Source organism: Numenius arquata, chromosome 11 (assembly GCF_964106895.1).
Source record: "Numenius arquata chromosome 11, bNumArq3.hap1.1, whole genome shotgun sequence".
In the NCBI taxonomy this organism is placed as follows: Eukaryota; Metazoa; Chordata; class Aves; order Charadriiformes; family Scolopacidae; genus Numenius; species Numenius arquata.
Window position 1 is genome coordinate 1,684,178 of NC_133586.1, and position 142,771 is coordinate 1,826,948.

Sequence of the window (142,771 nt, forward strand, 5' to 3'; positions counted from 1 at the left end):
TCAAAAACCAGTTTGAAGTGTTTTCTACAAACTGAGCAGTTTGGAAGAGCTTGTGTCCAGCAAGGGTCCGCACGTGTATTATAATTGTACATACTCGGTGTCACGCGAAACCGGATGATCGGTGCTGTTTGACAAAAATCTTTCTTTTTGCATAGCAGAATTATTTATGCTGATACTAATTTTATGGATGAAAAGAAAGCATATGTCCGCCGGATGTGTAATGAAGTTTGTTAAATACTGTCCTAGTATTTTTTAAGGATTAAAAATACAGTATTTTAAAATAAAAAAAAATAATTGAGTAGCGTCTCCTCCCATTCTGTGCTAGCCCGTGCTCGGCTGGGTATGAGCTGCTCACACCCCTCTGGGACGCAGCGGGGGGGGGTGCTCAGGTTTTTTCCTCCCCTTATTTATGGTGGGATGCAAGGTTTTTGCAGCCTGTGTTTAAAGGGATGCTCTCAAGTGGGATGTGTGGCTGGGGGTGCAGCCCCAGTGAGCCCGGAGGAAGGTTTGCTGAAGAATTAGCCCCATGTACTGTATAAAATGGGGGGGGGGGGGGAATCTTCCATCACTCCCACGGCCCCAAAGGGACCAAGTTTTGCACATCTATTTTTCTTTCTCACTCTTCACGCTCAAACAGTTCTCCTTACTGTCAAAACCCCATAGGCAGGATGCATGAGGAGCACTGGTGGACTCTTTCCAACCTTTTATTGCTAGGGAAAAAAAAAAACAATAAACTGTTTTTCAAGGCTTTAGAGAAGATCAACGAGAGCTGGGCAGGCTCCTTCAGAGGGGCATCCCCCCGGCTGCGGGTGGAGGGAGGTGGGGGGTGGTGGGTGTCCTCCCGTTGCCGTCTGGCTCCAGAGCCACTTATAAGCACATATGCATAAGTGACTGTGTATATATTTATTTTTTATGTAATCTCTCTCTATACATATATTTATATATGTCTGTGTGTGTGTATATATACCCTCCAGCTTTGGGAAGCCATGCTTATAGGCAAGATGATGCAGCAGCGTCGGGGTATGTGTGTGGAGGGGGGTTTACACATATGTGTTTGTGTGTGAATGTATCTCTACATATATCTGTATGTGTGATATATAGATATATCTATAATGACGTGTTTACTTGAGAGAGCACCTCCAGCCTCCAACTTTGGGATGCTGTGGTCACAGGGCACACTGTGAACCAGCTGGGATCTGTCCGTGTGTGTGTATATATACATATATGTGTGTGTGTATGCTTGTGTATATGTGGATATATATATGCTTATGCATATGTGGATATATATGTGCTTATGTATGTAGTCATATATAAAAAAGCATCTGTATATGTATAGGGGTATGCGTGTGTGCATGTATCTATGTGTTTGTGCATTTACACACACACATATATATATATATAATTTCTATACTGTTCTCGCATAGGCATCTCCCACCCAGCAGAGTCCCAGGGCCCCAGCAGTGGCTGTTGCCCCCCAGTACCCAGTGTCTCTCCCCAGCCCAGGTGTGGGACCGTCCCTCGCCGCAGAGAAGCTGCGCTTTCCCCCCTAATCAGTCAAAACACTCCAGGAAGACAATTCTCATTGCCCCCAGCAGCGTGGGGACTTGGGGTGCCAGGGGACACGAGCCCCACCACGGGCTTCTCCTTAGCTAAACCCGGCATCAAAGCATCAGCACTTCTGTGTCTGCGGGTTAAAAACGTGAAGAGTTACTGAGAACTTGCTTAAAGCTACTTATATCCAGAGCTTTGAGCAATTTAAGTCAGAACGGTGCAGGCACGGTTAGACTCACTGATCTTAAAGGTGTTTTTTTTTTTCCAACCTAAATGACTCTCTGATGCAAAGCAGTTGAGCTGCTCCACACAGTTACGTGGGGGGGGTGTGTGTGTCACAAATTCATGTTCGCACTAGAGGAAGCCTCGTTAAAATGAGGGTAAAACCCACCTCGTCTGACACCCCTCTGTTGACAAGAAGAGGTTCTCGCCACCTTCAGATAAATTTATTAATTAATACTGCACCTTGATATATCCTGAACGGGGGGGCACAGCTCCAGCCAGGGCCTGATCCAACAAATGCTGGTGTGAGGTGTGACCCTGGTCCCTGGGTGGGGGGGACCGGAGCAAACAGGCACCACTGACACAGGTAGGGGGGGGACAGGACTCAGGGCTGGGGGGGGGGTTCCCCAGAGAGCCCCGGCCAGGCTGGCACAGGGCACCGTGCAGCGCTGGGGCTGCTGTGCGATCCCTGCCAAACACAAAACTTGAGTCCCATTGTTTGAGAATAAATAAATAAAAGTGTCTCGTTTTCATAAAACAGGGTGGGTTTGTTTGTTTGTTTTTTAATTAAGCCAAGTGCTTTCCCCGCTCGCCGATGCTGAGGCTCCGGGGTAGAGCTGGGCAGCCCTTGCCTCCACAGAGATGCAGAAGCCTAGGGAGTAAATTAGTGAAAAACTGAGATTTTTTTTTTTTTTTTTCCCCCAGCTGCATGATGGGGACCCCCCCAGGGCTCTCACCACCACCCCCGGACTGGGGTTTAAGCGTAGCTGACCCAAAGTTGAGCATGTGGAATACCAGCTGCGCATCCCTCCGGACAAAGGGACTGAGACTCCTGGTTTGCGGTGGGTTTGCATCCCACCGAGCGAAAAGGTGTATTTTTCAAAGGCAGGGTGCTCTCCCCCAGCAGCTCTCTGCACCGAGCCGGCTCTATAAATACCAGCCCCCCACCCACAGGCACACACGCCTCCTCCCTGGCAGAGGAGACATCACACAACTCCTTTTTCCCAGCGGAAGGAACCCCGGTGGGGTTTGTAGAGACTTTTTGATCAAGAGTTTTAAATAACTCCCACAAAGAGAGCAGAGAGCGCTCTTCCTTTAACAAGGAAATTTCCAGATGAAGGCGAGGGAAGGTGCTGGGACGCCAAGAGCCGTGACAGACTCTGCTGCACCCACAGGCATGCAGAGACAGGCACCCACCAGTTGGTTTTTTTTTTTTTTCCTATCCTTTGGCCAAGAGGTTTTTACTGCCAGAGCGACGGCAGCAGAAGAGCACATGCGTGACGTGATGGCACCTTCCCGGGCTGCAGACAAGCAGGAACCCGTCTTCATCGGGAAGGGGATGAAGACCAGGGAGCACACCTGAGCCAGGAGCTGCTCCTTCCATAGCACAGACCTTCCCCCTTCGCAATCTGCTGACGAGAGGTTTCATTGCTGCTTCTGGGTAACAGCATCCTCCTCTCTCTTCGGGTTTTCACGTGTTGAAATCATCCCAGGAACAGCACAAACAAAGCAGAACCTCAGGAAATAATCCTGCAACAGAGCCAAAAGTGGGGAAGGAGCAGAACGGAGCTACAGGAAGGGAGGAAGCAGCAGCTTTTCCACAAGATCGTTTGGTGTCACTTTTTTTTTTTTCTTATTAAAAAAGCAGAATGGTGGGAGGAGCAGCTTCCTTCACCTCCTTATTACCTACAGATATTTCAAGCATGCACGCTCGTTCCAAGAACGGTTTCATACAGGTATTTCGCAAGAACATAACACTTAGATCACTCCGTGTCAGAAACAGGGCCTGAGAAAATAAATAAAAAAAAAAACAACAGCACAAGGAAATATTGTCTTAACGAACGATACAGCAACTCAGAGTGATTTCCAGTCCAGAACAGGTTGTTATACAGCAGGCAGTGAGCCGCTGCCGGGGTTCAGCCTCTTTCCCCCCTGACTCTCCCAAGTCAAACAGACTCCAGGACCGCCGACTCTCAGTTTTAAATACGATTTAACATCACAAATTATACACATGCAAGGGTAAAAACGAACAGCGAGGCACCCGGGCTCTGTTTGACTCGCGTGGCACAGTGTAACAGGAGACTTTTTTCCCGTAACACACACACAAACACACACACGCGCGCACTGATTGATGGATTGGTTAATTTTAACCGAGTCAGCTCCCAGCAGCTTTCCCAGCTCAATAATAATCATCCCGTGTGTGTGCTCGAGTTGTTCGAGTTTCGGGTTCAAAGCTGTGGTGGGAATAGACACAATCCCAAAAGATGAGACCGAGCACATGAAGCGCATCCCCCTCTTCTCGCGAGGAGCCCCAGTGACTGAAACGTAAGGGTTTTGGGTTTTTTTTTTCGCACTTCCAGCAACCAGGCTAAAAAACTGTAAACCACCAGCAAAACACAAAACTTCCTGACGACTTCAGCAGGAAGACATTCAGGGTAAGGATTTCCAGGAACACTAACACCTTCCCAACCGTCTGACGACATCCACTCCTGGAATAAGGCCCCAGGTGGCTGAATTCAGCTTTGCCATTGCGCCTGATGACAGGAGTCACGGGTTTTTCAGCCCAACCCCCCTGAGATACAAGTGACAGACACATTTTCGCATTTTTAGGAGCTAGTTTCCAGCAGAGTAAAGTTTGCAGCTGCGAAGACACGGTATTTCTAAAGCTTTTCCCTTGCAGGAGACACCAGAGCAATCCCAGGAGCGCTATTCTGCTCGGCACTAGACAAAAACTGAGAGTTACGAGCTAAATTCCACATTCAATGTTTATTTATTTGCAATACAAATAGAAACGTGTGCCCAAATCTCGCCTTAAAGTTCTACCCGGATTGTTTAAAAAAAAACCTACAGAACATTCTTTCATCATCTGACAGTTAAAAAGCTGCATTTAAAATAAACAGAGTTTTCAGTAGCCTGTCAAAACAAGTGACATTTTACTGTCGGAGTATCTGCAACTTCTACCAAGGAGAAGTACTTTCTCAAGCAACAGCGGTATGATACAATCAAGTTGCTTATCATAAAAGATCTTATGATAGGACAATTTTTTAAAAATCAGTTTTAATAGAGATTTTCATAATGAAAGGAGTAAAAATCACGGAAAAACCCTCCAGTCCAATTCAGGGAGGCACAGACTCCCCGCGGATTGGAAAAGCCGGTTTCAAGCAGTATCCCGCTCCGAAGGAAGACTCTCTTTGGCGACAGACTACTCCGTTAGGAAGATACAGCATTTGGAATCCAAGAGTGCAGTTTTACATACTTTGAGTCAAAAAGGTGCGTGTTGATCGTTGAAATAACAAAAAGAAACCCAAGTTAAAAGCATTTTGAAATGTTGGGACACACACAAACACAAATACCCTATCAATTTTCTAGGTATCCATGCATGAGCTTTATATATGAGCAACTTAGCTACGTTAAAAAAGAAACCATGACTCCGGTTCACTTCCGTCAATGTGCAAGTTCTTTTTCCAAAAGTTATTCAATACTTACTGTAGTAGTGTACACGAAGAGCTTGATATTTCAACTACTATTAGATGAACATACCAGAGCTTTATTTAAACCTGTATTTCCTAACAGAGCATTCCATACGTCTGTAGCTGTTGATAACTGCTGTTCAAAATTTAATTTAAAAAGAAAAAAAGAAAAAAAAAAAAAACAAAAACCAACACAACTTTAAAAAGTTACCAACATCTTCAGCACGAACTGAAAGGCATAAAAAGACGGTGAGGTATGAGAGCAAGGGAGAGCTCTGTATGTTGAGATTTCACTTTGAACCAATTACCACCTAATTTCCAGTTGTTTTTCCCCACCTCACTCCAAGAAGTTTTCAAATTTGCAACGCTGCTGCCTCGGTGGCACGGTGACACGGGCTCTCAGAGGTGCCTTTGTAAATAACTACCTAAAGCATTCGGCTGCAAATCGTTAAGTGGAGATGAGTATGGGAAATAAAACATTCTGCACCAGTTACATTGGGATTCTTTTCGTTTATAAAAAAACAAGAAATAATGAAGCAATTCTTTTAATCAAAAGAAATGACCAAAATCTCATACATCAGATTTGACTACAGGAAAAGGATGTGGCTTTTTTTCCCCCCTGCCCCACAAGATCTGCACGAGAACTGAGGCTGCAGACCCGAGGAACCCAAAAACAAAAGAAAAGAGAAAACTCCATGTATACATATATATTCTGCCGTCTGCAATCGATGTTGTCCCGGGATAGCACCACCACGAAAGGTTTGATGTGGCCTAGTGAAACTTCACAAATTCTTCCAGAGTTCTGGGGATCTGGTTTTGGTAGCTGATGTTATAGATCCGTACTGCTCGGGCAGCCAGGCACTTGAGACTCAGCTTCATTTGAGTTTTAAGGAGTATTTCGGACACCCCCGTCGTACTTTTATCAAGAGGGGTTTTCTTCTGCTTATTCGTCATGTCTGTATGAGCACCGGCCTCCACCAGGCTAATGATGATGGAATGCAACGTCAAGAAGTCACTGATGGGCCTGTGGTACTGGACGATGATGTGGAGGGGACTATTTCCTTCGTTGTCCACAGCGTTCACGTCGGCACCACAATCCAGCAAGAGTTTTGTGACAAGCGCGTTGGGGAAGCTGCAGACGTCGTTGGTGTGGAAGTCGTCGACCGGCGTGCTGGAATTGACGGCGTGATGCAGCAAACTGGAGCCATCCCGAGTCCTGGGATCGAGGTGAATCAGGTTGTAAATCTGTTTGTTGATCCGCGACTGATCCTCTTCGCTGCACTGAGTCTTGGTAGAGATGCAGACTAAGTAGAGAAAGGTAAAAATGTTGCATTCGTAGTTGTCCATGGCTGTGTGGATGTCAGAGTCCTGGGTGGTTTTGATCCGGGACATGCCTTGTTCTATCTCCAAGACACTGCACCTCAGAACGCTCTCGATGTCCTTGGCCTTAACGGGCTCGTTTAAGTGTATCATCTGAGAAAAGACTTGAGCAAACCTCAGCAGGTCCTTATGAGTGTTCCTGTTGCCTTTTTGCCTCAGATGCAACGCGTGGAGCCATAGCTTGATACACTGTTCAAACTCCATGTTATCTGCATAAACAGCCCCCCGGTAAATAATGGGGTGAGAAACATCGATATTGTCCGAGCCCAGAATTCTCTCTCGCACAATGAGGCCTTCCATGTGAAGGGCATCTCTGTCCTGCCTAATGGACTCTAATTCCTGAGGAGTCCTGCATTCAGTCCTGTTTCCATAAGCTTCAATTTGTGGAAGAACTTCTTTTTCAATTATGTTCTCGCTGTCCCGGTACCTCTCCAGCATCGCTAAATATAAATAGTGGTAAGTCTTCATTATATCATAGTTTTCTCTGTCGTTCGCAAACGAGGCACCCAGCAGTTCCAGAGCTTCAATCCGGCTCCTCCTGTCGCAGTCGGCATGAGCAAGCAGCAGCTCCACGACATCGGCCTTGCAGCTCTCGGCAGCCACTTTCAGCGGAGTCATCCCGTGCCCGTTCACCATCATGGCCGCCTTCCACTTGACCAGCTCCCTCACGATTTCCAGGTGGCCGGCCTCAGCCGCGAAGTGCAACGCCGTGGCACCGCAGTGGGCTTTGGCGTTGGGATCGGCGCGTTGCTCCAGGAGGTACCTCACCACGTCCGTGTGGCCTTTGTAAGCCGCGATCATAAGGCAAGTGTTGTCGTACTTGTTGGCGATGCTGATGTTGGCGTTGTTCTCCACCAGGTATTTCACAATGTCCAGCCTGCCGTCGAAACACGCAGCCCTCAGGGGGGTCGAGTTGGTCACTGTAGTATGATTCACGTTGGCGCCGTGACTCACCAGCAGCTTGACGACTTCAAAGTGGCCGGCTCCTGCCGCACACCAGAGAGCTGTGGCTCCATCAATGACAAAGCTAAAAGGAAAAAGAGACAGAAACAATGAGGCCCCACCTCGAGAGCTGTGTCCAGTTTTGGGCCCCTCACAACAAGAAGGACATTGAGGGGCTGGAGCGTGTCCAGAGAAGGGCAACGGAGCTGGTGAGGGGTCTGGAGCATGAGTCTTGTGAGGAGCGGCTGAGGGAGCTGGGGGTGTTCAGCCTGGAGAAAAGGAGGCTGAGGGGAGACCTTCTCGCTCTCTACGACTCCCTGAAAGGAGGGGGTAGCCGGGGTGGGTCGGTCCCTTCTCCCAAGGAACAAGCGATGGGACAAGAGGAAATGGCCTCAAGTTGCACCAGGGGAGGTTTAGGATGGATGTTAGGAAAAATTTTTACACTGAAAGGGTTGTGAAGCCTTGGCAGAGGCTGCCCAGGGCAGTGGTGGAGTCACCATCCCTGGAGGGATTTAAAAGCCGGGCAGACGTGGTGCTAAGGGACGTGGGTCAGTGGTGGCTTTGTCAGTGTTGGGTTGATGGTTGGACTCCATGATCTGAAAGGTCCCTTCCAACCCAGACTATTCTATCATTCTATGATTCTAAGCAGTTAAACTGATGCTCTTTCAAAAGCATCTTCTACAGGCAGCCGAGCAGCACCCAACGGGCACGTACAGACCCAGCCATTGAAAGACATTTTTTATCCATCCTGTTTTCATACTTGAAGGAGTTCACTGGGAGAGCCGAGCTAAAAGAATGAGAGGTTTATCAAGCACACATCGAGACCTCCCGAAGGAAGAAGCGTTGGAAGTGGAAACTTCAAAGCAGCCAGGGGATTTGGTCACATTCTGCGCTAGTACTTCCCGGGCTGCTTCAGAGATCCTACCGGCAAGCTCCAGCCCTCAGCCTCCCGAGGTCTGGGGAAGAACAGTTACAAGAATTACCTCTGCGTTGATCCCTTGTGCCAGAAACCGGCACGTGAAAGAAAGACAGAAAACTTAAAAAATTCACATATTGACACAAAAAAACAAACTCAGACACAAATTATAGAGCAGCTATACAATATATCGGTCCTGGCAGCTTAAGTGGCTTAAGAATTTCCTGTCGCTTCACTGCTTCTCCCTCCCTGAGCTGCGAATTTGCCACCGCTTCCGCTGCGCCCGTATTTCCTTCTTCAAGAGACCGCACCATAACCCAGACCAGCAGCCTGGTGACACGAATGGAACTCCAGCAATAAAAAAGAAAATGAAAAAGCAGAAGTTTTTTTTTTTCTGAGCTGGGCTGTTTCAGGGCTCTGTTTTACATCACGGCCTTGCAGACAGCTTGCTGGCACTTGTAAATCAGGGGACAGTCAACTTTAGCAAAGCCTCACAGTTTCTTAAGCTGTTTTCATTCGCAAATCCAGCCCGTCGTGTAAGTACAAAGATAAAGGCTGATGTCCTTCCCATTCCCCTCATTTTTGAAGTAGCAGTTAAATGTAGAAACAGGCGGCATCCACTCCGCAGTTAATACACACTCAAGGCACATCCCGAATCACAGAGGAGGGACAAATGTCTTATTTCCGTATGTCCAAACAGTCACATTTTCCAAAGTTAAAATATCATAAGACGCTGATTTAATTTTAACTTTAATGGTGAGTTTTATCATTTTATGAAGCTCTCGCGTAGCTCAAGGGGAATAGTTGTGTGGCTGTTTGTAAATCCAACACTTCAGACGTCGTTTAAGAGCCCTGGCTCACAGAGATGCCTACACTTTTATTCACAGTAAGAATTCCTTATTTTGTAAATAACCACATTAAAATACTTTTATATGAAAACGGGAGGAAAGGCAGGGCTTAGGATTTGTTAACAAACGCGAGGTGATTTATTGGTGCGCTACGGGGACATTTTTACAAGTCAAAAGCCCGGAGCGGCTGTGCCACCTTATCTGAGGAAGAACGACAACTACGCGGGGCTCACATGCCTCCTCTCCTCCCAGCAGGCTCCCACTGTGCCCATTGTGTCTCAGACAACACCTCCTTTAATCTCCACCAGGCAGAGGCTCTGGCAAACAGATCACCCTCCCAGCAAGGCACAGCTTGAGAAAGGAGAAAATTCAGCAGCAGAAGGGGGCTGACAGCCCTTCCTATCGCTGTCGACAGAGACCTTTCCTTTAACTGAACTGGGGGCAGACCTCACCCTAGGTATCCTCAACCGGTTTTTACTTGTGGGAAAAAAGGGCTGGAAGAGAAGAGGAAGAAAGAAAGAAAAGAAAAAAAAAAACAAACCACGCAGGGAAGTCAGTTCCTCCCCCTTCATTCAGCGTGTAAGAACCAAACCAGTCTTTCCCTGGGCCAGGTGGAGCCGCCCAGGCACGACTCCAGCTCATCCAGCAGGAGCCAGATGAAAGATATCCGCAGGGACTCATCCCCATGCCTCTCGCCCAGTATCTGATGAGGGCTCTCCTCTCTGAGCAAGCTAACTGCCCAACCTGACGCCGTTCAAAAGACCACGATTAGTCAGCCATAGGTTGAAGACTTGACATACGGGCAAGAACTTCACAAAGCGCCACGGGAGATTTTTAAAAATATTCCTTCTGCCTTCTGGTGCGGCAGAACATCGCCCAGGGACCACGCTCCTGGAAATCACTGCCAGGCTTCGGGTCCCAGGTGAACACCAGGCACCCTCTCCCCTCCCTTTCTTCCCTTCCTGTCCTAAAACATGACATTTTGGTCCCAACCATCCTGTACGTTGGCTTCCTGTGGCAAGGAATGGATGTTTTCAAGACCAGGCTGGACGGGGCTTTGAGCAACCTGGTCTGGTGGGAGGTGTCCCTGCCCAGAGCAGGGGGTGGAACTGGATGATCTTTAAGGTCTCTTCCAACCCAAACCATGATTCTATGATTCCTTGGGATGTCTGGGCTGGACAGTGAAAACCCCTCAATTTAAGTACACCAAGGGCTGGTTCCCGGTGTGCAGGTACCACCCCTACCCTCACCCGACACCTGCTGTCACCCGTAGCAGCAAGGAATGTCACAGAAAAGGCCATTTTGGGACAGCGGGAGAGCACGCGAGGTGACCCGCTCACCGAGGGGAAATTCGATGAGCTCTCTAGGCTGCGGTGAGTATTACTCTGTCTAGGGTTTCAGGTGGGGGGGATCTCAGAAGGGCGTTTACTCCTCATAAAGCATCACGTGCAGCACCTCAAACAGCAAAGGCGTTTTTATGGCAAATAAAGCAACTTTCCCAACGCCGACCGGGCGAGCAGCGGGGCAAGGAGCCCCTGCGCTGTGCCGGCACCGACGCCGAGGCCTGGCCGGCGGGCGGGGAGCCCTACGTACCCGTCGAAGCGGACGGTGCCGGTCTGCTGGGTCTGGACGCGGTAGTGCTCGAGGAGCAGCCGGACCACCTTGGTGTGGCCGTTGCGGGCGGCGATGATGAGCGGCGTGGAGCGCTGCCCGCCGTGCTGGCTCACGTACCCCAGCAGGTACTTGATGTCGCTCTCGGAGCGGTTGAGGAGCAGGGCGGCCAGGGTCAGCACTCGCCCCTCGCTCGCAGCCTTGTACACGTACCCGGCCAACCCCTCCATCGCCGCCTCCTCCTCCTCACGGCTGCGGCCCCGACGGCCGGGCCGACCCCGCTCGGGCCTACCGGCCTGCCCCGCCGCCGGGGCGGCCTCTCCCTCCGCCTCCTCCTCCGTCCTGCCTCGGTGCCCGGCGGGGGGCACATGCGGCCCCCCCGGGGCCAGCCGCCCCCCGGGCCCGGCGGCGAGGCGGGGCAGCCCCAGCGCCCTCCGCCGCCTCACCCGCCCCGCCACCCCCCGCCGCCCATCCCCGCCCCGGCCGCGCCGCCGCAGCAGCAGGGGGACGCGAACCCGCGGTCCGGCCGCGCCCGAGGGCCCCGCACGGACCGGGCCCGGCGCCGCTCCGCCGGCCGCAGAGGGGGGGCAGGGGTACGGGTCGCCGGAAGGGCCCCGCCGGCCCGGCCGCCGCCGCTCCGCCCCCGCCGCCGACTCCGGAAGCGAAACCGGAAGCGCTGCGCCCTTTCGCGTCCCACCTCCCCACACCCCCCCCGCAGCAACCGGGGCAGCGCGCGGACGTTCCGGGGGCGGTACACGACCCCCGACGGGGGGCAACGAGGCGGCCGCCTGCCCCCGGGCCACCCCGGTGCTGCCCGCCCGCCCCCGGGGCCCATGGCCCGCTGCCCGGCCGGGGGCTGCGCGGCCTCCCCCGGCCCGCCCTCCTCGGGGCCAGGCCCTCCTGGCTCTGGTTCCATTGGGTTGGGCTGGGTTGGGACTGGTTCAGTTGGACTGGTTGGATTGGGTTGGGTTAGGTTGGCTTGGGTTGGTTGGATTGCGTTGGGCTGGGCTGGGCTGGATGGATTGGGTTGGGTCTGGTTCAGTTGGACTGGGCTGGACTGGTTGGATTGGATTGGGTTAGGTTGGGTTGGGTTAGGTTGGGGTGGGTTGGGTTGGGCTGGGCTGGGCTGGCTGGATTGGGTTGGGTTGGATTTGGTCTGGTTTGGTTGGGTTGGGTTGATTTGTGTTGTATTTGGCTTTGTTTGATTCACAGAATCACAGAATTCCACATTGTCAGGCCTTGGAAGGGACCTCTGGAGACCACCCAGTCCAACCCCCGGCCAGAGCAGGGTCACCCAGAGCAGGTTGGACAGGAACGTGTCCAGGTGGGTTTGGAATATCTCCAGAGAAGGAGACTCTACACCCTCTCTGGGCAGCCTCTTCCAGGGCTCTGCCACCCTCACAGGAAAGTTCCTCCTCATGTTGAGATGGAATTTCCCATGTTCCAGTTTGTTCCCGTTGCCCCTTGTCCTGTCACCGGACACCACTGAGAAGAGCCTGACCCCATCCTCTTGCCTCCCGCCCTTTAGCTATTGCTCAGCATCAGTGAGGTCCCCTCTCAGTCTGCTCTTCTCCAGCTGAACAGCCCCAGGTCCCTCAGCCTTTCCTCAGCAGAGAGATGCTCCAGTCCCTTGAGCATCTTCGTAGCCTCCACTGGGCTTTCTCCAGTGGATCCCTGTCCTTCTTGAACTGGGGAATCATAAACTGGACCCAGTGCTCCAGATGTGGCCTCACCAGGGCAGAGCAGAGCAGGAGGATGACCTCCCTCGACTCGCTGGCCACGCTCTTCTTAATGCCCCCCAGGAAACCATTTGCCTTCGGTTTGTTGTTTTTTTTTTTTAAAGGAAGGACAAGCTGCTTTCATCGCCTCGGCCATGGCTCCACCCCAACAAGCCTGACCTGCCCAGTCTCAGCACAGGCGGGAGCTTCATCCTTGGTTTGAGGGATGCCATCACCAGCCTCACTGCACGTGTATCGGCTTAACCCAGAGCCAAACGCAGCCCACCTGCTCAGCCGCCTCTCCTTTCCTCCGCACGGATCATCTCCAGGAGACCTTCAGGAGGTGCCCCGCGCTGCGACCAGTTACCTGAGACCGATAGAGGAACGCGAGACCCGACCTGCGCCGCTGTCTGTTGCCTGCCATTGTTTTCACAGGGATACGGTATCAGCCGTATTAATAGTTAATTTAAAAGCGTGCAACTGGAGCCGCAGCTCTTTGTGGAAAGCTTGGCCGTGCATTATGTATGGGAGCCGCGGGCCGGCTGCCGGCCGGGATTGCCAAAGGAGCCCTGGAGAGGGGAGCGGGAGGCGAGGCAGCCCCGCGGTGTTCAGTCAAGAAGGATCAGCTTTTAACAGCCGCGTAGGCATGTCGGGTACCGGGCGACAAGCAGGGTTCATGGTAAGTTTAAGTGGAACCCATCTCCATTACCTCAACGATCTCCTCCACTTCTCGAGGGTGGGTTTGGGTTTTTTTCCAACAAACGCTGCCCTCGCGTTCCCTCGTGGGTTACCATGAACGGCACAAAGGGGGTCCGTGAGGAAGCACTGATGCTGCCACTGCCCCCCCCCCCCGGGTAACACCATTGAGCAGAGAGACCAAGGTCTCTGTTCTGCAGCTTCTCGGAGCCTCATGGACCTCAGTGTGTCCAGCTCGCTGTGGTCTGGTCCTACCCAGGAGCAGGGTCAGAAGCCAAGGGGTTTCAGTGCATCAAACCACTTAATCCCTCAAATGCCCATTTCCCCTGACCGGCAGCACATCTCAAGCCGTGTCTCCTCTTGAGGAGCTCTGCTGGTTTCAAATGCAGATGCATCTCCCGATTTAGGCCCTAAACTACAAGTTCCAGGGAGTGCAAATTAAATCCGAGGGGGTGCAGGTCCTTCCCTGCCTTCCACTTCTACTGCCCATGAGTCCGCCCGGCCTGATGGCATTTATCCGGGCACATACGAGAGGGAACGGAGCAAGACATCCGTGTCTCCCAACTCCGCAGAGTAATAATGTCCATTTGCTTTACGCCATGTGGGTGCAGAGCACAAGTTATTTCGTTGCAGGGTAATGGAGACGAGACCTGCTACACGTAGTGATTTGCTCGTGGCAACAAGCCAAATCTGTGGCAGAGCCACGCCGTGCTCCGCCACCTTATTTCCATTAAACTTCCTGCTTAAAACTATACAGTGATTGCATGGGACAGGCTGTATTTTCCATATCATTCTCTGCCAGCCTTCTCCCACCTCTGAATCTCGTTTTCTTGCCCAGGTGAGGACTTGTGTCAAAATCCGTGGCTGTACATCGGGGCCAAGAGCTTTTCATCTAAAGAGCAATTAAGGAGTTAACTACTGTCCTTCACCCTTTCTTCTGCTTTAGAAACAGCACAGGTTATCCACTCCTGCTTTGGAGAGGGAAGGCAAATCAAATAAGCTGCCTGGATTTTGCAGGGGGAGAGAATGAGGAGGAGGAGGCCAGGCTGTGCTGGGCTGAGCCGGGCTGTACTGGGCTGTGCTGGACTACACTGGGCTGAGCCGGGCTGTAGTGGGCTGTGCTGGGCTGTGCTGGACTACATTGGGCTGAGCCGGGCTATGATGGGCTGAGCTGGACTGCACTGAGTGGTGCCAGGCTGTAATGTGCTGGGCTGGGCTGTGCTGGGCTATACTGGACTGAAATGGGTTGTACTGGGCTGTTCCGGGCTATACTGGGCTCTATGCCGGGCAGTACTGGGCTGTTCTGGGTTGTACTGGGCTGAGCTGGGCTGTAATGGGCTGTGCCAGGGTGAGCTGGGCTATACTGGTCTCTATGCCGGGCTATACTGGGCTGTTCTGGGTTGTACTGGGCTGAGCTGGGCTGTAATGGGCTGTGCCAGGGTGAGCTGGGCTATACTGGTCTCTATGCCGGGCTATACTGGGCTGTACTGGGCTGTTCCGGGCTGTACTGGGCTGTTCTGGGCTTTATGCCGGGCAGTACTGGGCTGTTCCGGGCTATACTGGGCTGTACTGGGCTGTTCCGGGCTATACTGGGCTGTTCTGGGCTTTATGCCGGGCAGTACTGGGCTGTTCCGGGCTATACTGGGCTGTACTGGGCTGTTCCGGGCTATACTGGGTTGTACTGGTCTGCCCCCGCCCCGCCGCCCCCCCCTCCCTCCCTCCCCGGCCGGGGCGGTCCCGGGGCCACCGGCCGCGCAGCCGCCGCTCGTCCCCCGGCGGCGGGGCGGGGCCCGGGCGGAGCCGCGCCGGGGCGAGCGGGGCCGGGACCAGCCGGGACCAGCCGGGCCCATGCAGGGCGCGGCGCGGCGGCGGCCCTTCCCGGCGGCGGCCCCGGGCTCCCCCCAGCCCGCCGGGCCGCTGTACCCGGGCAGGTGAGCGGCGGGGCGGCGGCGGCGGCGGCGGCGGGGGGCGGGCACGGGAATCCACCCCCCCACCCCCCTTCCCCGGGGGTCCCCAACCCCATCCAGCCCAGGATACCCCAACCCCTCTCCTCCTCTGGCTCATCCCATGCCCCCCCCACACCCCATCCCGTGCCCTCCCCACCCCATCCCTGGTACCACCATCCCAATCCTAGATGCCACCACCCCATCCCGTGCCCCCCGCCCCGACCCCATCCCGGGTGCCACCACCCCATCCCGGCTACCACCACTCCATTCTGGATACCACTGCCCCATCCCAGGCACCACCACCTCATCCTATGCCCTCCCACCCCACCCCTGGTACCACCACCCCATCCCAGGTGCCACCACCCCATCCTGGGTACCACCACCCCATCCTGGATGCTGCCATTGTCCAGGGTGTCCCGGAGGGTCGGGGTCCCCCAGCCCCACGTAGGGTTCCCCCCCCCGGGGTACCCAGCCTCATGCCGGGCCCCCTGGCTCACCTGCCTTGCCCCAGCTGGTTCGGGGTTTGACAGCCTCTTCCAGGGAGCCACGGCTCACCCCAGGGCACCCCGACTTGTCCGGGGTGCCACCATCCTCTTCCTCCATCCATCGGGTTCGGACCGTGGGCTCAGGTAGCACAAGCTCAAGGCTGATCCGTCCGACACCGTGACGGCGGGAGAGCGATTCATCCGCTTTTCCCGTAGGGAGGTGAAGGTCCGGTGGTGCTGGGGGGGGGTTATTTGATGGGTATTCAGCGGGGCTGGGTCAGGCCTGGCTCGGCAGAAGCAGAGGAGGAGGAGGAGGATCTTCAGAGAGGAAGATGAAGGTGATAGCGTGGCCAGAGCATCCCCGTGCCCGAGTACCACCCGGCACCGGCGCATTTTTAGCATTCGGCAGAAGCGCCACGGGGGTTGAATTTTGCTTTGTCATGCAAAATTTAAAAATAGTTGCACTTAATTCAGCACTTAACGCTTTTCATCCCGCTTTTGTGTGTGTGCTCCCTTCTCGGGCCAGGAAGAGCCTTCTTGCTTAGGGGGATGTGGCGGCTTTTATTAACGACGCTCTGCCTTTCTGCCTCTTCCTCTCTTTGGCCTCTCAACTTCGTGGTCGCTCCACAGATCCCAGAGCCCCGGGGGGAACACCCGCAGCCCGGGAAGCGCAGGGTTTTTGGGTGGGGATGCAAACCTGGAGCCTGCTCCCTGCCTCTAAGTCACCTTTTACGTGACTTAGGGCTGACGCTTGTCCCTTCCGCCCTCCCCAGGCATGGAGCAGTCAAGAACGAGGACACCTTCAAGACCTCCCCGTTTCATTTTGATCTGTGGTTCTACTTCACTCTGCAGAACTGGGTGCTGGACTTCGGGCGTCCCATCGCGATGGTGAGTGTGGCCCAGCTCATTTAGGGTGGAGGACAGGGGGGGACAGAGCCCTGGTGGGGTCCCCTGTAGACCTCTGGGGGCTGTTTTCTACACCAAAGGGACACCCTTGAGGAGCTGTCCTTGAGAGGAGGACGTGGCAGGATGTACTGGTGTATCAAACGTGTTGCTCCAGCCTCAGGGAATCACAGAATCACATGGGGTTGGAAGGGACCTCTGGAGATCACCCAGTCCAACTCCCGGCCAAAGCAGGTCCACCCAGAGCAGGTTGCACAGGAACGTGTCCAGGCGGGTTTGAATGTCTCCAGAGAAGGAGACTCCACCACCTCTCTGGGCAGCCTCTTCCAGGGCTCTGCCACCCTCAAAGTGAAGAAGCTCCTCTTCATGTTTAGGTGGAACTTCTTATGTTCAGGTTTGTGCCCATTTCCCCTTGTCCTGGGGAAGGTATCTGGGAAACTTGTTCCTTGACATCTATCCCCAAAATGCATGGTTTTGGTAATGAAAGTTACCTGGAGAGGTTCCTACTGCTCTCCCCCATCCTTGCCTGTATCTGCGGGACTTGGGACTCCCGCTCTGCCGACGGTGCAAGGATTTTCTCTCTCCCTGTCTTTCAGCCGGCGACGGGGCTGTAATCGAGGGTGGTGAGGATATACTGATGTGCGGTTTTTTTCTCCCCCCCCTCAGATAATCCTACCTTTGGAGTGGTTTCCTCTAAACAAACCCAGCGCCGGAGATTATTTCCACATGGCTTACAACGTTATCACCCCATTTCTGCTGCTAAAGGTAAGCCTGGAGGTGCAGGCATTACATATTTTTTATTTTTTTTTAATATTACCCGTTGTAAAAGCGGGGCAAACAACACCGTTTTCATAGAATCATAGAATGGTTAGAGTTGGAAGGGACCTTAAAGATCATCGAGTTCCAACCCCCCTGTCCTGGGCAGGGACACCTCCCACCAGACCAGGTTGCTCAAAGCCCCCTCCAACCTGGCCTTGAACCCCTCCAGGGATGGGGCAGCCACAGCTTCTCTGGGCAACCTGGGCCAGGCTCTCACCACCCTCACAGGAAAGAAGTTCTTCCTGAGATCTAATCTAGTTTTGTGAAAGTTAAGAGTTTGCGAGGGACTTGCTGAACAAATGTTGGTTATTCCCAAACTCCTGCCATTGAGCCGGCCCTGGGGGTTTGCGGCTCCAGAAAGAATTTGTGGTGCCACCTTTTCGAGAGCAAGGGGGTGACCGTCCTGGTACGACTCCATTCCCTGCACCGGCAAAGCAAATCGCTTCCCCCGGGAACTGCGGATTCAGGGGGAGTCAGAGCCATTCACCCTTTTTAAGGGTGTATTTTTAAAGGCGTAGTTTTAAGACAACATCCATCCCTGGCTTAAAAGACCTTCTGGGACAGCTGGAACTACAGTAGATTTTCTAAATTGTCCAGAGCTTAATTACGCTCGCTCTTCGACATTAGAATTGTATCTTTAGCTTGAATTTATCTTCCTTCCGCTGCCAGCCCCCGGATCGTGCGAACCATTTATGAGGTTAAAGACTGTTGTGTCATTAGAAATCTTTTTATATTAAATACTTAGCAGCCAGAAGATATGAGAAAGCAATTATAAATACATTTTAACCTTCATTAGCTAGAAATTGAATTATGTTCTACGATGTAAATGATTCTCTCTCTCCTGAGTCTGTCTGGGAGATTTTAAATGCTAGCATGGCCAAAAAGGAATATTCAGGATCCGGTCCTTTGGGGAATGTGGAAGCCCCGAAGCTCAGCCTGACCCAGCCCATTTCTGCAGGCTGGGGACTCGTCAGGTTGAAATTTGCTGTCTTGGACTTCCTTGGACAATGAAGGGTTGTTCCACCAAAACCAATCCATTTGTTATTCAGGGTGCGTTCCCTTTGCCTGATGTCCCCTCAAAGGACGTGTCCCACCATCCTTTCCCATCAGAGGAGAGCTTTCCTGGGGTTTTTTGCTCTCCTCGTCCTCTCTGACTCCTCTGACGTTCGTACAGCAGTTGCAGAGAAAGGGGAAGTTAATCCTCAAAATTAAATACAAATAAGGAGCTTTTCAGTGTTTATGAAGGGCTGCAAAGCTGATTTGGCAGCAGGGGGATGGGAGGCGAAGGTGGCCCCAGCTCATCCTCAGGCTGGGCCGATGCATCCCTCCCTGTTCCCGAGGCTCCTTGGCGTCCCCTCCAAAGCCTGAACCACTTGAGCTGGGATTTACATCTTCCGAGGTCTTCCCCCCTGCTTTGCAGGAAGCTCCTTTCCGGAGAGAAGCTCCTGCTCCTCGTCCCCAGCTGGGCTTGCAGGAGCTGGTCCCCAGCTCTGAGGAACACCAGGCTCCCCACCAGCCTTGCCTTCCCACCTCCACCCAGACCTGAGCAGACCAGGAGATGGCAGAGGGAGAGCCCGTCACTAAAGCTGGCCTTTAAAAGGTTGCCTCAACCGGTTTTGCTGGTAATTAGATATTTGTAGATAGGGGTTTGAGCGCCGCTTCCTCTTTAGAAGCAAATACACAGAGAAGCGAGTCCGATCCCATTGGGAAGAAGATAAAAACCAAACAGTTCAACAAAGTCCTTTGGAAATCACCCAGCAGAGAATTGTAAAGGAGAAAGCATCTCTTAGTGTGGGGAATGAAGCGTGTGTGCTCAGCTGGATGCTGCTGGAGGCTCTCCCCACCACTGGAGGGCACAGCCAGCCTTCCAGATCCGCTCAGCAGAGGAACCCGAGAAAGCAGCTGCCTTTTTGTTTCTCATTAATGGGTTTTGAAAGAAATTGGCAAAGAAATTGCTTCAAGTACTCTATTAGAAGTACGGGATCACTGATTCGGTCTAAGTGTCGAGTCAGGTTAAGGCTGCTGCTTTACAGAAAGGTTTAACAGGGGCAAAAAAATGTGGTTTTATTATTGCAAACACGGATAAAGCGTGTACTCAAACCTGAAAGCCACGTAGGCTGGTGGAAACGTGTCGGAGATGTGTTTGAGGAAGAGTAAGTGCAATTGGGGAAGTTCGTTCCGGTGCGGTCACACCACTTTCTGGAGGGGGACGACTGTGTTTCCAGCTCACACCCGCTTGTGGTGGCACGACCATCAGCAAAGCCTTTGCTTGGGTCAAGATGGTTTTTCCAAAGCACGGCTAAGGCAGAGAGGGCAGAACTTGTCACGGCATCGCTGGTACCTTCTTGCTGCTCAACACGCCTCTGTGTTTCTAGCTCATCGAGAGATCCCCCAAGACCTTACCGAGGTCGATGGTCTACGTCAGCATCATCATGTTTGTCATGGGAGCCAGCATCCACCTGGTTGGAGACTCTGTAAACCACCGCCTGATTTTCAGTGGCTACCAGCACCATCTGTCTGTCAGAGAGAACCCCATCATCAAGAACCTGAAGCCAGAGACACTGGTAAAGAGGCTAGTTTTTTTATATAAGCACTTAAAAAAAAAAAAAAAAAATTAATTGCTTGTTCCTACTTAACAGCGCCCTGGTCCCTCTGCCCTTTTAAATCTCTTTGCATTGCATTGCAGATTGATTCCTTTGAGCTGCTGTACTACTACGATGAATATTTAGGTCATTCGATGTGGTAAGCAATTTACAATCTCTATCTAGCGGCCCCGGAACGTAACACAAGGGAGGGCAGATCTGATCTGATCAGAGCTTAATATGTAAAAAAATAAAATGCAGCTGATAAGAGCTGGCTGGGGATAATGTTCTCGTAGCCAGTGTGATTACAGTGGATGTCTCCCTTGGAAAATCGCCCGTTCCCTCTAGTTTTGTCTCTGTCTCAGTGGTATTTCTAGGACATGGTGGTTGTTTGACCCTCGTAGGGGACAGAGGAACGGCTCGTCTGTTCTCATCCCTCGGGCACCTTCCCCAGGACACCCGGGTGAAGAGAGAGGTCACGGCGCAGGTCTGAGGGCTCCGCACACTCCCTGGCTGTCACCACCCACGTTTTTGCTCCCACGGAGGTTGACCCCAGAAGAACCCGACTCTGCCCAGTCTCTCTAGCCCTTTGCTCCCCACCTTTACCCCCGGCGAGAAGGAAGGCTTGCTCTTGTAGCCAGACCAGTGCCGCCCAGTAACAGAGACTGTTTGGCCATGTTGGTTCGGGGAGCTGAGTTAGGGTCTGATTTAGAATTATAGAAACATAGAATTGCCCAGGTTGGAAGGGACCTTTCAGATCATCGAGTCCAACCGTCAACTCAATGCTGGCAAAACCCATCACTAAACCGTGTGTCCTGTGGCCTGCGCTGAAGACCAGAAAGGACCCTCTGGCTATTTATCTGCTGCCAGATAATCCCGAGACCTCTCCGAGCGTGGAGGGAGATCTCTCCCCCATCAGGCTTTCCCGGTTTATTTGCTGTTCCGTGAGCAAGCAAATCCCATTCTTTTAAATAAAAAAAGGGCTCTGTTAGGCTGTTGAAATCCTGGTCCGTGTTCTGCTTCCTGCCACTCAACTTTTAACAGAACACAGCTCTTAAACAGCCTCTTAGAGCCTGGGAGTGTAAGAAATACAATTGTTCGATGGAACGCCCCAGCCCGGGCTTTGACCTCATCAACAAAACTCGAGCTTTTCCTGCCAGAGCCCCAGAATTCTCACCGACCGGAGGGTTGTTTCTGTTTGCAGGTACATCCCTTTTTTCCTGATACTCTTCATCTACTTCACCGGCTGCTTCACCCCCGTGGAAGAGGAGAGCAGGATGCCGGTGGCTGCCTTGCTTCTGATGGGGCCCAGCAGCCTTTATTACTGGTAAGTGGCTTCTCTCCGCTCTGGATGGGCGAGGGACGAAGAGGGAGACCCGCAGGCAGGGGTTGGCCATTCCCCAGGGCAGAACTCGCTGCAGCTTCTCCTCTGCAGGTCTGGAAAAAGCAAAGCTGGTTGAAATTTGCAGCCGCTTTGGCTTTTGCAAGTTGGGACAACTTCAGGGTCACAGCACTCCTGTCCCTGCTTAGGGTGTTCCTTCAGCCACGCTGTCAGGTCATACTGATATCGCTGGAGCTCTGGCTCTCAGCCTCCCGCAGAACTTGGTGTCTGCCCCCACCCTTTAAAAGCTGCCGTTCGCTGTTAGTTCCGTGACGATTTTGGGGTGCTCAGCTGGTTCCTGCAGTGTTCCCACTGGGTCTCAGCTCATTGGCGGCGATGGGGATGCTCTCACCTGTTGTCCAGGAATTTACACCGAGCCCAGGCCACCCGCATGATGCTCCTCGGCTCGCCCTGCGGGTCCAAATAGCCTTTTGAGAGAGGTCTTATTTATTTCCCATTTTCATTAGCCTCATCTTCCCAAACGGTTTCCCTGATGGCAGCCAAACAACTTTTCAATTCATCTTCAGAGATGATGTTCTCTCTTGCCTGTGGCTTTGCTCCCTGCCGAGACTGTTTTTATACAGTAAATTAATTTTTGATAGTCAAAATCATCAGGAAGAATTGGTCAGTTCCCAGTTACCCCATTGCACTTCCTTTAAATGTGTCAGTGCGAGTCCCTGCAGTTCGTGTGCTGGCGATTTAAGAGCCAGGGAGTGTAATTCCTCCTTCTTCCCACTAACACCCATTCGGGACTGGCCGCTGCCAGGTACAGCACAGGGTTGGGGGGGGGGGCAGTGGATTTTTGGACTAAACGAGCACAACATCCACCACCTGGAGCCAGAGTCTGGCTTTGGTTCTGCTTTTAAGCATCCCGTTCACAAACTGAGCCCAGCACCTTTCGAATCCCGGACTGGACACGTGTTCCGTTACCAGTTCTCTTAATGGAGCCCATAGCTCAGTTGTTAAATTTACTGGTAAGAAACGTGAAAACAAATCACAGTTTAAACGCTGGCAGCAGAAAGGGGCACAGGTTGCTTTGTTCAGGTGCAGAGCAGAGAGAAGGGGGAGATGGTTCACCCCAGGAAAGGCTGGAAGTGCTAGGGGGTGGGGGCTGGCATCGCTCGGTGCTTTCTCCCAGGGCGGGGGGCACTAATGGGTGTTTTTTTGCTTTGTAGGTATCTCGTGACGGAAGGTCAGATTTTCATCCTCTACATTTTCACTTTCTTTGCCATGATGGCTTTAGTGATGCACCAGAAACGCAAAGGACTCGTCCTGGACAGCAATGGGCTTTTCCTCTTCTACTCCTTCATCATAACACTGCTCCTCATTGCTGTCTGGGTGGTCTGGCTGTGGAACGACAAAATTCTCAGGAAGAAGTACCCTGGCGTGATCTACATCCCCGAGCCCTGGGCATTTTACACCCTGCACATGAACAACCTCCACGCAGCAAAGGAAAGTTTATAAGTTTTGATATTTTAGAGTGATTTGAACCAAAAAAAAAAAAAAAAAAAAAAAAAATCTAGTTTTTCTAACGTAGATGTATTTCAAATAAATTCCTGACCAACATTAGCTGCCAGACGTATTGTGTGCTAACTAGACCGAGCTAAGGGAGGGGGTGTTTGAACAAAAGGGAAAAATAGTCTTTGTGACTTAACGCTTTAAAGCCAGGGCCGTGGCAGGGGTGTCTCCCCTGGCTTTGCACCCGCAGCTTGCAGTGGTAGAGCACCTTTCTGGGTGCTTTGGGGATGGTACCACATCCCTCCCACACCGGAGCAGGGATGCAGAAGCCCAGCCCCACGGTGGGTCCACCCCACCAGCCATCCCTCCCATCCCACCGCGCTGCTGCTCCGGAGAGCGTGCCGGCCTTTAATGGGAGCGGTTTGCCGGGAAATGTTGGCACGGAGATTTCTTCACTCCTCCCACGCTGCTCCCAGCCGAGTAAACACGCCAGGAAGGGGCCGAGCTGCCCCACCTTGGACCTGCTGCCGACGGCTCTGCTCGGCCGTGCTTCTCCAGGGAGCCCTCCCAGAGTCCCCGACCAGCAGCGCTGGGCTTTAGCCCGCTGCAGGAAGGGTCTGGCTGGTGGCAGAAGGGCCAATTCCTCACAAGCGCAGCCCAAAAAGAGCGTGGGGCAGGGGGTGAGCTCCACTCGCATGAGGTCTTGCGCCTTCTCCTCCCACTCACCTCTTCTCCAGCCTCAGGTGAAGGAGCTGAGTTTCCTGCAGCTTCAGCTGCATCCCTGCGATGGCGTATGTCAATAAAACTTGTATTAGAGCCCTGTGTGATGGAACCCAAAAGGTAGAAGAAACAAACAAAAAAAAAAAGCTATTAGCGAAACACTCCAAATAAAAACATTTAGTGAAAGCTGAGTGACTCACGCTGCTCCTGGAGCAGCTCCATTCTTTGGAGGGAGAATCTGTATCCCACGAGATTGAAGGATGCTGAACGCGTCACTGTAGCAGAGCAGGGTCCTGTCCCTGCTATGGTGGTCGCTACGGCCACTAAATACTTTGGGTCTGGATCCACACTGCAGCCAGGCATCAGGCACTTCATGATTCCCCCACGCTAGTCCTGCCTGCGCAGCCACTGGGTCACTTTCTGGGATACTTCAAGCACCGGCGAATCCAGAGGCAGAGCATCACCCGTCCCACACCCAGGAGGATGCCACCGAGCTGCCGGTTCAGCTATTTTCAGGATAAAATTGTATATTCATGTATAATACCTGCTTTTCACTGGCTTGAGTGTCAGCCGAGTGGCAGAAGCGTCGCGCTGGAAGGGACCAGAAGACTCGGGCAAACACGGCTGTTTGGGCTACCCCACAGCAGCTGGAGGCTCTGCCTCTCCCACACCCCCAGCTTTAAACCCCAGAAGCTCTGGGGTTCGCTGCAGCCCCCCCACACCCCCAGCATCATTTCCTCCCCATCCCCCTCCCGAGTCCCAGCCAAGGGGCAGCGAGAAGACATGGCACTCCTGGAGGCTGTTTGCTCCCCGGCAGATTAGCTACATAAATGCTAATAAACAAAAACACAGACAAGGGGGAGCCTTTTAAACCATCTCAAAAATCCTTTCTCTTCTCAGCCTACCTGCTGTGTTTGCAGGGGGCACCTCTAACCCCCCCCCCCCCCCCCCCCCCATGCCCTGCAAAGCCACCGGGCAGGGCACAGTGATGCTGCCAGCGATGCCCAGCGCCCTGCACGGAGCTCAGCCACGAGGAGCAGACCCCGAATCAACTCCTCCTCCAGCAAAACCCCTCCAGCAGTGAACTCCAAAGCTGTAAATCCCCCCCCCACGCACCCACACCCACCCACCCACCCTCGACGAGGCTGGATTTGTCTCCCAGCAGCTAAAGCTTAGCCCAAGGTGTGCAGCTACTGGAGATTATCAAACCTTCGGGGCTCAACCAGCTCATTTCCATCCAGCCTGACCCCAAACACCCCAAAAACCCCCACCGAGGGAAGCTCTCGCCCCACTCTTCCCCGCAGCATCGCTGCTCGGGGTCCCGTGGCTTCGGGGGAGCCCTTCTCCCCAGGGCGTGAGAGCAGGAGCCGTGCTGGCAGCGGGATCCAGCCCTGGCAGGGATCAGGTCCCGTAGCCATAGCAGCGGGGTATTTATTACAGCCCGGCCACACTCCACCCCGGGCTGGCGGACTTTAGCCCTTAATCGAATAGAAAAAGTAGCAGCAGACGCCTCCGGTCCCAACAGGCAGCATAAAACACAAGGAGGGCCCCCAAAATAATGGTGAGTGAAGCATTTCAGCTGATACAAACTGCTCAGCCCCCCCTCTCCCCATCCAGATTTTAAAGCTGTTTTTCTTTTGTTTTCTTCTGTCCTTCTCCTTCCCCCCTTTATGCTACAGGCAAAATTTCTATCCCAGGATCAAATTAATGGTACGTAGTTTTGTTCTGCCTTTTTTTTAATAGCAAGATCAGTTTAAGAAATTTTATATATATATATAAACATATATTTATATATTTCATGGAATGGTTTAGGTTGGAAGGGACCTTAATGATAATATATACATATGTAAATATATATAAAGAGGCATTTTCCCCAAAAGGGTCTCTGTCTTGCCCCTCCCCTCCCCCCAGCTCCCAAGATTTCTCCGAAACCAGAGAAATCTCCCCAGTTTCCTTAAGCCAGTGCTGGGCACAGGCAGGCAGCCGAAACCATCCGCTGGATTGCATGGAGAGGTTCACCAGCAACCTCCCAACCCCGGGAACACGTCAATCCCGGCCAAACTAGCGGGGACCAGGAGAAATTTGAGGTGACCACCTGCAGCGCTGGAGCCTGGCAAGGCTTCCTGGATGATGGGAGCGAAGGTGGAGGAGGAAGAGGAAGGAAGGAGAAGGTGTAGGAGGTACAAATTCTCACCGCAAAGCACCCCCTGGGAAAGGGGGACAGGAATGAGGAAGGGTTTGCTCGCAGAATGGCAGAAGAAAGCTGAAATAAGAGTATTATTGCAAATCTGTTAATCTGCAGCACCCTCGGGCTGAGCAGCTCTGCAGGATTGCTGCAGGGGAGGAGGCGGCCGGGGCAGGGGGAGGACACGGCCCCCCCACACTCACACCCACAGCAAGGTCTAGGGACGGAGAGGATGAAGAGGGTGGGCGATCGCACCAAAAGAGGCTGATTTTCACCTCCCTGGGCGGCACAACTTGCCCGGTGGCATCGAGCGAGCGGAGCCGGGAGCAGAGCGGGAAGGCAGGGTGGGAGAGGGCAGCTTTATCTAGGTCAGCCCCAAACCCTGACTTAATTTGAAAACTGGCGAGCCAGTGGTGGAGGGGGAAGGGGAGAGGGCGAGGAGCAGAGATGCCGCCGCGGGATGGCAGTTTCTCCTCCCTTAAACTCACAGCACCCAGACTGTCAAAATGCCACATTATCCGTTCTTTTACCTTTTATTAAAACCCAGCCAGTGGCAGGGGCGAGTGCCAGACCCTGCAGGGACCAAACCAGCATCCCCCACCACCACTTAAGGCTCATTCCTTTAGCACCCTCTCCTACCCCCCCCCCTCCACGGAGGCAAAGAAAAGTACTTTTTAACAGTACATTCTACATATTTGGAAGCCTGACTCCGCTTTCAGACTTGCTTCATTAGGCTGAAGGACCCCAATTAGCTCAGCTATTCACAAACCGGGATTTTAATTGCCCTTGGCACTTTTCCCCGGGGTCCTCCCCCCCCCCCCCGGCCTTGTCCATCATCTTCCTTGAAAGGAGACACCCCGAAGCAGACACAATATCCCCTGCTGGAACCCTCCCAACGCCGCCCGGCCGGGCAACAGGAGAAGAAACGTCACCGGTAGGTCAATGCAATCTCACATGGCGTAACAGAGAGTTTTGGTTTTTAATTAGAGTTCAAGGAATGTTTTTCCCTGTACGACAAGAAACAAAAAGGCAAGATAAAAGCCTGCGACCTGATGGCAGTGATGCGGTGCCTGGGAGCCAGCCCCACGCCGGGAGAGGTGCAGAGGCACCTGCACCTGCACAAGATTGGTAAGGAAAGGGCAGCGCCGGCACGTGAATAAAACGCACCGGGTTACGGTTGGAGAAACTGAGCTTTTCTGTGGTCAGGAGACCACAACAGGCAAAGGCGAGGAGGCTGCCTGGAGCCCAGCAGACAATATTCGGTCTCAGGTAAAACAGTCAAAACCCACCCCGATGTGCTAGATGGTGAGCAAAGTCAATCCAGCACACAGATTAAAATAGTGCTGATTAAAAAAAAAAGAAAAGCTTGGAGACAGTGAGAGGCATATATATTGATTATGGATTCTGAGGATGGGAAACCATCCCGTCCAACCAGCAGAAGCAGAAGAGCACAGAAAGATACTTGTCTGCAGATACGTATAAATAAATTCAAAGCACAGTACAGAGACCAAAGAAGACTCATGAGATAAAAGCAGGCTGGATTTAAAATTCTAGATACAGAGGTTTCAGAGCACAAGTCCAGCAAAGCTATAAAAGGGTTTTTGGGCCAGAAGCGGGTCCACCCTGGTCCAGATCAGAGTCAGGCAAAAGGGAAAAGGTGCCTCAGGAAGGGAAACTGGGGGGAAGAGGAGCGGGAGGTGCTTAGGTCTGGAGTCAGCCTACAAAACAGAGCCGTTCCTAAAGAATCTGCTCTCATCTTTCCAGACAGAAACGCAGAACTGGATTTCTCCACTTTCCTGAATATAATGTACAGGCAGATGAAGCAGGAAGAGCCCGAGAAGGAAATTCTCACGGCCTTGTCCATGATAGACAGGCAGAAGAGAGGGGTTATCACCGTTTCAGAGCTGAGAGCCAAACTTACAAGACTGGGAGAAAAGCTTTCCGAGGAAGAAGGTATTTTGCAATTCAAAGATTGCCGAAACGCTCCCCCATCTTCTTATTTCCTTCCTGATTTTCCTCTGTAGTCAAATCTGGGATCAGGAAGGACCTGGTCCAGCAGGACACGGTGCTGGTGCACCTTTGGCGGGGCAAGAAGGGATGTCCCCAGGTCCACCCCACCGGCACCAGTCTCTCTCCTGCCACAGCCATTCCATGAGTTCGTGCCTTCCTTTAAAACACTTTGCCCACTTAAACCGGGGCCCCCAGCCGAGCCCAGACAGGGGGGAGCACTCCCAGAGCCGAGCCCAGCGCGTCAGCCTCGTCAGCTCACCACAGCTAATTAGTCTCACTTGATGGTGAAGTCACCTCGCTGCCGGCAGCCTCTGCCCACACCACCATCACCAGATTGTGTGCCTGGCAGCAGAGGCCAGCTGCCCATTAACCTTTTCCCTTCCTCCAGTTGTTTCCTGGATGATGATTTTTTCACCCCGAGATGCTCCACTGTATTCATAAAGCGAGCGTCCGTCCCCCCAGCTGCAGGGATGCTGTACGGTTTCCCACAAGCTCTGTGGCCAGCACAATTTGGAAGGAGAGGGGGACTTTTTAATTAAGATTCTTTAAAAAAAAAGAAAGAAAAACCCTGTCCTATTTGTCAGAAATTTGCCTCCAAGGGACACAGTAGGAGGGAATTGCCAGGAAGCTGAAAATGATCAAACCCTGTCAGACAGCTGACGTTGCTGTGGGCGCTTTATGTACATACATAAACTTTTTAAATGCATGCCCCACTTTTCCAGCTTTGCCAGGCTGCAGGAGGGGGCCCAGGCCTGCGGGAAGGCTCTTTGCACCCCTCTGCCCTGGGGACAGGGTGTCCTGTCCCCTCCTCCTTGCTCCAAACCACCTCCACCTGTGGCTCCTTTCTCCAGCTCTCGCCCCTCCGACCTCGCTGCGGGCTCTGGAGCGTGCATACTAACACCCCACCTTTGGCAGAGAGCAAGGAGAAAAACCCATCCACAGTCTGACAGGGGCAAGGAGTGGGTTTTCCCAGGGTTGTGGGCTTTGTTACAGACCTCATTAGGCTCCTCGGGGGTACAAGAACTGTCCTAGAATTAATCCGAGGTCAGTCCAGTCGCCACCACCAGCTTCACGAGCGACACACCAGAGCACGTCTTCCCAGTGTCTTCTTTGGCTGTTTCACTGGAATAATAATTTATGCAGCTATGCACATCTGAAAACACTTTCGGAGCTATTATGAGAGCCGAACAGTGAAGACATGGAGACACTAACCCTAATTAAAGGTGTCCTAGCAAGAACCCCCATTGTATGAAGATTTGGGGAGCGCAGGGGGATTTCCCATGGCTTTGTGAGTAGATGCACAGCCCTTTCGCCAACAAGGCACTACAGATCCTCACCTAGCAGGCGATGCCGCTTCTCAACAAGAAATTCCCCCTCTGGCCTGACACACCGAGCTCCGGCTCGCTAAGCTGCTATAAATATTTGATGCCGGAACAGACTCAATTTCATTAGTGTCTGCAATTGTTTGGTAACTACTGGCACGTACCTTCATTTACAGCCGCTCCAGAAAAGCCTTCGCTTCATTTTAATTTAACGTCCTTTTACCAAATGAGAAGCGACACCTTTTTCTTCTGTGTTATATTTATTCTGGGAAGAAATCTTTTTTTTTTTTTTTTTTAATTTACATCCTTAGAAGCATTTGCTTACCACCAACGTATTCTTTTTGAGAGGAGGATTAGATCTCCTGGAAAGAAAGAACTGTTACTTACCTTACGCTAACAGCAGTTCCCACAACAGCCCCTCCTTCACCCCACGCTGCCACCAGATCCTGCGGCAGCAGCTCAGCCCCTCCGTACACCCCGACACCCGCCTGCGAACAGAGGGGAAAACACCGTCCCACCCCGTACGTGAAGGGAGAGAGGAACCGGGTTGTGCCGCTCCGGGAGGCCTTCCACAACTATTTACAGTAAAAACAGCTTTTCTTCCCCTAAACCTCCCCTCCTCCCGTGACCTTCCCCCCTGGATTTCACAACTGGCAACTGCAAAGCCATTATTCCCTGCTCCAGTAGAGTCTTATTTAAACGACAGCAGCTCGTTCAGCCTGAACGGCCACTCTGGAAACCTCAGCCAAGTATCTCAGGAGTGAAAACACAGACCAGTAGAGTGCTGGGACCAGTTCTGGGTCCCCCAGTTCAAGAAGGACAGGGATCCACTGGAGAGAGCCCAGCAGAGGCTACAAAGATGCTCAAGGGACTGGAGCATCTCTCTGCTGAGGAAAGGCTGAGGGACCTGGGGCTGTTCAGCTGGAGAAGAGCAGACTGAGGGGGGACCTCATGGATGCTGAGCAATAGCTAAAGGGCGGGGGGCAAGAGGATGGGGTCAGGCTCTTCTCAGTGGCATCCGGTGACAGGACAAGGGGCAACGGACACAAACTGGGACACGGGAAATGCCATCTGAACATGAGGAGGAACTTCTTCACTTTGAGGGTGCCAGAGCCCTGGAACAGGCTGCCCAGAGGGTGTGGAGTCCCCTTGAGACATTCAAATCCTGCCTGGACACGTTCCTGTGCAACCTGCTCTGGCTGGGGTTTGGACTGGGTAGTCTCCAGAGGTCCCTCCCAACTCCTAACATTCTGGGATTCTGTGACCAGCCTCCATCGACCTGCCCTCACCCGTTTTGGAGAGCACTCCAGCACCGCCCCGGTGAGGTGACACCAGCCCAAATGGGCATGAGATGATGGATTCGCAATTAGCACATCACCGTGTTTCAACCGTCTATCATCTTGGCTCTAAACACTAGGTGTCCTACTAATGAAATGTCCAAAGATAAAAGCAGGTCCACAACCCAGCAGCTTCCCCTCCCTCCGCACAGCATCCAGTCACACTCCCTGTCCAAGGGCAAACAGCAACAGCCGCGGGAAACTGGACACACACCCCTCAGCATCAGCAAGGGAAAACCTCTTCTGGATTGTATCCGATGCCTTATCGGAGGAAACCGCTGCCCAAAACATTAGCAAATACAAGCTGTTGGGTTTCTCATCTGCTTTAGTGCCCACTGACTCTATGGTATGGGGAAAGCAAAAAACGGAATTCTCCTCCTCTCCCAGCATCCCAAGGAATATGGCACCTAATTCCCAGGAGCACCTTCATTCAGCAACATTTAATGTTACTTTTCTATATGTCATTTCTTACGTATTTCTATTTTATTTACATTATTTGAAAGGAAAAATATCTTTCAATGGTGCACTTCTTTCTACCCCTACTCTTCACTTCCAGCACTAATATACCAACATTAACTAGAATCACAAAAATCTACTTAAAGTTGGGCACATAATCTGCATGAGCACTTCGCTTTGTCCAAATTGAACAGGGAGAGGTTCGCTATTCAAACCCAATAAGCCACTCCGACCAAGAGCAATTAAAAGTTGATTTGCACTACATTTGTAAATCTTTTCCACGTGGAACTCAAAGAGATGGACATCTCCGCTCCAGAAAGTTAGACACGGAAATCAAAATCAAAGCGCTAATTGATGCTGGTTTAAAACTACAATCTGGCTGACACCTCCAACTGATCCCAGGAGTTATTACTTCTAACAAAAATGTCATGAAACCCCAAATCCTGCCTTGTTCTTCTTTTGGAGATCACAACATCCCTGATACGCGCCACTCAAACTTACGTTTTCTGTTACTCTTTCTTTCAGTTGATGACCTGCTAAAAGAAGCCAAAGTTGGACCAAATGGAACGATAAAATACGAAGAATTCGCCCGCATCATTTGTCTTCCTACAGTCGACTACTGAAATTCAGAACAAGAGATTGGTAAGAGCAGGACCTGAAACTTTTTCGACTTCCATTTTTCCTAGTTACTACTGGGACTCGGGAAGCATCGTTTGCCTTTAAAAATCCTTCTTTTGCCTTGATGATAGTGCTTACACCCACACGGTTTCCCACCCCGTTTCTGGAGAAACGCTGTCACAAAACGTGAGCTCTGATATTTAAATAAACTGAATGCAACACTCCTTTGTGTAAAACATGTCATGCTTAACAAAAAAAACCAAACCCACAACTCTTATTTTAAAATACATTTTAAAGTCCACAGATTGTGGCATAAATGAGAACTCGTAGTTAAGTTCTCACAGTGACTGAGACATTACACCCGCGCCCGGACACTGTTCTTTGTGCAGGGAGAGATTCCCCGGGAACCTCGATTATGTCACAAGGGTGGTAAATTCAGTGTAACTACACCCAGCTCCCCAATATTCTTTGGATGCACCGTATGATCCCGTAAGATAACTCCTAACCAGATGCTCCCGTCACGAAGCTGTCAAGACACCAGCCCCATGTCCCTGGGAACTATCTAGAGGGACAGGAGATGGGCAATTCTCCAGCTCCACCAGTGATGCTCACCGGTTGCAGAGGACAACTCCCAGTCTCCAAATAGGAACGGTCCATGATTGCCGTCTCTTCCCTCCTAATTTTTCGCTTCTCCAGCACATGAGATCTCTCTGCTGTTGTACTTCTGTCACATTATTTATTAAGGAACAGTCTCCCACAACGTCAAGTCTCTCCGCGGTTAAGCTGCCCCTGCACTTTGAGGCAAGACACCGAAAATGCTGTGCTTGGTAAATTATCTGTCACCAAGTTCTGGGCCAGTTGCCCAGAACATACTCCCGGAGACAGCCTGGCAGGGAAAAACAGGGGCCGTGAAAATTCAGCTTCTCCACAACAGAAAAAAAACCACACTGTCTCTTTTGACTTTAAACTGATTAAAATCAGCGTGACCCCACAGCAGTCGCTACTGAACTTATTCCATCTATATCTCGGCAGCCTTAGCTAAGGTCCTCAGAAATTGGAATTACAGCAGATTCTCTCTGGGGTCAACTGGAGATTTGCAGAGACCATCTCTGCTCAAACTTGGTTAGAAACTAAAAAAAAAAAAAAACAAAACCGAAAACAAGAGCCAATTGTAACCCTTCCAAATCAGCAGTGTCTCTAGGAGGGTAAGGCAGGGATTATTCTCAGGGAATGTTATTATACGGGGTTAAAAAAGCACAAAAGATTAAACGACGTGCTGAATGCTGTGCAAGAAACAGAAGCGGACGCAGGATGTATCAGTTTGTGCCCAACCTCCTGTGATCCCGAGCCAGGCTGCAGAGCCTGCGGTTCTCACGAGCCAGCAGTCCCAGTAAACCCCAACTTGGACGTGGACACGCCAAGACACCAACCAAAGGCTCTCTGAAGAGCAAAAGATCACACTTGAAGGGGAAATAAACTTTGCTTGAGGTAAAACTGATGTATCTTGTCATACCTGTCCACCACATCCCTCGATTCTTACATTAGCTCTTCCTACTCTACAGATAGAAAACAAATAAAACCCCTTGTCTGAAAATTAATGAGCTACAAGCAGCTCAACACTCAACTAACGCTCCAGAAAAAACACCCAGAGAGAGATAGGATTCATTAGAAAAACCAAAAAGGAGCTCCAAATAAAAGCAAAGGAAATTATTTCCCTTACGATTCCCTTCCCACTGTTCACAGTTAATGTCTGGACAAAAGTCCCACCTACCTGGACGCCAAGCCTTTGTGCGCTGTGCCTTTGGAGGGCTGCCCACCGCGGGGAGACGGGCTGCTGCCCACCGGAGCTGCTCCAGATCCCCCACAGAACAACCGGCAAGGAAGGGGAGCAAAAATCCTCGCTTGCTTTGAGCGTAATTAGCTTATGAAACAAGGAGTTGGTTTAGAAGCGTTTGTTTCCAATAGGCATCAATAGCCAAATTACAAACGATCCGATACACAGCTTAATTCTTCCCTATTGACCAGAGCAGTTGATTAACAAATCCTTTCAGCCTCAGACAATGCAAAAGCTTGTATATGGTGGGGACCGATCAGCTCAAAATCACTTTGGATTACTCCAGAATCCATCTGTACCGTCACAGGCAGTTCCTGCCCTCTCGGGGTGGGTAAATATTACCCAAATAAAAGCCAGCAAAAAGAAACCCCGCTTCATGCTCACAAAACACAGCAGCGTTGTTAGAGCCCGGGGAGACACATCTCAGGCACTCCACACCACAAAAAAACAACACTGAGAAGCAAAGAATTTGGGTTAAAAAAGGCCCTTTGCGACTCTCAGCCCACAGAAAACACCCTGCCCTCCCTCCTCCCTTCCCCCCCCCCCCCCCCCCAGGAAACACAACGTAACTGAATGCTTTTTATTACATCTAAAGATTTCTACATAAACAGGTAACATTCAATAGGTAAACCATTTTTTTTTTCCAATGCATATAATAAATATTTTCACTTGGTACTTTTATACAAACTGACATTGGTCTACTATACATTTTTAAAAGCCATTTACTGGTTTGGCATGCCGTATGGAAACTAAGAGAAAGTTTTAAGGCAATGAATGACAGATTTAAATTCATGGAATTAATGGTAATTTTAATATTCTGCTTATATACATTTTTCCCTTTGTTAATTAAAACAATTAACAGCAGCACTTTCGGGGACCACCAGCAATTTTCCCTTGTTAGAAATCTAAGCTCTGTTAAAAAAAAAAAAAAAAAGAAAGAAAGAAAACAGTTACACTGACAAAACCTAAATCCTTTATATTTAAAATGTGCTTAAAACCCTGAAATGTTAAACTGCAACAAAGAATTATTTTTCCAAACGTTCTCCTCACAGTCCTTAGCTCTGCGTCAGGAGGCAGGTCCAAGAGAGTCCAATGAAAAAAAATCTATAGGTCATCCCATCCTTGAAAGGCTCATTGACTCCTTGCCGTTGGGAGGAAGGGACGAGCCCGGAACCGCTGTCACCTCTGTCCTTACGGAAGGGCTACACAGTTTTTAACACGTGGCAGAGGTTATAGTTTAGCGCGGTTGTTCGTCTCCTAAAGGACGCGTCAGTGATGCCCTCAAGAGCGATTCAAAGCCACCTCCACCCCGTGACTCGGAAAGAACACACGCGTGTGCACACCCCGCTCCTCGGTGGAAGGACCTGAGGACAAGAGACCACCGGTCCAAGGAGGAGGGGATCTGGAGCGAAGGGAGCAGCATCGCAAGCCAGGCCAGCCCCGGGTTGCTTTACTGCCTCCTCCGCAACACGTGACCTAACGGAGACGGAGTTTTGGAGTGAGGTTTGCAGGGAACTTGTCCAGAACTCAGACTGAGACTTCTACCAAGCAACGTTAACCGTGGTCAGAGGCACAGAGAATTATCACCTATAAAGAACACCCTGGCGTGAAACAGGAATACTCACAAAGCATATGGGATTAATACCACAAAGGAGGACGTTAAGAACGTTTCTGTCCCATCTTTGTAGAGCATTGAGGTTTAAAAAATGACAACGGTGAATTGAACGGCCTTCCTTCCCTTCGGGGGGACTCGTGAGGAAATGGAAGACGTCATCAACTGACCCCGCTTTCCAAAAGCTGAGACAGGCATAAAGATGCCAGATTCCGCGTCATCACACACTCGCCACATTTAATTCCGTAGGTGAATTAACAAGATTTTTAATACCATTGTCAAAAGCGACACAAGCTGCTCTTCAGGTCATCTTTAACGATACAGTCAACGGAAACGGTGCCACAATCCTCGGTAAAACAGCCACAGTTTCCTGAATTTCCCGCAGGCGTTTCAGGCGCCCAGTCACACCGACGGCGGCCGTGCTCCGGCGTTACAAACGGTATCATAGCAAAGCATATGCTCTGAAGTTACCAGGTTAGTATTCATGACTAAAATGTATGAGATATATTCCTAATGTAGGTTTAATCACTCCAAAATCAGACTGAGTTTAAAAAATAAGTATTTCCCATTTTCTATCCTTTTATTTTTTTTTTTTTTTAACTGACATTTAATAAATTATAAAATTGGTGTATGGTGAAATATATATATCAGCCAGATATGTATGAAATACACATGCATGGGAAAAACTATTTAACTCACTTTTAACTCACACACACGGATCTATAAATACATATATACACACACATATACATATAAACACAAACATTTGTTTTCAAAATTCAAGTCAACTATTTAGTGGCAGAGGGATGCTGTAAAAACACTAAAAACAATTTTGATGCCACATAATGTGAACCTTTCAAATAACCATACGACTGATCATACAGCAATACCTAATGCTACTTGGATTAAAGATTTTTTTTTATTATTTTTTCCTTTTTTTTTTTTCCTTTTTTTTTTCTTTTTTAATCAATGCAAGATTTTTGAGACAACTTCATAGGCAAAAGGTGGCCCTTGTCAATGCTCAAAGCAACTAGCTGCAATCAACAGTTTTGGACATTAAAAATTCAGACAAGAATCTGCTAATTTTAGTATTCCTTACTCTCTCTTCCTGATAAACTTGTTACCTGCACTTTCAACCAGTTATAAAAATATTTTTCACACCAGAGGAAATATTTACTCTCTCTGACATGGACTTTGGGACACAAGAGAATCACCTCCTTCCCTCCCCCTTCTCTTAAAGAATCTCCTGAAAAACTGCATTCCAGCTATTTACACATTTCACTCTTTAATAAGAACGGATCAGCCCAAATGACCCACCAGTTCTACAAAAAAAAAAAAAAAAAAAAAAAAAAAGATTTTCCTATGTCATGCACAACTTAAAAAAAAAAAAAAGAAATCAGGAAGTAAGTATGGCTCAAAGTTCAACATAAGCGTACTGAAAAATCAGGGAAATCAAAATAATTACAAGGCCAAAAAGAGAAAACTGAATTTTGAAACCCACTACCCTAAGAGACTTCAATAGGCAGCAAAACATTTGAGTCCATAGGCTACAGGGTGGGGCTTTTTTATTGGGTTGGTTTTTGGTTTAAGAGACTCACATTGAACATTTAATATTAATTTTGATGAACGTGAACTCAGAAGACAGCGTACCAAGACCATTATCAGCTGCACAAACCATGCAATAAGTGTGTTGGTATTTGTATTTTCTTCCTTTTGTTGACAAGTTCACTTTTAAGCAGAAATTTGATCTACTAGAGCTAAAAGTAGGTTTCTCCAGACAGAATGAGACAGGCCTCAATTCAATAGGCCATTTATACACGCATGGCTAACTTTAAAGCACAAGCAGTTCCACAAATTTAAAACTGACACATGCTTAATATTTTGCTGATTAAGATCTTACGTTAATTTAACAGGATTCCATAGGAAGTTCTCAGAAACAAAACCCTACAGTCCAATGTGTCAATGCTTTTATTTGGGGCTAGATTCTATAAAAATTCCCTGTCTCGTCCCACATAAGCACAGCCAAGCAAATCCTCAGCCTGAGATTTTACTGAGTCTGGCCCTCAAGAATAATTGGTGCACTAATGAGCTTGCAACATGCTTGATTAAAGCACGGATTTTTTTTTTTTAAAAAATAAAAATTGTCTGAATAGAGGGTCATGTAGAACCAGAAATGACAAAAAAAAAAAAAAACAACCCAAAATCCCAAAAAACCAAACCCACTCCTGAAAGGCTACATCCTGCAAACAGAGGGGATGCTGTGCAACAGTTTGGGTAGGGTTTATTCCGCTTTAAGCACAATAAAATCTGCACTAAATATGGGATGAAGGAATTAGATTCCACCAAAGGTAAATGTCTCCAAGAGGAGAAAAAACCCTCTCCCAAGGTTGAACTTTAAAAGTTCAGCTCCTTTCCTGTTTATGTTACTGTGAAGAAAATAATGCCATTTGTGTCCAAACTATGGGGGGAAAAGAAAGTAACTTACATGACAAATGCACAGGTGTAAAATCTTCAACATCCATAAAAATGAACTGAAGCTCCTTGTTTTTGTTAATTTTTTTTTGTTTTGTCTTTTTTTTTTTCTTATTTTTACCAGTGAGGCCATCTTAGGTTTATATACAAAAGTAAAACTGAAAATATACTTTTGTTCTCTGTACACATAAATTTTTTTCCCTAAAAAAGGAAAAAAAAACCTTGTCTATGTTTCTAACATAAAGTAAAACCAAGCACAAAGATTTTTTCCTCTGACGAGTTCGTTGACTCCAAAAATCAGTCCAATGAAATAATGTCTGGTATGATACCAAAGATAGACGCCGTGTCCGTGCTGCTCCTACTTGCAACTGGATGCCCATGATTCTCTCGCAGGCTGTTGGAGGAAACAAGACTGCTGTTACTGCCACTATTGCTACCGTTTGTGGCCGGCAGAGAACCGCTTCCTCCTGCATTTAGCTGATCGAGAAACATCTGAGATGAAGTGTATGGGAAAAAACGAGAGTGTAAGAGTTCTTGATCATCTGAGGCGGAAACTGCCGCAGCTGCAGCGGCAAGAAGGGATGTGTTGTAATGCTGGGGGGGGAAAAACAACATTTTCAAGTTACATTTCAGATACCATAGTTGCGATTGAGAGCAGCACAAAAGAAGATATTCGTAAGCTAAAGCTCTGACAGCTTCTGGCTTTCACAAGAGCTCGTCTACTCAACCTCTCTGTAAGGTAAATGGACCGATGCAGTGAACTTTTACCTCTGCAGCCCCTGATTTCTGAAGCCAAAAGAAACTGGAAATACTAGTATTAGTAAAAGCAAATGCTAGAAAAGCAACAGCTCACAAAACACCTAAAACAGTAAGAAGCAGCACTCTTATCTCTTCAAAAAATTCCTTGGTGGAAAAATTCCCCCAAATTCAAAGAACCATTTTGCTATCCCTCTCCTCCGCTCAAAAGTCACAGACCAAGCACAGCTGGTGACACCATGTGCCAGTCACTGCTGGGGGAGGAAGGTGCTTCTGTGAAAAATGCATTTGGAAATGGGACCCTGAGTCCCATCAGGTGGCAGCAAGAGCTGTCCTGAGTTATACTCTTTGATGGGCAGCCCATGAAAGGCAAGAACTTTAGCTATCAAGGATCAGATTTTAAATACAATATCTCTGTAGGGTAATTTCGCTCTTCGTATTTCTTCCCGCTATGATGAAACACCCATGCCAGCTATTCAGTCTTGTTCCCCAAAATTCATGGCACAACTACAGCAGTGCCCATCAGTGCAGCATCAGACTTGGGCACTACTTGTTTCAGAATAATTCTCCTATCTATGTTTCACTGAATATCAAGGCAGCTTTTCTGAATCCAAGCTCTACAGTGCAGGCTCTGGTCTTAATTATGATATGAAAGCATCCCTCTACATATAGCGCAACTCTCCTACTTGAGATTGCTGGACACAGAGGGAACAAAAGGCAGGTGAGTCACCCCAGCCCTCTTCTTTTTCTTGATGCACAGGAGGAAAAGCGATGAAGCGGGAGGACTTGCCAACCCAGACTCCTTTTGAGAACGACCTGCTTAGTTCCCAAAACTGGAAGAACCAGCACCAATCTAGTCCATGTCAGTAAGCACTTACAGAAAGGTGGCAAACACGGTATGAACTGGCACACAGCCTCAGAAAAACCAGAGCTGCCCCTGCCTTATCCTCCACCGGAATTCAGACAATGCTTATGTTTGGTCCCAGTTTCTATGTGTATAAAATAAAGCTGCAGCCTGCCTGCATTTACACCTACATCATACACCTGCTCCTTCCTCGCCTAGAGCATCCACAGCAGCAAGTCCTTCTCAGAAAAGAATATCTGCCATATGACTTGATTTTCCTTGACTTACCTGATTGTCTCCTGACAGGAAAGGGAAGAAATCTAAACCTGCAAAGAGCCAAAGAAAAAGATTAAGCTTCTCAAAATAAACAAGTACCTCCCCATTTTCCCACCACTTATTTTGAAATAAAACCAACATAATACTGATGACACTTCAGATTCTCTTGCAAAACATGAACATTCTAAAACCTTACAACATTAATCTAAATTTTCCCATCCTCTGCGGATGCAGAATAGTACTTTCCACTACTGGATTGTCAAATGACTGCATGTTTTAATCCTTCTCCAATAGTTATTATCGCTTGGAAAGCTGCACGTACAGCTACAAACCATCAGAAGCTCACCTTGCAAGTCATAAGGCATGGGCGTCATATGGAATGGATGCCTGTAGTCTTGGATAAGCGATGTATTGATGTAGCTGGTGTCTACAGCAGGAAGGCTCGGCGTTCTCGACACAGGAGATGCTTGATGCGGTAAATTTAAAATGCTGGGAAGAAACAAAGGCTTGTTACAAGTGTAAAATATAGTCTTGGCTTTAATATTAGAAGAACAGCATTTGAAGACTTCTATTGCTGTCCCGTGCAGGGCATGTCCATTTTCAAATTCAACACGAAGTCGACCTCTCAATATTCATTACGAGCTTTGTGACAAGTGCATAATAGCAACTCCCCTAATTAATTTCAAAGCTTGACTAGAAAGCATCACAATGCAGCACAAACAGTTGAAGTCTAGCAAATTTAAAAGCAAAATAAAGCTCAGACTCAACCAGTAGAAACCGATGACTCATTATAAATGGTACTGGGATCTCTGCAACAAATAGGCTACAAATACCCCTAAGCCAGGACTCGAGAATCCTAAAGGCATATTGAACCCCCTAAAAAGGTACAAATCTGCACAACAACAGGACAGATAGGCTCTACGAGGTAATTAGCAATGGAAGACAGCCAAAAAGGTCTTGAGGAGTTTTAAGTGATCACTGAGTCATTTACATCACTGGCGCGGTAATCAGTTCAACAACAGGATCCCTTCGGTTTAGCCTCAGTTTTCATCCCCACGTGTTTATGTAAACAGGGTGCTATTAACAGCTTGGCTACTTAGGTGTAATCAGGTTATTCTGGCATTCTTTATTACTATGCTACTGCCACTAATCACCAGTAAAACCCGCACACTCCCACACCACACCCATGTTTCTCCTCCCTCTCTCTCTCTGTATGTTGCTGCTTTCATATTTCTCTATGAAAGAAAAACATTTCCAAGTCTTTAAAAAACATGCTTCTAAGCCACAAAGTTTTGCACCACTTTACACTCATTTTCACAAATACAATTAAAAAACTATACCGTGTTACACACTTCTGTTATTCCAATCTTTTCAGGCTTTGTGGCCCGAGATCAAATCCATTTGCTATAAGCTACTAGATCAGGATATAATCCAAACACAAAACTTTCTAGATATAATTTCTTTTGAAATTGGTCAATACTCTTCATTGTGACTACATGTTTTCTGCATTGGCCTGTGTATTTTACTCTCACCCCTTATTATTTAACGGCGATGCTGGAGATATAGAAGGACAGCTTCTCTTTGCAGATGGTTCCTCCTCCTCTTCATCTGATGAGCTATCAATGGTTAAATCAATCACTTCTACTTTCTTATTTTTATTTGACTGTTGGTGAGAAGACACCTGATGTTCCAAGGAAGAGCTTATGCATCCTATAGAAAACAAGCCAACATTAAAAGCTGTAGATTACACCACCACCACAACTGTGATAACATCACGGCATATTATATGCCTTCATAAATCAAGCTTATAACTCAGAATAAAAGACAACAAAATTACGTAACATTGATAATAACTTAGAGTACCATCAGCCCCAAACAGGTATTACACAAGTAATCTCTCTCACAAATGATCATTAAAAGCTACAAACACACATGCAAAAATGAGCACCTTAAAAAGTTAAAGGAACATCAATACTTGAGAGTCCAACAGAATGACATTCAGTCCACACATCCCAAAAAACAACTTACCATCAACTCCGTTGTAAGATGCAGTTACTTCCTGCACTTCCTTTTTCGATCTCATAGGAGCCCAAGACCCATCCTCCTTAAACTGAATTTCATCACAGTCTGTACAATACTTCAGGATTTCCATGAACAACCTGCCAATCAAAAACCTTTAATATCAGTCCTCAAAAAGAGCTTTACTCATTTATTTCTCCAGTATCTTTATTAATCAGTATAAGTTTGAAGTAGTGTTTAAAGAGAGTTGAAAACTTTCGTTCTTCTACCCTTCTCTCAACTGCTTCCTTGAGAAAAAGGAGTCACAATTTAAAATACTATCGAAAATAAAAGTCTGCACATTCAGTTAGAAGAACTAGAGGACTGGAATCTTGCCGAGGTCATGACACAGAACTCTCCACTTCCCAAAACAAGGGAAGAATGTGAACTAATATTAAAAATCATAATCTCCTACTTACCCGTATTTATCTTTGACAATATTTAACTGAAGAGGCCCATATCTTAAAGGAGTCCATGCAGCTGAGTACTTAAAAAAATAGTATTTCCTGAAACATCTTTTTTTTTTCCATTTTAAGCGAAAACTTCCTAACAATAGCTGAGCATGGGAATCTAAATGTGCAGCCTCTTCTCCTAGCTCTGTCTCCTAAAACTTTTAGGATCCTGGCACCACATCACTCCCAGGGGGAATTCCAGCTTTTGACCAAGACGATTCATGTGGTTCTGCATAAAAGCTTTGCTTTAATTAGCGAGAAAGTTCACTCTTTCCCAGATTGAAACATTTTCTAGAAATAACCTTCTCTTTGGGATGCTACAATTATACCACCTCATCTCCAACATCCACATCTGGAAACGCAAGAAGAAATAAGGAAAATTCATGCTTTTAATAATCACTACTCTTAGTCTTTACTATTTTAGGATGAAACCTGGAACAATGAACCCCACAGTTCTTTGATCCAAAGCAGAGGACCTGTAAATCCTGGGGTCCACGAAGCCCAAGCAGCCTGTGCGAGCCCCAAGCGTCTCTTCAAGAGCGTTTTGCAGGGCTTTAAAGGGGATCCCAAGCAATCTTATGCTGCACCGGCAGGTCACCAAATGAAGCACACAGACTCACTAGCAAAAGACCCAATCATTTGTGAGGTGGCTTTCTGGGGTTCTGTTTGTCTCAGGGTTTTTTTGTTTTGCTTGTTGGGCTTCTGTTTGTTTTGACAGGTTGGTTTGTTTGTTTGGTGGGGTGTTGTTTTGGGGTCTTTTTTTTTTTTTTTTTTTGGGTAAAACATTCTGAGTATGCTCAGAAGACTCTCCTTCACACTTTGGAAGAGGGTTAGGAATTAAAATGCAAACCCAGGAATACATACTTGGCATTTCTTCATGGAAACCAATACTAAATTTATTTATTTTTTTAATACTCTGCAGGTAGGCAGTACCAGGGAATCAATCTCTGTGTCACACTCTCTCTATAGCAACTCCCCAAGTGTGAAATAATTGTGGTGCCATTTGGGGGAGGGGGTGGCAGTATTTATTTGATCTAACACAAATGTCTGATATCAACTATTCCAGATTTGTGCTATTGCTCCATTAAAAGTAAAGACAACACGTGCTGTTTTCACATAGGGATCCAGCACTATGGAATACTGGAGGAAAAAAAACCCACCTGGTTAGTAATTCTTCACCAACAGCAGGGAAATTAAAGGACATGGTAATTTAAAACATGTCAGACAGAGCCAGATAACCAAGATTTCAGAGTACTGTATTCTGTTCAGCACAGAAACAGCACACAGAGAGTGTAAGGTACATCCTTCATGTTGAGTCAAGCTTTACTTACCCATCAATAATGAGATGTTCATAGGGAGCCTTCTTGTCACAGACAGGGCAAACCCAGGTTGGTTTCTTCTCGTTCATTTGAATATACAGAGTGGCATCAAAACATTGCAGGTGTGAACAAGTCAGGGCCCTACATGGTATGGTTAGCCGCATTTTACCGAGCTGTAAGAGAAAAAAAAAAAAATACATCATCTTGGTAGTAAATTAACAAACAGGGCTTTTCTGTCTGAGAAGAGACAAGAACACGTTGAGTTTTACTCCTGAACTCTCACAAACCCGAATTTTGATTAAAATACATTCCACCTACACCATTCCCTCCTTCCTGTAGGTTTGATTATCGCATAAAAGAAAGAGTTTACTAAAAATCAGATTTTTAACTACATTTGATCAAGGAAACTGAAGAGTACATTCTTCCATATTCCTATAACAAAATTCAGAGTTCACTGAGCACCTGTAACATACCAGTGTCCTGAACAAACCACAAAGAAGAATTCTTCATTAGTATTTTAAAAGCTGATGAACACGGGTCAGTCCTCTCCTACCTACTCACAGTTCAGCGTGTATTCAAGCCACTGACCGTACCTCAGTCATCAGGGCACTACCAGAACTACTACTACAATTTTCCAGTCACAGAAACAAGTCTGCAGAAAAGGCATTTGCAGGATTATGGATCATTTCCCGACATGTTTCTCTAACTCCATCACTCTCACTGCTTTCTGCCAGAAGGTGACTACTCACACAAGTCACACTTGTTAACTCTAAAGAAACTATTTTATACTCCTCCTGCTGTGATAAACACCGCTGCTACATATACAGTTGTGAGCTAATCTGAAATTTCCCTGCCTTTTTCTCGGGTAAAATACAAATAGCTGACTATCCCCTTTAATACCATCATACCTTTTCAACACTACAAAGGGCCCGCAAATGTTGAGGGAAGATGAGACGGGAGAAAATGAGTTCTAAGGTACGCTTTCAGATGGGGACCATCCTTTCCTTTGAGTTTGTAGAAAGGTCAGGACAGTGAGGTTTTGCAGACCAGGACAAAGCTTCCCCGGGTTTAATACAAAAAGCACAGCTGAGTGTTTAAACTGAGCAGATAACACAGGAGCATGACATGCAGGGAATGGTTAGGCTAAATAGTGGAACAGGAATATCTTGACTTGGATAGATAGATCAATGCTAACCCAGACCATAAAACATTAACATATGATTACACTGAATGCAAAAAAATGACTAGGCAGTGAAAGGCATATTTCATATTAATCTGAAATGAAAAAGTTTCTTCTCCTCAAAAAAAACCCAAGCGGTTGTTTTCTGGCAAAGTGTTTGCTCTGCACCTCAGGAGTCACACTGACTGACCACACGAAAGGTAAAAAGTAGGAATGGCTAAACAAGGCTCTTCCCACAATAAAAAAAACAACAAAATAATTCTTTATTAAGAACTATTTATACTGAGTATTTTGAAGTTGTATATATTTGACTAAAACATACACGATGACTTCATTTGAAGACCTTCAGCCAATTCCAACAGGGGACAGGAGGAAGAACTGTTTTTAGTAGGGATTAAGCGAGCACCGTGGTCACGCACACTGATTCTGAGCAATTCAAGACCGGTGCCACAGGATGGCACTCAATCTCAGAATATCAGAAAACTAAAAACAATATCAAGAACAAAGGCTCTACTCACAGACTCACAGTCCACCACTTCCTCCATGATGCTTTTTTTTTTTTTTTTTTGCAATCCCCTGTAAGCAGAAATCCCTCCAGCCCATTCCCAGCGAATTCAGCTAAACTGCAGGGTCTTGCTTATTTTTCTTCCCTCTGGCTCTCAGTCACTGTCACAAAACTCCCCAACAGATGGGAGGGGAGTGGAGAACTCCCTGGGGAGCCTGCAGTAATGGTGGTAGAGAGCTCAGACAGCAGGAGGTGCTCTATGTGCCATGTGTTTGGCACCCCCTCCCCCAAAATCCATGACCAAGCACATTATTTCTATCACATAATCAACCCCCGACAAAGCAAGGCCCCCTGATCCATGTCTGTTATGAATTCTTATCTCCCAGATGGTAGGTCAATGGCTCATTTGTCTTTTGGGCACAATAAGAAGTCTCCTCGCTCAGCGAGGATCAAGAGTAAGGGTACCAGGGATAAAACCTGGATGCTTCCATGTGATGTAAAATAAAAATAAGGAAGGTCAAAGACACGTGCTGCAGCAAGAACATAAATACCCACCTCCTGAGTTTAAAAAAAAAAAAAAAAAAAAAAAAAAGGCAGCAGATTTTAACCAGAAACATTTTCACAAGCTTTTGGTACAAAAACTGTGGCTCTAATTTCTAAGCAGCAGTCGGATTTTACCGAAGCCATATGTGTGCAGATAAAAATCAGCGTTTTCAGTGTTAACAAGTTGATGTCTCCTTTCCCATTTTTGGCATGAACCTCCCGGCTCAGCTCTGCCACACTGGCCAAGCTGTGTCAGAACTGACAAAAGAAAAGGTCATAAAAGAAGTGATGCATCCCAACTTTTGAAAAACTCTGTTATTGGTTTGATTCCTGCCTGTCGGCAGCCAAAGAAACACTGCATTAATTTATTTTACTAGCGTACAAAACATTGCTATCTTCCTGCTAGAAAACACACCCCAAACAGGAGTTAAGGATTTGTAAACAAAGCTGCAAAACCTACAGTAAAATGCTAGATTTGGAATTTTTGTTCAGTTAAATATTTGGTCCGGCTGCAGAGCCTGAGATTTATTTATTTTTATTTCAAGGGGAAGAAAAAAAAAAAAAAAACCCACATGAATACAAGTGTCTTCCTGAAAGACAGGCTCGGTCCAGCCCATTTGCCTGCTGCATCTTGGAGAGATTCAGCCAATAGTTAAGGACGGCTTTTTCTGCGTCCTCCCCGGTCTCGGAGGGAGAGCAGGCCTCTGTGCTAAAAAAAGCTCAGCAGCAATCCAAAACAAATTCAGAGGAAGCTGCCTCGCTCTGCACTTTTTGAGGGCAAAATAAAGGTTATAGAGTCTAAACCTGCCCCCCATCCAGCTATGCAATTCCATTCATTTTATCGAAGGATGCACGCGAGAGAACTGCGCTCATGGCAAATGAGATGGGAGAACAGCACCCTCGCAATAACAGGGCTGAAGATGCATCCGTCTTTCATTTTTGGTCCTGCTGTTAGAGACCAAATCAGTATTTTCAATGTGTACTTTCAAAGCATATCCTGTCCACTCAAGCATTAGAAAGCGAGCACAAAATATTTACCAAAAAAAAAAAATCTCCCTGAGCCAAATGCTTACAAATTAGCAAGTAAAAATATGGAGGCTACAATAAAATTACATTCAGACCCGAGGACAGTCTGACTCATGCTAATAGTCTTTCTATTCATAAGACAGGTTGAAAGGTGCAGTCTCCATCCCAACGAGCTTTTGCAATGATGGATTATTCCAAGAGCTACATTGAAATCAGCCAGCACTAAATGAGGAACACACTGGGAAAAAAAAAAAGTCAAGTGCGTATGTTTCGTAGACATTATTAAAATGAAACAAACATGCTCAAAATAATCTGCTGCAGACTTTGGTTTGTATGTCTATCAGAAAAGTAGTACATTTTAAAGAGGAAATACTGACAAAGGTAGGGCTTCTGAAGAGCTACATCCTAAGGTCAGATTGCTGGTTTGTTTTTACCCCCGGCAGAACTCTGAGAAAGCAGAACGGAATTGGACGTCTTTAGGCATTAGACAACTTGAAGTCCTAAAAGCAATACTGTAAAGGATATTCCTACTCTAATACTAACTCATCTGAACTGCAGTCATCAAGAAAAAAAAAAAAGCTTCTAGAAGGACTGCAGAAGAACTTTTACCAGTAATGGACGTTGTCAGGACAAACAGAATTGTGTCAGAAAACTCCCAAGGAATGATCTCTAAAGCAATATAAGTGCCTGAAGCAGCAGTTTTGACAAATCAAGTACGACTGAAGTAAAAACCTGTAATTCCAGAAGATGCATGAAGATTAATTTAAGATAATGAATTAATACATAGGCCCTTCTAAATTCTTACAGCCGTTTAATTCCTACTAAGGGATTACTATTTTTGTCTGTATTGGAAAATAATTTTAAGTGGTAAGAATATTGTGCCTAAAGAATGACAAAAACCCACCAGGACTATTGTGCTTTCTGGAATAACAAAGTACTAAGAGCACAACAAACATTCAACTACAACAACTGTGCCCCAAATCTGCAGCAGTTTCAGTGTGACACGCAAGTCCATAGGTTTATAAGATCGGAGGTTACGAGGTTCTCAGTTTACAGAACAGGATTTTATTTTGTAAATGCAATCCCCGTATCTTTCTTACAGCTGAGTTTTATCTTCCTTATAAATATGTTATTTTTTAGTTAGCATCAATGGCGATATGGAGATAGTCTTAAGATTGAAGATCACGATAATATCACACTTAGAAGATTTACAATAACCTAATACATATATAAACATAACCTCAATGTCAATTGTGCTTTCTACAGAGCAAAGCTCATATATCTAAAGGTTTATCCATACATTGGTAGAGTTTAAGAAGGTATTAAATAACTTGAGAAATAAGCTTCAATTTTGCAAGAATAAAGTCAGTCAAGTTTTCTTCTTTAGATTTCAAAACTGAAAATTTCATGTCAAACTTGAACAGATTGAGCCTAACCAGGAAACAGATGTATCCTTAATCTTGAAATGAGGTTAAAAAGTTATCCTGCAATAAAGATACTGCGTCAATCAATACAGACAACAAGTATTCTGAAGGTACCCGAGTCTCAAAGATAAAAAAGTGCACATAATATTAATATTGTGCAGTTCAGCCAATAACAAGAAAAACCCCGGTATAAACCACTGCTTATCGCTGCATCTAAGTGGTTAAAAACCAACATGTCAAGACACAGTGACTCTCTGCCACTTCTGCATTCACTGGAACTGTATTGTCCCACTTCAAATTTGCAGTAAATTTTGTTTGTACAACCTCTAGAACACCGCTTCATTTTTAATCTATATTAAATTCCCCAAAGTGCACACATGCATATAATCGATTTCAGTTAAAAGATGCTCAATTCTTTGGCTGCAGACACTGCCTAAAGAGCCGTTTTGAACAGTCAGACTCACCTGCCTGATCGCTGAGAGGGGTTTTATCACAATCAAGGACCCAAACTGCACACTCAGATGATCCAGTGACAGATTTAAATGTGTGCTTACATGTAATTCTGAAGAGCATTTTCAAGTTAACGGACTACTCGTTTTCTCAGGGGTCTAGCACATGCTTAAGCACAGCGATGGATACACAAATTAACATGTGGGTAAACACAGGTTCACCTCTACCAAATACATGTCTCAGAACAGCCACATTTTGATCAGAATCAGTTTTGAGGGAATTAAAAAAAACAAACCAAAAACAACTTACTGGACAAAGAAGAGAAACTCTTAAGCTTGTTGTTGCTATTTCACTGTCCGGATCAGCAGTCAGTTTCTCTTTAACTGTTATTTGAAAGAAGAAAAGGTTTATTTTACAGTTGATTTAAAACACAGATGACAGAGAAATAAAACAAATCTGAAACCGTGTGCTGAACTCTCAGTTTGCCGTATCTACTGGAAACAAGCAGCAGTGACTATTCTTTCAGACTCACACAATAAACATGTAACATATCCTTACTCCCTAGAAACATCATAAATGATAAGATTGAATAAAGCGAAAAGCAGGAAAAACTCATCTTAAACCAAGTTCCCTAAAATATATTTATACAGAGATGTCTCTCTTCATACACATGCAACTCTGTACTTGCAAGTTATTTAAAAATCTACCAACAAGATGAGCCACATTAACTTGACCGTTAACTTCAGGCACATTAAAAAAAATACATTAGTAACCCTCACCCAAAGAAGCACTACTGTAAACCCCTGAACAACAAGCAATTCCGCAATTTAAAATTAAAAAGCAAATTGACAAATAGGAAATCAGAAGTGCCCTGACAAAATCTGGGTTTTAAATAACTGCAGTGAAATATTAGCACTAAAGAAGTCCTTCATCTCTATCCATCCTCTGCTTTTACTTATAAGGAGTATTTTACAAGCAGTCCTTGGTTAAATGAACAAGTTGGTTCCGTGTTCTTCCTGCTCCATGAACTGGACCTACACCCTCATTCTCACCCGTACACTGAGAGCAGTAGCCACCTGGCAACTCTCTAGATGGTGTTTAAATCATCAGACCACATTAGCACAACCTAATGCCCAACACGATATGCCACTGGTTTTGTAGCATTTCCTGGTGGGCTAATTTCTTCCCTTTTGGGGAAGGTCCTGTGCTGTGTACAACAGATCTGGGCACTGAAGAGTCCCACCAACAGCTGTCAGGTATTGGTATTTCCACCCTCCCCCTGAAAAAGCAGCATGCAGCAGTTCTTGCTTGCATTTCTATTATACAAACTTATACCACCATGTACTTGTCAGAGAAAACAATGAATTTGGAAGGGGGTTGGGAGCAGTATTGTGCTAAACGCTCTCTCTCCAGAAGCTCACTCCACAATACTCTGCCGAAGGAACAAAACCTGTGTTGATGGAGACTTTCCTCCAGCATGTCAGCATCAAGGTTCAGTATCAGGCATTTAGTTCGGCTTGCCCGAGGTACTGAATTACCAGTTAACTATATAAATACGGTTGTTCCCTTCCAAAGAAACAAAGCCAGTATGGCTGAACTGAAAGAGATTCTCTTGCATTTTTCCCTTCACAGTGTCAACAGGGTTCCTGGACCGGCTCCTAGTACAAACAAAGGCCTCCGAGTCTTTGAATTGGAACTGAATACAAAGAACGCCACTATCAGATTCTCAAAAACCAGAGAATTGTAGGAAGTCCAAGCCTCAGTCAGTATGGTCCTATTTCAAATCTCCTTTTACAAAAGCTATTTTTCCTTTTTTTTTTTTTTTTTTTTAAAAAAAATAAGTAGTACATCAGACATACTTAGTGCTCTAGAATGGTCAGGGTTCCGTATTCCTTTTGCTCGCAACCTCTGCAGTAACACCGTAGAGGACAGCTGCTTTACGAGATAGACTGCCATGGAATAGTTCTAGAAAACACAACAAAAGATCAAAGTAAAAAAAAAAAACTGTTTTAATCAAAAGACAGCTTGTGTTTTATACAACGCTTATGCAATTTGTTAGATGATTACAGGGGAATTGTTTCTAAAGCAGTTACAAGACTTTAGATGGCAAAACTTTCAGACCAGACAAAACCCATCATGCCTCAGAAAGTTCACAGGGCTGGAGTTTGAGAGATGCAACAAAAGTGACTTTACACTTACACTGAGATTATATTTAGCTGCAAAGCAAGCCATTAAAACAGCATTTTGGACACTTCCAGAAGCTCCACATCTAACTCAGGACATGCAGTCTACAGCCCATTTAAGAAGGGTAATTTTACATCAATAATGTCAGGTACCACAGTGGTGTCAATACATTTAAGGGAAGCTGTCAGGTCAAATAAGATCAAAATCTTATTTTTTTTTTAATAAAAACTTATTTCATTTTCAAAATAGGAAAATCATCAGCGATGCCTCTTCAAAAGCAATATATAAAAAGACGCATCATCTGCTGTATTTCTGGAAGCACTGTTCCAACTTTCTTTTTCTTATCTTCCTGCATTTACTGTCTATGAAATGCCAGTGTAACTTCACTGGCGAGACTTCACAGAAGTAAAGAGTTACAGAGTTCAGTGGGGCCAAGATGTAGACTAGTGAATTTAGCTGAATTTAGTCAGATTAGGCAAGAAATCACCACTCCCAACTGTCCGTCCCTCCCCTCTGGAAGAGGTTAGGTTGTTCCCCCCCCCATCAGTCTCAACAGAACAGAACAAGCAAATGTGCCTTATCGGTGTCAGCAAAAAGCCCTGGATGCTCCCTTCTGCCACCACAGAGAAGCATTTGGGATAGAAGCAGGTTGGATGGAGACCGAGCATCAACTCTGCCAGCTCCCCTGTGAGCAGGGGGAGCCTGCCCCCCGGGGATGAAGGGGACTGGGCAGAGAGCTCTCCCTGGCATCGCCAACTCATTTCAAAACCACAGCCTGATACTACTGAAGCTCTTGTTTTTCTTGTAAACTACTGACAACAGCAGGGAATAACTGTCCTTCTAAAAATGCGACGTTGTACTGTGCATTCATCAGCAACACCCCTCTCTCCCCCCCCACCTCCACAATGAAAAAGACAGAATTTGCGTTCCCACATTAGGCTACATCAATTGCTTTTTTGATATAAACAGCAATCACTAAACCTGTAGCCGCACTCATACACTTTAAATTGAAAAACTGAAGTCTTCCCCCAGCAGCTGCCATGTATGTTTCCACTAACAAAAAAAAAAAACCAACCCAATCCATACAATTGTGACACCCAGCATTACTGAGGATGCCACCAGAATCCAAAGATGGGATCTCAATAATATATCTTACCATAAAATTACACAAATTGAAATAGCATCAGAAAGACCACATTTTAAATATTTTATTCTTACAATGAATGCTTTTCACATCGTTAAAAACCACTACTGCTTTAACTTGTTTGTTTAATGCCTCAATTAGTATAGAAGTTAGAAAAATGGTAATTAACATTGTGAAATTATTTACCGACAGCTTGAATCTACAAAGCTAGGAACTTGCCCAAGGCATCTTGTACAGAAGGCTCTTGAAACAGATTGTGTAAAAATCACAATTATGACTTCGGGAAAGGTAGAGTACACCAGTTGAGACATGCAACTGACTCTTAAGGGAAGGGGAGGAAGGGAATTCAAATTTCACACTACACAGGCACATCCAAATATAAAATAATTCTTCGCGTTTAACTGCCAAGGTCTCAAATAATTACGTTAGCAAGCATTATGTCTCATAAGTAAGGAAGTTCTGACCAGCACCAAATTCTCATGAAATCCACTACAAATTTACCGCTATCTTCAGTTTTCTATCGTAAGCTAGAAGTTAGCCAATATGGGGTTTGTAACTGAAATATCTATGGAGCCTGAGAAACTACCTCATTCACAAGAGACTAGCTTACAGTCCACGCAGACTTGTGACATTTCTTTTCCCTAAATCCTCACTGGTATTCTTAAGCAAAAGCGTAGAGCTGTATTCAGAGCAACAACCAGGATTAATCAACTTGCGTGTAGGGACGTCTGCAACGTAAACCAAAACAGGTCCAGTTTTAAATGCTTATTTCTGATACCTGCAGTTCTCATTAGATAAAAGAAGGTTTTTTAAAAATAATAATAAATCATTCAACCATCATTTATTCTACCATCTGAATGAGACTGCTTTACGCTCCACAAGAAATCCATCATGAAATACCACCGCGATGTTTTATAACTGGCTATTGTGCATGATTGGGCCGTAAGCATTTTTCCAGGCTGGTTCAGGAATCCTGGCCTTTGCGCCCTGACAAATTCTTGGACCAGGTTTCATCTCGGGACAATTCCCGGGACTTCTAAAACCAGGATGGTTGCAATGGCAAAGCCACCGTTTTTCAAGTACATGGTGACTCTGCAGTGCATATCTAGCAAGATTTTTTTTCCCCATCAGTGAAAGGAGTGCACTAATTCACAGGCTAATTTACTGAAGTAACTTTTTGCAGCGTGTTCCAGATTTAATTAGTACAGTGGAACATCAGCAATTTTATAATACCAATTGTAACATTCTCCCCACAGACACAAAAAAAAGTTAAACACATGACTTTTTAAGTATTATAAGTATAAGGATAGGAGTTGTGAGAACAGAAACGTAAAAGAGACAAATTAAACCTCCTGGGCCCTGCTGAGCTGCTGTGCTTTGTGTCCACATTTACGCGGCTATAAAAGACCACTCTGTACTGAACATCACGTGCCTGTTACAAGTTGAAGCCAAGATAAGGTTTGTCAAGTCTCTAAAATCAGGAAAAGCTTGAGGTTTGAAGCTAAGACAAACAGAGAAACAAAAGTTTTATGGCATGTCTTGATCTTATTATCTGAGCCCTCAGTGAGTCACAAAGGGAGGTGGGTGGGGGGTGAAAAGGGAGAGATCACATCAAAAAATATGAGGGCTACTGATCTAAGGGAGCACGTCCTATCTGCCTGGCACCAAGTAATACAATCAAAAGGAACAGCCTACTGCTAAACCATGAAGTATTTTCTGCACAATTAAACTTGCTTATCTTTCAAATCTTTCAGACAGATGCCAAAGCAGAAACTAATAAGCTTCAGACAGCATTATGTACCAAAGTTACTTACTCTTCCAATTTCTGCAGTCCATGAAACAACGATTGTGTTTGGTACCGTCGTGGACAATCTGACGAGTGAGGTAATGTTGATTGGTCGGCTGGGTCGCTTTGGTTCAACACCATTTTTGGTTGGTGGAAGATAGCCCTAGAAATCAAAGTATTTTTCCCCTCAGCAAAACAAAAAAAACAAGTGCTGCTTTTGCCTTCTTCCCCTCTCACCACAATCCTGCCCCAATTAAAGCTGTGTCTCACCTGAAACAGGCTCCCTCTTAAATTTAAAAAAAAAAAAAATTATATATATACATACACACACACAGAGATATATATATATATATGTATGTGTGTGTGTTTCAGGTATTTTACAAGCCCTTTCTCCTTATACGGAGCCTCAGAATACTAAGGCACCCTTGCCATCTCTCCTTTCAAGACTTTCCTTGCCCAGTCTAATCCAGTGTGCTGACCCAGTACTGTAAATTGGCATTTTTCTCTTTAGTCATCCTGGTCAGTGATGGTCTACTCCCTGCACAGAAAAACTCCAAAACAGAGTCCAATTTCAGCCAGACTCACTGGATGTTTGGCAAACATAAAAGTTTACTGTCCAGAATAAATCTTCTGGATCTACTGGCTGGTCTCCTGCGAAACAACTTTCTATCTTTTCCATTCATCTATCCATCTTCATTCAAATGCTCCAAACTATGAAAACAAAGGTCAGGATAAATTCTCCGGCTAATTTCTGATGGACAGTTCCTAATAATGCTATCCCATTATGTATATCAAAATAACATCTTACTTACTGGAAGGCTGCATGGTTTCCCGTTTACTTTCACACACAGATTGGGTGGGAAGTGATCTTCTTGTGGACAACTGGTTTCTGACAAACAAAACCTAAAAGCAAAGAGCTTCCATCATCTTTCACTTCTAATGCGATTTAAAGATCACCTCTTCCTAGAAGGATTTTTTTTTTTTCCCCACTGAGTTACGAAAGCAAGACAAATCTCACTAAATACAGTCCTTAAATTAGTTGCACAGATCATTAAGCAGGAAACCTCCCCCCAAAGTTACAGGTTTGGATCAAGATGGCTGTAGGTTGCTCCTCAGATTTCTTGAATTCCTCAGACTGACTCTGACACGTTCAGATATGCAGGTTCCTATTACAAAAGATAAATCGTCCCATTTTCTTTCCTACAATTTCTCCAGCCTGACTTCTTGATACAAGACCAGGGTTCCACAAAGGACAAATCACACAGTCTCTTCAACTGTCCCTCCTCCGACTTCAATAAACCAGCCACAGCATCAAACACTATCCTGATGCTTATGTCAAGCCTTTTACTTAAGTTCAGAGAATTTTATTTATTTACTTAAGTTCAGACAGGCTTATTTGCTGCTGGAACCAAAATAAGACACACCCTTCCTTGTCCTACCAAACGTGTGTAGGCCAAGATCACGGACAATAGGCATTCCGAGGACCAAAAAGAGCCTCTCAACCCAACTGGATTTCTTCCAGGGGACCTGCCTCATCCAGGCAAAGGTACCACCACACCAAGGTACAGCTTTTCAACCCAGCTGAGCCTAAAAGGCTGCTGCTATCAAAAAGGGGGGCTTATCTTTCTCCTGTTTTCCCTTGTCCCTTTGTCCATCTGACCCCACACCGAGCCAACCCAACTGTGGGTCAGCAGAAGGAATCCCAAAAGCAAGACTCAAAAGCAATTGCTTTCTGTCTGGTGATTCAACAGCTCACCATGCCAACATGGCCAGGGGGATGGAAGGCAAAATGATCATTTTTGACAGGACCAAGCTCTGAAGTCAGCTCTGCAGAATTACAGGGATACACAGGATTTAAAGGATTTTTAAAGAAAAGCAGACCTTGGGTTGCCATGCCCAGGAAATCCTGTGTTCGACATCTCTGCTAGGAAAAATAACCCTCCCTGCATGTGGATTTTGAAGGCCCAGGCACCTGGAATCTGACAGGCATGGAGTTAAAAAAAGGAGCATACACAGAATCTAAAATAACGACCCATAAAAAAATCAGCTGGCTATCTAGCTGGAGTACATGCAGTCTTTTGACACACCAGAGATCAGGCCACCAGCAACTTCAGGAAAGCTGCATATAACAAGGACATGCAGTTAAGTCTGCCCTTTTCAAAGCTTTTCTCAGGAAAACAACAGGATGAGACTTCTCCATAAAGGAAAGCCCCATCTACTGGAAGAGCATTAAGAACAGGAGATACAAATACCTACCTTAGCTGGACCTGTACTGTGAAGTCACATTTGGTCCCAGAAATATCCCTAGAAACAGCAGAACACAGGTTAAAACATACTGGTTACACAACAGGTTCATCAGTATTTTGTCAGAGCTGTAGGTTCAATGTATGACACCACATTTTTGGGTATATATAGTGTATCTCACACTTTCCTTCTTCTGATCAAACTACCACTCTCGAGACACATTAAAAGGTATACTTTTTATTTTTCAAGGTAAATAAATCAATTACATTCTCATCTGACTTCTACCATTTCCTTTTTTTTTTTTTTGCATACCATAGAGAAAATTCTGATGGGTCACTAGGACGTATCATCTTTATATAGTGAATAAACAAAGAACTCAACAAAGGATATGACTGATGTGAGAAAGGGCTGCAGGAAGGAGAGTTCTGTATTTGTACAGCACTCAGTGCAAGCGAAACCTGCCCAATACTCGCTGGACAGTGGTGGTATTTAATTCTCTCTTCCTCACCCTTTTCCTCTCCATCCGCTTACATACAAAGGGGAATTCCCCAGAAAAGTTTTTTCTGAGGCACCACGCACACATCTGTGTTCTTTAGATCCCATTTCACATGAAATATACAGTGAGCTAGTTCCTTTTTTTCTTTATTTTTATTTAAAGCTACTGTATTACTGATCAAACTCACTCACATTGAGCTGCTGATTTGCTGCACTTGTTGTGGCGTCAGTGCAAATGCAAAGCAGGTTTCTCGAAATCGCTGACTATTATCTGATGCTGGAAGAAAACAAAAGATCATTACTTTAAAAACAGCAAATAGAGAATAATTAACAGAACCATCTCCTTTCATTAAAGTATCTACATATATATACAGACACATTTTTATAGCAAGCCCGATAGTATGACACACATCTGTTTCTGTAAACAATTTTAGAGCCAACAAGGAAGTTGCCATTTAAACCCTCCTGTAAATAAAAAGACAATAAACAAACTTCATATGCATATAAAGTATACATTAAAAAAAGTGATACAGATAACAGCAAAGCTGAGACAAATCAACTTAAGACTTTCTACCAGTCATGGTAACTTAAGGCTAAATGTTCTTTGATATTAAATTCTAAAAATTCTTAGGAATTCTCTTAAGTCACTTTTTTATTTTCTTTAATGTGCAAGATCATGGATTAGCCTGTGAAAAATATACAGAGTGACTGAGAAGTACAACATTTGCAATTTCCCACATTTCAGTAAGGTATTTTGTGGACTTAAATGCACCAAATACATAATATGCAAACAATACACGAGGTAGGTAAGTATGAAATCTGGTTTTAAAGTCCTTGAACTCTATGCCATAATGCTCCATAACCAAAAAAAACCCCAACCAAACTACAAACGTTAGAACTAATGCACCTGCTGAAAAATCAAAGAAATGTTAAACATCTCCAAAATAGTGCTTTATATGTAAAACATATCCCTTCGCCATGGCTACAGGCACCGCTGCAGTACAGAACCATTCACAATGGCAATGAAAATGGCTTTCTAAAAAACAGTAAATAAAATTTAAAAAAGAGAAGCATCTTCCCGGAGAACTGTTCAACATCATCCTCAACACATATATCGAAGTGAAAGTTGCAAGAGGCTTGCCGCTGAACTTCATTATTCTTAATAATTTTCTAAGGTTATGAATAACTACATTGTATATTAAACACTCGATAAATTTATCGTTTTTTGTTTTACTATAATACACTTCCTGACTCATCCTTGAGTGACAGATGAGTGAATACTTCATGGTGATACTTCAGATATTTTGTTAAAAACAGCATGTGGTAGGTTGGAACCAACAATAGAATAGACATTGACTTAGTATAAATATTATCAGCAGCAATCTCACAAAATTACATTTATATCTTTCTCGCATGACAATGCTACAAGATCTGTACATTTTATTACATTATATGCAACAACCACACGCAGCTCATTATCAGTTGCTCTAAAGCTAGATGGGCAAGAAGAGGTAATATATACCAAACAGTAACTTTTGTGAAAATACGAGCAATAATAAATCTTTTTAAGAGCATTATGTTGTATAAAGAACTTTTTCTATTTTTCTACGCATATATTTCCTTTTTTTCACAATAATAAGTGCTTCTGTAATGTCCAGAAGCACCACCTGGGCCAGGGTGCAGGATGCAGCCTCACGTTAATGTTCAGTTAGACACTCATGCCTACAGTATCCAACATTTATTTTTATTTTAATACTTTTCAATTAAGTTTCTTCAAATGAGAAACATGCAGGGCTGAAGACGGCAGCCACTCACGTTATCACAATGTACAAATTTGCAGGAAACAGAAACACAATGTATACAATTAACAATGAAAATCTGCTATAATATTTAGTCTTCAATATAATTTTACACCTATTTTTAGTTATAAATGGAAAGATGAGAGTTTTATACTGTAATCAACAAGAGATGAATTAGCAGCAGACTAGAGAACTGAATGAATCCAAGTTATTATTTCATATTTTTACATGGTTAAAGGTGGTTTTCATCTGCTGGTTTTATTTTCCTCCCATATATTATTTGCTTTACCCTAGAAATTGTCAGTTCTGGCTTTATCAGAGAAGTTCTCCAAGGTCTTTGCCAACATTTGTTGTGGACTCCAACACCTTTAATCGAAGAAAAAGGTTGCTGAACATTTAACTACGGCTACCTTCATTTAAAACTTAATTATCTGTGATTCTGATTCTGTGATGCAAAGAAGTTAAACAACCATTTTAAAAGAAAAAGTCTAAACCCAAAAGCGATCTTTTTCCCTTTCAGCTGCTCACCATTTTGCCTGTTTTGGTTTTGCAGCATCTCCAATTTAAAGACAAAAACCAAGCAGGTAACATGGATTTTTGCAAGCGTTAGAAAGAAGGGAGGAGTAAAATAACCATTAGCAAAGGTCCCAAAATTCAATCCTTTTCCTCTGTTCATTACTGGTTGGTATTAATGCAAAACTTATTTTTGCTAAACAGTATTATGTGATCTTGAAAAGTGGGTTTTTAACTTCTATATTCTGTTTCATCATGCACTTGCATTGACCAAATTAAAGCATCATACATTAAAATGGCAGAAACCAAAAAAGTACATTCTTCAGTGCTGACACAGGAGCTTTGCTAATTCCAGTTTTCTCCGTGAGTACAGCTCTAGCACATTTACAAGACAGTAAATCAGCTCTGCTTGAATCTGGTTTTGCAACAGAAATAGCCACTTCAAACTTATCACTGTTAAAATACCACAAAAATCTGAGCATTCCAAATAATCGCATTGTGCACATTACAGTTAAGGTATTTACTCTGAACTAGAATGCATCTAAAATGAGAAAGGCGAGGAGGAGGAAGGCTCCGGGGTTGAGGGGAGGCTGATTTGGGTTGGTTTTACCACCGTCGGTTTAGCCTAAGAATAAAACGGCCTCCAACATTTCTCTTTAAGCTGGTTATTAACTTCAAAACCACTTGTCTTAATAACTGTAAGCAAAAGTCTATGAGCTGAGAGATCAAGGGTCCCCAGTGATGGGAGACGAACTTCATCACGTGCCGCTTGACGCTTCCGTAGCTGTAAAATGGCATTAATACACACACGCCGTGTTTTCCGTACGTTGCTTTTGTGTACAAGCAATCTTTGTGATTACTGCGGGAGCACGGCCAAATCGCAAAAAAAGGAAGAAACAACTTGTTAATTAGGCAAAGATGATCCAAAAGCTAATCAAAAGATGTCAATCTCTTGACAGATTGGGCAGTAGAGAGAAAGCCAGAGAAGAAGCTACGTTACTCTAAACTAAGAGCGCGCTACAGTCGTGCTCTTGAATTAGTCTTAGGATACAGCTCTGCCCCTTGGACATTTAACTACCAACCAGAAAAAGAGCAAAAATTAAACACCAAGTTGCCCAATTCAGTGTGTGCTCCCATAAGCAAGTCAAACCTTGAGGTACAGGCACATTTCAGCCAATTATAAAGACATAATTTTAGTCTTCACATTCAGCACGGCATTAAGAAATGGCAAAGAACAAACATAGTTTAACCCAGGCACGAAACAACCTGCGGAAGAGGTCAGGAGCAACAGTGGAAACACGAGGCTATGACATCTCAAAGCACAGGGAAGTTTTACAAGGGCTGTGGTGGTTAAAAGCATTAATTCCATTTTCTAGCTTTCCGTCAAGAGCCGTGAGGGGGTTTGTCCTGGGGCTGGCCAGGGAGGAGGACCTCGGTTGTGTGTCTGGGGCTTGCTGAGGAAGAAGGGGGATACTCAGCAAACAAAACCAAAAGCATCCTCTAGAAGGGAGATCAAATACACTTTTTTCTTTGTGGTTTTCTCTAATCATCTCCCATATGTTTTCATGCAATCTTTTTATACCCATATCTATTATTTCTAGATCTACGATGCATGAAAATTTCAACAAAACACATTAAACAGAATTAATTTATCAGCTTTACTATTAAGTACTAAGCTTCCAAGCTCATGTATGACTACACAATCTCCCCTATTGGTAAAGAATTCAGATTTCTTAGGAAGAAACACTGGAAATCTGGAATTTAAGAGTGCAGAAAAGCTAACAGATTTCTGTTAATTCGTCTGGTGTATCTACTGTGTTTAGGAACATCAAGCAGATCCTGGCAAGTCAAGCACGTTGTTTACTTTTAAAGTTCTGGAGTATGATTAAAAGCAGAAATATGAAAATATATCGTTTTCTACAAGAAAATAATTCTGATGGCTAGAAACATGCAACTGTGCCCTGCAAACAGCTATGATTATTTAACAAAAGAAAGGCAAAAATAGATCTCTCATTGAAAACCAAGTGGATTAAAATAGAATATATAATCTAATAAAGCTGGCATCAAGCCAGAACAGAGCTAACATGAACATTCTTTAAAAAGTTGCCAGGAATGTTTTGGGGGGTTTTGGTGTTTTTTTCTTCATAACTACAAATTATTAAATTTTATAACCTTTTCTTTAGCACTCTTGGGATGGTACAGAACTCAGAGGATCGGTCAAGAGTGGTTTATAGGCCAAGTCTCCTTTGCAATCTCAGAAAGGAGGTACAACGCACAAATGCCTAATGGACTTCTGTATTTATTTATTTTTTAATTTAGATATAAAGAACAAAGGCACAGTAATTAAAAAAAAAAAATACTATGAATCACAAGCATCACTTTACCCTGCTGCTAAAAAGTTTCCTGAATAATTCAGAAATCTGAAAGGGCAGGTTTTGAAAGTATAATAAAAAGCTTTTCAAGCAGACTTATGTAATTAAATGGGTGTCAACAAGAACAGTTTCAGACAAGCCATCTAAAAATCCACTTATCTTACCGGGATGTCACCTTTTTTGAGGGGGTGCTGAAGGCGGGGTGGGCGGAGGGGAGTATTTACTACTTCTTCATTCACTCAGCTTAAATCCAGGAAAAGCAATGAATAAAATTCACGTTTTCTTGTAGATGTGTACATACACTTAGTAAGAACCAGCACAAGCTCAGGTCTGTTGCCTCTGCAGGTCCCCAACATTAGTACAACACACTCTAAAATACCTAAAACATTGCAAAAACATTCCAGAGTGGAGTTTCTTCTTCAAAGCTATTCTTTTTACCAATTCAGTATCACCAGAGTTTCCTGAATTATTTCATGCTTACCTCATTCAAGTAATGATCCAAACAGCATACGGGATTAGTATGTATTAAGTGAGAGTGACCCAATTATGCCTTGCTGGTTGTGTATTTTGTTAAACACTTCACAAGAGTAACGAGTTTTCAGAATTTGAGCAAAAACTACTTTATTACATGACAGTATCATTCACAGGACCAAAAACACGGAATATGAATGTGTATATACATGTGTGTGTATAGACAATGAATATATTAATTATATAAGTAATAATGATGATATATAAAAAACATGTCCTACCAATTTTAGTCTTTATTTTGGAAAAACCCTATAGCGCTAGAGTGAAAAAAAGAAGCCAGCTTGAGTGGCTGCATTTTCTACAGCTCTAAAAATATTCTGTTCCACCTCACCAGTACCCAATGCTAAAAATAGCCACACAATCTTTCTGCAGTAAAATACCTCTTGCTGCCTTGAGAAAAAGCCAGTCTCTAAATTTCCATTCAAGAACAGATACCTTATAATCTTTAATGAATCTTAAGGTATCACACTGTTGAGGTGGGGATGCTTTCCTAATGCAACTGCATCTGACCATCACATTGCTAATATACTGAGGTTAATCTTTTCCATCTGTCATCACCAAGTGCAGCTTATTAAACAGGGAAGAGAATATATTACTTTCCAATACAGAAAGATACTCAGACTAAAATTAAACTTGCACTTTACACTGCAGTAATTACCTAAAGTTCAGGCCATGAGAAAAGGTATCATTGAATTGGCCCATTACCAATGATTTCCAATAATAGCATGTTTATTTCCAAAGGCAAAAATAGTTATGTTAAGTAAGAGTGTCAGGACTACAGCAAATTTTTGCTACATGCTGTAAGATAAACAAGAGATGTCTAATTGGTTATTCACTAACCTAATACAGGACATAATTTTGATCAGTTAAATTTGTCAACGTATTAACCAGAAAAACCTAAACATTGTAGAAGCTGTCAACTCAACACATAAATCATTCTTGCTTATATTCCCCAGATAGGTAAAATCCCTCATTTTGTTGCAGCACAGGCATTTTGCTTTTTCTTTTAAACAACAGAAGGCATTGTAACAATTTATGTTCAATCCTCTTTCAAATAGCAGTGCTGAAAATTTAATACACTGCCTCCAAGCTAGACGAAAATTACTGCATCTAGATTAAGGCACGGAAAATGTTTACCTTTTAAAAAAAAGGTAAAATTCAGACAGGCTTTGAATTATGTTCAATTGCAGCAGAAGCCAGGAAATCCGTAACACAAAGCTACATACACAAAGCTCCTCATAATATAGTTTGTCCAAAATCTCTTCTCTCAATCCTGAACAGGGATTCATTTATACAACTGCTTTTTTGGAGGTGAGATCAAACGCCTGTGAACAGTAACACTGCGATATCTGTATATAAGCAGAAGCCAGGCAGCTCCACGGGAGAGAAACGATGAGAGGATACACCTTAATGGGGGATCTACAACATCTCGGGATGTATCATTAGCCCTTTTAAAACCACCACAATTTATGAAGTTCCTGGGTAACGCAAGTGTTTATACATAAACACTTCCTTTCTTTTAACCACAACCTCTCAGCCCCGAGCTCCTGCCATCTTCTGGAATCCAGCAGCGGTACCTTTTAAACCACTGCCCACCATCCCCTTAATTTCTTCCTACCCATTAAAGCAATTTGCAGTGTGCAATATGGGGTCTGTCCCCGGGAGACCCCTCCTCAGAGGGCCACTCTCTCCCCCAGAAAGCAGGAAAAGCTCTTGCTAATTGCTAGAGCCACGTCAGACCGGGCCAAAGCTGGACCCTCCGTTCCATCCAAGGGACCGAGCTCTCCTCCGGCACCGAGAGAAGTCCCACATTCCCCTGTCTGTTCTGCCCCCTCCTCGCTGGGACACCTTGGCCACTTCATTTCAATCACTCATCACAATGGATGTTGCGTAACCGTAACATTTCAAAACACTTCAAAATCTACTCAAAGGGAAGCATTTTAGTAAACACACAAATCATTCCTGCCTTGACAGCAGAGACCAGCTCTTAACCCACTTCCACGGGTTACAACTGCACTACGCTCACAAATACACTGAATTACTGTGAAGCGACAGCACCGCGGTCTTCAGCTTAAACCAGATGAAAAACTGAGCTCCGGTTCTGGTCAGTCTGCTGCTTTTATCTCTTAAGATAATTTTTAGATTCTGTTCAATTTAAGCTTTTAACAGTTAATAGTCCGAAGGAACAGGCAGAGCTACACTAGGGGTGGGAAAGGCAGGGAGTAAAAAGACTCAAAAGGAGCTTATTTGAAATAGTGACTAAATTTATATATGAAAATAGCCTGGAAATACTCCAAGGGCTACAATTAATTCATAAGCATTACGCATTTTATAACTCTCTGTGATACATCGTATAAACAGAATAGATCAGCTGGAAACTGTGCCATTGGACAGATATTTATATTTGATTACTTTTTTAATCAGTCATGTCTTAGAGCATTTCTGAGCAACGAGGATTTCTGAAGACCTACAGTAAGTATTAAGGGACAATCTCATGCCAACCTTCAGCGCCAGAACTCTCTGCCCTCCCAACCTACCCCTGTGGAGTAAATACCCACCGACCCAGCTCTCCTCTCGCCGCTGCCCTGGCCCTACGGCTCCACTTCCATCATTCAACCGGAGGGAAGGACCATCACTGCATCATCCATACTCAAGTCACTTGATTTCTTTAGACACCAAAATATACGTCCCAGAACTCAACTGCTGCCACTCAGACTTGAACGTATTAGGTTTTATTCTAAGAGCACCCACAGCAGTTAAACACTGAGCAGCACTTAAAAGCGAGTGCACAGGGTATCCTACTTCTGGTGCATTTTTAATCTCACCAAGAAGGTACCAAGTTTTAAAAGCCTAACAGGAAAGGCAAAAAACTAAGTGTAAAGTTCGTGATTAGATAAGAGAGTCCCTAGTAAGCTCTCTATCAGGATTAGCGTAACCCATATCATCTTCTTCCAAAAGCCATCATAAAGGGAGATTAAACTATATCTAAAAGATTCCAAGTTATTGAAGACTTCCAAGTCCCAGCAGTATTTCCAACAGCTTCTAAGTGATCTCAACATCTTGGTTGCAAGAGGAAATCTTAAAAAAAAAAAAAATACATATTGCAATAGCAGAGCTTCCTCTCTCATCATATGTGAGCATCACTTCTAGGCCCCATGCTCTCCAAACACTAAAAGGGATACGGGGATGCCACTCCAAGCTTAGATTGGTTCACTGATTACTAATGGATTACTCGCGTGCTTTGAGTCAACCACATGGTTTGCCATAATTCCTTCTCCTAAAAGCTTTGATTAGAATCATAGAATATCCTGAGTTGGAAGGGACTCACGAGGATCACTGAGCCCAACTCCTTATCAAATTATCAAGAAGATATCCTCATTTGATCATGGGAAGCAAAGTTCCTTCCTAGATCCATTCACATCAGAGCAGCAGTGTCTGAAAACACCCATATCCTGTAAGGTTCTGAAATTTGAGTGATCTCAGTTCTACACAAGGAGATTGAACAATCAGCTGAAGTGAACAGTAATAAATTATACTCCTTTTCTTGTAGCACAAGAGCTACCCAGTTGGTTAAAGCTCTCTTTAACCAACTAAAAGAAACAGCCACTAGACTACGGAAAGATTCTCTATACATGAACTTGAGGCATACCGCATGCAAATACAAGTCGAAGCCAAAAAAAGAAACTTAAGTGCACTGTAATTCTAGTTGAGCTACAGCACTTGAACAAGACAGAGCTAATATTTCAGAGTTATTCTTGCACAATTGAAAACTGTAGAGCCGGAAGTCAGAAAGCTCAAGCCCGAGTTGAGAATATAGTATTTTGTCGAACTTCCTCCCACAAAGTACATTTTAAAAAATAACAAACACAGAAGACAGTAAAGCGTGACTTTCATACAAACCATGATACTGACTGCACAGAGCAGCAGATCAGCTTGCTGATATATGAAAGGGAAAAATACTTGCCAAACAAAACTTCTATAGTTTCCAACCTAGATTTCTAAGTGCACTGAATTGTTTAATTGTTTAATAGCTGTACCTTGAACTACAGTCACCCTAAAGGTTTTAGTCAAATCAGTTGCAAGATCTGTCTTCAAGAACGTGGCACGTCCAAGGAATCACGATCAATCACAGGCAAAAAGACAATTTCACAGTAAATGCAAGTCAGAAGCACCAATGCCAGTTAGACAGCACAGAACTCTTGAGGGCAGGCATCAGGGGTGAAATTCTGCTTACTGGAGAAACCCTCTAATAAGAGTCCACAGATTAAGAAATTAAACTGAGACCTAAGCAAATCAAGACAAGCCTCAGTAGAGCCACTGGAAGCTCCTTTCACCCGATGGAGCCCGTATCTGCAGTCTGGCAGGCAGCGAACACCGTTTCTGTATACGTGATACTCTGACTCCCCAAAAACGCCCGATTTTGTGTCTCCTCCTTCCAGGAGGGTGAGACCTGCAGGTAAAAGTTCTGATTTCCTCAGCTCAGATCTGAGTTTCAGTGTTGTGTTCCACATCACTTAAACCCGAAGCGCAACAAATAAATTGTAGGTTCATCATCCATATGCCATTCAGACAGCTTTTAACAGAGTAGCATAGTTCACAGCCTCTTTAAACCTTCACATTGAAAAGAAAAGGTTAATTTCCCCTTACCGGTAAGTAAAGACCCATAACCCAGTTAAAACATTTTTTGGAACAACTACACAGCTAAGGCAATTAGGAATGACATATGCTGTAACAAGAAGTATTTTTAAGATGTTGTTTAACTATCTAATGTCTCTTCCATAATAATCTGGCAGAATTTTGGGAGTCGTTACTCATAGTAAACACGCTTCACCACACAAAAGAGATCTTATCTGTGTGTTAGAAGTTACTTTTAGAAAATTGGCCCTATGCTTAAAAAACAACCAATTAGCAGTGTCTGTACACTGGGGGCTGAAAAAAGGGGAAAATTAAGTGATAGCTGCATCTTCGTTTTAGAAACTAACAACCAAAATTCTCCTATTTAAAGGAGGTACTACTCAAAAAACAACATAGAAGTCACAATAATAAGGCAACTTTCATACATTCCAACAAGACCAAACTAGATAGCTTTTTCCTCAAAAAAAACCCTGTCATATAATCACATCAGATCGTGGTTAACCATGGGGCAGAGTGCTCTGACTTCTCACTGGCACTGCAAGAGCTCAAGGCACAGATTCACCCACCAACAGACATTTTCAGAATATAGAGCATTCCTAGTTGGTCCGTACACAAAAAGCATCCAATATAGATGCTTTCTCAGTTTTGCAATGTGGATGACTAATAAAATATGGATGCAATTCGACAGCTCTACTGAACATGGACAGAAACCTCCTCGTCTCAGATAAACAAAGCCCACTGACAGCCTTCCTGGGTGTAAAGGAAACACTGTCACACACCACCACCCCCCAACAGCACAACCATGATTGTCACTATCAGCCACACGGCTCAAAGAGCGAAGCAGGAGTCAGGTACTTGGAACACCGGGAAGGAAGGGAGAGACTCCGCTCTCCGGTGGGACTCTTCTCCTGCTGTGACTCCGCTCACAGAGCGGAGTCACAGCAGGAGAAGAGTCCCACCGGCAGCAGGCCCTGGCTGCTATTTTCAGTTCTTCAAACGAGAGCAGGTTGGGGTAGCACGAGCTGAGTTTACGAGTTCAACTAGCCAGGCAAGTCTGCTCCTCTGCAAGCATCCTACTCAGTGCTGCGAGCTGTATGGGCTGCCGTAAGCCAGAGAGAGTTTAAAAACAAACAAACAAACAAACAAAAACAAAAACCCAAAAAAAACCCCACCAAAAAAAGTTAGCCAACAGCCTTCTTCTAACCTTGTCACACATGCTTCAGCCGTGCTCAAGTAAAGCTCCTCAATAGCTGCTGGCGAGAAGGGTGGATGGATAAAGAAGAAGGTAAAAGATAAAAAGAAGATGGATAAAGCCCTGCATTTCCCCCTCGCCGTGAATCCAGCCCAGAGAGCAGTCAGCATGGGGATTTTAACCACAGTTCAGAGCTACATTTTAAGGAAGCAAGTGTAAGAAGGTAACATCCATTTCCTCCTTTTGTTCTTAACATTAAAAATAATAGTTAGCAAATTTAATTTCCTTATCTGTTATTCACATTAGCTTGTGTACTACCCACCTACGTAAAATATTTGGGTAGAGAATGCATGTTCAAGTGTCTTGCTGTGCAACTCCCTTCCCCGAGGCTTTGTCAAATTATTGTTTTTCAAAATAATAATCACATCTTGATGGGACAGAAGACTATAGCAAACCTTCCAAGCCATTTCACCTTGACTTGGGAAAGATCAGGGAGAATCACATCCAAAGATGTGCTCTGCCCAACTTTTACATAGCGACTGTCATTTCAGAAGAATCTAGAGATCCTCAAATCCATGGAGTTCACACTCATTCTCTCACACACACGCATTTTTTCTATTCCAGTAGGCTCCATTTCAAGCAGGGAAATAATTATTCAAAAATCCCACATCAGGTCACCAGTTTGTTCTTGTGGTGGAGAGAAGCAGAGTCAATCCGAAAGTTTCTTATCCCTACCCCTGAGGAATCTGCTGGGAACAAGCAAGCCGGAGATGCTGAAACGTTGGCCAAATGCCAAGGAGAAGTTCTGAGTGTTTGTAATATGCATCTGCCATTAGAAAACAAAGCCAGGCAACCTAGAAATTTGACATTTGAGGAAACCCACGTTGTTTGCAGCAGCGAGAAGGAACCCCAAAGCATTTGGGGCAAATATTCAACAAATCATTTAAGACTGTTTTTAGTTAAGATTATCAGTAGCTGTATAAATGGATGAAATAAAAGTCCGCTCTATACTTGCATTTAAAACTCCTAAGCTGTATGCACAATTGCTCCAAGTTGTTTTGAAAGCGTATAAAGCTGCATATCACTGGTTATTAATCCAATATGCTTTTTCATTAACATATCTATATTTATTACCCTAAAATACCTTCATGACATTTAGAGCTTGCAATTTTATGATCTGTAGCAACATTACTTTCCACTACAAGAGGAAACAACCAACCGTTTCTCATCTGCACAGACACCAAAGCTCTCTCTTCCCCCAAAAGCACAAGAAAAAAAAAAAAGCTTTTTAATATTATTGTTTTGGACAAACAGAAAGACACCAGAAGATGCACGTGCAAAACAAAAATTCCAAACAAACCCTGAACTGAAAGCACAGAGATTGCTAAAAAAAAAAAAAAAAAAAAAGTATCTGGTTGGAATTTCATCCACTTCCATTTTCTTACCCTGACACTCAGAGTCCACAAATGAGGGAAAAAATGTCCTATTGTATCTAAACTCCTCAAGCAGCAAGACATGACAGAGCATGAATTATGATCTCTTCATTTGGGGCCAGTTTGTCAGACATGGAGCTGACAGTAAAGTGTTCTTACCACATCTAGGAATAAATGCATACCATAATCCCTGCATTGGAATGCCTTATTGAAATTAAAGCATTATTTTTAAGTACTTATGATGTAAAAGTGATGAGACACATACCAAGTACCTAATTATCCTGTACCACCAGCATTGCCTGGAATGCTTATTAATCAATTAGGTTTTAGATTAAAACTAAATGGATACAGTATATCTCTTAAAAGAATACCTGAGCAAGAAGATAAGATTATCAAAAACTACCTGTCTTTCCCTCAATGTCTCAGTTGTAACAGTGAAAAAATTTGCAAACAACTGTGCAACGTAGTTCAGAAGTCTGCAGACCACCATCACCACTCACATCATCCGGCCTCCTGCGTCCCTGTCGCTGTTAATGTAAAGTACCTGCTCATTTTTATTTACAAGGGATCTCTTTCACAAAGGACAGGTTTCTTTCCACTCACCCACCATCTCCCCATATCTACTCTCACAAATCTCCTCCTCCTCCTCCCAGCTATTCTCACAGAGAATCTTTTCCAGGGTTTCAAGACAGAAGTAGGTTCCAACATGGAAGGAGCCCCTCCAGAAATCAACAGGACTATTGAATTTAAGCAGTATTTAAGAGTATTAAAAGTTAACCATGCTGTTAAGTGCTACGTGGAGTCAGAGCCAGAAAAAACACACACATTGTTATATAATGCTCTGTAAGCATCAGATTATTTATCTATGATTTATAAATCAAGTGATTTATAGCTTAATACAACAGACAGTTTAAAGCAAAGTAGCCACAACTGGAAAAGAACCCCAAATCTTCCTAAACTCAGGTGTTCAGGCTGTAATGGATCACAGCGAACACCCAGCCTGGCATTCTCTCCCAGCACAGACAAGAAGATTTTTGTGGGCTTGATCGATTCGGGGGTATTTTTTTTATTTTTTTTTAAATAATTAGACTCTACAGTTTATAAGAACTACTGAAAGCCGGCAGTTTTTTTCCTTCTTCAGAGGTTTAGTTTGTTTCTTGTCAAACTCGCCCTTTAAACATAACGGATCTTTGAACCATATTTAGTGGCTCAGCTAAAACAACTAATGAGTGTTACGTAAGATGCCTCTCCATGTAGAACAATCTGTTCCAAAAGTTACCAAAAATAGCAATTCTCTAAACACTGGTATGATGCAATATTTAACCAGTTACTGCATTAGCAGCTGAATTCATTCGTTACTATTTTTTTTAAAAAAAGACTTAAAGTATTATTACAACACTTGCAACCTTACCTAGGCTGGTCGGTTTTATCAGCTCATCCAACAAGTCATAAAAAGGTAATTTCTGAAGTTTTATGTCAGGATGGACAGGGTGGAGCGCAGATGTGAGATGGGGGAGTTCCAGTTCATGTTTAGGTCCCAGAAGTGAAACGGGAAGCAACGGTGAGGTGGCAGGGTGGGCATCGTAACTGAGCTGTGGAATGGTAGACGGAGACAAAGCTGCTGGCATGGAGCTCGAGTGTACGCTGGGGATAGATAAGTCTGCAGGTGTCATGATTTTCTGAGGGAACCTTCGCCTATAGAGTTCTTTGATTTTCATTTGGACAGCAGGACTGCAGCCAGCCTTTAACAAATGCAGTGCTTTTGTGAGAAGTTCGTGTTTTCGTCCGTGCTTGTTCCTCCCTGCGTAACCCAGAAGTACTTGCAGTTCAGAAACTCGAAGGCTCATAACCATTTGCTTAAAAGAAACAAAACAAAAAATTAGTATTCAAGTTACATCTTCTTAAACACCAACATGAGAATGTGGCTTAATCCCATTAAGCATACAGTTTTTAAAGGCACACCACCACTGCTCTTCCCCACTGATTATCAGAAATATAATGCAAAACAATACTTATTCACAGACAGATTTATCTACTTCGAAAGTCTGTAATGAGCAATTTTTAAATGGTTTTCCATTTGCTATACACAATTCAGAACAGAAATGTTGGGGGAAAAAAGAAATAAGGAAAGGACAAGTTGCCAGTACAAAACAATGCTTGTAAATGTAATTATTTTCTAATCATTGTTCTGCTAACATGTAGAAAGTTAACAATTTTTCTTTAACATCCAACTAGACGAATAAAAAGTCATACATTGACAATATCCAAGTCTTCAGTACTTGCACCTAAAAGCCGTGCCAGTCCCTAACTCTGGAATGCTACTTCACTTTCAAGTCCCTCCCTCGCTTTTTGCCACGCAGCAGAACTAATCCACGCAGGTTCAAAGGAAAGGAGATAAACGAGTGATGTGAAAAAGAGAGAGAGAAATTATAATCCCATTTGTGTGCCACCCCATACGATCATTGCTGAGTTAAAGGAAACTTTTTCCAATTTCATTTCCTCACTTCTCGCATCAAAGCTGCAGGTTCTGGTTTAGATGGGAGAGTTGGGCTTTGCCTTCTATTAATTAGCATCTTCATTTACACAGTCTTTTACTGTCTCACAATATGGTCTGATGAATCAAACTGGTTAAAACTTGTAAACTGTTTCACTTCTTCAGGAACCGAGAAAACACCAAGTAGTGAAACCAGCAATCGCCTGCGCGCACCAAGTACTTCCCCGCTGGTCAAGCAAAACCCAGAAAGTCAACTTAGTAGCCAAGTTTCTATTTGAAAACTTCTTTCAGTGCTTGACATGGGCTCGTTCGCCATCACCAGGCCCGTGACACCAGCTGAAATGATGTTCCTGCAGAATTTTGGATTCCCTGGTAAATCACAAGGAAGTACAATGCCACAACTGGCTATCTGGATCTTCTGTATGAAACCACTAAACGCCCTGAATATTTTATAGTCAATTCCAAAAGACCAAAAGATCAAAATCAAAATAATACTAGAAGCGCGTTTGGAACGAAACCAGCTAATTCAGCATATCAGGATTCTGCAATTTCCCAGTGACCCATCCTCTCTAGTTCTTCAAATTGTGCGAAATATTGACACACACATTACTCAAGTTATTTTCACCTTAATTCTTGAACCTAAAGTGTTAATATTAGAAAGTATGCTATCCCTCACGAAACCAGCCCCAACCTCCTATCAGTTCCTCAAATCTCCAGCACCTGCAAGAGATCTTCAGTGCACAGGTGTCCACAAGAGGTATTTCCCTGCACTGAAATAGGTCATGTTATTTAAAAAGCCCTAAATTAGATGATTCATCTATTTAATGAGGGATGCACCCAGATAGATTTAACTAAATTTGCCCTAAAATTTCTGCTCTGTTGAACCACACCAACAGACCTGAATAACCTTGCTGCAGACTATCACAAACACTTTGGATATAACAGGAGTTTTCTGGCATATTTTTCTGTGAATACCCTGAGAACCTACTTCACACTTTCAACTAGGAGACTGTCATGGAGCTACTAATGAGAACAGACGAGGTACTTTGTAAGAAACAGAGATGTCTTAAAAGAATAGGCATTTCAGTTACAATCTGAAGTGTTGACAGCTGAAAAGAAAGTGAAACAAATAGATTTGCAACATGGAAAAACACTATTTATAATGCTTTACAAACATTTCTTCAACAGAATGAGTAGTTACAGCTGAAGGGTTTAATGCCTGCTACCATCACCATTAAAAGTCACTTCCTGAACAGCCAGAACCTCTCAGAGCTTCACTCTGTTCCTGTTTTGTAATAAACTTGTAGACCTAGCTTGCAAAAAACACGGAGGATTAAGAAATAATTGAGCTAACAGAGAAGCTCCTGCTACCTGTTGCATATTTGCCATTTTTTGAAGGTATAAGTGAGTTAAAAGTAAGCATACAGAAAGCAGGGTCCATCGTGTAGCCAGACTCATGAACCAAAACCACTAAAACTCCCCAAGTCTTCCCAACTCTGGTGCATTCATAGAATCACAGAATGGTTTGGGTTGGAAGGGACCTTAAAGCCACACCAGTGCCACCCCCTGCCCTGGGCAGGGACACCTCCCACCAGACCAGGTTGCTCCAAGCCCCCTCCAACCTGGCCTTGAACCCCTCCAGGGATGGGGCAGCCACAGCTTCTCATTCACAACATTCCTTACAATGAACAATTTTATTTGCAATGTTAAGAGCACTAACGGATACATCAATTAAAAACACAGTCATGGAAAAAAACAGCAATAAAGGTCTGGGGGTTTATTACAGTTTCATACTTCACCGACAAACCCTTCTTCCGCAAATAAAAAGGGGCAATGCCTTAAAACAAATCCCCCCCCATCCATAGGTTTTGCTGGTGGATGGTGTCAGTCAGTGGCACGGGGAAGCAGAGCCCGACAGACAGCCCGTGCTGGCAAAAGTCTCTCGCATCGCTGCAATCCGAACATGAAAATTCCTCTCCCCTCCTCCACCACAGTTGTGTTTTATTTGAGGACACAACCCAGCTCCACCAGCAGAAGTGCCGCTGCCCGGACAAGTAGTACCCATGCTACAAGCCCTTGGCCCATGTCGCACCGGTTCCCTAATCTTAGAACAGGCAGGATAATTATAGCAGGGAAACAAACCCAGCGCTGTCGAACGCACAAAGTAAATACACAAAAAAAGCTGCAATTTATAACTATTTTTTTCCTGTCACATCTCACCTCATGGCAACTCAAACCCCTCACTGCCGTAGTTACTCCAGCAAGAGCTGAAGGGCAAAGACACAAAGAGTTTTGCTTCAGGAAACCTTGCCTTTTTTTTTTTTTTTTTCCTTCCTGTTGCCTGGAGTAGTAAGAAGATCAATCCCAGCAGCAGAGCTGTATCTGCAGCAAGCTACAAAACCCACCACAAAGAGCCTTTCTCCAAACAACAGCAAATATCCCCAACACGAATCACTGCCCCTACCTCTGGCTGTTCATCAGAATTGGCAAAATGTTTGGGTTTTTTCTTTCCTAACACAAAAGAAAGGAACAAAAAACCCAACAACAAATATAAAACCAACCAAAAAAGAAAGTATATACACAGCTCCCAAGGACAGGCTGAAGGATAGCTTGCAAACTGCAATTACAGATAACTAGGTGTTTAGTTATGTGTTCGAGTACAGGTAAATACATGTTCCTACAAACACCACATCAGTGCACAAGAAATTGATGCTTTTTAGCTAAGAAAAGGTTGAGCTACTTGCTGCTTGCCTGACCGCGGCATGAGAAACACAGCAAGATGACTGCAAGCCAGTTTCTGAGACAGCAAATCCCAGTATCGAGCACACTAGGTGTCCTGGGGATGTGCATTTTGGTACCTGGTATATCCAAGCAGCATCTAAAATTCAAAGAGAGGGCAAGGACGGTAGAAAAAATTGTTCAAAGTATAAATGAGTAAGAACAAGCTTTATAGAAACTTGACTTATCTCAGTTTTTAACAGAGAGTATTTCTATTTTGACTCACTGTAAAGACCTTTGCAGAGTTTAGAAGGTAACTCTAATCTATAAACATACATCTGACATTTCCTGCTCGACAACACAACACAAAACAAACACAGGTTCCTCCGCAAAAGCCACATTAGTCATGGGGATTGCCTGGCTCATTATCTACACCCCCCTCTTCAGCCCATGTCCCCTCAACCCACGCCCTTGTGACCACCCTACAGCCTTCCCAAAGCCGTCGGGGCATTTCACTGTCTTAAGAGAAGTCACCTAATTGTATGTGTCGGGCAGGAGGTCCACGGAGGCAGAGAGGCCAGTTTATTTTCCCACCTCCCAGATGCTCGTTTCCAGATCCGTGCTGCCTTTCTCTTGCCAGATTGTGTGAACTCAACAGTTTGGTGCAGTTCATGCTGCGGCCACACGAGCATCCCCCCATTTCTGCGTGTTGAGGAAGCATTCTCCGGCAAGTCATCTGGAAACAAGGATATCTCCTGCTCCACACCTACCTCAGATAACCAATGAGGTTTGGAAGAAAATAGCTTAAAGAGGCAAAAGCAACCCATGGGCGGCATCCTACGTCATCCGCCTACTTCTCTCCTGTGACTATCAATAGGAAAGGATGCTCTGCCTACAGCTTGCTCTTTCAAAAAGGTTGATAACACTTTTTTAAAAGCTAAGAGTTATGAAAATTAAGTCCCCCAAACCAAAAATTGCATGTAGACAGATATGAAGTAAGGAGGAACCAGGGTTTTCTCCAAGACATCCACAAAAGGACTATGAAATAAAAAGCATTAGGCTGCTCAGCACACACTGCAACATCAGCACACGGTTTGTAGCCCCTGACTCACCAAGTTCTCTCAAACAAGCACATCTGGTTGGAGAAACGTGTCGATGCCACACAACAGGACCATTTTGCTTTATGAATGCTGTTTGGGCATTCAGAGTAAATGCATTTTACCAGGAACCTTAGCTTTTAACAGAGCAGCCAACATTAAGAGTCATTTACTTTGATTTCTCTCAGCAAAGAAAACAGCAGAGATGAGTATTTTTAAAAAATGGTTTTCCACACGAGCCCCGTCATTCCACCCGCCGAGGAAAGATGCCCAGGCCCAGCAGCTTCTCTGGCTAGAGAAGTCCAATCGTTAGCACAAGTTAACTGGTCAGACCAAAGGAAATTGCTTTCAAGAACTGGATCTTGTCTCACTGATCTATGAAAGTTGGGAATTAACTTTAAAAATAAATAAAATCTAAGTGTTAGTGCCTCTGGATAAGAAATTCCTTTGATAACCCAGTGTGGCTGGTCTCACTGGCACGTGATTCAGAGAAGTGCCACTAAGACGACCAGCAGATTCAGGCAGAGAACATAATTTCTAGACTGGAAAGTACATGGGGGCTCTAATACAATAATACAAGATGAGCTCTAAGTCCCACTGCTCAAGAAAAGATCAGATACAGGTTATCTGCTGAGATCCAACACCACAGATGGTGAGCCTTCAGCTTTTTTTTCCCATTTTTTGAAGGGAGGGACTTGCCTGAGAGGTAAAAGCCAGGCAGCAGTCAGCGATTTATTTATTTATTTATTTTTAAATAAACTGAGCAGTGTCCATCCAAAAGCATGATGGAAAATAGTGAAAATTTATCACAAATACCAGCACCACCAGATACTGTCTTCAAAGCAGCACATTCATCCATCAGCAACAGCATTAACAATTTGACGAATGCTTTCTAGAAAGGGTATTTCTACATCTCCAGTAATCAGCCCTGGGATCTATCTGGAGAATTTAACAAGTTATTTCCGGATGTTTATGATAACTAGAAGCTGTGAATAAGCTCCAAAACACAGTCAAAAGATTTGCCAGCGCAACAAGAAGCATTTGGCTGGGCACCACACCGCATTTTGTGCCTACAGCTATACAACAGGTCCTCCACAATTCTCTAACCATTAACACAAAGGGGAAAAAAAAGAAAAGAAAAAAAATCAACTTGAACAGTAGGGAGAAGATGGGAGAACAGAAGTAGAAAAGGAGAAGAAAATAATAATAATAATAAAAAAAAAGGTTAGCAAACAGGAGGTCATCCATTTATAGTCAGCAATTGAAGACGGTGATGGTAAATTTCTTTTAACCCCCACACCGAGACCCTGCACAGCACCTTCAGCCCGAGCCCGGAGGGATTGGCTCCGGCTGCGGTTTGTCTGGACAATCCATACTGGCAACGCTCCGACGCTGTTCTCAAGGACAACACAAAGAGAAATATCCCCCTTATGAAACAAGGAAACTACTATACTACACAATGCACTTCCAAAAGACAGTTTAAAAAAAAAAAGAAAGATCAAAATTGTTCTTTTTTTTTTCTAATAAAAGCGACTAGGAAGCATTAGATTAGTATGGAAATGGTTTTGAATTAATCTCGGTATGCCTCCAACACCCAGCTGTAAAAATACAGGAGAGTTCCTGCATGCTATGCACAGCCTCTTTAACCCCTGATATAAATCTCTCGGAGAAGAAAGCTCTACCTGAGCCACACGAGCTCTCTACGGTTACGCAGACTAAACTCTTGGGTTCTTAGACATCTAAGATTTGTGAAAATGGGGGATCATGAAGGTAAAAATATTCCCATCTTTTATGAAGGCACACCGCCTAGTCCTAAATTCTATCTGCAAGGCTCACACAAGGAAGCTATCACGGCTAAACTATAAAAATTGAAATCAGTCTACCGAAAATCTGCAGGAGGGAGTGAAACGACCAATTCATGGAAGCTCAAGCGCCTGGATGACAGGCTGTAACTTCCTGCGTTTGTCTAACGCAACCAAAACACTCAAAGGTTGAAGTCACCGTAATTCAAAATGGAGGGGAGGCAAAAGCACCGAAGAACAGTCGTAAATATGCAACACGCTACAACCTTTAAGGAGGCTATTGGTTTTCCTAAGGAAAAACCCAGCTGTCTCCTGGTGCCGTATGTACAACGCTTTGGCGAGCAGGGCAGCACTAAAAGAATAGGTACGAACCAACAGCAGGTACAAATATCATTTGCCTTTTGTTACACACATAAGGAGATATTTCTTAATCAAAGAAACCCTACGTTTACACAGTATATCAGTGCTCATAAAGAACATTTCACAACCGAATGACCCAACCTATGCATTCGTCTAGCTGGCAGCAAAATTAGATTTTAATCCATTAGAAACGCATCAACAAAATGATGTCCATATATTGCAAGTGCCAAAAATAGCTTGGGTTGACCTACTGTTGGTATCTCCATAGACATGGGCTTCCTTAAGGTCAAACACTGTATTCCTGATTTTCCCCAGGTACATATTTCTTCCCATGCCAGCAGAGAAAGTGCGCTATAAAGCTTAAGTCATCAGGTGTTATTTACTTTTAGCATGCTCACAAACAAAATATTTCCTTGAAAATGATAGGGTTGCATATCTGTTAATATAAACATTATGGCCCTTGAACAAACCTACCCGAATGATGAAGTTGAGATTCAAGCAGCTGGTAACACCAGGAATCTCTGGCAGTGAAAAGATCACCTAAAACCCATAGGAATTCCATCCAAAGGGCTTCTGGACAGGGGGTCCTGCAATCTGCTGTCACCCACACGTACTCAGTTCATTTAACAACTTACCAAGTATAACCACTTAATTCTACAGATCATATATTATAAGGAACATTCTTCTTACCTGCTCTTGGCAAACACTGATTGCTCGTATGTATTGTGCTGAAAAAACTTGACTACCCTTAAATTTAGTAAGTTTTAGTAAGGTCTGAGCACTGCTCTGTCTACACGAACACTAATAAGTCTAAGCTCCCGTTCTAGCCCACGGTTCAGAGGCCCCCCATCTAATCCAGCACCGGCGATGAGACCAACTTCTTAAGAGATGTCTGTCGCTCACTGGAGACAAGAAAATCCACAGTGATAAAAGTAACAAAATTCACTGAAGAGTGAAAGGATTGCAAAAGCAAACAGTAAGACAGCTCTAGCCCCACTGAACTGCCTGCAGTAACAACAGGCAGGCAGAGTTTGGAATTTTTAATATAATCCCCACGTGTTAAAAGTTGTCTTATGTTTTTTGCAGATGCCTGTGGTATTTTGCTATGCTATCACACGAGCGAAATATATTCTAAAAGCCTTGATACATATACCCTGGCAAAGGTAGGTGACTGCTCCCCTAGACCTCCACAGCACCCCTTTTCCTAGAGGTTTTTTCTTCAGAAAGACTCAGACCACATGCCCACAGAATGCCATTTCTGTGCTTGAACGCTTAAATCTGTGGGATTTTGTAATTTTTTTTTTTTTTTTTTTTTTTATACGATGGCTTGCAAACCACACTCCCTGGCTGCACATTAGCGCTGTCCTGGCAGAGAAACAGGGTGGGCAGCTGGGGCAGGGACTTGCTCAAACCATAAAAGCCAGATTTGTTGGAGAAAGTCTGCCAAGACTTTAGTCATGTCTAAATTGTATTTGATTTAAAGTCACATTTTATCTTAATCCGTAACAAAAGTTTTGCCATTCTCAAGAGATTTTAGTCACTAGGTGAACTATATTATTACTTATGGTATTAAATAAGGTTGCTGACACAGTAGCAATCTTCATTTCTGTTCTTGAAGACTCAAGTTTTTTTCAGCCGCACTCAAACTTAATTGTCCCTAGTGTATTTACCTTTGCAGATGGGAATTATTTTTACAGACTTATGCACTAGCATGATTTTCATGACAAGTAATTGCAGAAATACTAGTTTGGACAATCTCTGGATACAAAACTGTGCCTCTCTGAAGACAAACAGCTTATACCTAAGGCTAATAACGAAGACAATTATTTTCAGCTATTTGGGAGAGGGTCACTGCCAGACAAATTTACTTTTTATTAAGAATGTTCTTATCCTTAACTAAGCCTTTCAACTGGCTGACAGAAGAGCTAATTCCCATGCAATAAGCTTCAGCGGTGCCCAAGCCAGCCGCAGACACAGCTGCCCAGAGAGCCTGCTGAACACAGTGTGTCCTATTAGCATCCCTCTAACAAATAACATAAAAGGTCTACATCGGTATAATCAAATTATAACAACTTATATAGCGTTCAACAATAGTCTGAAAGCTTGTCTCTTTGTATAATAAAGAACAAAAAATTAGGAACAAGAACTCTCTGCTTCTGGAAGCCATACAGGTCACAAACACACATTTATTCCCCCTCCCCCAGCTATTTTAAAGAAGAAACCAGATACCTTTTAAAATACACAATTAAAACAGAAAAATGGTTACATAAAAAAAATTTGACTTATTTGGGATTTACAGATAGGGAGTCTACTAAATGAGAATCCTTTTAGCGATTATTTTTCAGCAGAACACTAGAGAGTGAAGCTCTAGTTACTTTCTAAATATCTAAAATACCTGCATGAAGCACATGTAGCTTTTGGAAGTCAATTTTGAAGGAAAGCTGGAGAAGAATGTACCTGGAATTCTATGAATGTACTCACATGGCAACATGGATAAAGAGCCAGCTTCCACGAGCAGCTCACAGAACCTCTTACCAGCGAGACACACAACAATTTCAAGACCTACATTCTTACGTCCAGTGTTGATGTTTGCTTGCAACACTTATTTAAATCTCTACTGCATCAACAGTCGTACGTGTTAGCCAACTCATGCATCACTTGATTAAAACAAATTATTGCTGTAATAGACGCATGTTTTCCTCCAAGACTTAAAAAAACCCCTTTATTTCTGTACATTACAGAACTGCAAAGTGATCTGTTCTCCACATGCCAGAAGTTATCAACAAATGCTGAAGACTTAGTTGTCCACTACAAACAAACAAACTTTTGCTATTTAATTAGTGTCTAATGAGATGACACTTCAGGATATGAAATTATACGGTCAGATGTACCCAAAACACTTCTAGATAATCTGACAACTTTTTTTGCCCTCATCTAGAATAAAGACGGGGGAGGAAGGAAAGGCAGAAGGAAGGAAAGGCAGAAGGAAGGAAAGGCAGAAGGAAGGAAAGGCAGAAGGAAGGAAAGGCAGAAGGAAGGAAAGGCAGAAGGAAGGAAAGGCAGAAGGAAGGAAAGGCAGAAGGAAGGAAAGGCAGAAGGAAGGGAGAAGAACAGGAAAATTAAGAGATCAGATAAAACATCAGGTATAGGAAATACACAATAATTTATCCTTAAAAGATTTCCCTTTCCAAAGGAAGAAACGGAACAGAAATTAAATAAATCTGCTGACAACAAATACCTATGAAATACACTGGCCAAATACCCTGTTCCCTTCTAATACTGGTCCGCTGAGAATAATAATTTATTACTACTAACAATTAGTCTTAATTGTTATCGCAGAAATAAGCAATGGAGCCAAAAGTTCCCACTGTGTCAATAAGCTGAAAACAAATATTCCACCAAGCAATCATACTGGCATCCATAAAGTCTTTCTTAAAAAACAAACAAACAAACAAACAAAAAAAACCCACACCCTAATCATTCTGCACAGAATTTATTTCATAAGGTCTTCAAATTCATGTATAGAAATTACACTAGGAAGCCAAACTACACACTATTAAGTAGTCATATAGCAGTAAGTCATCAAGATGAATTAAAAGCTTGAACAACACGAAGAAAGTTCATCCTGAAACAGATGATCCAAGTTCTCTTCATTCTGCTGGCTTAGCCCTAGTCCTTCCTAGAAAAAGCTATTGAAAATTGTCTTGTTTAAGCATCACCATTTATCTGGGAGCCACTTCTCTTCCCATATTTTATCTATCAATAGTGCAACGGCCATAAACAAAAGGATGTAAGAGAGGTAAGGGTTGGTAGAAAGTAATACTTTTTATTATATTTAAAGACCTTGCGTATCTGAAATGTTTTTCAACCGCATCAGTTGGTCGAAGAAGAATTATTAACCCTTTATATTTTATAGAAGCATCTGCCTGTGAACCAACAGATTCACGTTTTCAGGCACCAGCCTAAAAGCAAGACCAAGAAATAACATTCACATGTTTACATGGCTCTTCTAGTCCATGACCACTTTCATCAAAGAATAACTGCATATGAAATTCAAAGTTACTAAACACAAAGTAGACAGAAGTGGAGAATAATCTCAATTTCTCATGTGTTTTTTCTCATTACGTAGCTGATGGTTTAGGAGAGGAACTTGGGCATCGCTACAGGGAGCTCTTCGGCCAATAACCAGATTTGGTTATTTGGATTTTGATAACGGCCGAATAAACAGAATTGCAGGAAACTAGTAGAGCAGACCTCACGAGGTCCCTTCCAACCTCTGATTCTGTGGATAAGAGTATTTTTCAGAACTGAAGGAGAAGTCAAAGGAGGGAATCAAGAACTACAAACAAGATATATGACATATCTGTTCCCACAGTCACTCCAAAAAGGCAAAGAGTTTTAAAATACATAGCGTAAACCTCAGAAATGTGGGCAGAGGTGGAAAGGGGGCATCAATCTGGGAATGGTTCAGGGATTGAATATGACTACTCATGACTATCCCGGGAACGCACAGGGCTATGCAACCAGACCAGAATACCACCTAGTAAAATCACTCTGATCCATCCTAGCCCATTTTCTCTCTCAACAAGGTATCTAGAAATAGAGAGTAGCCACATCACAGCAAAGTGCTAGCAAGAAACTACACGTGAACCACATATGGCCACCCAGTAATTCAAGAAAAGTCAGTTTTTCAAACTCTGAAGAGCTATTGTCTGTCACGGCACAATAGGAAACACAAATTATAGGTCTGACTATTTATAGAACAGCCAAATGGACACAAAAGGCCAATTTATTCCTAGCTGTATAGATGCATTAAAAAATGTAATTATGCTTCACATGCAACAATATGACACAGAATTAATACTTACATCACATATTGAGACAGATCAATTTTCAAGTGCGATAATAAAATGATTATTACAGAGGAGAAATCAGTAGCTGGTTAAAAAAAAAAAAAAAAACACGCTCGTACGTCACTTGTCCAAACCCAGGTGAAAATATTGGCAGTCAGAAGCTTACCTCCTGTTTCAAAAAATCTTACTATGTCAGGACTCAACCTAGTTCCCACCGAGAAGGATTCAGGATCCTGGGTCAGTCAAGTTAATGAGACATGGATGACTTCTTTGGCTGATACTCACAGCACTAAGGCATCACTAAGACTGTCAAGAATCACCCTGATTTCATTCCAAGCACCAGCGCTGCTTGGAAAGAGAGCAACGGGGCAGCAGCGGTGCCAAAGCCTGAATGCGTATCCTGGGGAAGACATCTAAAAGAGGCATGGGGACAAAGAAAGGGAAAGCAGGAAGCTTAGTTTTTCATATCACCCACAACGACTGGTTTCTTCCCGCTATGTAAAAATGCAAAAAGATGATGGAATAATAGGAGAGGAAGCAGACCTTCCTGCTTTTCTTCAGCATTCAAAAGAGGATAAAGAAAACAGTTTCAAATGACAACACGCAGCCAGAGACAGGCTGGGAAGATGCATCTTAGGCAAGGCCTAAATTCCTGGCAAAGCTGATCCTAACCCCGCAATCCGACTTTGGGCTACTCTCTCCTTCCACCTTCCAGTGCTATCCACACCAGAAAATTGTAGTTCTACATGTATTAGCTGCATCGTGTTACCTATAGGCTCAAAGACAAGCATGCAATGCTTAAGAACCCACTAGTTTGCAATGATTGATCCCAGGACAAAACATTCAACAGTGCTTTAGAAAGCTAAGAATATATTATTTATGCCATATTTTCCTGGCCCACATATAGCATGGACAAGGCCTATAGAAACATTTCTTTCACAGTCACACTGGCGCACGTTAAAGAGAGATAATAAGGACGCCTGCTCAGTGGGAAGAGAGATATTTCATTTCCCGGTGCCATCAATCTGACACACTGTCCCCCTCCCCGCCACCTCATCCTTCAAGCACTGTATATTTCTTATAATCAAAGTAAGACTGAATTCAATTAATCTATTCACACAATAACCCCTGCCCTGCATGGAAACAAACCGCTTGATGGAATGAAGTGGTTTTTTATAAGCCAAGTTTCAGCCACACCTATCATTTAAAATACATGAAAACTATTGCAAGTAAACTCCAAAAATGATACTGCATTTCACTTGGCTTCAGCCACAAGAACAACCAGAACTGAAAGAACTGCCTAAGAAAACTTTGATAGCGAAGTTAAAACTTCCCTGGAAATCCTGACCAAATGAAAACAGAAAATGTATGGTGTTTCTGCAGTACGGACTGCAGATACAAACCCTCCCTTACTTTTCCCACCCTGGAGCGAGCTGCCCCCCCCGCCCCCGAACTCCCACCCTACTGGCGGGGCAGAGGGAGGATGCTGCTCCAGTCACTGCTCCTTTTCATCTTTACTGACCAAACTATTGCCCCACCTCATTAACCGCACTCATCCAAATCCCACTCTGAATAGGAATTTGCATATATACAAGCCTTTTGCAGCTCATTAATGTCATCTGAATGACTCTCACATGTTCATGAATTTATACTCTGCCTCTCTTTTTACAAATATGGGCCAAAGGCAAGGGGAGGGGGAAAAAAAAAAAAAAAAAAAAAGAGAAAGATTATTTAGGCTGTCATGAAAAAGTAAAGCATTTTCTGGGTTTCAGCCCACCATTTCAGTATGAAGTGTCTTCACCCTTTTGCCTCCTCCTACACTCAACTAGATATTATATAGCTCGTACTTCCAGGTAAGGGTGTTGTAAGCATAGTTCCACTTCACAACCTTGCTCAGCCTCTAGGTCAAAAGCAAAGGACAGTCCACGATTGAGGAAAAACAAAAATTGAGGGATCAAGACATCAGTCACGCACAGGCCCAAGGAACGAGGGAGTCAATGCAGTTAATCAACTAATATCTGGCTCAAGCCTTTTACTAAGATATGTGAACGTACTCCGAAAAACAAAGGCATATTTTTAAAAACTTTTCTAGTTAACTGAACATAGGAAACAAGTTTCAACACGTCTGCTTCCCCTTAAAACAGCTTGGCACCACCTCAGAGTTCTACATATGTTTAAAAACAACAGAATAGTACAGGTCAAAGGAAACTATGAAAATCCAGTTGCACACACAAGCTGGGTATTCTTACAGCATTAATAATTATTTTTTTTAATAAAACAGGCCGCAGATCCTTAGCTTGCTATTCAAAGTTCTTTTATTACCGATGTGTCCGAGTTGTTCCAAGACCAAACAATAGGGGAAGGTCATGCGTGGCGTTCTGCAAGGGCCTATGCTGGCACACATAGCTTAACCTATTCGTTAACGACCTAGAAAATGAAGTGATCAGTGGGGTGACAAAGCTGCTGAGATACGAAGTTGCTGAGGACGAAGGCAACCTTAAGAATCACTGAAAGACCTCAGTGACAGAGCAATTCAACGTACATAGATGTAAAGTGATGCCTATGGGGAAAAGCAGCCCAGGCAGACCTGGCTCTACCCATGAAGTGACGGGCTCTGGGATGACCTTTCCCACATCAGAGCAAGCTCCTGGGCCCAAGATAAACGCACATATGAAAACATCAGCTCAACAGCCATCAAACACACAAATCATTGTTAGAAATCATTAAAAAATGGCAAAGAGAGCAAAAGAGAAATCATTATATACACTGTATAAATCCCAAAGTGCGGGTGGTTTTAGTGGTCTCATCTTAAAAAAAAATAATAATATATTAGAAGTGGAAAGTTTCAGAGAAGGATGACATAAGTCCGGCATGTTTCTCCTAATTAAGAAATGGCAAAAGCTAAGATTTTTCAACCTAGAAAATAGAGAACGTGGGGACAGATATGACAGCAATCTATAAAACCACGAAGAGCACAAGGAGAGTGGACAGGGATCAGCTGCCCAGTCTCTTCCATTACACAGCAGAGTGACCAGTGGATGAAGCTGGCTGGAAGCAGGCTCAAAACAAAATGAGAAGGGTCCTCATGCAGCAAGCAGCCCAACAGAAATCCCTAGCAAAATGCTGTGAGCAAAAGAAGTTTGTATCGGTTCAAGAGGAACCTGACAGGCACTTGGAAAATAGATTTATTATGGCTTGTCCACCTAGTAGTCCCATCGGGTTCAGAGGACTGAGCTGAAAATAGCGGGAAACCTGCAAAATATTGCAGAGAGGAGACAGTTATTTCTTATATTTTGTCCTGTTCACTTTTCTCTACACGCTCACTTCTGGAAGCTGTAGGGGACAGTACCAGGCCAGATGGACCCTTGGTCTGAATCAGTAAAGCTACATTCTTAAGATTCAGTTTATAATGCACGTTTATTTTTAGCCATTTCCTCAGAAACCCAGGCAACATTGTCAAGAACCTCTAATAAAAATATTACTTCTCAACTGAAAGAGTCAAATTTTAACACTAAAGAGGTAAAAGTGGAAATTAACTGAGTGAAAACCTGGGTGTACACCCTTTAGAAAAATATTATCCAAAATTCCTTGTAATTCAAACCGACAACGGTTCTGACACTTGATTAAAAAAATTTGAAGCCCTGCCATCAAGCGGCCTCAGCAGATTCACTGATGAGATACTGCTAAATCAACATGGAACCTATGAAAAAGAACAGCTTTGTTTCTGTACCGCTGCTGAAGTTCCTACATTTTTCATTTTGGTGCACTATATTTATAGGTGCACTAACAACTCCATAGATAGCCCGGGTAGAGCTGTCTCTAACAGATTTTTCAATAAGCTGAAAATCTACACAAATACTTGGACTGTTTCAAAGACTCTTATTTTGCACCAGGGAAACAAGATACAACATCTGCACAAAAGTGAGATCATTTTGTCAAGGGAGTCTCAAGAAACAATATGAGGAATGAACGTATCAGAAAACATTCTCATCCACACAACTTTTTACGACACACTCCTGCAGCTCAGATTACAGATTTTACCTGAACAAAACACATTATCCCTATTGTATTTGGCCTCTGCTTGTATCTGCTTTTTAAAAAAATAAATAGTGAGCGGCACCTATGCCAAATTGCCAAGCAAAACTATGTTCACTGCTATTTTCATCTTATATTCTATTTTGCATGCTAACTAATCATGTTTTCAATTGAAAAGCTGAACAGAGAGGCCTTATTAAGTCCAGACTCCACAAAGAGGGCAGGAGGAACATCTTGCAGAAGACTGTAAATGAAGCTAAGCAAGAAGTTTCAGCTCTGAATGATTCTCAACCAACTCTCCTACTTTATGGGACAGTAAATTTCTTCATGGGGCTGGAGAGCGAAAATAAGATACCCCCTTACACAGCAAACAAGCCAAGATGCTCTTCAAGAAGTAAGATACTTTCTCAGGAGGAAGCTCTGGCACCATCACATGCAAAACAAGGTGGAGGAACCTCCTATGGTCTGCTACAATGATCAGACCACAAATATGAGGAAGGACCAAGATTAGAATAGACCAATAAAGTATCTCTCAGGACTACCAGTTGTTTTGCAGAGATACTCAGAGGCAATTTTAACCCCAGAAGCAACAAGGGATAAAATATTTTGCTAAACTTTGCCTTTTGGCTCAGCTGCCAATCTGCTCCCCTTTGTGAGCCTCAAGAAAAGAGGAACAGCATCAAGCAAATACACGGGCACGAGGGCCAAGGCTGAAATCTGATGGACCTAGGGCATCCCATTGCAAACCACCCCCCTGAAAATGTTGCAGATGACAGATCCTGTGGCTACTCAGAAATGAGCTGTAGAGTATGGAAAGGTAAAGCCATACTGCCTGGCAGCTTGAGTACATGCCCCAGTGGAATAAACACTGTAAATACAAACCCCTACAGCTTCAACATAAAATTCTAGTGTCCCTAAAGGGCTCTGGAGTTTTATACTCTGTCATCTCTTTGGAAGAGAACTGGGTTTTTTCCTAGGATAAACCTAGCTTAGAAAACCAGGAGTCTAATCTCAGCTCTGCCCAAAGATGACATCTTAACTCCTGTCCAATGCAAATTTCTGAGAACGTTTATCACATGTTTGCACACTGGAATGGCTGTGGCCACAAAAGATGCATCTTCAGGAAGTGAAGGCAATGCTGAAACCAAGCAGTAAGGAGACTGAGCTCAGTTCTCCATCTGCTTTATAACCATGTATTTAATGGGAGGGGAGGAAAGAGTGGGAGAGCTTGGTATATCAATGTTCAAAATGGACAATAATCCTATAGAACCTCCTGGTGAAGAGATGCAGATGCCTCCCTACTGCCCGTCATCATCTCCCCTCAGAAGGTTCACCGCTTTTGAAATCTAATTTTCTGAAGCAACCTCCAGCTTTTCCAATGAACAGCCTCAGGAACTACTTTTGCACATTTCTGAGGATGTTAAGGATTTTGTAATACATCTCTACTACCAGAAATCCACAGGAGTAAAAACTCCTCAAGAACTACATCTGCAGCATAGAGTCATCTGCCCAAATCCCATCCCCAAACAAGCTGCTGGTATCTTATCATCAAAGATGAGGAACAGCAAGATGATCTGGCAAGAGGTTGGGGGAACGGGGCTCATTCATCCTGGTGAAGAGAAGGCTTCGGAGGAACTTAATGGCAACCTTCCAACATGTAAAGGAGGTCATCAAGAAAACAGAGCCATGATCTTCACAGAAGTACACAGCAGAAGGATGCGAGACAACGGGCACGAGCTGAAATAAAAGGTTCAGGCTGGATATAAAAAACACAAAACTTTTACTCCATGAGAACACTTAAGCAGTGGAAGAGGTTGCCCACAGAGGTTGTGCACCTCCATCCTTGAAGGTTTTAAAGACCAGACTGGATAAAGTCCCAAGTAACCTGTTCTGACCTCACAGCTAATCCTGCCTTGAGCAGGAGGTTGGACTGGAGATCTCCCAAGGTCTCCTCCAATCAAAATTACCAAATAATCTGTGGTGAGGACCAAGGGAGCAACTAGATGGTCAAACCAAAAATAAGACCAAGAAAAGCTAACAGGAGAGACCTACTGAACTCTTTGTTTGAAGAATTTAGCGCAACAAATTGGAGTAGGGCTGGAAACTGGGGAAAAAGCACTCTTAGTATGTATAAACATGCAAGTCATAGAGAAGAAAATATCTACAGAGGGGATGCTTCACAGCTTACTATTCTGGAAAAGTTCTTGGGTGTGCATCAGCCCCAAAGCAGAACAGAGATTGAAACTCTCCCTTTCTTACTCTCTCCTGCTGTTAGACGTACTTCTCGGATGGAAATTAGCAACTGGAGCATCACCTACAGCCCATGCAGTCCTGGCAGAAGCAGAGAGGAGGCAGAACATATTTATTAGCATGTACCCAGAAAGCTGATTACCATTTCCTAAATAAAACAAGGCAAGTTCACTACAGAGCAATCTTCAGTGATGCACATAAAGTGAATCTGTCTTCCATGTTGAATAAACTTTAACATTCCCACAGAGTCTTTGCTCTGCTGCAGAGCCTAGGACTCTATCCTTACCAAGCACTGGCTTTAAAAGGCTCCTTTCCCTTCTCCATTAATTATCATGTCACTTCCTATATAAATCTCTTGTATATCATCTCCCACAGACATAAAGGTCAAGCTTTGGTTGACCTTTGGTCTAATTGTATACTAGCTTTTCACTTCTTTGTTCCACGTGTTCTAGACAAGACTCATAATACCCACCTTCTGCTCATTCCTGCTCTTCCCCAGCCTTGGAATACAATGTTTGCTTACAGAGCACTCTGGTATCCCTCCAGTTTACGCTAAGGGACGGAATATAACAGCAGAGACACAGCAGTACATCTATAGCCAGCCATAATCCCAACAGGAGAATAAGATTAAGCAAATTGCTGACAAACTCCTGGATCAATACAGCTGCAACAGACAGAGAAGTCTCAGCAAAAACAATAAGAAAATAAATGACAATGGAAAGGACTGTACTACAGCACATGGAGAACAATAATATAATGTTACCTGGTTTAATTTGGTTCTGGCTGCTAGGGAAAATTTGGAAGATCAGAACAAGGCTAGATAAGATAACATCTCCCACCCCCATCCTCAGCTCCATAGATTCTCACTTTCACAGGTTTAATATCTTCTACTTTTTGTGGTAGCTCCAAAGCTTCTAATTCACTTTGAAATAGCCACATTTTATGGCAGTGGCTAGTTGTTCAAAATGGCTTTGACAGTGTTGAGTAAAACTACAGAAATAGGCACCCTTTTGTAAGCTACTGGAGCGCCTTTCTTCTCCTCAACCCCCCCTTTAACTAGCAAAAGAATCTACTTTTAAGAAAGGCATTTATTTTTGTGAACAGACTACCACTGAAGGTACAACATGCAATTTTTGCATCATAAAATCCAATCATCTTCATTTTAAAAAGCCCAAACCAACACCCCTAGCATTTACTGGCCTGCGCAGAGCTGAAATAGTGACAGAGCAATGAGACAATCAATACCTGAGCTTGATCAAGAGGATTTCTAAATTCAGCTGCCCAAGCATATGTCACAGCAGTCACCCAAACAATATATTTCCCCTTTTCTCCCCCCTTAAGAACAGGACAAACACCTCTCTCTCTGTGATTCTTGCAGGCACATTTGTGTGTTAACCAGAGATTAAGTTCCTACTTAGAGGGGACAGCACAAGCTGAGGCTGCTGCACTGCAAAAGACACACAAGGTATATCCCAACAAGTTTTTAAACGTAAAAACTATGTTTGCATTCTTCACTGAAATCGTCGCTTTCAGAAGGCTTTTACTACTCTTTATGGAGAGGGATAAAGCAGAGTCTTCCATTAGAAGGGCACCTGTAACATCCTTCATCAAAGCAAAAGTTTTTGAAGTAGAAGCAGAGCAGCAAAAGTAAACAGACATTTTTGAGGCAAGGTTTGTAGGTAGAAATCTCTCCTTGTGGAGCCAAAGGGCCAAACACCAGTAGCACCACGTAAGAGAAAAGCCACACGAGATCCAGTCCATTTCCCAGCCACAAGTCTTCTGGGACACTGGGCGATACCAAGCCCTCACAAAGTAACCCTTTTGAAACGTTATTCACAGCAGAAAAAGGTACTATGATTTCAAATTAAAGAGTTTCAGCAGAGACCGATGAACCCCACATTTGATGGAGCCCATCGGCAAACTAACCCTGGGGTTCAGCTCCAAACCTGCTCATAAGCATTGCCACAACCAACGAGGACTATCAGAGACACTCCGGAGAAATGCAGGAACACGGCACTCGGAGAATCGGAGAGGGCTGGGGGGTATCTCTGAACAATTACAGGGAGCTCTCAAGTCTCAAGTGTTTGGAAGTTCTGCTTTGTTTTTCATTATAATGGCACTAAAGAGAAAAACGATCAGATGTCGACTTCTGCGAGAAGGGATTACAGGAACTAAAACCCACCCTGGCAAACACATTAGTGACAGGTCTGCACTTATCTTTGTGCTCTGTACGAATGGAGGTCAGAATATAAACCATACCAGTCATCTACATCCCTATAAATAACGTCAGTATCTGAAGATATCTTAACTGTCTGCACCCTGCTTCATTAGATGCTTTTAAATATTTGTCTTCTGTGTCCAATCCATAAACATTCTTATCAATGGCCAAGCAGTCCTGAGCCCTTCCCTTCCCTGGGGTAACACTTTTCCCTTATTCTCACAAAATAATGCTAAGATGCATCTTCTACCTGTTTTTTAGCTTCTAAGCCTTTCAACTAATTTCTAAATACCTTTATATCCAGAAGACAAATGAAGTATAAATCCATTAAAAATAACTACTTATAAACTACTGGTTCTTACACCTTTCTTTCTTCTCACAAGTGGCAATGAGTAAGAATTTCACTCCTACAGGCCTACAGATACGTCCAGGATGGCCCCTAACGTTCCTGAGGGGTTTATGCCAGAAGTGTGCTGACGCTGTAGTTACGTGTACACAACCTGCAATCTTGGTTTTTACCGGCAATAAAGATGTGTTACGGATCGGGGCGTTGACAGTTAAGCTGTGATGCACAGCTACCAGTTTTATTCATCTGATAGCTGCAATTCCAGTGTTGAGAACCAAAAGCTCAAAAAAAAAAAAAAAAAAAAGAAACCCTACACCAAAATATAGTTAAAAATACAATTATACTGACATACACAAAATTACAGGCATGAAAATAACGTAATCCATGGACTCAGATAACAATGAAAAGTGGATTATATTGACTTTAATCACAGAAACACGCAACCCCAGCAACTTATAAAAGGATTAAGCAAAAATAGCTCATAATACAGAAGAGTAAAATTCTAATTGAACACTGAAATAGGTAGCTTATGCTTATTAGCATTGACGATGCAATTCAACACAACTGCGTTTCCATACCAGAGATCCATTTGTCACTATTACCACTACCACCTGGAAGCCGTGCTACTTGCCTCCCCCTCTCCCCACCCCCCCCAAAAAAATGCTTCACTATTTAGGGGAGGGGGTATTTCCCAACTGAATATTTTTAAATGGTTTGTTTTCATCACTATTGTGTGGAAATGCTATTATGAATTTTCATTCAAACTCTTGGCTCACTTTTTTTTTTTTTTTAAAGTATAAATTGTGTCTAACAAGAAACACACCAGGGATCTCTTCAATCCCCAAAGGCACTTTCTTAAAAGGAGAGAGAACAAAGGAGAAAACCTCCCAGCATGTGCTTTCCAAACCAGCTTCTTAGGACAGTATCAAGAATGACAATACTAGAACATAAGCTTTTCTTTTTCATTCTTTGATCCATGTATAATTGAATTGATTATTGCAAACTGTGTAATGATTTCCAAAAGACTTGAGTAGAAGGCAAAGATCACAACAATCTAATAACCAATTTAAAGAGATGTAAGAAATATTGAAGGAAAGATTTAATCACTCAAGTATACTCCTTCCAATTAGAAAGGGCTTTAAATAGCTTACCTTGAGATAAATTAGAGTCTGTATGCAATTATACAGGAATAGTAATTAAGATCAGGAAAATTCACATATGCCTCAGCCTATAGAGCCAGGCAGATAATCCAGGGAAGAACAGACTTTTCAGTTACCTTGTTTCATCAACAGAAATGGAAACACACTGGTTCAATTTCTCCAAACCTTCAAGAGTACCAGAGAATTCAGTAACCTTGCGAGTCTGGGATCTGCAAAGTATGTTTGATCTTATCTGGTTATTTTTTTTTCCGAACAGGACAAACATTCTCAAATGGGGCAAGAGACTGAAATACTCTGGCTTGTGATAAGAAAATACATTACAGGAAATGCTATTTCATGATTTAGATCTCTGTGAAAAATTATGGCAAGTAAGAAAATGATCACTGTTTTTCTGGAGGAAGCAAGATCTTTAATTTTGCTTTGTGTGTTTGACAATACTCCTCGTCCCATCACACTCCCCGATTTACACGTATGTACATTACCCACATGCACCCCCACGATTCTTTACACAGGACGGCAAGAAAGTTTTAGAAATTTGACTAAGTTTTTCTGACAAACTTTATCTGGCAAGACAAATGAGTTACTGCACAACCATCACATTTGATTTTAGTTTTTAAAGGTCACTCATTCTGAAATCAATGCCATTTGCTAACTGATCAGAGGAGAAACATGAAAAGACTTTACCTAAGAAAATTAAAATAACGAAAGGAATTCACTGCTCATTCTTCAAATAGCAGTGTCTTAATCGCAGACCCTCCCTTAGTTACGGCTCCTTTCAACTCTCAAAAAAAGAAAGAATTTAAAAGCACGTTTTCTGGGGATGTACTCCCGCTTAAAAATACCCACTGCACCCAAGTACAACAGAACGGCTTTCCATTACCCACATTTTTCCAAGGAGCACTCACCTCGTCTAGTACCGAATAACCAAGCTGCATTTCTTTTGAAAAAACGGTATGTGACAGCTACAACTCTAAGCAGAGATTTTATGCCCACTTGTCTTTCCCTCTCCTTGCTGACGGAGGGGCCACACCCACACACCTCTTTTTCTTTGTACAGTTTAAAAAAAAAAAGTATAGAAGTCTTCAAAATAACTATTTTTTTTCTTATGTAAACTGCCAAGCCCCCATAGCTATTGAAAAAAAAAAAAAAAAAACCCAACCAACTTTTCACAGAATGCAGCGCTACCGTCCTACAGTCCCAGCATTCACGTACCACTACGTATTCTGAGCAACAAAGGGAAATTGAAAATAAACTAGTCAGTTTGACATTTACCCTTCAGATCCCTGAGGCAGCAACAGTACTTTAAAAAAATAAATAAATAAATCATAATTTCTCTCTCCTGGTTCTCAAGAAGCAGGTTTCAGGAAGAGATGAATAAAGAAGTCCAGGATGACAAGCAAACACAAACACCCTTCTATGAAAGCTCCACCTGTAAAGCTGCAGAGAAGGGGAAAAGCTGGGCCTGGACGTGACGCTGGTGCAGACCGAGGGAGCTCCAACACGTGTGTCCGTACCCAGAGCCCCCGCAGGCTCGGCCACGGACCCGAGGCTTCAGGTTTCAAAGCTCCTAAGATCAATAAATTGTCTATTTTCATAATAAAATCACGCCTTTCGGCACTGTCCTTCACCACCACCTTAACATACATCGGGGAAAAAACCACCCTTTATTCCCTAGCTCTTGCCTATTTTCACTCTGTTTCAGTCTGTCTTGTTTATAAAAGCATCACATAAACTCAAAACGGCTACTGTGCACCAAAAACTCTTCAAAAGTCAATTACCACAACACACCACTCCACTTGCCACAGTAAGATTAACAAAAGTTCAACACCGGAATCACATCTTGACCCTTTATCTCATTATGTAGGAAGCACAATTCAGGAGGGAAAAAAAAAAAAAAAAAGTCTTGGGGGCAACTAAGCCCAAGCAATAAACTCTGCAAGATACCCAAAAAAACAAACCCCAAAGAACAGCAGAGGATTTAAAGGAGGCTCTATTTGTCCTGACCTGGCAGGCACGGACCCCAAAAAGTTGGAACACGCGCAAGATTTTATACTTCTTTACATCCTGACAGCTCTTTAAGCATCTAAAAACGAAAGCACAAGAAACCTTTGATACACAGAAAACTGAGACCTTCTGAAACTCTAGAGAAAGACAAAATATTTTCCTAGACATACTTTACATATTCCGTAGTTTATGTTACGCATTTAATATACTTCTGATTTGCGTCTTTCACTGTATTAACTTTCAAGTACGGAGCAGAAGCCCTCCTGGCAAATAACGACCCTGTGACAACTGCAGTGCAATTCTCAAACTTTTAAACACGCTGTCGGGCGTGCGAGGCAGAGTTCTCCCACACGCACACCTTGTCAAAGCAATTGGAAAGATTTTTTTGGGTCTTTTTGGTTGGATTTTTTAATTTTTATTTTTTTTTGGGGGGGGGTGGGGTGGGGGAGCACAATGTGGATTCCCCAACACCCAATATTCCACCACGATTATTCCTCAAAAATACCTGACGCCGGTATGCGGTGCGAACTCTCCTCCACCCCCAGCGGGGTCCCCTCTAAGTGTCCGTTCCCGTCCCCCTCCCGCCGCAGCCCGGCGGGACACCCCCGGCCCGGCTTCACCCCCTCGGGGAGCCCTGACCCCGCTCCAGGCTGCTCCGCAGCACCCGGCTTCGGTGCGTTTCGCGGGATGACAGGGACAACCGCGACCTTAACATCGCCCAACTCCTCCACATCTCTCTGTGACGTCCTTTATTTACCGGGAAGCCGGGAGGAGGCAAACGGGGCTCCCCCGCCGGTCCCCCCCCCCACAACACACACCCCCGTCCGCCGGGCGGGGAGGGCGCTCGTTAGGAGCCGGCCGCCTGTCAACGGCGGGCAGAGCCGTTCCTCAGGGCTCCCTCCCCGCCCGCCGCCGCTGCTCGGAGTCCCCTGGAAACTTTGCGGGGAGCCCGGGGAACGGTCGTGTCCCCCCCTCCCCGCCTCGGGGGTGGCCGAACGGCGCTGCCCAACGCCAGCAACTCCCGGGGGCTCCCCCGGCCGCCGCCGCCGCCCTCGCTCCCACGACGGCCCGGCCCGAGTCCAACCGCCCCCTCCGCCGGCGCCGAGGGGAGCCCGCCCCGCTGCCGCCCCCCGCGGGCACGGGGGGCTGCCCGGCGGAGAGCCGTGGGGCGAGGGGAGGACAGCTCCGCTCCCCGCCCCGTCCCTCAGCCCCCGCTGCCGGCGGGGCGCCGCCGCCGCAGCCAGCCCGGCGAGGCAGCGCCGCGGAAGCGCCGCGAGGGGCCGGCAGCGGCTCGGTTCGCCCCCGGCGCCGGGGGGAAACACAGCCCGGGCGGCCCCGAGAGCGGCAGCGAGGGGCATCGCGAAGGGAATTGAAGCTGCGCTTTACCTTTAGTTCCGCACTGTCCGCCATCTTGCAACTCCGGGCGCAGGCGCAGTGAACCCCGCCGGGACACCGCCCCCCCGCCGCCCCCCCGCCGGCACGCAGCGCGCAGCGTTTGAATCGCGGCGCCATTTTGTCTCTCCTCTGCGCTCCGCCGGGCGGGGGGTCTCCGGAGGGGAGCGGCCCGTAGGATCCTTCCCCCGGACTGCGGGGAGCCCCAGATCTTCGGCGGGGGGTCTCCGGTCCAGCTCGGGGGGTAGCGCGTCGCTGGAAAGTTTCCTTCTGACGGCGTAGCCCCCTCGGTGCCGCCTCCCCCACTCCTCAGGCCGTGAGGGGAACGGGGCGCTGAGGGGAGAGCGGGCAGCGCTGAGGGGGCCCGCGCCCCGGCTCTCCTCAGCCGCGCCGGCCAGAGACCCCGGGGTGCCGGAGGCCTTCTCGAATAGGATCACCAGAGGGAAGAGGTGGCTACGCATTCCAAGTTGATTCAATTTTGTAACTCTGAAAACTGAAAATCTGCAGCTTTAAGTGTTTTAGGAGTGAAGCAGCGCGGGACTAGGCTGGGGTGCCCCGGCGGGCGCCCGAGTGCTCCCGGCGGGGCGGGGCGGGCCGGGCTCCACTGCCGCCGGAGCCGAGGGTGGGTGCCCGGCGCCGGCCGGGCCGCAGCCGGTGGTACGGCGGGTGCAGGACGAGTTGCCATCAGCCGGATCCCCCTTCGTACCGACGATGGGTTGTACTGGCTGCAGGGGAAGTTCGGGGAACCAACATGAGGTTGCCCGGGTTTGCCTCCTGCTTCGGAAAAGCCATACAAGTGTTTTTAGGAGAGCCCACAGAATCAGGGCAGAGCTTTCAGATCTAAACTTGCCTGGGTTGTATCATTTTTGAGTAAAATGTGGGTTCTTAGATAATGCAGAGAGGAGAAATACACGCCAAAAATGGTACCTGGCAAGATGACTACATCAGTTGTGAAGTTGATCAGCTTAAATACTAGTATTAAATCACACACCTTGGCTTGATTCAGCTTCCTTTTACCCACCTGTCACACTATAATTACAAATTGCCATGACACTTTCTCCACTTGGCCTTTAACTTAGAGCAAGGGATGGAAAAATATTGTTGACCACAGCCAGTATTGTACACCCTTTTAAGTGGGAGATGCAAAATTTGCTATTTTTCCATAGCTGCTATAAAATTCATCATCATACGTTCAGAAAGCACTTATCTGCAGTGCAAGACAGAAAAAAAAAAAAAAAAAAGCATTAATGTCTCCACTCTACAGATTAAAGAAAGCATGCTTGAGGCCACACAGGGAATCGGCGGTAAAGAGATTACCACTCATGATTATTACTGAATTATAATTTATGTCTCCCATATGACCTGAATAGTTAGCCACAATTTAAAATTAGGTAGTTTCCATTGAGGGAAGATTGTGATAGTGCTATTGAATATCTTCTAGTAAGTAGCTTTTTGATGCCGTCCTGCTTATGGGTAAGAATATATATAAGGTCCCGATTCTCTGAATCTTTCCAAAGATTCACGTCTCTTTCCAAATATTTCATTTCAAAGCATTTTACCCAAAAACATTCCCCAGCTTGGTCTCGAGACCAGACTGACAGAAAACCCAGGTGTGTCTTCTGCCTCCTCTTTCTTCTCCAGGTCATGCTTAGGGCCCATTCCCATCACGGGTATGAGAAGTGTCCACTGTTCTCACTGATTTCTTTTGCAGTTCTCCAAGCTCAGCGTCAGCACATCAAACGAAGCATTCGGAAAATGAGGAGCAATTAGGAAAGGACGATAAGTAATACTCCCGATACTCTGGCTTAATACTGCATGTAATGAAGACTTATCATAGTGCCTCAAATGCTGCTTTGGGGAGGGGGCAGGGCGCGAGGCAAGATACCTAAAAAAATAAAAGTCAGATGACTACCCGGTACGCCCACATGTACCATAATTAGCTGATCTATTTCAGTGGTCTGAACCAGCCCGGTTTAGAATACTTCGTTTTGAATGATTGAATATGTTTAATAATCATGATATAATAACGATCTACGAGTTTGTGTCTACTTTAAAGAATTTGGCAAAAATATCTATAATTGTATAAACTCAAATCGGTTTTTTTTTCAATTGTTTTGTTTTTTTTTTCCCCTGAAAGAGGCTTGCTGCGCAGCAAACAGTTTTTGCTCTGCTTCTTCACTTCCTACCAAATTCAGTGGGATGTGGACATGTGCTTAAGTGCTTTGCTAAATCATGGCATAACGCTATCAAACCCGACACATGGCCATAAACCACAGTGTCCTCTTTCAAAACTTGCTTTAAATAAAACAGGCTGAGAATGTCTTCAGATATGTTAAAATAAGAAAGCAAACTAAGAGGATACAGAATATTCAATTCAACGTAGTTCACCCTAAATAAGTATTTTTACAGACACAGCTAGTGCAGGCCCTTTATTTTTCAGCTTGGACTTCTGATAGTCACTTCTTTTTTTAATGCGGTATATACTTTAGTATGAAGAAGGAACTTAATGTGAAAAGCAATCTGTGCTTCTATTTTTAGCCAATTATTTACATGTAATGAAATTTTGTTCCTCTCTACTCCCGAGACTTAGATGATGGTTTCTTTGCCAAGAAAAGACTTTGTCAACGCACAGCAATTTTCAAAGGTGCTCCCAGTCGATCCAGCTCCACCGCAGCTCTGTCAGCGATGGCAACGCTCAGATCTGTCACAACTCCATCTTCCTTTGCAAAGGCCATGCCCATCAGGTACCGCAACTGGGGTGCAACCAGAGCACACCCCCAAAATAGTCTTCAGTTGTCAGTCACCTCTGTTTCTGAGCTGAAATGACAATATTTTTTCTTTTAACCTTTTTTTTTTGGGGGGGGGGGGGGACATTGGCGGGAGAGAGAAAAATAAAGATCAGGGTTTTCCTCAACCATTCAAAGTTTTGATATTTTCAGTTCCCAGTTTTCAAGAGTTCATTTCCCCCTTTTTGCCATATTGCTGCAAAATAAATGACTTCCAGAATCTACATTCCACCCCCATTTCTTCTATTTTCCTGTGCTGTAGCCTCCCCAAAAATGTCTCATGTCACATAACTCACTTGCTTAAAACCATTTCAGACATAATAACATTTTTAAAACAGATAAGCATTTTTTTCTGCTAACATGCTGTTTTCATTAGTCCAAGTCTCCAACACTTTTCCCTCTTGGTCTAATGGCCCAAACGTACTCTCTGCTCAAAAAGCATTTTTGATCCTGAATATAACTTCAAAAGTTATTTAAAGATAGATTCTTGATGACTCTGTTGCTTGATAGAAAAATGTATCCAAGTCATTAAAAAGATCTTTTATTTCTGAGATTGTTGGAGGCATAAAAAACATTTAGATGTGTCACTGAAATAGCCTTTTCTGGGGGAAAAAAAAAGGACACAGAGGTACAATTTGGTGAAAATTGTTGGATGTATGTGAAGAAAATGGAGTAGCCAGTATATCAGATAAAATAAGTCCATTTAATTCTTTATAAGCAGTACACGTGGCATTACTCAATATGCTACAGAGTAAGTTCAGCGTAGTTGAGTGACTGAGACTTGGCCGGCACATGTCTTCCCTCTAAATTCACATCCAAGTGCAATATTATGTTAAATTATGTTATATCATATTATGTTCCCATCATCTCTCAAATGTGGCCCAAAACAAGGGCTGCTACTTGCTTAGAAAAGAAAGATTCATTACATCTGTGCTGCCTGCGTTACTAAAACTTACAGAGGGGGTGTTAATCACCTGAAGTCCTGAATTAGGGAAAGATACTGGCCTATTTTGTTAATGCCACCCTTTTATATCATTAGATCTCCTGGTATAACAATGTTATTGCAATATGGAAAGTATATGTAAATGAGTTACTATAATCTTTAATTACATATGCAGCGTTACAGTGTGACACATCCCAGCTTCATTTGCGTATTTCCTGTTTTCTCAGTTCTTAAATATCAGCTCGCCTCGTTGCTGTACACATACAAGTGCAGTTTACACCGCCAAGTACTCAAAGCCTACCGTGATATAAACTCTTTCCCCATCGCAATTTTTGCAAATCTTTAACAAATTTAATTGCCATCCCTGATATTTGAATGCCCTATATATTGTATTCCCTGTCTGGAATTACTCATTCCAAGTCCAGCTCTATGTACTTTACTGCTATACAAAGCTTCGCAGCTGCAAGACAATAGTAATAGGCACAACAATTAGCCCATTCTTTAAAACTATTTGCTTAGCCTTTCCTGCTCCAGTATCAATGGATGAGATGTGCTCGCTCGGAGCACTCAGCTAATGTTCTTAAGGCCTGTCCTTCATAATTAAGCTATTCTATATTTGGACTGTGTCAAATGAAGTTATCAGTCGTGGCAAATGGAGGCTATGTTTTAAGGTGAGGGTGAAGAGAATGGGGTCTCCCCTGGGCCTCAGCCTTGCCCCATGAGTTTGATGTCGTAGGAGACTGCTTTCTGCATCGAAATGAGGCTTTTGTGGTACAGACAGGCCAAGCTAAAAGGTAAAAGCATCCTACTGGCCTTGCAGCATTTAGTTTAACTTACCTAAAATTAACTTCTGTAACTTTTATTGCAGGAAAACTGCCACCCTTGAACGCATCTAGTTTTGTAAGTACCTTTGTTCACTTTTCTCTGGGATTTTATTTGAATTGGTATCTTTTTTTAAAATAGAATTTAACCCAGAATAGTTTTTTCTCTAAGAAATGGTCGTTCCTGAGATATCCATCTACACTTGTAAAAGCATTTCCTTTGGCTGAGTTGAATCCAGATTTTTGTCAACAAAATTCCACTTTGCTGAATCACGATTGGGATTTTTTGTCATTAGCACCCATTTGCATAATGTGTGGATGAAGAACAAGAAGGAGGAATAAAAAGCAACTGCAAGAGGCCATCGCTGATCCATGGTGAGCTGTGAAGTACACGACTCCGACTCCGTACCAAAGCCAAGTAGTACCTAGAGGGTCAGATGGTTCTGAGGCTTGAAATTAGCCAAGAACTATTCAAATGCAAGGACAGAAAATGACAGAAAGCTACATCTATCAAAATATCTTCTGAGAGGTGGGGCAGACTTTTAATTAAGCTGTACAGATTTACAGCATCAACAAAAACAGGTTTTAACTGCGAGAAACTTTTTCATTCCAATTAAAAGTGATTTTATGTAAGACTGAAAGGTCCCAGTGCTTAAGAAGTTACTTTCTACAGATACTAAATAATTCCTAATAAGCGAAGTTCTATGGCAAATAAATAAATAAATCAAGGTGCTAAATTTTCCCAAACTTTGATTGAGAGTAAGTCCTTGTTATGATGTTACATGTTACTCCCCCTCTTCCTTCCGTCACACAGTATGTGTAAAATACTGACATTTTCATACAATCCTAAGTTATAATAATTTTGCACAGGACATCAGTCACATACAGTAATTTAGAAAAATGCAGAGACCTGTTACAATATGAGTCTCTTTACTCCTCCCTGTCCTACAACTTCCATTATGGACCACACATGGAAGTAATGTAGCCAGGATAGGAGTGGATTACACTCGTCTTCTCCAGTTCTTTAGCTCTCATCTTGCCTAATGTGGTTCATAGTAGGGGTGGATAAAATCCTAAATAAAATGCCAGCAGCTAGGCTATGCCTGCTGGTGCAGAGACGGTATCTGGTATAAAGTACTCACATCTTTATTTTTTACCTAATCACTATTTCTAAAGAATCGCTTTAGTCATGGGAACGCTGCAAATAAACCTGAGTTCCAGTGGCGAGTAGAGTTCATTTCAGATGGCTCATATGAAAACAACAGAGCTAATTATACTGTAGTAATTACCTGAAAATTATATGTATGTTGTTTTTCCACCAGTCAATACAGCTATTTTTGAACTTTGCATTGTTCTCATGGATTGCTGGAGTCATGCTGTCTCGAAATGGTCTTCTCCTCTCACCATTAACTTGGCCTCTGGTTTGGGGAGAGTGTTTTAGAAGTTTCAGCTGTAGTGTGTGCTATTTAGCTCAGAACTTTTTGTGGTCGCTTGCACTCTCCACCACTGTCTGCATCTGAGAAAACGTTTGCATTTTAATAGTCTTTGAATATGGATTATAAAATTCTGACTCTACAATAGGACTCTAAAACAGCATCCAATTAAGATTTACTCTTGCACATGAAAAGATATTGAAAATTCACCCTAGTCCACTCAGGACAATAGCTGTGATAATTCTGATTTTGAAGAGTTTTGTTTCCTCGCCTGTCCTGGGTGTGGCATGTTATCATTGTCTGTTTTTTTTTTTTTTTTTTTTTTGGTTTAAGAGCTACCAACAGAAGCACCTGAGGAAGGCAGGGAAACGCCGCACAGGTGAGTGTAACAGCCCACTCCCAAGAAGGGAATGCTGTCGAGCAGCAAGGACCGGAGAATGGGAGTCAGGAATTTTTGGATTGCTGCCATATTACCGATTTTGACCAAGTCATGGGGTAAAATGCACTCGGAATGACTCCTTTATGAAATGGGGATGATGATAATAGGTATCTCCCTGGACTGTAGAGAGGAAATTAATTAACATTTGGAAAGTACTTTGAGATTCTTGATGTAAGATGATGGAGCTGGAATGCTGGGAACATTAAAATAAGTTGGAATAATCTTAATATTTATTGCATACAGTGCTTTCATCTTCAAAGCTCTTTACTAACATCAATGAATTAACAAAAAAAATATTAATAAAGATCATATTTGCCCATAAAATTATTCTCCCAAAGCATATATAAATAGATCTGCCTCCAGTTAAAAAAATAACATTAAAAGAAAGTTTAAGCGCCAACTCGGTATCATGCACTAAATCCCTAGTGGTGCTGTCCATAGCAAACCTACTTTGAACTATGAATTATTAGTTTATTCTTTTAATGAGGCTAATTGGACCCTAAGCCTAATCCGGCAGCACTGAAGTCACTGGGAGGGTATCACCGACTACCAGGGGCAACAAATCCAGACTGCAAAGGAAGAGCAGTGGTTAGAAAACACCTCAGCTGTGCCAGGCTGCAGTGAGCAGGAGCAGGCACTTCGCTCCGCAGGAGGAAATTTAATTTGTATTTAAGTACAGTTTGTTGTGTCTTTGGAATAAGCTACAGGGAGCTGAGAAACGCACTGTACCACCAGGAGAGATAACCAGCAGCCCCAGATATTTCTCAGTCAATGTATAGAATTCAGGGCTTCCCAGACTAAACTATTCAAATGCTGCTTGCAAGGAATTGCCTCCCTTTTTTTAAATTATTTTTTAAAGTATATTCTTACTGGCACAGACATAGCTATCAACATCATCACTGGGAAGCACAGCCCGGCAATTTACTGAAAACCAGTAAATGAGACAGTCCTTCCAACTGCATTATCTCCATTGATTTCAAACCAGCGCTCAAGGAACAGCAAGGGACCTTTCCCTTTGTGTTTCATTTTCCAGTCACCTTCCCCGTTGCAGCCTCTTCAGCTTTAAAGATAAATAAAACCAGAGAAAAAGCATTCTGTTGTTAATTCTCCCCCACCCCCTGTTTAGTTTGAATTAAACGCCTTTCCATAGGTCTCCTCCGCTACAGCAAATGCAGAGAGTCGCTGGCTCTCTCTGCGATGATGGACTCGGATACATTCCAGAACATAATGGGCTCTAATAGATTTTTTTCAAAATCTATGGTGCACTTCATAGACTCTGGAGGTCATTTTAGGCAGCCCATCAATGTTCAATATAAATATTTCTGTTCAGCGTGTTCTCTGCACACCGATCAGAAATATCCACTCGCCAGATGTGCGTGCCACAAACCCAAAGCCGTTCTCTATTTTCTCCAGACTTAGTGTGAAAAAAACCCCACATTATCTGTGAAGTGTTTTGTAGCCCAGCCTCGTCAGGACTGTTGCTGTTTCTTCAGAGTTGGCTGAAGGCTTTACAAAGTTATTCGCAGATTAAACTGTCCCAGTTAATCTGCTACACGACGACGTTCAGGCAGGGCTTCAAATATGTTTGGTTTTGGATAGAAATCAAATGTTACCTTTGGGAAATATGCTTATTATTAGCATTAGCCATAGCTCCTGGTTTATTTCCAGTAACTTTGTTGAATTATAGGGGGTTTTGTTACTGGGTTTTCTTTGTGTCCTGTATTTATGTATTGTGGCTGGACAGACACTATTTTATAGCATTTACGGTTTCTAGTGCCCCCAGTGCTATCAGAGATATTTGCAAACATTAATTATTCTGCGTAATGCCTAACACGTGGCGAGGATCCAGTTAAGAGCGTGTCACCTCTGTGCTGTGGTCTCACGAGGGTGGCACATGTAGGCGCAGGTAGCATTTTGTAGGCTAGAAAAAACCCAAACCACGCGAGCAGGAGGCAGTATTTGTATTAACAAATATGCCGTAGCTGCAGAAAGCTTTTTAACGACAGGCGAGACTGACATCCAGACAAACAGCCAAGGTCTTTTTCTCACCATGTGATCTTTTCATAATCCTCCATTTCTCTCCTAGATCAACAGGTTCCTCTTTATTTGTCATTGTCAGCTCTTAGCACAAAGAGCCTTTTGTCTGTAGCTCTGACCCAAACACACAAGACTTTTTTTTTTTTTATTTTTTTTGGGCCGTTCTTGGCCATATGCTTTCAAATGGACTGATGGGTTTCCAAGCTATAAAGCAGAACCTTGACCCCAGAAGGGGAGATGGTTGTGTGACAGCATCTCTCTGTTTTGACATCATAATTTATCCCCGCTGCAGCCCTACTGGCGGCAGGAGTTCACGAGTAGACGGCGCAACCCAGCAAAAATACTTGAACCTGATCCGCTCTACAGCTCCTGCTATGGATACCGACACTGGAATCACAGCGGCGACAGCTCCTGACGCCCAGGAAGGGCTTCCCTCAGCACAGGCAAGACGCACGCCAGTCAATAGCTGCCTCTTTACGTCCTCTTCTACTTCATTATCGCTGCTGTGATGAAGCTATCACACCTTCTTTGTAAGGCAGCACATGCCGCAGCAGAAACCACACCAGCCGTCAAGCCCAGAGGATTCCTGCCATGGCTTCCTTGTGCTCTGCTGTGTCAAGTCCCGTTACGAATGCATTGCTGCATCCAGGGATGTTACTCCAAAAATGTGTTGCCAAGGGATAAGCTGACAGACAGCAAGAAAAAGTTATCTGCCCTGTTTTCTCAATTTGCTGGACTACACCACCACATCGCACTCAGCCTGCCTAAGAAAGGTGCAAAAAGCTACCGATGGCGCCTATGAACCTTGCTGGTAATATTCTGCAGTTGAACACAGTATGAAAAGAGTTCATACCCTTTAACTGGCACTTGTTCTGGACTATCACAGAAAACCTTTTGTTTTCCAGTGGAAATAACATCAGAGCTAAATTCCAACCTGTGTCTTTCAGGGTGTGCCTTTGCCACATCACATAATATGGTTTTATTCAAGGTAAACCTATCCTGGAGCTTCAAGGGTGGCTTCCCAAGAGACAAGGTGGGCTGCTGAAGAGAAGAGGAATCTGCCTTTCTGATTTTTTTTTTTTTCCTCATTTCACTTCTTTCACCAAAGATTTGCATTTGATGAATCTGTCTTCCAGAGAGCAGGGGGGGGTGTGACCCGTTTCTTCTTGGGAGCCACTTTCCCATGTATTTAACAGAGCTTGTGGGATTTTGAAAGAGGAGCCTCCCCATTTGCTGGTGCTCCAGATGAGGGAGGAGAAGGAAAAGAGCTTCTTATCTCCCCATTCATCCCTTATCTGTGCCTGCCAGCTGGGGAGGAGGGACAACTCTTCGGGGAAGCAAGCGCAAAGCCTTCACGCATGTAAAAGACGGGGGGGGGGGGGAAACCTGCACGAAGAAGCACCTCTTTTGTTATAAAGTGCTCCAGAGCCAGGGTTGAGGGGGGAAGAGAGCAAAAAGACACGGCCTAGAGCTGCCGTCACCTGCACAGTCATCGTCAACAAGTCCTGCAAGCACAAAAGCCCACCAACGTGGTTTTAAGTGATATATCAGCACCCAAACACACACACGGACCAACCGATATTGGCAGCGTTTCTCACTGGAGTCCGGCCTGGGAGAGTCAAGCCCAAGAGAAACAGCATTGCACCAAGCGCTGTCTGGTGTATGGAACCAACAAAGACCAGCCTGTGCTCAGCCGTCCTCAGCCGGGCAGAACCGAGCATCGTTAGACACCGCTAACCATCCTTAACGAACAGCATCCCCCCCCCAATTCAGGCTTCAACATCGCAATGCGTGTTACTTAGGGGCAGCGTGAGCCAAGGTCACTCAAGATAGAGCCACCATTTCCAAGTTAAAAAAACAAACAAACAAGTCTTCCATGATTTGTAATATATTTAAAAAAAAAAAAAAATTCAGCTAGAAACGCAATGACAGAATTTCTTTCAGAACCTCCGTTACATGAAAATGAACACTAAAGCTTTTAATTTACCTAAGATTTCTCTCTGAAGGAAAAGACGTACAATTTGTTCAGGACTAGTTGACAGATGGGGAAATTAAGTCTTCCCTTATTGCTCCATTTGCTGGATGCGAAAATACTTAATGCTTACTGAGGGCTTGGAGGATGGGAAGAGCTACAGGAATATTGGCTCTCCGGACAGAGATGAGAGAGAACTGTCAGGGTCTGCTCCTGGAAGATGCTCCGTGCTTTCGGCTAGTCCAGAAATCACTCTTTTCCTCAGCAATCCTCAGTGATTTTCCTGTGGTAACGCAAAGGAATAAATGGAGGAATTTAGTACTAGACCTAAAAAGCGGAGTTGCACAAGATCGTTTCAGTTTCACATCTCCACCCAGCAAACTCTTTCAAAACAGTAAGTTCTCTCTTTCAGTTGAAATTTTCTTTTTTTTTTTTTTTAAAAAAATAAATTGGAAGCCTTTAACTGAAAGGTCTTTCTTTTCTCTACTACTAATAATAGGCTATTAATACTATTTTTCCCTTTTTCACTGAAGATGCCCTGCAGTTTTCTTCCATCTTCCAAACTCTTTAAAATGATACCAAGAACTAATTGGCACCTCTTAGCCAAACCGCTCAGAAACGACTGAGCGGTCGGTCCCGCGCTCACATCTGGGCTCTCTCAAATGATGAATAATTAATTAATAGGGCATTATGGAGCAGACTTGAGGCCAAACTCAGTTCTGGGAAGCGCGGTTATAACGGAGCTGTCGTACCAGGGATGGCCCCGTATGCCAAGTGGGGCCTGAGCTGATGTAGAAACCGACTGTGTAACAGGCTAGTAGCCAGAAAGGGGATTAAAAAGAAAACAAACAATGCCCAGCAATATCCGATTTCTTCTTCCATGCACAGCAGCAGCACAGCGCTGCCGCACGGTTTGAAGATCTCGCAATTTAAAGCTCTGGGTCTGGTTTTAGGTGCTCTGAGCTGCGGATTGCCCGTGTTCAGGACACCCTGTACCACAAGAAACAGCAGTAAATTGTCAGCGTTTAATCGGAGCCCGTTCCTCTTTATCAGCCCGGTGGAGTTACAGAGCGTTTGCTCCTGGGCGGATTCTGCTCCAATTGCAGCCTGTGAGCGGCGAAGCCTGTTATCAGCGACGCAGCTCCACAAAAAGTACGGGAAAAGCCACATTCCTGGTGCCCGAGACCTCTCACTGCAAACCCACCTCTCACGTGGAAGACTCGGGATGGTGAAAGGTTGGGGGGTACGGCCAGGCCCCCACCTGGTTATTCCCTTGCAGAAGACCTCGTGCATTTGCAGCTCATCTCGGGCATCCCTTTGGGTTTTGCTGGTCCTGGAAAGACAAGTGCGTGCTCCGTTGTTAAATCGGGATGCTGGGTTTCCATCGTTCCTTCAGGACACGTCTCAGGGCCACACCTTTCTTGCCTGGCTTACAAGAAAAGTCTCGCTGAAGGTCGCAGGAGTCACACAAGAAGGGTTTAACCCTCCGTCTCCTCCCACACCTTTGCTGCTCTGCCCTGGAGTTGATTTCTTTAGGAAAAACCCCGTTTGCACTTTTAGCCTTTTTACTGCTCTTTCAAATATTTCTTTGCCTGTGGACATTTTTGGGGGGGGGAGAAAAAAAAAAAATATCCCAATTTAAAGCAAGCCCATTGTTTTCACTGAACCGAACTACAGAAAGATTTCAGAACGTGGTTGTGATTTGCCACATCTGTTATTTTTATGCATTGTTTTTGTGCCAAGAGTTTCATAAAAGGTGTTATATAACCGCATCGTATCACATAATTCAACATGTTTCCACAATTAGGAGCCCATGTGAGCGTTTAAGCAACGGTCTTGCCCAGGGTTTTTATGGTTCTGTACATCTTTCAGCCCAGCCAGGCTGAGATACAAAGGTGAGCTGTGACTGTGTGTTCCTCCTTTCTCCTGCAGACCCCGCTGTCCTTTTCTGATGGCCAAGTTCCTCCAGGATCCCATCCCCGCTGCCTGGGTCACTGCTGCATTTGCATTTCAAAAAAAGTAAACACATATCGCTTGAATCCTGTGCGCTGTGTGACAGAACAAGCAGAGATTTATCCCGCAGTTACGTGTAACTGGATCATCACTCTTCAAGACACTAATAGGTTCATTGTTTCCCAAATATTGCAACATGAGCATTTATCACATGAAAAGAAAAATACATTTGCAGTGAAAGCTACTGACGGACAGTTGGATCTAAGACGGGAAAAACAATGGGAGAAAACAATTTAAGTGATTGAATATAAAACTGCTTTTGCTGTTCACTTGACAAGCGGGTCTCTTACAAAACTCAGCGCTGATCTCCAGATGACTCACACAAACCCCGCCAGTCCTCGTAACCCTCCAGGGGACAGCCCCACATTTCTGAAGTGTCCCTCCTGTAAATACGCTGTATTATTGGGGGGGGGTGGGAAGTGGGACCACGCATGGACAGTCACCACCGATCGCACCTCTATGGTGTCCTAACACCTCCCACTGCCGGCAAGAGATCCAAGGGAACCACAGCATCTTCTACAAAGACCACTTGTGGACTGATTTTGGAGGATCTCAGAGGGGTTTGCAGACATGGGATGCCACCCAGGCAGGCGGGGTTCACCCACTGCCCCTCTGGGTGCCCACTCAAGCAAGGTGGCTTCAGCTTCATTGCCCCTTTTCTCCACTACCTTCCCCAGTTAAAAAAAAAAAAAAAAATTAATGGTTAGCCATGAAATCAATCCAGAAATACAGAATCAGAGAATCGTTTAGGCGGTCAGAAAAAGACCTTTAAGATCATCAAGTGCCTACAAGTCTGTGAAGAGAGGTACCATTTCTGGAAGAATCCCCCAAAGGGGACTCTTCCACCTGTAAGCAGGGACCAGAAGTTTGGGTCTGATGGAGCTTTGTCGTGGAAGGGATGGGCTTATTAGGACATTCTCCACAGTTTTGCCATAGGTGAACCACTAAGAAGTTTGGAAATTTCCAGCCTGGCACTGCTTTAAATGCAAAGCTCCGTCCTGTTCTCTTGGGTCAGATATTCTGCATGCAGTTTCTAATTTGGACCACAGCTCTGGAAAACTTGATTAGAGCTGTGAAAACGGAATTTTTATTGGGGAGAACTGAGCTCCTGCCAAGGTTTATTTTTCAAGGGAGTAGGACCTAATCCTAGAAGTAGTTCCAGGGCTGTGCTATTCTGGATGCCCTTGCAATGGTTTATGGCAATTATGCAGCCAAACCTGGGCTGACTGGTAATGTTTGCTTTGGAAAAGTTGCTACAGATGGCAAGAAACTGCAACTGGACTTCTCAGCCTGGTGCAGGCATCACTGAAAATGCATTTTTCTCTAAGTTGCTTTTTAAAATTTTTTTCTCTCTCTCTCTTTTTTCCCCCCTTCGTTTTTATACAATTAATATGTTCACAAATCCGTCCTACCTAAAAACAACTAAGCATTTAAAGGCACACAGAGAATAGAGAGTAACGTATCTGTGTTCAGACAGAAGCTGTTAGCTGTGATCAGCAGATAGTCAAATCTTCCTGCCAGCTTTCAGAGCTTGAATTTCTGCAAAACCCAATATGAAACCCCCTCTTTGGGTGGATGCTTTTCAGGGAATAGCACATCAGCTTCCTCGAGAGAACCCACAAAGCTCATGGCGTGGAGTGACCCTCTGGAGGCAGCTTTACGTCTATACAGCGAGCAGTAACCAGGCTGAGCTGAGCCATAAATCCAGGAATGCATGGGAAAAGAGCAAATTAAAATGTGCTATACTTGGCAGGTTCCTTTGCAAGCGCAGTACTTGTGAAAGGTGACATTAACAGCCCCGGCAGCTGAAGGCTGCTCTTTCTTCCAGAGCTGGGGTAGCACCAGCGGGAGCAGCAAAGGCCTCCCAAAAAAAGTGCTCCCGTCCACTCCCAAAAGGGCTTTGCCTTGGGTGCGAGAGCTTCTGCGTCGTTGCCCACCCACGTCCTCCTCCCGCAATTCGGGATGGGCTTGGGATGAGGAACCCACCACCAAGACATGCTGGGGACGGGGACAAGCCAGCCACGGGGACCTCAAGACCTCCTTGTAGGGCACCTTGGCTGGCAACGAGCAGAGTGGGACCAGCACCCCTGCAGCTCTGCCCAATGCATCCTGCCCGCTGCTCCCTTCCTAGACTACCAATTAGCAGTAATTTAATTGCAACGTGAGAGAAGTGGCTCTGGGCAGTCAGACTGCTGGGGGGAGCCTCTCGGGGACCCATCATCCCATCCCTCCGACACACAATGGACTGGAAAACATCCCTTCTCCAGCACAGGCACTGGTCCCCTCCTCAGTTAATCCACCTGCGGCTTAATTCCTCCACGGAAAAATAGTGAGAATTAATTTGTTAGTGTCAAATTATACCTTTGGATGTGCATGTTCAACTCGTACGGACTTCAATGGAAGCCTGGCCTTCGCGCAGGCAGACGTGGACCTCTCCTGTTTGTAGCGTGCTTTGAAGCCGGGCTGGTGTTAGGAGGTGTGAAACGCTCGGGAGAGGGAAGCTCGCCCCGCTCACCGGCTCCGCCGCGGTCAGGCGGCAAAGAGAAGCGAAAACAACAGGCGCGATGCGGGAAGTCAGATCCCACAACTTCATTAAGAGTCAGAAAGGAGATCAAAGGAAAGAATTTTCAGCTTTAAAAAAAAAAAAAAAAAAAAAAGAAAAGAAATGAAAAGGCGGGGGGGAAATATGTTTTAAGTTTCCAAGAAACCCACAGAGTTCACTTTGTTACATGAAAATAAAGAAGAGATTCTGTAAGCAAGGCAGAGCTACCCTGCTGGACACCCTTCTCTCATCCACGCAGCGCAGAAAGTCTAGTTTGCCCCCAAACCTCCATCAATTTTAATTAAACCTGTACCTTCGTGCATGTGGACACTCCAGTCTGTTTCCATAGAGCTCCTTGCTGTCCTGGTCACACTTGTCCCTAATGAACACAAATTAAACCCAAAGGACACCAGCCATACGCTTCACGGCACAAACTAAACCAACCTGATTTACCACAAAACGCTTAAGATGAAGACAGGAGGAACCTCCAGCCAGGCAAGGACTAGACACACACCTTGTCCCCAGCCCCCTGAAGCCAGCCAGATCCTGAAATAGCTGGGATTTTTCCCTAAGAAAGGGCCTTTTGCGTTTTGCCAAGGTGAGGCCGAGGCAGCCAACAGCTCACAGCACATTTTGGCTGCAACTGCACGTTTCGGGTCCACTTCAGCCACCTGGACAAACAGACGCCTGTGGTGCCACACGGGCAGCACCCAAGGGACCAGCCAGCACCACTCTCAGCATCTCCAAAAGGTCACAGCAATGCCGATGGCTGGGAAAAAGCAAACATGACACCAGTTTTGGTCTGGGCGAGGAGGAGGATCCAGAGCAGTGCAGAACTGTTAGCCTCACCAGCATCACCCTGGGAGGGCGATGGAGCAAATCCTGCTGGAAAGCGTTTCCAGGAGGCTCAGATGACAGTGATTGGGAACAGCCAGCACAGGTTCCCCAGGCACAAATCCCTCCTGGATGCCCTCTGTGATGAAAGGGCTGGCTCTGTGGGCGAGGGGAAAGCAAGGGGGTTTATTTACCTTGACGTTAGCAAGGCCTTTGGCATGGCTTCCTGCAGTATCCGCATTGCAAACTGGTGAGATACCAACCGGATAAGCGGACTAGGAGGAAAATTGGCCAGACTGCCAGGCTCGAATGCTGTTTTCGGGGTGCAAAGTCCAACTTGCAGCCAGCGAGCAGTGCCATCCCTCAGGATCAATATTGTCCTTATTAGCCACCTGGATGGTGGGACAGAGCGTTGGCAGATGGCACCAAAATGGGAGGAGCAGGCAGTGCTGGGGAGGACAGGACTAATGTTTGGGGAGACTGGGGAAAGCTGGAGAAAGGATATGGACCTTGTGAAGGCAAATGCCACATCCTGCCCCTGGGATAAGCCCATGTGCCCAAGGTGGGGGGTGACCAGATGGAGAGCAGCTTAACAGGAAGGGACCTGGGGGTCCTGATGGGCCAAGATGTTTGAGGGCTGGAGGACACGATGTATGGGGAGACGTGGAGGGAGCTGTGCTCGTCCAGCCTGGAGAGGAGAAGGCAAAGGTACGGGCGGGGGGGGGTCTCGCTGCTGTCTGCAAATCCCAAATGGGAGGGTGTGGAAAAGACAGAGCCAGGCACTTCTCAGAGGGAACACAGTGAGAGGCGACAGGAAACGAGAAATTCTGAGTAAACGATAGAGAAAACCTTATTTTCGTTTTATCATGAGGGAGGTCAAGCACTAGAAGGAGAGGGAGATCATTGAGCTCCTTCAGATATTCAAGCCTCAGCTGGACACAGCCCTGAGCAACCTGGTGTAGGTGGCCCTGCTTTGAGCAGGACTGGAGCCCTCCACAGGTCCCTTCCAATCTGGATGTGACCCGTTGGTTTCCAGACCCACCCTGGGCTTGGATGGTCATTGGAAAAGGGAACGTGTTTTCCCTGTGTTTCTGCTCAGTACTCAGCTGCCCACCGTCTGAGATAACACTTAGTATAGTGATAAAACAGCACTGAAAGAGCACGCTCAAAGTGAGCTGAGTCTTACAAACTCATCTCCCACAACACGCCATGCTGGGCCAAGACCAGGCAATTCATTTTGAAAAAGAGTGATCGGGCAATTATTTTTCCCCCGTCACCAACAGCAGATAGTCCCTTGAAATCAGAGACGTATAAAAAAAGTTAACACTTTTTTAGGTGCTCGCTGGAACATTCTTTGTGCTTAACCGTTAGACTTTCCAAGCAAACGTGTCTTTTGATGATACAGTTGGTGGAACCTAAATAATCCTCAAGGAGGCACTTTTAGCTCCAGTATTAGCCTTCCTGGTGTTCACCCGACTACAGCACTGTTTCTCCGATACTATTCCGTAAATCCAGTGAGAGCCTTATGTGTTGACAGAAGGCTGTCCTCACTTCAGGACACAGCATCTTAGATTACGTGTAACGATACCGCTGGTCTGGTCCCCAGAATCAGGTCTGTGATCCCTGGTTCAGTCCAGGTTTCTCCCACCACCAGAATTTCACGGGAAGGCTGCTTCTCCCCTCTCCCCTGAGTTTTAGGGGGGGGTGTCAGCGAACCTGCGAGGGACACACGAGCCTCTCGGGACTTCTCCTCATCCATGGCACCATGCCACCCCCTGCACGGATGGGACCAACATCCACCCGTTGCTCGTTTTCTTCCCCTCAAGTCCTCCGGCAGAATATCGTGCAAGCGCCTTTGAACTCACTGACGGCCACCATCCCACGTCACAGCAGCAGCACCCGTCGCCCTAAAGCCCACCCAACAGTAAGGGCCTCTTTCCCCCTTTGCTCTCCTGCCCCCCAAAGCTGCTGCTTCAGGAGGGACAGCTTCACCACTGCAGGTCCATTTCTCGCAGAGGCGGTGGCCCGGCTCTGCCCGTTGCCCTCCCTCAGGCTCAGACTTGCTTTCCCCAGGGATAATTTTGGTAGTTTCCATGGAAGTTGCACAGAACCTCAGTTCAAAACCAAGCAAACTCCAGCGAGGAGCGCTGCGCAGAGCGGCGCTGGGAACGCCATCTCCTGGCGTCCTCTGAATCCGGCCGCGCTGCCGCCACCACAGAGACAACGTGCATCCCAGCTGACCCCGCTCCCCACAGGGCCAAGGGCAGAGGTTTGGGGCTTGAGAGACACCGATCCCGTGGGTCCCCACCACGCGTGCCGTAGCGGTGCAGTCCCACGCAGTCCCCTGCACCCACACCACCACGCAAACACCCTGCCTAAACCTGGCAGCTGATGGGTCGGGCGCTTTGCATCGCTGCTGGAGAACATCTACCAGCCCCGCGTCCACCCACGCTCTGGGGCTATCCCCTTCCTCTGAAAAAAAAAAACCAAACAAAAAAAAACCACCTCCAATTCAACCCCAATTTCAGTGCGACGGCTCGGAGCACTTCTCAAAACGAGAGGCCAGGCTCCATCCAGTCGCTGGGATTTTAACACGGGGGTGTCTCTGGCGTTTGCACGCACACACACACACACACACCCCCCCCCCAGTTAAGAGAGGACCTGCTCTGCAAAGGGGACTTTCTGCTCAGAAGCAGCACGGCAGCGAAACCCAGAGCAGACACGGCTCCATTCCTGGGAACCATCACGTCTGCTTGCCTCCAAATAAACCGCCTTGTGTACAAGAGGAAAACAGCATATGGGGAGAAGCCTTGGCAAGGCTGGAGGTCTGGTGAGCAGCTCCTTGGAGCTGCTCTGCCACTGGCCTGAAAGAACAACTCCATCAGCTACAGCAAGCAGACCTTCTGCTTCCCCCGATTCAGAATTCATCACAGGCTCAAATACAGACACTCCAGGCTTTTTCCTGCTTTAATTATTTAAAAATTCTAACTCTGGCTGTTTATTTTCAGGGGCTATTACTGCATTCAACTATTTTAAGACTGAAAAAAAAAAAAAAAATCCAGAAGAAAAAATTTGAAGCCTTTCCCTCATTTTGCCGGTGAAGTTTAATTCACTCTAATTATTTCATATTACTTAGACTATAATAGTTTCATAATTTCTAGTATATTAAGCACTTAATACGTTGTGTCATTTGAAGTCGCATATTAAATTCTGCAAAGTACATTTTAATGAGAGTTAAGTAGTGTGAAAATATTAATACAACAGAAAAGTTCATTTTTGCACCCGCCTTGGTGAGCGCCGCCGCCACCACGCACGGTGTGCCCGGGCAGGTGAGCTCCACGGAGGCAGGAGGAGCTCGTGGGCCGAGAGCCGCTCTCCGGCAGCCCGGCACGAGGAAAGGGGGAGCTGGGAACACACCGTGCCCCAGAGCCTGGTTACGAGCCCCTCGATCACCCAGGCCAAGATCAAGGCCAGGCTGGATGGGGCTTTGAGCAACCTGCTCTGGTGGGAGGTGTCCCTGCCTAGGGCAGAGGGGTTGGAACTCGATGGTCTTTAGTGTCCCTTCTGACTCTAACCATTCTATGAGTCTATGATCCATGGTTCTCCACAGGGTCACCCTGTGTCACCTCCAGCCCACAAGGTGCCAGCAATGACCCACTTGGAGAAGCACGAAGGAACGTGCAAGGAAAAAGGCCCAGCTGCTCCTCTACAAGCTCCAGAAAGGCCCAACTATTTCATTCCTGCAAGCCAGCCACCTCTCAGCTTGCAGAGCTTGACTCTACCTTTTGATACACCTCTTTCCTATCATCTCCCTCGTCTACACACCCCTTCCACGTCCCAGCAAGGTGACCCCCTTTCCCCCCGGCTTACCTGCACGAGAGATGCCACCAGCAACCCCAGCCCCGCTGCTCCTGCTCAGGGGCCACATATCACAGACATCTTCCACGGCTCACAAGGGTGCGTGTCCCCAAACAAGCCACAAGAGCCTTGCCTGATGCTCTGAGAAACGAGGAGAGCCCAAGAAAGTCAGCAGCAATTCCACCCCAAGGGTTTTGTAACCTTCTGCCCAGCCAACCATGTCCACCTGCCCCAGCTCTGGCTCAGACCGTCTCCCTCACCCACAGGTGGTGGGGGGACGCCGCTCCCGCCCCAGCACAGCTGATCCCGGTGTCAGGCACTCACTGCCCCATCCCTGCCGAGGGGGAAAACCAGGCTGAGCTGCTGAGGGGGGTGATGCCTAATAAGAACCACCAGGTTTGATGGGAGACTCGGGGGGGGGGGTGTTAGGCTGGGAGACACCTCTGGAGGCCCCTGGCCTGACCCCAGCTCGGAGCAGGGCTGCCCCTCGGCCAGGGGAGCTGCAGGGCAGACGCGACCCCCAAAGCGCTGGGAGGACGCGGCCGCGCAAGAGGAGCCCGTCCCGGGTCCAGAGCATCCCCGCGGGATGCCGCCGGATCGGGCCCGCCGGCCGTTGTGGGGCTGGGGGGGGGAGTGGGACCGGAGCACCGCGTATCTCTACCCACGGGGGGGCTGGGGGGGGAGGGAAGCGGGCTGCAGCACCGGCTGCGCCCACGCGGTGGCGGCCCAGGCCGCGGAACCGCCGCTGCTCCGCCTAATGAGAGTCCCAGAAACTAATTACGACAGATCCGCGCTGCGGAGCTCCCGGGAACGGCTCACACCGCGGCTACACCGCGGGCATCGCCGGGATGGGCAACGCTCAGACACCCCCCCACACAGCCGAGTGCGACCCCCCCGGTCCCCGGGCTGCTCCCGGCCCCCGCAGCCCCGGTGCGCGGCGCTGCGATGAGTATCCCCCCCCCCCCGCCTTCCCGGTACCGGCTCCCGCAGCCCCGGTGATGCTGCAGGACCGCGGTGCGACACGCGGCTCCCCCCGATCCCTCCCACCCCCGGACACCCCCCCCCCCACCACCACCAAGGACCCCCTCTGTGCAAAGTGCATCCCCAGCCCCGCCGAGATGTCTCCCTAAGTTAATCCTGGGTTGAAAACAAGGTATTTAGGGCTAATAGGTGTGCGAGCACCTCCCCACCCGCTCTCCGAGCTCATTAATGTAAGACTTTCATGTGTGAAACGAGCATATAAATGGGCATTAATGAGCTCCCGGCTGCGGCGAGGAGGAGGAGGGGGAAAGGGGAGCTTCGCAGGGGAGCGGGAGCCCCCCCCCCCCCGACACCCCCCCCCCCCCCGACACCCCCCCCCCCCCCACCGGCTGCGGCACCCCGTGTCGGCCCGCCCCGGGCCCGGGGCGGGCCGACACGGGGTGCCGCAGCCGGTGGGGGGGGGGGGGGGGGGCCTCGGCAGCCCTTCCCGCGACGTGCCCGTCGGGGGGGGAACGGGGACCCCCGCAACCCGGGCCAGCCCCACGCAAGCAGGCGGCTTCTTAAAGTCGTTATTTTATTAAAGAACCCAAAATCACGTACAGAGGGGTCTCATCTCCCCCGGAGTCGGGGGGGGGGGGGGGGGGGGGGGGCGAGCGTTGTTCTGCCTCCGGAGTCGCGGACCGCCCGTTAAAGTGCTGTTACATCCATGGATTTACAACGGGATGGTGAGGGAGGAGGGGGCCCGAGGCCGGGGGGGGGGGGGGGGGGGGATGTGAAGGGAGGGGAGGGGAAGGGAAGGGAGGAAATAAATATACATCATAAATAAATAAAAATCCAACAAATACTGTACCAAGAGAATCACAGTACATTTATATCCATTGCACATAGCCACTTTTGTTTCCAGTCTGGACAAGGGATGAAGAAGCGGACACACAGGGAGGGATGGGGAGAGGCGGAACGGGGGGGGGGGGCCCCGGGGGCCAGGTTTGGGGCGGGGGGGGGGGGGTGAGGAGAGGGGCCGGGTCCCCCTCCGGCCGGCCCGGGGCCGCTCCCCGCCGTATTGCCAGTCCGAGGAATAGACGGGCTCCGAGTCCTCTATCTACAAGTGTCTCCTCGTGGAAATGGCTTGTGTGGGCTCTGCCCGCATGGCTTCGGGGTCCGAGGGGGGGGAGGGGGGGGGGGGGGATGGTCCGGGGAGGAGGTGTGGGGGGGCCTCACTGGGGCAGCAGCGGCGGCTTGAAGGAGCAGTTCCCGGTGCAGTGCCGCGGGGTCAGCATTTTGCAGGAGAAGTGATGCAGCGCGTCGTGGGCCTCTGCAAAGCGACGGAGCTGTCACCCCTGGCTCCCCACCATGCGGGGGGGGGGGGGGGACGGGGTGTAGACCCCCCCCTTAGTTGTCTCTGTGTGTGTGTGTGTGTCCCCTCCGCGTCCTGCCCCGGTACCTTTCAACTTCTGCTGGATGGCGTAGCGCGCTTTCCTCTCCTGGTCCAGCTCGTTGCACAGCGTATCTGGGATGGGGGGAGAGCATCACAACGTGCCGGGGGGGGGGACACACGACACACAGCCCCATCGGGGATGCGCTGGGCCGAGGGGCACCGCTCTCGTCCGTAGCGCGGGGTGCGGAGGAGGGGGATACGGGGGGCGGGATGCGCGCAAAATCGGGAATAGCTTCCCAGGTAATTTTACGCCTCGGTTTTTAATCTAGCCCGGGTGGAAATTGCTGCGAGAGGGAAGGTTCATTCGCTCCCGTGGAACGACGTCTCGCAGCCGTTTGCGGGGCGGCTCGAAATCCCGAGACGAATGGGAGTGCACGAAAGATATCGATTTAAAAATAAAATAAAATAAAATAAAATAAAATAAAGGAAAACAAAAATAAAGGAGAGAGACAAAAAGGAGATAAAAAAATAAAAGTAATAATTGTCGGATGGGCCTCGGCCGGGCCATACCTCGGACGATCTGCAGCTGCTGCACCATCTCCTCCCGATACGCCAGCTCCCGCTTCATCTGGTCCTGGAAGTTATCTGCGGGGACGGGGGGTCAGCACCGCTCCCCGCCGGGGGACGCGCTCCCCGGGGGGGGGGGGGGGGGGATATCGGCTGTACCTTTCAGGCTCTGGAAGTCCCTCTCCAGCTTTTTCCTCAGCTCCATTTGCTCCAGGACCAGTTTTTGCAATTCGTCTGTTTAAAAATACATGGCGGGGTTGGGGGGAGCCCGCACTTTTCCATATGGAGGCGGCTCAGCGCGGCGCTAATCGCATTACGTTACATTAATCACAGGAGTTAATCACTCCTGCAGAAAACACAAATACCTCGAGCCGCGGGGAGAGGCCGGGGGGTCCCCACAGCCCCCCCCCTTTACCCCCGCAGCCCCCCGCCCCGCCGCGGGACGCGCCCCCGCCTCACCTCGGGCCAAATTTTCGATGTCCTTTTCCACCAGCTGCGTCCCGGCGACATCCATGCCGAGGCCGTCCTCTCCTGCGGGGGGGGGGTGGGGGGGTGGGAATGGAGGGGGGCAGAGCGCCGTCAGCCCCGCCGAGGGGGGCTCCGCCGACCGCGCATCGCCCCGCGGCGGAGCGCGGATCGGCGCTTACCTCTGTCGGTATTTACAGGGCTGGGATGCGAGACATTCCTTTGGTCCTGATAGGATTTTCTGGTCTCTAAATCCTCTGCCGCGGAGTGATTGTCTTCTTTATCTTGCTCTTAAAGGTAATAAACCGATTTTCAACCATAAGCAATGAAAGTATGGTCCTGATATATCCTTAATTACATAATTACGGACAAAGCCCTCGTTAAAACCTTCTTAGAGGACATCCTAATCGCTTTGCTGTTGGAAAGTAGCTTGCTGGCAGGAGCTTTGCCCCGCCGTGCCGTGTGCGGCCCCGCCACCCCATCCCCGCCGCACCGGCCCCGTCCGACGGCGGCCTCCCCGGGCCCGGGGTGGGGGGCCCGGCCCCGTCCCCCATCGGGAAACCGTTCGCGCTCGCTTTTCTCCCGAAATCCCCCAAACGAAAGCGGCGGCCCGGTTGCCCCCCCGGGGCTGAGCAGCCGGCGGGGGCGGCGCCCGGGGCCGCGCCATCGATGCGCACCGGCCTCCCGCCCCCCAGCCCCCCCCCCGGCCCGCTTTACCCTTCGCCTCGGGGGCGCACAGGTACGCGGCCGGGGCTCCCAGGGAGGCGGCGGTCTTCAGCGGCTGCAGGTGCTCCCCCCGGTCCGGCGCGTACACCTACAAAACAAGGAGTCAGGGCGGCGGCGGGGGCCCTGGGGCCCGTCCCGCGGGGACCCCCGGGGGCAGAGACAGCCCCCCCCCCCCCCGCCCGCCCCAGGCCCCGCACCTCGTAGGCGCCCCTGCTGCTGCTCCGCTCGGGGCTGCCGTCGGGCTGCTGGCCGCCCTCCTCCGCCGTCGGCTCGCACGCCTTCTCCTCGGGCCCGTCGGCCCCGGCGGGCGGCAGCGGCTCCTCGGTCCCGGCCAGCAGCCGGGGCGGCGGCGGCTCCCGTCCCTCGGGGGGGGCGGCGGCGTCCTCCTCCTCGTCCTCCGGGAAGCGGTTGGACTCCACGTCCACCTCGGGCTCCTCGGCCGTGTCCCCCCCGGGGGAAAGCGAGCGGTAGCTGGAGCTGCCCTCGCTGAGGAAGTCCGGGGAGAGGTAGCCGGGGCCGCGGGGCCCGGCGCCGCCGTACGCCTCCCGGGTGCCGTAGAGCTTGGCGATGCTCTCGGCGTCCTTCACCACCGGGCGGAAGGCGGAGAGGTAGCTGCCCTTCCTGGGCAGGGGCAGCGGGGGGAGCAGCGCCTCGTCCCCGGAGCGCTCCTCCTCGCCCGCCGCCCGCGACAGCGCGCTGGGGCAGCGCTCGCCCTCCGCCCCGGCGCCTTCCTGGGGGGTAGCGCTGCTCCTCCCGCTGCCCGACGGCTCCGAGCCCTCCAGCTCGCCGTGCCGCCCCGACAAACCCGGCGGTTCGGCCGCCGCCGCTGCCGCCGCCGCCGCCGCCGCCACCACCACGGCGGTGGCCGCCGCCTTGGCCTGGCTCTGCGCCGGGTAGGGGGGCACGGGCAGGCTACCGGCGGCCGGCCAGAAGACGGGGAAGGAGGGGTAGACGCCGCTGTCCTTGGCGGCTCCGGGCTGGTGGGGCGGCTGGGCCGGTTGGTGCGGGTGAGGGTGCGGGGGTCCCCAAAACATGCCGGGGGGCAGCGCGCCGCCCTTGCCCGCCTCGCCGCCCCCCGCGCCGCCCAGCGCGTCCTCCTGCTTTTTGGGGCAGAGTCCGAAAGCGGCGGCGGGGAAGCCGTAGGGGTGGGGGAAGAGCGGCGGCGGCAGCTTCTGCAGCATCCCGAAGCCCTTGCTGGGCACCGGGATCACCGGGTAGCTGCGCACCCCGCCCGCCCCGCCGTGCCCCCCCGCCGCCCCGCCGTGCGCCGCCGGTAGCCCCAGCGCCCCGCGATCGCCCGCCGGCTCCTGCCCGCTGCAGCGCAGGCTCTTGTGCGCCGGGGCCAGCTCGGGGCCGGCGGGCGGCGGCGGGTGCAAGGCGGCCTTGGCGGCCGGGGAACCGGCGCCGGGCCCGCCGGCGGCCGCCCCTTGCAGGGAGAAGGTCCGCTTGCGGGTGCCGCCGTTGAACATGGCCTTGACATCCTCCCAGGCGTGCGACAGCTCCTCGGTGGCCGTCTTGTCGCTGAGCTTGAGGTGGCGGCGCCAGGAGTTGAAGTTGGCGGCGTCGGGCTGGGTGTACTTGGAGTCCGGGGTGCGGTGGGAGTGGAAGATGAACTTGTTGGGGGAGAAGTACATGCTGCAGTAGCTGCACTTGATGCACTTGGCGCGGGAGCTGTTGTATCGGGCCGGGATGAAGCTGCCCCGGGAGCCCCAGGCGCACTCGTGCACCACGTCGAAGGCGAAGTTCTCGGGCAGCTTGGGCGGCTTGTGCTCGCCCAGGAAGGACTTGCAGAGCCGCTCCGCCTCCCGCTTGGTGATCATGCCGCAGCGGCGGGAGGAGATGGGCATGGCCCCGGCCCGCCGCAGGATCTCCAGCTGCACCGGCGTGCACTGCACGCAGGTGATGCCCAGGGCCACCCGCCGGTTGTGGATCTCATTGTAGCTGTAGTTCTTGAGCAGCGTGTTGGAGATCTGCGCCAGGCACAGCCGCTCCTGCCCGTCGATGACCAGGGACACGATGGGCACGCCGTACAGAGAGGTCTCACCCACTTGGTTGGGCTTGAGGGTATTGGAGCCCTGGTACGGCTGCAGCTCTTGCTTTGAATTTGGGGAGGAGCTTGCATCTCTCCCATTTCCCATCTGACTGGCGATCGCCTCCATTCCCCCCCAAAACGCCCCTGCAAAACAAAATCCGAGAAAGGCGCGGGTTAGAAACGCTCCCGGGGCCCCGCCGCCGCCGCCGCCGCGCCCGGCCCGCCGCTCCCGGACCCCCGGCTGCTCCCGCTCGGCGCTGCCGGCCCCGGCCCGGAGCACCCCCCGCCCCGGGCGCTGCCGCAGGACCCTCCCCGCCGCGGGCGGGCCGGCCGGAGGGGTCTGGCGGAGCCGTAGCGCATCCCCCGCGCCGCGGCCGCCGGTACCGAGCCCCGCCGCATCCGCCGCCGGGCGCGGACCTGCGGCCGGGAGGCCCCGGGAACCCGGCGGCTGCGGCCGCCCGGAGCAAGGGCGTCCCGGGGGCGGGGGTGTCACCCCGCCCCCCCCCCCCCCCGGCCCCGGGTCCCCAGGAGGTGCCGCGTCCCTTCCCTTTGTGCCGGCTCGCCGAGCCGTGCCGGGCCGCCCGTTGCGGCGAGCCCCGGGCGGACTCCAACGAAAGGCGCCGGAGGATGCCACCGGCGCGTCCCGCGGCGGCGGGGCCGGGGGGAGCCGAGCCCCGGGCCGGGCCGGGCGGGCCGAAACTTGCCGCTCGGTGCCCGCTGGCGGGCGGAGCGGGGCGGCGGGCGCGGCCGGCCGGGAGCCCCTTTGTCGTGTCTCCGGCAGGCGATTAGGAGCGGGCGGATTAGGGGGCCGGGGCGGGCAGGACCCGCAGCACGTAGCGGCAGAAGGGCAGCAGCGAGCCGGGCAAATTGGCTTAGCGGGCAGGGCTCACGGCGGTAAGCCGCTTCCGTGGTAATTACACGAAATAACGGGGAGCGCCTCCCGAAGACGCGCCCCGATTTCTCCCCCCCGGCGTCCCCGTCCCCTCTCCATCCGCTCCCACTTACCGCTCGGCGGAGCCCGGCTGGACGTGCAGACTCTCCTCGGGGCTAGGGGCCGCAGCCCGGCGCCGGGGCCGCCATCGGCCGGTGGGGGGATGGGGTGGGGGGGAGGGGGGCCCGTCCCCACCGAGCCCTTTTCCCGCGGGCAGCCGCCGGGGCGCGGGGCGGGCGGGCAGCGGAGCGCCCTTCACCGACGCCTCGGGGCCGCCGCCCGCCCCGCCGCCGCCGCGTCCGCCCGGGCGAGATGCAACAAGAGCGAGTGACCAGCCGCGCCACCGAGGGAGGATCCGGATCCGTACTTGGAGACGCTGCACATTGATCCGGTGACAGCTAAAATAACGGGAAGACACACCCACTTAGCACCAGCATATTTACATTAACTGCCTCCGGGACCCCGCGGCCGTCAATCACCGATGCGCTCCAGTCAATCACGGCGCGGCTTTAAGGCACGGCGGAACGGGGAGGGAGGGAGGGAGAAGGGGGGGGGGGGGGGCCGTGGGGGGCCGCCACCGAGCGGGGACCCGCCCGGGCTGCCCGAGGTAAGAGCGGGGATCAGCCCCGGGCCGCACCTGCGCGGGGCTCCGCGCCGCTCCGCGCCTCCCTCCCTCCCCCAGACCCCCCCCTCCCCGGGGATACCCACACCGCGGGAGGGGAGCGATGCTCGTTGAAAGTTTGCGTGGGGAGAGGGCGGCAACGAAAAGAGGAGCCCGGGGGGGGTGGCGGAGGTGCCCCATCGAAATCGGGGATGCGCTGCTACCGCGCACCCCCCCCCCCCGCCCTGCGCCTCACCGGGATGCGCGCTCCGCCGGCGGGGCGCGGGTGCGGGAGCGGCACCGGGGGTGAGGGTTGGGAGGGGGGGGACATCGGGGCGGCAACGAAATCGCCGGGAGGCGAGGACGGGGGGGGGCGCGCCCGTGTTTTTTCGTTCCCCACGGGGGCCCACTCCACGCCGGCAGGACCGGCGGCCACCGGAGCGGGGGGTTCCCCCCCGCTCCGGTGGCCGCCGGTCCTGCCGGCGTGGCGGGGGCCCATAGCCACGTCCCTGCCCTGGTTGGGTTCCCGCATGCAGCGCTCGTCACGGCCACGTTAATTAAACTGTAATTAATCATCGCGTCCGGCCGCGATCGGCGCAATTACACTGATCAAACAGAAGTTAATAACGGCGCGGATCGCCCCCAGCTATCACTTTTGTGTATCCCCCCCACCCCCCTCCCTTTCCCCGCCATCACCAGCGGCGCCGGGAGGATGCGGCGGAACCGGCGCGGAGCGAAACGCAGGTGCGGAGCCACCCATCTCCTCCGCGCTTCCCGGGCCGCCGCGGTTGAACCGGCCTCGCTCCTCACGGGAAAGCGGCCGCGGCTCCCCCCGGGACGTCCCGTCGTGGGGGGGAGGGTGGGGGGTGAGGAGGGACGCGGACCGGGTGTTGCTGGCCGGGCCTTGCGGCGCGGCCTTCCCGCAACGATCGCAACCCGAGCCGGTAATTATTCCTCGCCTTTTAATTATTTATCTCCCCCCCCCATCCTCCGGCTCAGCGGACGCAGAGCGCGGTGAGACGCGCCCGCCCTGGGGTCGAGCCCCCCCCCTTGCCCCTCTCGCCGCCGGGTTTCGGGTGATCCCACGGCCTTAAATACCCGCAGTGGCTGCGGAACCGTCTGCGAGGCCGCGCCGGGCTGCGAGGCACCGGGAGCGGGCGGCGGCGCGTCCGGAGCCGCTACCCCCCGTTCTCGGAGCCTCTCCCGCGGCGGCACGTCGGGGGGCCGGGGGGCTCCGGGAGGATGCGGCTCTGCCCCGGCCCCCTCCGCCGTGCCGTTCCCCGGGCCGTGCGGCCGCCCCGCTGCCCGCAGAGCTCCTCCGGAGCCCGGAGCGGCGGAGCCGGCCCGCGGCTCGCCCCGACGGCGGTGCGGCAGCGCGGAGCCCCGGGGCGGGGACCGGCTCCGGCCCCGCCGCTCCGGCCGCTCTCCCCGCCGGCGCCCCGCTCCTCGCAGCCGCCGTATCTTTTAACAGTTGAATTGACTGCAGTTTTTGTCAGTTAATTAGGTTTAATTTACATAATTAGTACAGTATAAAGAGTATTGGGGATAATCAGGAGGTACGTCTCGCTTACTGTGTAAACACGGATTCGGAATTAAAAATCAGATGTAATTAAGGCGTGTGCGCGCGGCTTTTAATTGTAATGAATTTCTAATTAACGCTCAACGATCGCCGCACGCGAGAGCCGGGACGTTTGCGGGCTCCGCCGCCGCCCCGGGGGCCCCCCCGGGGGCCGCCGAGCGGGCCGGGGTGCGCGGCCGCGGAAGGGGCGCGGAGGAGCCGCGGACGGCGGAGAGGCGACGGGCAGGGCGGTGCGCCCCGACGGGACACCCCCCACACACACACCCACCCCCCCCCCTCGGGCCGGTGCCGCTGGCAGGCGAGGCCGGCGGATAATTTAGGTTAAAACTTAGGAAGCCGTGTCACGGGTGTATAAATAAATAATCACGCGGGGACGGCGGCGAAAGGCCCCTCTCTCCTGGAGGGCTGTGCCGAGATTGCCACATAAATCACGGCGGTCTAATTCAGTGGAAGTTTAATAAACGCCTCCTATTGGAAATGAATGTTCCCCATTTAACAGTTGTATCAGCACCATATAAAACCATGACCCCAATAAATTTAATTTTAGAGGCCGATCAATCCGGGCTTCTCTCTATCGATCCGCAGCGGCTCTGTGCCTTTACAGCCTCTTCCGCGGCCCTTCCCGGGGAGGCGGGGGGGGGGGAGGGGGGAGAAGGAGCGTTTCGATTAGACTCTTTATTAGGAAAAGATTGCTCCGAGAGGCCTGAAAATTAAACGGTGACATTTTAATTACTGGACATTGACAAAGGGAGCGGGCAGGCTCTCTGCAGGCCGGGCACACTCCGCCTGACCCGGCGCGCTGAGCACCCGCGGAGGGCGGGGGGGAAGGATCGGGACCCCCGGGGAGGTGGCGGGGGCCTCTCGGTGCGCCCCGGGGCCCTTCCCAAGTGCCCGGGCTGTGCGTGCGTGCCCCCACCCCAGTACGCTCCCGCTGTGCTCTCCCACCATTCACCCCTCCCTCTGTGCACCCCGGCTCTCCCATCGTGTCTCCCCCTTCTGTGCACTCCACCAATCCTCCTGTGCCCCCCCCAGTGCACCCATGGTCCCCCAACACCTGCCCTGGCCCTCCCCAATGTGTACCCCTTGACACACCTCAGGTCCTCCACTGTCCAGCCTCCTCCCAGCTGCTGCCACCTCCTTGTCCCCTGTCTCCTGACACCCCCCCACCCCCCCCACCCCCAATGGCAGTGCTGCCCCTCACCTTTCTGGCCGCCCAAGCCCTCCCCGCACCATCCCTGCTGGCTCTAAATCTGCCTAATTTCCCTCTGCCGGAGCGGCTGTGGAGGAACGCAACCTACAGGATCGATGGACACGACTTTATTGATTAGGTTAAACCAGCGCCTTCCCGGCGATGGAGCGGGATGAGCCGAGGGCAGCAATTAACGCTGCCTTCGCCCTGCCAGGCCGTGCCGGGGGCAGCCGGGCACCGCAGCCCTCCAGGATGGAGCTGCACTCACCCGCGCGCGGGGCCTGTCTCGGCCGCAGAGAAGTTTTCCTCCTCCTGCCCGTAAAAGCCCCAGACATCCATTTGCCATTAAACGTCTCCCGGCCTGACCGGCTACTTATAAACCTTGAACTTTCGCTGCAGGACTCGGTGGCGAGAGCAGCCGCAGCGGGGTAACCGGCGAAGCGGCAGCTGCTCCAGTAGCCGGTGAGGCTCAATCCATAAATCCTGTCCTTAGAGCACACTTGTGGTTTATGGCCGTTCTCTGCACCGAAGGTAAAGCAGCCCCGGGTCAGCGCGGCTCCTCGGCAGCCGCACCGCAGCGCTCCCGCTGCAGCTCCCCGCAGGGAAAGGCACAGACCTCTGAGCTTTTCTTTCCTTAAAGCACAACCTCCTTTTTATTCAACGTGACCAAAAGATTTAGAGGGTGTTTTTTTTTTTTTTTTTGAATTTTTTTCCCCCTATTAGGCTTTCCCAGGCCAGGCCAGGCAGCCTGATGGTGCAATACTGGTGAGCTGGGAGAGCAGGACGAGGCCAGCAATTTCAGGGAACGGTCCCCCCATCCCTCCAGATTTGTGCCCCACGGTGCCTGTGAGCACCCCCCCCACCCCCCAGCCTGGGGGGTCCCCTGGGGAAGGCTGAAGACAAGTGATCCTAAAATAACCGCGATAGCTCAGAACCTCACCATCGGGCAGCGGTGCTCCCTCTCCTCGCTGGAGAGCCCCTCTGCTCCCAGGGGCCTGGCTCACACCTCAGGGACATCGTGGCCACCGAGCTGTAGCATCTGGGGCTCCGTCTGGCTCCTGCCCAGGTCTGCACAGGGCAGGGCGCAGCCGCAGGACAGCAGCGGGGCAGGGACCAGGCTGTGTGGGGCAGGATTCACCCACAAATAACCTCACACGGGTGAAGAGGGTCTCCTGAGCACCCTCCAGAGAAGTTGAGAGGCTACAGCTGGGTCTCCTGCAGCTCTCACAGAGCTGGGATCACCTGTGATGTGTTTAACTCAGCCCCGTGGGTGCATCCAGGCCTGCGTGGCCCAGCTCCCGGCAGCCGAGTGAGGACGGGTCTGTGGGGGGGGTGTTGTTGGGTCTCTGACGTGTTTGTCTCTGCCGGCTGCACGTCTTCACGGGAGCGGGAGGAAGAGCCTCTGCACAAAGATGCTTTGTCCCCAGGAGGCTGAGCAGCTCTTGCTTCCCCCTCCTCTTCCTCACCGGCTGAGGCTGCAGGCTGCCTCGGGGGGGGGTCCCACATGCATCTTCTGTGGGACTGGATGGTGGTGGCCCCCCTGGGCTGTCCCGCCTGGAGGCAGCGCTGGGCAGACGTAGGTCAGTCGGAGCCAGAAAGCCAAGCCAGGAGCTGTGTGCCTGCCCTGGTGGCATCGCCCCCTCCCACCCCCCGCAGCCAAAGTCCCTCTGTCACCAAACAGTGGTCTCTGCCGTGGGCTCCCAGTGATTTTTCTCCCTGTAGGACTAGGGATTTTTATTTTTTTTTTTTTCCTGCAAAGACCCAAATTCCCAGGTTTTGCTTCAGACGTTGCACCATAGAGATGCGAGGGCGGTCCTTGCAGTCCATCCCTTTCCCGTTGGTACCTCCAGGTGAACTTTTCCCTGCGGGACCACAAAGCTCCGCGAGGCGGGAAAAATGCATACACCACTCCCAGAGTCAGCCCTCGGCTTTGCTTATGCTCTCAGATGTCAAAGGGATCAAACGAAGCTCCCAAGACCTGTTCCCAGTGATTGCTCCGTTATTAACGTCACCCCGTCGCTGGCCGCCGCCTGTCCCTGCTCGACGGACGCGAAGCCCAGGGAGAGGGACGGGTCAGGGACCCCTCGAAGCCACAGCCCAGTGCAATTCCCTGTTTCTGGTTTCTTTGCCACACGTACAGGTGCGGCCAGACACACACACACACACACACGCACACACACAGAGCTTTTCAGGCTGTTGTTCAGAAAACAAAGACTGACACTTTGCCTTTGGAAAGCTGACAGCAGGATGTGTTTGGCCACGGGACACAAGAAACCAAATATTTTCTAATTCTGTGCTGCGTTTAAAGGCAAACCACCCCAGGCTCATCTCACAGGAGGAGCTTCGCCTGGCAAGGGTCACAGGCAGGGAAAAAAAAACCAACCTGAAAATACTGGAAGTTTTGGCACAGATGGGACACACCCAGGTTTTCCCAGAGCCTGTGAGCTCCCGCACGCACATCCCCGCGGGAGACAGCGTCTATCGGGACCACCACGACTGGGGTTACAGGGAGAAGTGACAGAGACTGGTGTGGGGCTGCAGGTGGAGTCCCTAAATGAGGCGGTGGGACGAGGAGTGGGGCTGGGGGAGATGGGGGGTGTGTGTGTGTGTGTGATCACTCAGCGCATCTATAGCATCAACTGCCGAGTTACTGTGTATGTTATGACCCCCCCTCTACGATGTCTTCTGAGCAGGACTCAGCCGTAGGGTATAATATTGCTGCATTTTCTGCAAGGCGAGAAATGCCTTGATTCAGACCCCAAAAAGTGGTGGCAGGAGGAGTTTTGGGGCCGGGGTGACGCTACACGCAAGGCTGGAGGCAGAGCCCGGGGCCGGGCTCGCAGCGGCACGTTTCACGTGTCCTGGTGATCTCAAAGTCACCTCTGCGTGCACCGAGGCAGGATTTCCTTGGCTTCAACGCAGCACTGCAGCCCCCGCTTTGTCATGCTGCACCCCCCGGGGACCCCTGCAGCTGGGCTTGGGGGGGACCCTGCACTGCATCAGGGTGCCCCACGCCAGGCTCACCCCGGCTCCCGGATGGCACAGATTGGGGGGGGGGGGGCACACACTTGTGCAGGGAGAGGAGCCCGGTCTGGGTGCAAACTGGCCAGGGAGCTGCTTGCCGTGGGTGGGGGCACCCAGTGGAGCTAAATCTGCCCAGATCCTGCCCCAATTTTATTGCCTTCCCCCCACTTCTGGTTACTTTTGCCCCTTGGTGCTGATGGGTGGTGGTGAGAGCTGGGCTGGACTGCTTGAATTTGGCTTTGTGGGCACCAGGGATTTGCAGACGTGGGTGCAAAGTGGGGCTGGGATGTGGGTTGGACGGGGAGGGCAAGGTGCTGTGCCGGGGGGGACCCCAGTAGCCCCCAGGCAGCAAGGCAGACTGGTCTGTGGGGTCCCAGACCTCCCCTGGGGACACACCATCCTGAGACACCATGTCCAGGGCAGGAGGTGGCAGTTCAGAGAGCTCAACCTCGCTGCTGCCCGACCCTCGGGGTGGCACCAAGGCTGGCCGTGCTCACGAGGAGCCCGGTTTTCCCCATTCAGCCCTAATCCCCCCCAAAACGGCGCTAACCCAGCGCTGGGAGGGGAGCGGGGCAGAAGCAGTGCCACCAGCAGATCCCCAAGGACTTGTCCTCCTCCCTCCACCAAATTCAAGGACTTGGGGAAGGAAAGATGACAGAGGCCCCAAACCTCCCCCATGATCGGGGGATTGATTAAGTGTACTGATGAAGACAGCAAGGTTCAGACACGTGCCAGTGAGTTATAACACTGTCAGCCCCTCAGCCAGGAGATTTTTCATGTTCCCATCGGCTGGCATCCCGCATGGATTTTCAGGGCGACGTCTTCCCCTCCCGACCTCCCTGCCAGGGAAAGCGAGAGGAAAAGCCTTGGTTTTTACTGACTTTTTTAACTAAATCCAAGGGAGAGACTTTTTATCCGGAGAAAGCTAATGCAAACTGTTAGAGACAAATAAATGGAAGAGCTGCCTACAGTCTGGTTGGCTCACAGGGAAGAAATTTGTCTCACTTTAGAAAAAGGACCCGAAGGTACGGGGGCCGTTGACTCATTCATTGTACTGTTATCTGCCAGGGAGGTTGTGACATCAGAGCAATTAAGACAAACTTTAGTCTATAAGTTGGTGCCTGCAACCTCTATACTTCAAAAGAAGACAAACGATCCCTCCAAGGAAGGAAACAAAGTCTTTTCCAGGCTGCTTCCAGAGTAACGTTTAGGATTTGCGGTGGTTCAGGAGGAATTTTTCACCGAATTGGGCTGGTGTTGTTTTTTTTTTTTTAAGCTGCCAGGATATAATAAACTACCTGAGCTCTTTTTTTTTTTTTTTTTTTTTTTTTAGCAAAAGTTTATTTCGAATGCAAAAACAAGCGAACAAAAGCCCCCAACTTCCTCCCCCACCCAAGTCACGCACCCCAGCTCAGCCTTTCACAGTTCTCCTCTCTTCTGTGGGTTTGTGGTTTTTTTTTAATAAGCATCTTAACACAAGGACTGATTAAATCTGTGTCAGTCTGCTGCGGAAACACTCCCGGGAATCGCGGGGGTAACAAATCCACAGCACAGACATTGCAACCGTCGTTTCTTCCTTTACGGTAACAGCAAACCTGGGAGCCTTCGCTTGGCCCGGCTGCACCCATCGTGCAGCGACTCCGACGTGAGAAAATAAGCGACCGAGGCCGAGCTGAGAAAGGCGAGATGCTTCCCAGCGAAGCCACGAATTGCTGTGGCAAGAAGTAAACGCCTGCAGCCTGTTCCCTGGCCACGAGGGACAGCGGCACAGCCACGGCCCCCTGCGCAGGGTCCCACAAGCTCCTGGGATGCTGCGCAAGCCCCTGCCGTCCTTTAGTGGGACAAACCCCGTGCCGTGGCCCTCGGCTTCCTCGACGGCAGGGGCAGAACCTCACGCCGCTGCTGTCGGCAAACTCCGGTGCCCGGGGCCACCCTCCCTTTGCAGCCAGAGGCTGACAGCCCGTCTTGGCCGTGCGGGGCTCGGGGCCACCGGCTCCGGCCGACGCTCGCCCAGCCTCATCCCTTCTCCATTTAGGGGAGCCTTGTCCTCTTTCACCTCATTTTTTCCCACCTCAATAAAACCCTTCTGTATTTAGGGAAGAGCCCGCAGTGCCTGAGCACAGATGCTCTTCGCACACCCCCGTGTGTCGTGTTCTCTCCTGCTTGGTCCTCCCAGCAAACCCCAGTCTCAGCAGCAGGCTCTGCCCATCATTTCATACCTTTTTTTCACTCCGGAAGGGCAATCCCTCAACCTCCTCGCAGGATGGGCCAGTCCAGACACTTCTCTTCCTGCTTGTTTGCTTTCGTTTTAACATTTAAAACCAGCGTTTTGTGGATGTCTGCACTCACAGAGAGCCAACAACTCTCTACGAAATCCTCCGAACACTCAGCGTGTCATTCGTACAATAGCAAAAGACCAACAGTTAAAAAATACTCTGGAGCCAGGAAATATACAATACATTCAGTAACAAAAAAATATAGGTATAAAATACTTGCTTTAAGGCCGTGTACAGTTTAACTGAAGATAATCTGAGGACATTAATTTGCTCAGCAACAAAAGAAACCTGGGAAGGAAATTCCTTAATGTGGTGGTGAGGGAAAGGCGGCAACGAAGATCCTGCAAGGTTTTGTTGATGCTTCTAGAAAATATTTTTAGTAAAATACGATCCAGAGGGGCTGAGAGTGGGAAGCGTGGGGCCGGTGCTGCTGGTCCAGGAGGAGCTGCGGTCGTGCTGTGGGCCGGTCCCCAGCTCACTGCGGTCCTTGGGCCGATCGCCGCTCCTCCAGCATCCTGCACACCCACATGGACACCACCTCGGCGTTCCCGTCGTTGTACTGCACGATGAAGGGGTGGCCCTGCAAAGCGGGACAGGCAGAGTTAGCCAAGATACACACAGCCCTTGCAGGGAAAACCCCAAAAGGTTTGTTTTTTTAAATTTTTTTTTTTTTTTTTTAAGTACATTGGAATATCCTGTGGTTACAGTCATAAAAACGCAATAAACCAGTGACTCACGGCAGCGAACTTTCTCTTGGACCCGTATTATCCACATACACTGTTTGTACAGAGAAGGGAGGGCTGGGGGAACTCAGACTCTTTACTGAGGCCTCAGCCTCACACTCCTTGAAAATACTGATTTATTTTTTTTTTTAACGTTCCATTAGTTTATTGTGTTTTGAACCAGCTCCTTTCTAGGTCTGCCTGGCCGCATGCTCAGCTTCTAAATGATGTTTTGGTAAAACGATATTTTAAAGGTCTGCGATCTGTTAATTTTAAAGTTTCTCTCTTTAACAGCCCCCTTTGTGCACCTTTTTTCGCATCTATTAACCTAATACTCTCCTTCGGCGAAAGGAAAGCGTTAAGGGCAGTCTGTTACAGCCTGAACTCCTCCGAGTGTGGGGCACACGGAAACCCACAGCTCTACGAACGACACGTCCACTTATATTTGTGTCCTTGACTTTTCTGGATGGAAACCTTACGCCTTACCCCCGTGTACAGGAATCGACCGTTCTTCAAATGACCTAGGAAAATGCCAATATCCCTGCAAGTGTTAAATTCCTTTCGTTGCTTGGTCACTGAGCTCCGTGCCTGAAGATGCAGCAGGACCCGGTGCCAGGCTCTGCAGCGCTCACAGCATCCATACGGAGAGGCAGTTGTTCACACACGTACATGCTAGTACCTGTCATTTGGAGCCATCAGTCGATACAGAAATGAAAATACCACCTAAGTATAACTGCAGCAGGTCTTCACGAGAAGATACTGTTGGAATTAAGTACGATGAAAAGAGAGATAACTATAAAATACTCTTGGTCATGAATTACATGGCTACTGCAGGCACTGGAAGGCTGTGTCTTAGATACCTCGGAAAATCAGAACAGCATCTCAGGATGAAACAAAAATATGGCCTGCAATTTGAGCAGCCAGCTTAGGCAGCTCATGTCTCAATCTGGCCACATTCCTAGAGATGGGAACATGCCATCTTCAGATGAATCTCAAATGAAGTATAAAAATCCACAGGAAACCGAGTACCGCAATTACATAAATGACTGAAAGAAAGCAATCGCCAGGAGAAACCATCACGGATGATGAAAACCTCTACTCCAAATCACTCCAAAGCAGCTCGGTTTTTGCAACACTAAACTTCATAGCTCTTGTGAACAACGCCTGGAAGGAGTGGGAGCAGATCCGCTGGGGAGCCCTTGGGGAGGGTGACGTACACGTGGGAACAATCGCACAGCAATCGGCCCACGGAGAGTGAGCACGGGTTTGACGTGGGACACGGGCAGCCTGGATGTCAGCTGGGTTAGGACGGCACCGAGCGGAACAATGAAGCAGCACCGGGCTAAATAGAGGACAATAAATCCTCCCAGCATCAGCTCGGTGCAATAAAACACTCTGCGGGGCCAGGGCCAGCAAACACAGGAGCAAGAGGAATAAAATATGCCATTATCTATAAGAATTACAGAGGAAGCGTGAGATGGTGTTGCTTCAACTCTTTGGGATGGCCGGAATCTCAGCTAGAAACTTTTAGGGAGAAGTCTGAGATGCAGAGAGCTCTTCTTCAGCTCTTACTGGGACCAGCTCAGTTGCTTTCCCAGTTAACCTGGCAGAGGAAAGATGGAAGGAACACTCTGGTGGAGTGACTTAGTTGAGCAAGAGGTCCACCACCTGGAGAACACGACACACAGACTACGCCATGAAGAGCTACAAACTTCTCAAGTGTTTTATTTCACCACAGTGGCTTCAGGTGCTCGGAAAGCTGCCTGGGCGTGAGGTTTCTGCAGCCCGGTCCCCAGCCAGCCACAACCCCAGGACTCGGCAGAACAGCCAAAAGCAAAGCCAGTTCAAAGAACCCGCTTTCCTCTCAGATTTGTCAGCGCTTCTCACCAGGCTCAGGCCACGAGCCCTTAATTTTATCTCCAGGCCTTTGAAATTGTGGGCAGCTGCTGCCTGCCATTGCAATCGACCTTTCTGAGTTTGCTCTTCGTAACTGCTAGAGAAATAAGATGTTTTCCCCCCAATATTCAATTTTTTTTAAGTAAATTGCTTCCTTTCAGCCACTCTTAGCTGTAGACAGCAACTTTAAATTTGTCAGAGCGCCCTGAATTTCCCATCCAGGCAGACGTGTGTGTGCTTACACTTCATCGTCGCTTGGAAAACGGTCCACCAAGGACGAAGAACATCTTCAGAGGTACCAGAGTCCATTCGAGAGCTTTGAGGACAGTGGCCGAGAGTTCAACTCTACCAAGAGGAGATGGGTGATCTTAAAACGATGCATTTAAGTACACAGATGCGGCACTGAGCATACGGACAATGTCTTTTTTCTTCCAACACCTGGCTACTAAAAATCTTTAGGTCTTGAATGTCTAACACCAGGAACAACACTAAAGAAAGACAGCACCCTCTTTTATTTTTATCTCCTACTCCAGACATCCCATGTATGTTTGGGTTTCACCGTTTTACTAAATAAATTCAATCTGAAATCTTCCTGGTTTTACCTGATTCCTACCTATGAAAACAATTCAGGAGAGGGCACGTTCGGGAGCCCAGAGGTCCTGGAGTTTATCCCCAAGCTGCCACATACTTTCCAACATGACCTTCACAAAGCTGCTTAATCTCTTTCAGCCTCACGAGTAAAAAGGGAATAAATGATGCCGCTCTCTCACAAGAATCAGTGCGAGCCTGTTTTGCCCAGCACTTCAGTATTTTTGGGTGCAAAAGGTGCAAGAGTAACGTAAATGCTTATTATAAACCAAGATAGCCCAGAAGTAGCTGTTTTGCCTCTTAAACAAAACAACGGTCAAGGACAATAGTGAGAACTGGGGAAAAACAATCAAGAGCCCCCAGACAAGGAGAAGCAGATGCATTGGGGCAATTAAAACACAGCTATTAAAGCCAGTCCGCTTCTGCCATGAATCTCCTTTACGATGGAGAGACTCCCCGCAGAGGAAGACATCTCACACCCAGTATATCCTTGCATTTAAGCTACTCACGACACGCAAAGGGAAATTGCAGGCTATGGAAGGTTGGAAACGTCAGCCAGCCGTGCTGCTCACCCTATTTACTTTGTTTTGTGAGGTTATTCCACTGAAGCCTGGGGTTTTACACATACACTTTTCTCTCTAGGAATAAGTTTAACTTGAAACTACGCTTTAGATTTCCCGTGTTCTTAGACTATACTGCTCTAGTGAGGATTTTTCTAAGGCTGAAGGGATGTTTTTACTAGAAGCTGGTTTTCAGAATCTGGTGGTTGGGGTTTTTTTTTGGTTTTGTTTGTTTGTTTTTGAACAGGGAATGGGAGAGCAGAGATTTCCGCCAAAGCTAAAACTACAGCGTCAGTGGGACCTGTCTTTGCAAACCTTGGTGGACAGCCCGTGGCATGTTCAGGTCAGGCACCAAAAGCCTGGAGGTGACAAGTGGCCCGAGGACGTACAATGTCCATGGATGGCCTGCGCTCAAAACTGCTAAAGGAGAAATGCAGCTGCACCCTCCAGGTCTGGTGCATGCCCTGGGCTGCAAGATGGGGCTGGGATACACTGTCACCTCAAGAAAGAATAAAAAAAACCCCAAGTCACAACAGCTTGGACACTATTAATAAATTTTGGTCACTGAGCATCTCAGCCATAAGTAAACACCGACACCTATGTCCACTGTGAACTGGCAAATAAGGGTCTGATATTAAACCTTCCTTAGGCAAATCACTGTAATGGAGACCATTCATGCCCTACCAGTGATGGTTCAGCCAACATCTGAGTCTCAGTAACATGCCAGGGCTCACAACACTGATCGGTGTCATCAGGGAGGGAAGCGTGACCCCAAGGAAAGAGATCATAGAATCATAGAATGTTTTGGGTTGGAAGAGACCTTAAAGCCCCCCCAGTGCCACCCCCTGCCCTGGGCAGGGACACCTCCCACCAGACCAGGTTGCTCCAAGCCCCCTCCAACCTGGCCTTGAACCCCTCCAGGGATGGGGCAGTCACAGCTTCTCTGGGCAACCTGGGCCAGGCTCTCACCACCCTCACAGCAAAGAAGTTCTTCCTAATATCTAGTCTAAATCTCCCCTCTTTCAGTTTAAAGCCATTACCCTTCGTTCTATTGCTCCACTCCCTGATCAACAGTCCTTCCCCATCTCTGCTGTAGGCCCCCTTTAGGGATGCTCATAAGAAGAGCCCAAAGGTATCACGGGACATCCCCACCACAGAGCTGATCCCATTCCCACGCGCTTCATGTTCGCTTAGAATCATAGAATCATCCAGGTTGGAAGAGACCCTTGGGATCATCGACTCCAACCATCTACCCTACACTACAAAGTTCTTCCCTATATCATATCCCCCAACACCACATCTAAACATCTCTTAAACACATCCAGGGATGGTGACTCAACCCCCTCCCTGGGCAGCCCGTTCCAATGCCCAACCACTCTTTCTGTGAAAAATTCTTTCCTAATGTTCAGTCTAAACCTACCCTGCTGGAGCTTGAAGCCATTCCCTCTTGTTCTGTCATTAATTACCTGTGTGAAGAGACCAGCACCAACCTCTCTACAGTGTCCTTTCAAGTAGTTGTAGAGAGTGATGAGGTCTCCCCTCAGCCTCCTCTGCCTCATACTAAACAGTCCCAGCTCCTTCAACCGCTCTTCATAGGATTTGTTTTCCAAAAGCCTTCCACACACACTCACTACAAAGCAGTAACCGCCTCCTTGCCAATTCTTAAATACTCAGCCTTCAAAGCATCCGGCAATCAGTATATCCAGCAGACAACACATTGAGAAGCCACCACCCAACCACTGCCCACGCCTGCCTTCCCCCTTCCCACGGCTCAGCAGGACACGGGGAGATTTCTGCAGGCAAGGGGAAGCGGCCACCGGCCAGCGAGCAGCAGCTCGGAGCCGAAAAGGTCAGGCAGGACGGGGCCAGGGACAGCCCCAGAGTGAGTGTCAGCCAGCCTAATTTCGTGTGTCAACTCCGAAAATTAGATAAACAATGACAAACCAGGCTTTTTAAATGAACTTGTCTCATCTCGTTCTCTTGATAAAGGGTACATTTCTCAAGTTGCAGTGTCCCACCAGACGGGTTAACTCTTTCAAAGGGGAGAGCCTGGCAGAGGGTGATGTAAATGATTTAAATATCTGACATGAAATTAAAAGGGCAGCGGCCCCCTGAACACACAGCCCTGGTAATTCGAACTCATTGCTCACAAACCATCAATCATTTAGCCCAGTCAATTAAATTGCCATTATTCAAGGGTAAAAGTTCCATAATTTTACCTATCCTTAAAATTCAGCAATTTGCTTTTCGTGGCCTTCTCCTCTGGTCTGAGGAGTCTTCGTTTCCGATAATAACACACCAGAAGCTTATTGTAACAGACTCTACCTCACGTTCCTGGCAGGTCTGCAGACGCACGGGTTTTTTCCAGCACCCGTGAGTTTTTTCCACCGCAAGCAGCTCTGCTCCGGATCTGCTCGCCGGCACAGCTGGTAGGAGTGAAGGTGAACCATCCAGGGGAGACAAAGCTTCCCCTGGGACACAGCCTCAAACCTGGGCTACCTGAATCCTTTCAGCTATTTATTTACACTGCCTTTCATACACAAGCCCCGGGAAAACCAGAGCTTCACAAGAATCTGTCCCATAAATACGTTCCTCTGCCGCTGACTATAAAACGCTTGTGTTTGGATAGCACCAAGGAGGTTTAGCCCAACGCTGAGACTCCTAAACACTGCCAGAGGACAGGCAGACAATAAATAACATCCCTTAAGCAACGCTTCTGTGATTTCAGAGGACTTTCTGGGAACAAAACAAGTGAGTGTTTATTGTGAGACTGGCTCCAAGGGTCCATGAAATAGGCAGCTACTGGCCTTAGCCAGGATGGTGACAAAGTACATTCCCAACATGAAATACTGGTCAGTCACCAATTTCCCTGTAAATCTGCAAAAATGACAGGGCGGAGTTTCCCGGGGCAGAGGACATGAGAGGGACAGGGAAGACACGGACACGAGCCTTAATCCCAAATGGCGCTCAATGATATTGCTATTTTTTTGACAGTGCATCCAGATCTAACCCGCATCATCATCTTATCTTACCTTTTGTAAGCAGTGAGAGGTTAATTGGGGAGGGCTGAACAACCTTCTCTCTGAGCAATCCTGGAAGATATCCCAGGGTCGGTGCTTGGTCACTGCCTTGCCCTGGTAGAAAGTGCCCAGGGGCACCAGAGCCGCACCACCGCAGGAGGACATCACAGTTAAGGGCAGGAAACCTGGGAACACCATCCCGCGTCCCCTCAATCCAAAGGGGTGGCTGTGGCCTGAGCAGCAGATTGCACAGGGTGCCAGGCTGGGGGGGCTGCGCTTACTGCCAGGATCACGTCCAGGTGCCACCACCTCGGCATTGTCATAGAAATGACAATAAAAGACCTCACACTTATGCAAGGTACGGTAGGAAATAAGCAGCATTGCTGTTGGTTGCAACAGTGCCATCCTTTTAATGTTCTCTTTTATAGGAATCCTCCCAGCCCGTGCAGCTAAAGGACTGTGCTCCATTTATTACAAAGAAGCATGGACAAATTATCCATTTCATTTAAAAATCTGAATGCAGCATAACAAAAAACATAATAAAAAGAGATCCCAACTGTTGCAGGCACAGACTATCAAGACGATGGCAGTGCCCTTAGACAGCATTTCAAATACAGTTTATTAGCGTGTGATATGAAAAGGGTATTTTTATTGCATGATATAATGCAATGGGACCTTGGGCGCTCTGCAGAAGGACCTTGCACTCAGAAGTGTAATGAACCCATAGTCCAAAAAACATTATACTGTACATTAACCTATCATTAATGGCACATTAGGGCTAGGGGCATTGCACGCTTGCTGGTCAGGGCTCCATCAGGACAGTATGGAGGAAACCACAGTCTTCACAGGCTTAAAACAAATAGAGAAAATAAATATTACTGATGGCTACAGGCTGCTTTAAGGGAAGCTCACTCTCAGCTTAACATGTAATTTTGATGCCTTTTTTTTTTTTTAAAGTGGGGAGGGAGAAGACAATGCAGCGGTTTATTAGCCAATATTAGAAATGGGACGTCACTGATTTGCAGCACTCAGTGTTCCCGTGGTGCATCAGATGCACCAACACGGAGCTTCTCCTGCACAAAACATGGCACCTCTAAGCACCAGGGCATCTTTTATGAATAAAATGAAAACCGGAAAGCTGCTCCCCTTCCCTGCCATTCCCCAACCCCTGATGACGTTGGTAAGGCTGCCCTGGCAGTAGGGGTTGAGACCTGGGAAGAGCGTCGTCTGAGCCAGCACTACAGTTATCACCCCAGCTAGTTTTCCCATCGCTACCGATGTGTCCATGCTATTTGCAGCTCTTGTAATTAACTGGGGGCAGGTACTTGAGGGGAAATTCTTGCCCAGTCACGTTTAACATGGAGAACACAAGTTGGACCTCCAAAATGACAAATGCAAAGCTCAGCTCTGGAGCTGCACTATCTTCCCAGGACACCTGGAGACCTGAAGTGCTCGAGTAAGCAAAACCAACCCGGACTGACCCCCTCTAGTGACCTCAGCGCACGTAAAACTTCATCACTCTACCACTGCCTCCAGTAGTGGAGGATTTTACATCTAGAGCTCCTGCCTCCAAGGACAAGCCAAACTAAATGCTGTTCTAATTATCTGTGCTAGCTATCCACAAGGCCGATTGCTGCTCCCACAGCCAGGAATAGCAGCGAGGAATCCTCAGGCCAATACTCTTATTGCCAACTCCCAAAACATCGTTAATTCACAGGCACAGAAGGTGTCAGAGCCCTCCTCGGGGGCTACTCCATGCTCCATCATTCACTTCTAAGGCCTGAGTGGGGTAAAAAATCTGAAGGCTTCAGACCACAGCACTGATCCACAGAGACACAGAATATACACATGGGCGAAAAGAGCTTGCAAGACAGTATTTAGGTGTGGTCTGGCTGTTGCATCTTGTTTTACTTTTGCAATTCTAGGACGTGTTTTGACCACGGGAGGTAACCCTTTAAAGGAAAGGGCGAGTGCCTGAAACAGCCGTGACTGGGAGGCTTAGCACATGTGTCAAGAAAGCATGTCCCCAGTGTCCCAAAGCGCCAGCAAGGTCACCCCTTGCTTTAATAGACACTCTCCTGCAGAAATGAAGCCTCCTTGTTTCTTCCACGCAGCACCTGCAGTGTTGAGACCGCGTATGTCACATCACAGCAAGTTCATCCGTAAAGCACCAGCTTTCCCTATGTACCTGCATGGCCGTGTTTGATCTGGGACCAAGCGTTTACTGGCCCAGTTCTCTCTCCCAGTTCCCATCCTCAGAATAGCAGCTATTGAGGGCAAGGACTGCCTCTCACCGTGCTTAGTGAGGAGCTCAGCATCCCCGAGAGCCTGTTCTCAGCTGGCTGACAGCAAAATCACCCATAGCAGGGGCCAAACACACAGGGCTTCAGCAGATCTGCAGGAGCCTGCAAAGCTGTGGGTGGCACCAGGTCTCCAAGAGCCAGAAGCGAAAAGTGCCCAGAAAGTAGTGTTTTCACAGAATTTCCCACCCCTGTGAGGACATCACCTGTAGCTTCTGCCAGCTCGGCGAGCAGAAAGGAGCGATTTGTCTAGAGAACGGTGGGGGCCACAAAGCTGCATCGATCGGCAGCGTTTTGCGGGTGGAGATGAAGAGGGACAAGAAACACATCCATGAGAAAAACCATTAGTCTCCGTGAAGTTTCTGCTCTTTCCTCATCCCTTATTCCGCAGAGCTCACGGCATGGCCCCCCCCCGATAAAGGGTGCCACGCAGCGTGGCGGGAAGCGGTGAGTTTTGTTTGTTGCACGGCCTCCCTCACATAGACTGTAATTAAAACGTTGATTACTAAACAGTTTAAATATATGACAGACAATGCAGTTAAAGCCTACAGTTAGGTCAATATGTGATTTAGATTTGCCATTTAAAAACTCTCATTTAAATTTTGCATACATTAATCACTACCATACTTCAATGTTCCGATATCCACCTGACTACACTATTAAAATAAAACTTGCTGCCCCAGGGAAATCCTACTTATTCTTAATTGTTTCGAGGCTTTGATGGGCTTTTAATCTAAGATTAATTTATGCAATTTTAAATAACTCTTCTTATGATTAATAAGCTTGAAAATTAAAAGGAGTCTAAAGCAATTATAATGAGCATTTGGTCATAACCTCATTAGGAGAAGGAGTGAAGGATACAGCTCTGGAATTCTTACAAGACTACAATTTAAGGTTACTTTCAGAGGAGTCAAACATAGTTCTTGAAATTGCAAAGGCAGATTAGCCTAGGTCAGTGCTAGAACTATGGCTATCCAGATTAGCACACTAATGATTTTATCCCTCTGATGATATTTAAGATAGTGAAAAGATGATACAAGATGTATCAAGCAAAGACAAATGGATAATGCTACTAAACGGTGAAGTCTTGGAGCTATATTTCTCATTCATACTTTTTTTTTGAGAAGGATTCCTTTTGGTGGTGGTTTGGGGTTTTTTTGGGGGTATTATTTATCTATTTTTAGATTAACTTTTACCAATGCACTTTTACTTTTTATATGATAAAGTTAATTGCAAGTGATTTTTGGCTGGTTCAGTAGTTTTGTTGAGGCACCGAAGTTCTGCTGCGATTTACAGAATTTGTCCTTAAATAACGGCAGTCCCCAAGCGTGATGGACGGACCAAGAGGAAGACAGCTTGACTTAAACCTGAAAACCTTAACCTGAGGAGGAACTGTCCACACATCACACCTGAATTTCCAGATCCTTCTATTATGATTAAAATCCTTTTTGCAACCATCTTCTGAAGCTTTGGACATTGGCCATAGCCAAACCATGTGCTGGTGGTCCTAAAAACAGTCCTCAGAGACCCCTTATGCACCTGACCGATGTGTCCAGGCTGGCCTGTCATCATCTGGCTCGGGGTCAAGAGGGAATTTTTTTTCAGGTCAGATTAGCAGGAATCAGTGCAGCTCCTCTGACTTCTGTAGCGTGGACGTGACCTCAAACAACCCGGTCCCCTCCTAGTGCAGGACCCCAGGTGCGTGGGTGTGTACGTGGATGGGTCTGATTTTCCCTGTTCTCTTTCTGTGGCATATACTAGTCTTGAATTTACTACAGAGTTTTGGTTTTGGCTGTGGCACAGAGGAGTCTATTTGCCCATCTGCAGATCATTCTTTCCCCAGCAGTTCTGCTTTTGATATTTGCTGTTAAGCCGATAACTGTACTTGGCACGGCTCTTGGTGCTTAGCTAACAAAAACCAGCTAATTCCCAGCAAAGGTATTTTTTTTTTTTGTGATGACTCTTAAAAAAAACTAAGGCAACCGAAGTATAATTGGAACGTGCTTTTTTGCAAGTGCCGCTGAGGTTAAGAAGAGCTGTAGAAGAGGAATAGAGAAGAGTGGCCCAAGGCTGACAGAGTATGTCAACATTAGCAAGCTGTCGACAGCAGAAGCAGATCTGCAGAGTGAAACGGTTGGTGCAGTGTTTGGGGGATGGAAGAGGTTTTCCTTTTGACCAGCTCCGGTCTGGTCTGCGGACGCAGCGCCCATTAGTAGCTGGAGCTCATTAGGTGTGTGCCTGGAGCATATCTTCTGGTTTGGTTTCATTTGAAATCGATTCAATTCATGAGCCCCGAGACCTGTCTGTGATGAGAATGAAAAGAGTGGTAAGGTCTGAAAGAGCAGGAGATTCACACCTGACCTGAACTCTAATGTTAATGTAGATGCACCTGCAGAAGTGTCTTCAGCTCATGCCTCACCCCAAGCACAGGATTGGTTCCGTTGACACCAAACAGAGCTACTCAGACATTAAAACCTTCAAACGGGGACTAAGTGTTCCCCTGGACTGGGGAAGATGGGTGGAGAAAACAGTGGTTTTCTCCGTGTTTTGAGAAACTGGTTTCTACTGACAGGAAAAAAAAAAAATAAAATCACCAAGCGGGAGTGAACTGAAACAATCTCCTGAACATTTTTCACCCAAACCTTGGAGTAGAAGAGAAGATGCTGTGTGCGTACACATGTGCGCGGACGCACACACACACACACGAAAATAACAACAATTAACAAAACCGAAACACCCCAGAAAATGATCTGGCTGGAAGCAAAAAAGAGAGAATGAAACAGCCTGCACATCGCTAGCGTTTCCCTGATGAAGTTTCTGCAAACGAACAAGTTGTTTGTAAAAGTACTCCGTAGGATCACATTGCATTACACGCCT

At 47.3% G+C, this 142,771-nt stretch overlaps 6 protein-coding genes across 7 annotated transcripts in view; 2 read left to right on the plus strand and 4 right to left on the minus strand.

The window, feature by feature from the left end:
* Nucleotides 1–4,521: 4,521 nt before the first annotated feature.
* FEM1B (fem-1 homolog B) lies at nt 4,522–11,170 on the minus strand. The gene is made up of 2 exons (XM_074155978.1): nt 10,923–11,170; nt 4,522–7,650 (listed from the first exon to the last, which is right to left on the minus strand). The coding sequence occupies exons 1-2, from the start codon at nt 11,168–11,170 to the stop codon at nt 6,015–6,017; spliced, it is 1,884 nt and encodes a 627-aa protein (XP_074012079.1). The 3' UTR covers nt 4,522–6,014.
* Nucleotides 11,171–15,169: 3,999 nt separating this feature from the next.
* CLN6 (CLN6 transmembrane ER protein) lies at nt 15,170–23,045 on the plus strand. The gene is made up of 7 exons (XM_074156246.1): nt 15,170–15,285; nt 16,559–16,673; nt 17,355–17,453; nt 19,883–20,071; nt 20,194–20,249; nt 21,294–21,416; nt 22,646–23,045. Exons 1-7 carry the CDS (start codon nt 15,203–15,205, stop codon nt 22,932–22,934), a joined length of 954 nt encoding a protein of 317 aa, XP_074012347.1. The 5' UTR covers nt 15,170–15,202; the 3' UTR covers nt 22,935–23,045.
* A 2,288-nt stretch (nt 23,046–25,333) lies between these two features.
* On the plus strand, nt 25,334–32,708 carry CALML4 (calmodulin like 4). Its single transcript, XM_074156463.1, has 4 exons — nt 25,334–25,358; nt 26,821–26,961; nt 27,598–27,786; nt 31,484–32,708. The coding sequence occupies exons 2-4, from the start codon at nt 26,886–26,888 to the stop codon at nt 31,579–31,581; spliced, it is 363 nt and encodes a 120-aa protein (XP_074012564.1). The 5' UTR covers nt 25,334–25,358; nt 26,821–26,885; the 3' UTR covers nt 31,582–32,708.
* Nucleotides 32,709–35,986: 3,278 nt separating this feature from the next.
* On the minus strand, nt 35,987–95,845 carry PIAS1 (protein inhibitor of activated STAT 1). The gene is given in 15 exon segments (XM_074156591.1): nt 35,987–38,088; nt 39,383–39,420; nt 39,717–39,859; nt 40,903–41,080; nt 41,399–41,529; nt 43,212–43,372; nt 48,637–48,710; nt 50,187–50,292; nt 53,470–53,604; nt 54,254–54,344; nt 55,698–55,745; nt 56,373–56,457; nt 70,067–70,511; nt 95,379–95,539; nt 95,542–95,845. Coding segments are annotated over 15 exon segments (2,397 nt in total). The 3' UTR covers nt 35,987–37,791.
* A 21,412-nt stretch (nt 95,846–117,257) lies between these two features.
* Nucleotides 117,258–121,335, minus strand: SKOR1 (SKI family transcriptional corepressor 1). The gene is made up of 8 exons (XM_074156274.1): nt 119,374–121,335; nt 119,168–119,264; nt 118,633–118,740; nt 118,445–118,516; nt 118,145–118,219; nt 117,989–118,063; nt 117,485–117,550; nt 117,258–117,355 (listed from the first exon to the last, which is right to left on the minus strand). Exons 1-8 carry the CDS (start codon nt 121,333–121,335, stop codon nt 117,258–117,260), a joined length of 2,553 nt encoding a protein of 850 aa, XP_074012375.1.
* An 8,528-nt stretch (nt 121,336–129,863) lies between these two features.
* MAP2K5 (mitogen-activated protein kinase kinase 5) overlaps nt 129,864–142,771 on the minus strand; it is a 134,475-nt gene continuing 121,567 nt past the window's right edge. The window contains exon 22 of one of the 2 annotated variants that reach the window (XM_074155584.1): nt 129,864–131,388. In XM_074155584.1, the coding sequence (XP_074011685.1) occupies nt 131,284–131,388 (105 nt within the window). In that variant the 3' untranslated portion in view covers nt 129,864–131,283. The remainder of the gene's footprint in view (nt 131,389–142,771) is intronic. The other variant, XM_074155583.1, reaches the window with a different exon arrangement.

Excerpts from the sequence above, each read along its gene's own strand:
- FEM1B (XM_074155978.1), bottom strand. The coding sequence starts at position 11,170 with ATGGAGGGGTTGGCCGGGTACGTGTACAAGGCTGCGAGCGAGGGGCGA. Across the intron at positions 7,651-10,922 it reads GGCACCGTCCGCTTCGACGG|CTTTGTCATTGATGGAGCCA; the intron begins GTACGTAGGGCT and ends TTTTCCTTTTAG.
- CLN6 (XM_074156246.1), top strand. The coding sequence starts at position 15,203 with ATGCAGGGCGCGGCGCGGCGGCGGCCCTTCCCGGCGGCGGCCCCGGGC. Across the intron at positions 15,286-16,558 it reads GGGCCGCTGTACCCGGGCAG|GCATGGAGCAGTCAAGAACG; the intron begins GTGAGCGGCGGG and ends CGCCCTCCCCAG. Across the intron at positions 16,674-17,354 it reads TCGGGCGTCCCATCGCGATG|ATAATCCTACCTTTGGAGTG; the intron begins GTGAGTGTGGCC and ends CCCCCCCCTCAG.
- CALML4 (XM_074156463.1), top strand. The coding sequence starts at position 26,886 with ATGGCAGTGATGCGGTGCCTGGGAGCCAGCCCCACGCCGGGAGAGGTG. Across the intron at positions 26,962-27,597 it reads CCTGCACCTGCACAAGATTG|ACAGAAACGCAGAACTGGAT; the intron begins GTAAGGAAAGGG and ends TCATCTTTCCAG. Across the intron at positions 27,787-31,483 it reads AAAGCTTTCCGAGGAAGAAG|TTGATGACCTGCTAAAAGAA; the intron begins GTATTTTGCAAT and ends TCTTTCTTTCAG.
- SKOR1 (XM_074156274.1), bottom strand. The coding sequence starts at position 121,335 with ATGGAGGCGATCGCCAGTCAGATGGGAAATGGGAGAGATGCAAGCTCC. Across the intron at positions 119,265-119,373 it reads GCAGCAGGGGCGCCTACGAG|GTGTACGCGCCGGACCGGGG; the intron begins GTGCGGGGCCTG and ends CTTGTTTTGTAG. Across the intron at positions 117,356-117,484 it reads CATCCAGCAGAAGTTGAAAG|AGGCCCACGACGCGCTGCAT; the intron begins GTACCGGGGCAG and ends GTCGCTTTGCAG.